Genomic DNA, 122,157 nt, shown 5'->3' on the forward strand with positions numbered 1-122,157 from the left:
AAAAATTAATAAAACGTTAATGGTCAAATAACGGTCAACAATTAATTCATAAACGTTAAAACATCAAATAAAGGTCAACAATTAATTCATAAACGCTAAAACTTTTCATAATTTCTTACAAATTTTTCATCCAATAATCCCTCACTTGAAAAAATTTTACTATCAGTCCCCACTTGAAAATTTTTAAAAACATTTTCATCGAGCAGTGTCGCCTCTATAGTGTTGTGCTTAAGTAAAGGTGTCTGATGACTTGAACCTTTATTTGTTTCTATCAACTTAGTTTTTCCTTTAGTTGAAGTCAATAAAGCTTTTGGATGCATGGTAGTAGTCAAAACTTTATAAGTGACTTTGTAAACAAGGGTTAATTTTTAACTCCTTCTTCAAAATTTAATCCTTGGCCAATAATGTCTAAGCTCAAGGTTTTAAGAATATGTGGGTCATCAAGAGACACCATAAAATTTGGAAAACAATTAAAATATATAGGGCCATTGACCAAATTTGATTCAATTATTCCTAATAAAAAATTTGAAAAATCTTTATGCCGTTTATCGCGAAAAATTGCTAAGATTTGTGTATCCAGTCTAGGTCTAAACATTGGAATTAAAGCTACTTAAACAGCTCCTATATGAAGAAACAAAAATTCTTTTTGATGTTTTTCAATATCATTTCTTGAAAATAATTGTATGGAATCTACTTTCCCATAAATTGGAATTCTTCTTTCAACAATTTTTACACAAAGATTTTCTTTGAAGTTGAAAGTATTTTGAAAATAAATTGTTTCTGAATCAAGTTTGGGAATTCCCCAAGTGAGAAAATCATTTTCTATTTTTGCAATACGAATTGATTCATTTGTTACATCGCCTTCACTAGAAGAAGCAGTATGTTGCTCTTCAATTTCTTTTTGAGTAAGATCTTTTGACGAAGATTTAGGGGATAAATTTTTTTTCTTCAGGAAATTAGACATTTAGGGGATAAATTTCTTAGCACATATATGACAATACCATACAATACATACCTCAGATTTTTTCGGTTTCATTGGTGTTTTTTCCTTCTTTCTTTGATCTTCTCTTTCCTTTTGTTCCTTTTTAATAGCCTTCACCTATGTTATAAAAAGAAAATTTATAACCAAATACAGAAAATAATAAACACTTTATCAAATTAGCCATATGCTTACCTTCTTTCCCTTTTCCGTAGTCTTCTCTCTCTTCTTATTATTCGTTGGTCTTTCATCTTGTTCACTCATCCATGAACTCGAATCTTCATCTACCGCTGTCTCCCCTTCCCCTTCTTCATTGTTATCTTCTTCTACTTGTTTATTTTCTTCTCATTGTTCATCTTCTTTTCGTTATTCCTTTTCTTCGCTTTCGCTTTCAGTATTTTCCTGTTTGTCAAAGTTACAAACAATTTATATAATACATAATTGAAGTACAACAAAGGGTAAAACACATACCATTTCTTCAATCTCTTTTTGTTTCTTTTCTTCAAATTTGCTTCTGTAAACTCGACTTTTTGAAACCTACACAAACCACAACATCAATAAGCTGCTTTTTGAAGCCTACATAGACCACAACTCAATAGAAAATAAATCTACAGTTTACCAAGCTTTTGATTCTTTGTTTCTTCTATACATTGACATCTTCTTTTGACGGTTCAGTTCTCCCCCTCTTTTTCGAAGTTATTGGACTATCTCGCTTGCTTCCTGACCCCTCCACCATTGTATCTTCTAGTCTCTGCTAGGCATGGAAAAATTTATAAACATCTACAACTTCGGTGTAATTCATAAAAACATACATTAATATCTTGTCGGAAGAACTCGACAGAGTTTGAATCCCAGTTGGCAATCGTTTTTTCGAACCAATGATCCCTACAAATTTTAATCGGTCACTTGTTCTCATTCTGACCTCTCCATTCTCCTTTTTCATCTTTAGTTTTTCTACAATTTATAAAAACAATATACATTTATAAGTACATAACAAATCCCACTTATTCTTCCTAAAATAAAGGGCACATCTGTTGCTATATTGTTTATATAATCTAAAAAGATAATTAAATAAACAAGAAATATAAAAAATATCCATTCAAATGTTTCTATAAATATAACACATAATAAAAAAGAAAAAAATTAGTAGTCTAGTTCCAAAATACAATAACATCAGACATCATAATAATGGAAACTAATAAAAAACCCAAACGAATTTCGGCTAAACAAAGAATTATAATGCAAAGAAGAAATCCGAAGAAGAAAGTACAGTGAAGAATTTGAAGAACTCAACAATTTGAAAGAACTCACTGAAGATTTGAAGGTACAGGATGAAGGGAACTCACCAATGAAGAAAAAATTGAAGGAGTTTGAACCCTTTTTGAAGGAAACGGGGAATACGGAGGGAAGATTTTAAACGTTTTAAAGATACGATTTCCAATGGTAGAAATTTGAAGAATCAAATTATCTATACTCGATCGGTAGAATAAGATTAAAGGAAACAACAGAAAAGGAACGACGAAAAATAGTAGAATACAACAACGAAATGCAGAATACAAACGCTATATAGAGAGGGTTTCATATTCCTAATTTGGTCTACAAAATTATACAAGAATGATTGGTAGAATAAGAATACAGTAGGATGCTGTATAATAGGGTTTCGAACGGTAAAGTACGAATGCCGTGTAGAGAGAACGCTGAAGATGTTTCGAACGGCACGGGATGCTGAACAGGTTTCAAAACACTCTATAATAAGGATTGAAGTGAAATAAACGAAGCTTGAAGAGATTGAAGTGAACGACACGAGATGAAGCGAAGGGGATGCACCTGACGAAGTGAAATCACTAGAAGAAATATAGGCTTTAATGCGCTTGGGAAAAATGAAAAAAGAGCATTAATGTCGGTTTTGAAAAGGCGGATCTTTAATGTCGGTTTTCCACCGACATTAAAGACTAAGCTTTAATGTCGGTTTTAAAACGACATTAAAGGTCCGCCTTTTTGAGAACCGACATTAAAGGTCCATTTAAATTTTAATTTTAATATTTTTATTTTGTGAAAAAATAGACACTTTAATGTCGGTTTTCCACCGACATTAAAGGTCCATTTAATTTTTTTTTAATAATTTTTTTTGTGAAAATAACATTCTCTCTCTTACTTTACCTTTTCGACCGTCTGCTATTCGATTCCAACTTCATTTGACTCTCGTCTTCTCCGAACGATTCTCCTTCATTTCTTCTCCGAATCTCCTTCATTTCTTCTCCGATCGACGCCACAATTTTAATCGACGCCACCATTTTATCGCCGCCACCATTTCTATCGCCGCCACCATTTCTATCACCGCCACCATTCCGATCGATTGTTGTTCTGTTCGCCCACTGTTGGAATGAAATTCGGCCGCATTTCTCTCCTTCTAAAGAAACTCATCCGGTCGTCCGCGTCTTCCTCTCACATTCTCATTCTCCCTCTCACATTCACAGCAACGACGGTAAACTTTCCATCTTCTTCAAGTGGTCGCGATTTTTGTAATTTCGGGTTTTTAGCATGTTTTTTTATTTCGATTTAGATTGCTGTAAATAAGGATGAAATGGCTGTTCTTTAAATCATTCTTTTGTACTTTATTGTTATTATTGTTTGTTGTATTTTTTGATCTCTTGAACTGAGTTTATGGTAGCTGTGAATAGGATGAAATGGCTTGGTGTAAAACTTTCGAAACTAGGATGAAATCGTAGCTGTGAACTGAGTGTATCGTATCGTAGTTGTACTTTTTGATCTCATGAACTGAGTGTATCGTGAAAGCTTTATGTTTTCTCTCTTCATGAACTGTGAACTGGCTGGCTTTATTCTCCCTCTCACAAAGTATTGTTTGTTGTAATGTATCGTGAAAGCTTGGTGTAAAACTGGGAATAAAGTTATTAACGTGGGTAAGATTATGGATTTCTTCATTTACTCTCTTCATTAGAATAATTAGGTTTTGTATGAGTTTGAAATGTCCTAAATTCTAAAGTGATCGATTTTCATTTTGTGTTCTTCTCCGTTAGTGACAATCTTTTATGATCCATGTCTATTCTCACCTATTTTCTCTTATCGTCAAAGATGAGCCACTCCTTATTGTTGGTGATGACATTGTTGTCCTTTTCGTGCTTCAAATTGGTTTCTTCACACACAAATTTTCGAAACTAGTTGATTCAATTTAATTAATGATTTTGCCTAAATCTAACCAAACCAAAACCATGCACATGTATGGTATTACTAAGATGAAAAACGAAAACACCAAATAAAATTAACTTGTGTCTATTTTTACCCAAACTATGGAGCTCTTTCAGTAAACTATTTTTATTTACGTCCAAATTTTTTTCTTTGTAGTTTTCTTTTCCTCTCCTATCTGACTCTCACATCACTTTTGTTCATGTTAGATGATAAGTGTCTTAACAAGCTTCTCTATCTCCAACCAAACATTTTTGCATGGTTAGCTTGCTCTTCTTCCAACAATTATTGTTACTTGAAACAACTTTAAGGGTTTTCTCTTAAAGAATATTATCTTTTATATCCACAAATCATTGAACATGGTGATTGTGAGGATCAATCTTAAAAGAAAAGAGAAAGAAAAAACAAGAAAAAAAAAAGACAAAAGATATAATGAAAGCAAAATGTCATAAATAATGTATATAATGTGTGTTAGTAGTTTAGATGTAAGAGCTCAAACTCAAACTTTGGACAAGACTTATCATTATAATAATGGGCTATATAATGACCTTAGCTTCTTTCAAATTCTATTGTCTTTTTTTCTCATTTTGGCATTTGTTTCTTTTTTCTTTTTTTTAGAGGGTAAAGATTTGTGGCTTTTAGGCACATGACTCCTCATTTATTCTTCTTCAACATAAAAGATTTAGATGCCTAGCTATGGGCCCTTTTCTGTCATCCCGAAATTATTTCAACTTCTATCCTTTCTGTGATCATCTATTTCGTCTTTCCTTATGCTATAATATATACATGGGCTTTCATTTCATAACATGCAATAATGACATTTTTAATAAGTAAAGTTTTTTATAATCATTAAAAACTTTAGTTCCATACTTAGACCATCATACCCCCTTTTGGCATGGCATTATGTATTATTTGAAAAATTTTCATGTATGCTCAACATTAATTTCAGTTACCACTCTTTCCTGTGGAAGTATGTAGAACTTAAGTATGCCTGAGGATATGTAGAACTAAATTTGCTTCTAATAGATATATCTTTTGTTATTATTTTTTGTCTTTTCATTTTACATGATTATAGTTCGAAACCTGATTGGAATACAGAGAATAAGGTTTAGGGTTATATAGAACTTGTTAGTTTTTGGAATATGGATTCAGTTTAACTTTACTTAATTTCGTTGTTTTGTTGATTTTTTTTAGATTAAACTGCATCTTATATAATATGGAGAAGTCGTGGATGCAAAAGAATAGAACGTCATCTGAGTATGCTTATGGGGTTGAGATGTTTATTAAAAATGGGTTGAAGCATTCAAAGACGTCAAATGTTATGGCCTGTCCTTGTTTAAAGTGTGTGAATGCAAAAACTTTAGATGTGAATACAATTAGAGATCACTTGTTTTTTAACGGCATCGATAAGAGTTATCAAGAATGGATTTTTCATGGTGAATCACTACCAATAAAGAGAAACAATGAAAGTGTCTTTAGTAGTGTAAAAGAAGAAATTGACGAGGATGATGTTGATGACACAATTGGAATGTTTGAGGCTGCACATAATTATTTTAATGACAAGTCAGAAAATTTTGAGGAAGTAGTAGATGATGCCAAGAAACCATTATATCCTAATTGTACGAATTTTACCAAAATATCTACGTTGATAAAGTTATATAATTTGAAAGCTAAATTTGGATGGAGTGATAAGAGTTTCACTGAGTTATTACAATTAATTTCTGACATCTTACCTACCCCCAACGAATGCCCTACTTCCACTTATGAAGCAAAAAAAATTTTGTGTACTCTTGGAATGAAGTACGAGAAGATTCATGCCTGTAGGAATGATTGTTGCTTGTTTAGGAAAGAACTGTCTGATGCAAATGTATGCCCCTCTTGTGGTATGTCAAGATGGAAGATTCCTAAAAATTCAAAGAAGGAGGTTAAGAATGTTCCGGTGAAAGTCATGTGGTATTTCTCTCCAATTCCAAGATTTGAAAGAATGTTTCGAAGCAAAGAAACATCAAAATTATTGACGTGGCATGGCAGAAAAAGAGAAGTGAATAATCTATTACAACATCCAAAAGATGCATTATCATGGAAAAAAATAGACAATTTATGGCCAGAGTTTGGGTCAGAACCTAGAAATCTACGTCTTGCTCTTTCCACAGATGGGGTAAATCCGCATGGAGATCTTAGCAGTAGATATAGTTGTTGGCCAGTTATGTTAGTGACATACAACTTACCTCCATGGTTGTGTATGAAGCGAAAATTTTTGATGTTGACTGCACTAATATCTGGTCCCAAACAACCGGGAAATGAAATAGATGTTTATTTAGCTCCGTTAGTTGATGATTTGAAAATACTTTGGCATGATGGGGTAGAATGTTACGATGCATATCAAGATCAATGTTTCAGGCTAAAGGCTATTTTATTATGGACCATTAATGATTTTCCTGCGTATGGTAACTTGTGTGGTTGTACAGTCAAATGATATCATGCATGTCCAATTTGTGGGGAGAAAACTTCATCAATTTATTTGCCAAAAGGAAGGAAGATGGCATATATTGGGCATCGCAAGTTTCTACCACGTCATCATCCATATAGGAAACAAAAGAAAGTTTTCAATGGTGCATCGCAAGTTTGTTGTCACTTTTAGTTTTTTAACTATATAGGATCAATTGTTCTTAACTATGCTTTTAATATTTGTAAAGGGAACACCATGCCAATTGTCTATAGGATCCATTAATAATATTGTTGCAGTAGCCACGATAGTTGAGGATAACATTGGATGTCTCAATGTTAAAGTTCTAGTAGACGTGGTTACGGGAGAAAATTTGACTATACCCAATCCAGTGAAGGGAAAGATAGAGACTTTAAATCAAGCATTGGGTAACATTATAGAATGGCCTCGTCGGCTTGTTTCTACGATCAATGACAAACAAGTGTGTATCTTTTTTTTACTATTTAAGTTTTGATTTTATTTGTATATGTATTTTGAATTTAGAACCTTGGTTGTGATAGGAGCATTCAACTAGGAAGGATGTCGTATACCCTTCAAATTATACTGACGTTAACGGGATTATTAAGCTTTTAAATAGACATGCCATGAACAACATGGAGGATGTAGACATGATTCGCATCCCAATGAACAAGCTAATATTTGGAAGTGACAAATTTGTTTATTTAGCTCGTGAAGATTTGTTGCATTACTGCGGCATGGTTGAAATCGGCTATATGTGTATACTAGCATATATTACGTAAGTAGACAACTTATACTCATCTTTATCTCCAATACCACTTTTGTAGTTAGTTTGTTGATATTTTAACTATGGTTGCTTTTACTTAGATGTCTTTGGGATAAATGTGACTGTGCAAAGAATTTTTTTGTCATTGACCAATCAAAAATATCGTCACATATCAAAGATCGTGATCTTCGATCCAGAAATTTAGCCAACCAGCTAGAAGCAGTTAACTTGGAACAGAAAGTGCTAATTCCATATAATATCGGGTAAATAAAGAAGAGAAACACATTAATATATTTCCATTGAGCTTAAATGTGTACTCACATTGAAGATGTTGTTTATTGTAGTTTTCATTGGATGTTGCATGTTATCGATCTTCGTGAAAATTGCGTTTATGTTTTGGACTCTCTTCGGAGTAAAGTCAATGAAGACATTCATGGAATCATAAATGTGTAAGTGTATTTACTTTATTACTTCTTATTTAACTTTCTTGTCTTCTAATGTTTCAAAATATTTAGAGGGTTGAAGACATGGCAAGCGAAACACGATCTACAACGCTATCGATCAACTCCAAAATGGAGACCTGTAAAGGTAATTTGCATTTACAGGTTATTATTTTTTATGAAACATAAGATTAATTTGTATTCAATTGATATACATGCAGTGCCCTCGTCAATTGGATTCTGTAGGGTGCGGGTACTACGTGCAAAAGTACATACATGAGATAGTGCATAATTCTAGTACTTCTATTACTAACCTTGTAAGTTTCTACTTTAACTTTTTACATATTACAATTTATGATCCAAACTCATACTTTCCATATCTTTCTCTTTGTGTGTAGTTCAATACCAAAAATGCATATAGGCAAGAGGAGGTTGATGAGATTCGAACTGAATGGGAAGCTTTTGTTAGCAGATTTGTGTAAGTAGTTGCTTTTTGTAGTTAGGTTAGTAGTTGATTTTTGTAGTTAGGTTAGTAGTTGATTTTTGTAGTTAGGTTAGTAGTTGATTTTTGTAGTTAGGTTAGTAGTTGGTCGAGTTAAGTTTTTGTAGGGGACGGGCAGTCCTATAGTTTTTTGAAGGGCAGGTGGTCCCGTACTAATTGTTGTTTGTTAGATAGTTTGTACCTATACATTAGTTAGTGAAGGAACTTTCTATTGTGTTTATAAATCACGATCTTATATATTATCTTTATACTTTAGTTAGTGTGCTTGTATTTTAGTGTTGGATCTTATGCATTGTAGGTGTTTACTATTGGTTTGCCATGGATGGTAGGATGTGTTGTTTGATATGTGTGATTATATATAAGTGTATATATTGGAGGATTTGGAGTAGTTGGACTTATAGTGTTGAATATAGTTGTGTTTATATGTGATTATATGTAAGTGTTGGATGATGTGTATTTGTTGTAGTTCTATATGGAAGTGTGGAAAAGTGTGCTTGTATTTTAGTGTTGGATCTTATGCATTTTAGGTGTTTACTATTGGTTTGCCATGGATGGTAGGATGTGTTGTTTGATATGTGTGATTATATATAAGTGTATATATTGGAGGATTTGGAGTAGTTGGACTTATAGTGTTGAATACAGTTGTGTTTATTGATATGTGATTATATGTAAGTGTTGGATGATGTGTATTTGTTGTAGTTCTATATGGAAGTGTGGAAAAGTGTGCTTGTATTTTAGTGTTGGATCTTATGCATTGTAGGTGTTTACTATTGGTTTGCCATGGATGGTAGGATGTGTTGTTTGATATGTGTGATTATATATAAGTGTATATATTGGAGGATTTGGAGTAGTTGGACTTATAGTATTGAATATAGTTGTGTTTATTGATATGTGATTATATGTAAGTGTTGGATGATGTGTATTTGTTGTAGTTCTATATGGAAGTGTATGCTGGAATTTTAGGTATTATTGTGTGCATTGCAGGTGAATTAGGTATTATTGTGTGCATTGAGTAGTAGGCATTATAGCTAGTGTGCAAGCCATTTTTTTATTTTTTACAATATACGATGACGAACATTTCCGGACGTAATTTGACTCAAATAATATCGGTTTTGCCGTCATAAAAACTATTATAAATACGACATGAAATGAATCTTTAAAAACGACATTAAATGTGTCTTTAATGTCGGTGGAAAAACGACATTAAATGTGTCTTTAATGTCGGTGGAAAAACGACATTAAAGATGTGCACTAAGCGACATTAATGTCGGTTTAAAAACGACATTAAAGACAGCTTTAATGTCGGTTATAAACCGACATTAAAGACAGCTTTAATGTCGGTTATAAACCGACATTAAAGATGAACCGACATTAAAGACCTTCAATAACACCTTCAAATATGTCGGTTTATAACCGACATTAAAGACATCTTTAATGTCGGTTATAAACCGACATTAAAGCCCAACCGACATTAAAGGCCTTTAATAACGCTTACAAAGATGTCGGTCGCCAAGTGACATTAAAGGCCTTTAATGTCGGTTTTAAACCGACATTAAAGGCCAAATTTCTTGTAGTGAATGGACAAAATCTTCAACGTTCAAAGTGAAACAAGCTTGAAGTGAAATCGACGAAGGAGATGTGCCAGAATGGACGAAGTTTGAAGTGAAAAGGGCGAAGGTGAAATTGAATTCAAACGGACGAAGGTGCAAGGTGAAGATTGAAGTTAGGGTTTTCAAAATCCAAATAAGGGAAGAAAATGCCAAATAAGGAAGGAAATGCCAAATGATGAAGACCCTTTGTTTCAAAATTCTAAATAATGGAGGATGAAACGGTGGCCTGCACAAATTGAATGAGATTTGATAACTTGCAGAGCTTTCAATGTGATTTGATGAGTTATTTTCTATTTTGGGGGGAAAGTAGAATATTCAAATGCGGGCGCAAACTTTTATTTAATTAGAGGGTGTTTGGGGATTAGTAAACAAATGTACTTAGGGATCACATTTGTCACTTAGGTAAGAGCATTTAACGCATTGCTCCCTCGATTTTTATTTAAAATTTTTCTGTTTTTCTATTTTGCCAATTTAAGAATAAATTTATCATTTATCCAAAGTAAACCTCTAATTTTACCATTCTTCTTGTCAGCCCATTTTTCTTACAAAATTGCATGTAAAATTTAGAGGTGACTAGAAAAATAGCAAATTTAAAGGTTTACTTTGTATAAGTGGCAAAATTTTATTTTAATTGTTAATATGGAAAAATCGAAAAAAAAAGCTTTGAAATTACCTTAAATGCCCCTAGTCTAGTAAAAACAAAAAACTCTCATTCCAAATACAATCCTTTTTAAAACCTAATCATGCATCCCAAATCAAATCAACATTTTCTTTAACTTTTCTAAGAAAAAAACTAACCATCCCTAAATCCCGGCTCTTAATTCCTAAAATTCCCGAACAAACTTCATTTCTTCATCTTCACGTCCATCTCAATAAAATACATTGGCAGGCGATGGATTCCTCATAAGACCAACAAAATAGTACCCCTACCTCAATCGGCCGCACTTCATCATGTTGTTCATCGACATCTGCTCAATTGTAAATTGGGAGTACTCTGAAAGTGAATCCAGAATCGATTTTATGGGGCTCTTCGGCAGCATGTAGATAACTCGTCAATGTTTAAGAACATCCACTTAGTCATAAACTTGTAGCGATGCAAATAGTACCATGAATTGGTCGTGATAATATGTATCGAATTTCTCTTCCTTTAAAAATAGCAACCTATGTCTTAAAAAAATTAAAATGTCAATAAAATAATTTTAATAAAAAATTCAAATTACGGTTTAATTAAGAAAAATCTCAAATTAAAAAAAATAATATAAATCAACAAAATCATAAACAATATAACCAACAATAACAAATTATTATTTGGGAAATTTTCATAAATATAACAAACTACTAAAATATTTATGGCCCGTGTAACAAAGCCCATAAAGTTAGCAATTTTTAAAATATTTCAGGTTTGCCCTTCCATCTTTCTTCTACTATGCGATTTTTTTCTATCGTCTTTCTTCCTTTATTGTTGTTTTTTTTGTTGCGATTTCTTTCATCGTCTTTCTTCTTTTCCTTTTCTTTTTTTACGTCGTTTAGATTTAGGTAACCAAATATGATTTTTTCTATTGTCTTTCTTCTTTTTCTTTTTTTTTCACTGCATCCATCATCTTTCTTATTTGCCTTCTCTTTTTTTTTTTTTTTTTTTATGTCGTTTAGATTTGGGTAACTAAATCTGATTTCTTCCTATCGTCTTTCTTCTTTTTCCTTTTTGTTTTCGTTACGTGCATCGTCTTTCTTCTTTTCCTCCTCGTTTTTATATTGTTTAGATTTAGGGGTAACCAAATCTAAAAGATCGTGTATAAAAAATCTTGAAAAGAATCATTTAGATTGAAGTAGCCAAATTTAACGATCATGTAAAAAAAACGATCGTGTACCAAAAGAATTAAAATAAATCGTCTATCCAAATCTAAAAGATCGTGTACCAAATATATTACGCGTGTTGTAGACGAGACATTTTTGGTATTTTTCATTGTAAGCCTATGGGCTTTTTCCGTTTTTAGAATTGTTCTATACAGTGTAAATAGTTTGCCGTTTTGTTATATTTTTTAAAAGAACCCTTATTATTAATATAAAAAAATTCCAACAACTTCAAATTAAATATATAAATTATTAATAAATAAATAATAAATTTCTGATATAAATTATTAATAAATAAATAATAAACTACTATTTGATTCAGAAAAATCTCAAATTTAAAAAATACAACAAATTTCAAATCCCAACAACTTGAGTTGAATAACAAACCATCTTGAAATTGATAGGATAATTTTTACTCTTCTAAAATTAGGAACTCAATAACATAATCTTTCTAATAGAAAAAAATGATTTTACTTTACATTAAAAAAATACACAAATACCTAGTCATTTATCGAAAAAAAATCTTTATTATCTCTAAAAATTAAACCATCTTCTAAGTTGGTTTACAATTATAATATAACTGAATAAATACTTTGTATTCGTTGAAATTAAAAATCAAATTTCAATATGCAAGATAGAAGGAAAAAATTTAGTATATTAACAAGAGTGAAATAAATTAAACCATTTTGTAAACACTACAAGAAAATATGTATTTTCTGATGCACAACATGGATGTCGGGATAAGTGACGTCGGGAGAAAAAGCTTCTCGCAACGTCGTAGAAGCTCTGTCGAGAAAGGTTGACAATCCCAACGCGACATAAGATGACATCAGTATAAGGTAATATAATAAAAAAAATTTAAACTTTTCCCGACGCCGTTATGCATGGCGTCGGGAAAAGTTTATTTTTTCAAAATATTAAACTTCTCCCAACGTTGTTGTGCATGGCCTCGGGAAAAGTTTATTTTTTTAAAATATTAACCTTCTCCCAATGTCGTTATGCATGACATCGAGAAAAGTTTGAATCTATTTTAATATATTAAACTTCTCCGGACACCATGCATAACAGCGTCGGGAGAAGGTTATAATTTTTTTAATATATTTAACTTCTCCCAACGCTATGTCTAATAGCATCGGGCTTGCTTAAGGCTTACCCGACTTAGCCCAACCGACGTTGGGGGTACCTTTTAAACCCATTTTTCAGATCTGTAAACTTATTTTCAAACTAGTCAAAAAGGAGAGAGAGGGGGAGACACCCCAACCAAAAAACAAGAGAGAGGAAGAGATTTCGTAATCCCGTCGTTGTCCATCATCTAGTCTTTGTTGTTCGGTCTTTACCTCCGTCCGTCATCTGGTTTTTACTTTCGTCCCCCGCCCCTCACCACTGACAAGTAAGCCATTGTTCTTTGTTTCTTTTTATTTTCTTTTTCTTTATTTTGCTTTAGGGTTTAATTGCTTTAGAGATTTCGGAATTTTGTCACCGTCCACCATCTGTTCTTCACCACCGTTTGTCGTTCGGTCTTCACCATTGTCCACCATTCGATCTTCACCTTCGTTTGCCGTCCGGTCTTCACTTTCGTCCGCCGCCCCTTGCCACCTGCCGATAAGCCATTGTTCTTCTTTTTTTCTTTCTTTTTTTCTTTCTTTTTTTTGCTTTAGGGATTAATTGTTTTTTTATCTCTCGACCTCGAATGTTGTGCGTCGGGTGAGCCTCTCTCGATAAATTGTTTTCGACCTTGGTCCCAATGATCATTTATGCATCGGTAGAGGATCTCCAGACGCCTTTTTGTATAACTCCCAATGCTTTTGTGCGTCAGGTGATCCCTTTTTCTTGTAGTTCAAATTGGTTGAAATTTCTAATATATAATTAAATAAATACATAAATACTTTGTATTTGTTGAAATTTTAAAAAAATCAATGCACAAGATAGAAGGAAAAAATTAGTGTATTAACAAAAGTGAAAATTTAAGCATACTTAAATTTTAAAGAATTTAAGAAAACTTTACATTCAAAAAATGAAAATTGTGAATATAAAATACCTTGAATTTGCTATTTAATTCACTGCGTAGAATCATTAAATACGCATTGCTATAATAATTAAATGCGCTAGGTACTTGGTAGTTCACTATTCAAATACGTTTACTTTCAGCAGCACCAGTCGATACTGAGTCAACACCACGAAAATGAGACACAAGATTGGAGGACATAAAAAGTTTACCTTGAATACATTATACAAATTCTTGAAACGAAGATGAAAATGGAACATATACCTCAACAACACGATAATTGAGATACTGTAAAGATTTAATTCATCTACCTTCAAGAATAGTCTTTATTCGTTGTACAACCATAACAAAAACTTGTTCGTTATAATTCTATTATTGTCTTCTAGTTGTATAACATACATAAATTTTTGGAATATATTGTTAAAAGATGTTATAAGAAATGTAATTAATATACAAATAATGTTAAACAAATAACATATAGTCTACAAATTAGTTTAAAACCACATTAAAATTTTAAAAAAACATAAATAACAATGTTTCAAAAACTTATATGAAATACATATTTCCTAACATTTTTCAAAGATAGAATCGAAAGCTCACTATAAAAATCTATTAACAATTTCTTAAATATACATTATGGACAACCAAAAAATAAACATATAAGTCCGTTTAGGGGAAGGAAAGGAAAGAAAAGGATTATGGGGGGAAAGGATTATGATAACCCTTAGGTTATGAAAAAGGAAGGATTATGATAACATTTGTTTGGGCAAAAGATTATGTGGGAAAGATTATGAGGGGGTTATGATAACCTGTGTTAGGGGGAAGGATTATGTGAAAAGGATTATGAAAATTATTTTTTATAATTTTTTAATTCTTATTCCTGTACTATTTTTTTATAAAAAATTCGTATTATTAATGAAATTGTGTATCATTAAAAGTGATTTAAACCATCGACTGCCAACAGAATTTCATTCAAACGAAAGCCAAATACACAAGAACGAAATTATTATTAGGATGGAGTTATAAGGTGAAGTCAATTACATCGGACATCATGCAGGAGGAAAAAACAGCAATGAAAAAAAAAATACGAGTCATGCGGTTGAAATGGATAACCAATCATGGGTTATCGTGTAAAATGACGTTGTTGTATGCGAGCTTCATATCATCGGGTAGGTCCAAGAAGGCTTTCATGATAGATAGCTTCTGTGTCATTACCATCATACATCACGCACTGTTCGCTACACTAAGCTGAGGGTAGCCTGCAACTGTCTAATGACTTCCTGCCACACAACATCTTCCTCATGCCTAGCTACCTTCGACCACTTTGCAATGGCCCTGAGCTGGTCATTCATACGATCCATGGCTTCGTCAATGACGTCTACAATCTCGACAGTCTGCCCTCCACGCTTTCTCTTTGAGTTGCTGGAACCCAACCTACAATCACTGGACCTACCAAGTTGTGCGCCTATAATGTTTTCGAGCGACATGTTCATTCCGTAGCTATACATTGTAGGGAACTCCATATCGACCCCATCTTTTGGTTCAACTCCCTCGCTTTCGCTTGGCACATTGGACTCGATAGTTGGGTTGGTTGTCAAACAAATTCGTCTATACGCAAAAACATTCTATTAAAATGACATCAACGACGACAAAGTACAAAAATTAAAATAACATGCATATACAAGAACTCATATGGTACTAGTGGTTACGTAATTGCCATTCACTGAACATTGACTCGGCAAGGTCATCCCTCAATTAACTCCACTCGTTTGAGGTCTCAATGTAGTTTGTGTCGTCACCTCCAGTCGTTGCGTAATTTGAGTCACCCTCATCGTAAAAAAAGGTTGACGTTCGTCATCTCTCGATTTATTAGATTATGCAGTAGACAACACGCCATAATCGTACGACATTGAACTTGAACAGGGTAGTTTGACTTTCCGTGAAAGATTGCCTAACGATCCTTCAACTGTCCAAACACTTATTCAATAACATTTAGTGCGGAAGAATGTTTCATGTTGAAGAACTCATTTGCTGGTGTTGGTACATTTCTGGCTCCATGCCACTTTTATAGGTGATATCTTTAGCCTCTATAAGTAGCCAAAAATCCCTCCGTATTCGAGTACCTTGCATTGCATAGGTAGTAATACCCTAGTATGACATCGACCGCATTATACACTGTAAATGAGGGTATTACAACAAAAAAAGTCCTAGTGGGTAACAATTCATTTTGCCCTTCGAAACCTTTAGTCTATTGGGTAGTGAAATGGAATCTCTAAGGATGCACGAGTCCACTGTAGATCCTTTCTAGTCGATTAAGATGAATACGAAGTCCCCTTTCGTGCGGCATATGTCGAGGACGTTTGTGGCCACTTTGCCCTTCTGCGTTCTATACCTAGGTCGATCACTTGCGATCACGTTTACCTTTATGTATGTGCCGTCTAATGCACCAAGGTGATTCTGCAGTGAACAATAAATGCTAAATCATAATAGCGAACAGATGTTCATTATCAATTAAATCCAATATAAGAAATTGTATCCTTGAAACACCGCCACCGTGCACCTGTTCATGCGCTCGTCACTGGTTGTGGTTTTACCAGCAACTCATAATGCAGACATAACATAACCAACAATGCTATGTTGAAATGTTGCGAGACTGTCTCACGGAACCGTACAAACTCCCATTGTATCTCGTGGTTCTTCATATCGTGCACTAGCACAAGGAGAAACATAGCAACCATCTCCTCTACGTTGTCGATTTTCATCAGTGCTAATCCGACTGTTGTTCCAAGTAGATGACACAAAATTGCAAAACATCTTATGTCCATTCTTGTACTTTGCCGAAATACAAGGTCAGACTCGTGGATCATTCGAAAGTATCGCTAGGTACTTAATCCTATTCCTAGTGTCACCAAGTCTTCAAGTTAGCCTCTTGTGGTTATTTAACAGTTCATCCAACGTCATTAGTAACTGACGTTGGGGGACCGTGAATAATGTTAGAATTGCCGCAAGTTCGGATAGATCCATTTCAAGCTAAGAAAAGAGGAACCTGCTGAAGAATATAACATTAGGAAAATATTGAAACAACTATTAGGTAGCACATGGTGAATATCGTTCTAAATAGATTTAAAAACATGTGTTTTTGAGAAATGATAGCGTAGTTCGAGTGTCGTGTTTCATGCAAAAATAGTTTATTAGTGCGGTGTTAAGATCATGCAATTAGAACCTTGGAATTGAAAATCTCGCTTTCATTTTAGAAATTATGGTTTAAGAACATACGTAAAAATATACTTCTCATTATAAACAACTGAAATAAATCGTTTGGTTTTTGCAGATGCTTGATTCGTCGCTTTTAGGCCATCCACATGATAACTTAATTAGCCCGTTATCCACTAATTTAGGAAAAAATAATACAATGTATATAGAAAAATTAAGAAAACACGTACGTTAAAATTGCAAATTTTTTTTTTACTTTCCAAATGAAGGTGCTATGAAAGCCATATGGCCAATGTAGAGTTGTAAAAAATATTAAATTTGAAAACCGCAATCTTTTGATTACCATAGTGTAAATACACGTCATCGTTTTGATGTTGCTAAAAAACGCTTTCTATTGGAATACGCAAAAGAAAAAAAAAAGAAGGAAAAAATGATGGGAACATTGAACATGCATCGAATATATAAAAGAAAAAATAGTTGCCAATGATATAGATATTTATAGAAGCCCACACGAAAGTCCAGATACAGAGTTTTTCGATAAAAATTCGTACATAATAGAATGTCAAAAAAAAAAAAAAGAACATGCGACACGAAATAACTTATGTTAGTGGAATGATGTAGAAACCCTAGTACCTTAAAAGTTCGGGCTTCGTACTCAGGATCACTGCAAAAGAGAAGGTAAGAATACATATCAATGACAGAAATTTGTAGAGGATGGAGGAAAAAGAAATAAAAAGAAAAAGGTGGGCGGGTTTAGACCTTTCTTTATCGACCAAACAACACGTATGAAGGATAAATGAACAAACTGTTAACAGTTACGTGGAAAGAAAAACGAGAATGATGGGAAAGTTTCTGGTGCCTTAGAGGAAGGAAGTTCATTCAATAATTTGAAATTGAACTTCATTGAGTGAAATTATTATCTTTACTTATATATGCAATTGTACGAAATGCAGGGATATGAAAGGCATGCACATAAGAAAGAAAATGGATAAAAAGGCTAAAAAATTGCAACATTATCAAAGTGGTGATATGAAAGGCATGGAAAATGAACAAGAACAATGAAATACGGCCTCAAATGCAAAGATATGAATGACATGCAGATGAACGACAAAAATGGATAAAGGGTTGTAGTATCCAAGTGGTGACATGAAAGACTTTAAAATAACATACAACAAGTGCCATAACATGAATCACAACTTCAATAAATGAAAAGTTCATAGGTAGACTTTGAAGACCAAATACATAATGGAACACAAACGACATGCATATACATACCAAACAAAGGGAAAACCGAGAGTTGCTATGAAGACGTAAGAGGATGAAACACGCATAAGGCAGAATGACATAACAAGTATATATAGATGGAAAATGGAAGAAGTAATGATGCATTGAAGACCTCGAAACAAGAAAATCTGAGCATGGACTAAAAACAATGGAATAAACAACACATAACAAATGTTAAAAGAAAAGTCATGTAAACAGAATAGTTGGTCAAGGTTAAAACATAGCGAACCTGACACAATGCACAAAAGCATCAGAAGGTCATGGAAAATGAAAATTAAGCCTACTACAATGGAAAGTACAAAGTATTCACGGTATACAAACATTAGGAGAAAATATACCAGCATGTAGGTATGCAAATCAGATATAGGCAACAACATCACAATGAACATAAATAGCAAAATGGAGACCTCAACACCAGATATAAACAGATTCACAAATATTTAAAAAAACATATGTTCAAATGCATAAAGTATGACCATGAATAAAAAAAAACATGAAAATAGGGACCTCATCATCGGTAATTACGCGAAAATAAAGAAAACATCGCCTCCTTCCGTACCTAGCTCGACCCAAACACCATCGAACGATATGAAGCACCTATTCTTATCAGTAAGGGGGAACCTCAATTGACAATGGAAAGGGCGAGCGACAAGGGTAAACAAAATGGGTCACGATGACGTTCAGAGGCTTCAATCATTGAAACAAAAGCCGATCAACGAAACCCAAAAAATGTAGATGGTGAAGAATTTCGGAGGCAACACATACAAAGGCTTCCATCAACGAAATGTTTCACTTAGCCGAGATCTGCATTTAGAGGAAAAAATAAATTGGTTTATAAAAACAAAATCAACCATGCAAAGGAGAAGAGGAAACGTAGCATTTGGAAATGGTGAAAAAAGGAACACACCTCTGGCTGGTGAAGACAAAGCAAAAAAGATGTGGGAGGCCAAAATCGGTACTATAAGGGACGAAGAATGAAAATGAAGGGAGGGGGAAGGGAAGTTTCAGGGAGTTAGAAAGGATTGAGGACGGGATTTTGGGTTGGTGAGGTAGAAAACGGAAGGATGCGAAGGGAAAATGAAAAGGAATGAGACAGATTGAGAAGGGAAAATGAGAAGGAATGAGACGGATTGAGAAGGAAAAAAGGGGTGGGATTAAAACCCTAACCTTTTCCGTCTCCTAATCTTTTCTCAAATGAGGACCTCCCCTCCCTCATTCCTTTTCCTCCCTCATTCCTTTTCCTCCCTCAAACACCCCATAAAGAAACAGTTTAAAATAATAAGAAGGAAAAAGATAAAAGATACATATTTCCAAAACTTATTAATTAGAAATACTTATTTTGAAAATTCAAAATTGCTCTGCAATTTCAGAATCTAAACATATAACAATAGGTTCAAATTTGCCCTCTATTAATTGAATATCTTAAATATAGATTATAGATATGTAGAAAAAATATATATATAAATATATAGTTCAAAATAACAAAAAGGAAAAAAAAAATAATAAAGAAACATATTTTCAAAACTTATTAGAAATACATTATTTTGAAAAATCAAATTTGTCTTGTATTTTTCGGAATTTAATTAAAATATATATACTAGGGATTAATTAATTATATAAATTTGAAATTTTCTTAATTAATTAAATATATTTATTTAAGATTGAGTTATAGTTATGGCGTAATGAGATAACTAATTGAGAATCTAAATTTGTGATATTTCATTAACTTAGAGGGAATTTTGTTGCAATTTTGTCCAACAAATAAATCTCATATTTAGTTAGGATTTAACAAAATAATCGGGTTGTATTTCTCAAATTCAGCCACCTTTCCCCTTGATTGATCCATTAAAATACAATGTACTTTGAACCTACAAAATATGTGAACCCAAGATTATCCTTGGATTCTTTGCTATTGTTATATAATATAGGAGTTGAATTTAAGTTGTTGAAGAAAAATCGTAATGCTTTGTGTCAATCATTTTGGATTTTTTTAAAAAAAAAGAGAAGAAAATTTAAAAGAAAGGAAAAAAGAAAATGGAAATAACATTAATTATATATATATATATATATTTGTTATTTAAAATGGGATTGAAGGAAAAGAAAGAGGAAAAAACAGGAATTTTGAATTTATTTTTCTCATTCGTTGCATTCTTCAACCTTCTCTACCACCCAGTTTTTTCCCATTTCTCATCTCTTTTGGAATCTTCGACTTCAAAGCTGTGTTGAGGGAGGGTTTGAGAAGGTTGGAAGCAAAGATTGTGCGGTTTGGAGGTTAAAGAAGATACGAAAAACAAGCTTAAATCATTAATTATCTTGATATATCGAATTCACACATACATCCTTTGGTTTTTGAGTTGGTTTGAACTTCTCAAGAGGAATTAAAAGGTGAGGTTTATATCGTTTGAAATTGTATTGAACTTATAACAAATTTTGTGAAAAAAGCATGAACAAATTCTGATGTTAGATTAGTGTTTTTCGAAGAGGCATTTAGGTCACAGTTTGGTGTATGAAATCATGAAGCCTCTGATTTTTCAAGTTTTCCAAATCATACAGACGAAGTTGGAAACTCTATTAGGTATGGTTAAAAATCTTATAATATTTCCTACAAGTTTTATGAAGAAATCGTGAGTAAAAATTAACTAGAAGTAAGCTTAATTTCAAGAGCAAGTCAGGGGTTAGCAGAAGACTTGATTTTGGACTACCTCTGTTTCGGCCATTTCTGTAGCAATATGTTGGGAATTTTTTTTCTTTGCTTCAAGTAAGTTGTAGAGAAGTTCGAAACGAAGAGTTTGATATAAAGTACATTAATTTTGGTGAAGTATTGAGAAAGTTATGAATGTTTGAATTTAAGTTGTTGAATATGGAAAAATCTAGGGAAATAGGTGAAATATTCTTTTATGTCTAAGTTTGGAATTGTTGAATGTAATCTTTTGTGCGTCATTTTAAGTTAGTATAGAGATATAAGACTATATAAGGTTTTGACGCTCGGTTTTTGGTTTATTTGACAGGCCAAGAGGAAATAAGTCGAGTTTACACACCAGGGAACTAGCCTAAGACTGTGAGTGATAAACGGATTTCAAAACTGATTTCAAAACTGTTATTTATGATTGTGTTTCTATGCTTGAATCTGATTCTATTAATAACACATGATTTCTATGAATGATTTCAAGCATAAGTTTCAAGCTTAGGTTTTATGATGAAATTTATATATGAGTACGTTATTATCGTTTTCTGAAAAGTAGTTGAAACAATATCATTTTAAGCAAGTATTGTTTTTAGATTTTTAGTTTTCCACGAATAATCTAAGTAAGCTTGAGTTTTACGAAAGATAAAGATAACATACATGTTTAATGTTTTCATATGACTTCCTGGGATTTCTGTTTACATAACAGAGATATTGAGCCCGCGGCTATATGGTACCTTGTGCACATAGGTTAGATTCTGTTGTTGACATTGAGTGTACTACATAACAATGATGTTGTCGTGAGTGTTGAACGGGTTCCACTATGACAAAGATGATGAGAGCGTTGGATGAGCCCTAATACATCGCATAGCTAATAAATGTTAGTTGCACTGGGCGTGCCCTACACAATGTAGATTTGTCATGTTAGTTAAAATGTTTTGATATACTTGATATGTCTTGCTAGATTTCAATGACGTACATGCTAAGTATTTGAGAAAGCTGTTATTATTATTATACGTTTATATTTATGGCTTGATTAAACAGATTTATATGTGTAAAGTTTTCACGTTCTCTAATCTTTAGATATACAGTTTTATACTGTGTCACTCACTGAGTTCTATAGTTTACCCTTCCAAAATTTTTTTTCCACTTTCCAAGTAGATATCAAGCTCTTGATGCCTGATAGATATACAGTCTGCTGAAAGCTCCCAGATCGATTGCCACTATGTGGTTGGAGTTGTACATAGAGTCTGTTTTGTTATGTTGTATATGTTTTTGTAAGATATAAATGTTCTACAGTTTGTGTAAGCTCTAGGTATTGTGGTTGTGTAAACCTTTATTGGATATGTTTTTGGTTATGGAGTTTCCATCAGGTTTACTTGCTAAATCCAGGGCTGCACTTCACGTATGTCTATGATTGGTCTAGGTTCCGCTGTGTTGTGTTGCATGTAAAATAATTTATAAACAAAATTAGCATATTTATCAGGTCAAGGGCTGAGTAGAGTCGACAGGTATCATTAGAGGAGAGCAAAGTCAGTCGACTTCACTCCGTATTTTGAGCTATGTTAATTCCAAAAATAATGCACTCATAGAAATTTATGTAAAAAATATGTATGAATCAACATTGTGATTTTTTTTACAAAAAACGATGGTAGAGTGATCAAAATTAGACATCGAAATTAATATTACACATTTATTCGAGTTGAGATTTGCTTGTGGTTTTTTTTTTTTTTTTACAAAATAAAAAATTGCATACTTCCTTCATTGTCTTTCACTAGTAAAATAAATTATCTAATAATTTTTAGGTTTGTGTGAATTGAAAATAATATTATAAAGTCAAGACCAAACAAAATGTTTAGAAAGTACTAATACATACTGATTTGAATACAACAGTGCCACAAGGTGGTCTTCTTCTCTCATGCCTTCCATGATGAGGCATAAGAATCTCAAAGTCTCATTGATAATGAATTACATCATCGTACTCTTGTTGGCTGACGATAGATGGAAATTTATCAGGAGCAAAATCAAGTTGATAACCAAAACTAGATCCAATATCTCTTCGAATTTCAACAAAGTGCCCAGAAGAAGCTTGAGTGGAGTCATGGTTTGTGTGCTAGGTTCTGGTTCAACTGATTGCTCTAAAATATCATTAGTCAGTTGTCGTTGGTGCCTATGAAAAACATGTCTTCTATCAGTGTCGTGAACTAAGTCGATGTGTTTTTTGAAACATTGATAATGCATTTGTCATACATTGAGTCAAGTTTTGGTAAACTGTGTTGCACAGAATATTGTTGTACATCTTGGATAAAATTATTCTGTATAAAGAACATGATCAACAAAATATAAAATTCAAATAATAATGATAAACAAAATAATGAACTATCATTATTACCATGCAATAGTAATACGAGTCATCAGATGTGATATATCTTATAGTAATTGAGTCGTACTAGAGAAGATAGTCATCTGATACAACTAAACCATCTACTACTTCTCTTACACAATTCTCACAACTTGTTTGCCACAACATTGAAACCGATTTTGTCTTAACACCCGATTTGGTTTGATAGTGTTGTTTCACTCAATATTTTTTACTACCATTTGTAAATCTTCCTTACTATCAAATAACATTATTTTATGTATCATACTAGAGTTTTCTACGCATCTTTCTTTGTCATCCAAAGTGAAACCACCTTCACAAATTGAATTTATAATATCCTAATCAATTTGTGTGAAAATTTCTGAAGGTTTCGGTTCATTATCATTTTGTACATTTGAATCCCTAAATAATTCATCGATCTCCGTCTCAAAATCACTATCCCCATATTTTCTTGGTTCTAGAATGATTAAATTTTGAGGATGCATAGACATTAACTTATTTAAAACCGTACACAATTGCAAAATTAAATCATTCTTTAAACATTTAAAGAATTCTCAAAATAATTTGAATAGGAAGTAGGACAAAAAAAGAAAAAAAAAACCTTAGAATCATAAAACATTCTTTATGAATCATTCTTAAAACTTCATTCTTATTTAAACAAGTAGGACATTACAGTCACCTATTTTATCCAGTTTAATTTTTATACTAATTTTGTTTTCTTTTTACTTATCTATTTATTTTCATTTATTTTTAACATTATTTCTTTTGAATTAATAAATGATGAAGAGTTGTAGAGTAAAAACAAATATTGATATATTTGAGATTTTGGGTGAAAAACACCAAAATTTCATTTTTTTCCTCTATCCTTTTGGCCTTTTTACTTTTGGAGAAAATTTCCAGATTATGTCAAAAAGGAGGCATACCCCCAAATGGCAATATTTTTCCCTTTTTAAACAACATATGTTTTACTTTGAAAGGGAGGTTTTGTTTTGAAAAGAAAAGTTAGCCTATAGGAGAGCTACAAAATTCGAAACCTTAGAAAAAAAATTCAGAGAGAAATAGGGAGTTTTTTTTTAAAGCTTAGTGGAGTGGTGCCTTAATACAAAGTTCTAATATTTTCTTTTTTAGCTAATTTCTTGAAGTTTGTTAGCTCTATATGGTCCCACTTCCTTTATTTGTTATTTTAGTTATTATATTTCGATTCAAATTTGGTTGTTGGGCTTTTTCAGCTGGTTTGTTGTGTAATTCCTTTATTATCGATATGTTTGGATTGCATCCCTTATTTTCCTGGTTACATCATATTACGTTAAAAGAAAAAAGGGTTTTTTGGAAAAGCGACGTTGGTGATATATTATTGATTCGTGGTAAGTTCTATGTGGAATCTTTTTGACATAAAAGATATAAATCTAGTATGTTGAAGATAGGAGATTGAAGGGGATAAAGAACACTTGACGATGATAATGTCAGTGGATATTGATTAAGGGGGAGTGATTCTATTAACGTTATGACAATTGTTTTTGTACAATTTAAGTTCTGATGATTGAGTTAGTCCATGGACAACATGTTGATTTATTTTTTGCGTGTTGTACCTTAAGTCATCTCATTATAATCATCAATTACTACAGAGAAATATATGATCTCCTATCATGGGTCTAGGATCCCTTAGATGTAGATGCCAAGTTTTCGAACTGGGTTACCAAAGTTTGATATGTCCTCTATAATTTTTTTATATGTTTCTATAGTTATCCTACTGTTATTAACTCGCGGTACAACATAAAGTACAATAATTACTAAGCGTGTTTTCTCATTTGGTATCAGAGCGGGTTACATAGAAAGTTGGTAAAATAGAACAAATTTGTGAAGGAAGTTCAACTATAAGACCTCCTGTTCTTGATGGATCAAATTATGCTTACTGAAAAGCAAGAATGACAACATTCTTAAAGTCGATTGACAGTAACTCTTGGAAAGTTGTATCTGGATGGGAGCATCCAATTAAACATGAAATTATGTGGTCAAGTGCAGAAGATAAATCATCTTTGGGGAATTCTCGCACTTGAATGCCCTCTTTAATGGTGTAGATCAAAATTGTGTTCAAACTAATTAACACATGCACATCTACCAAGGAAGCATGAAGTATCTTAGAAGTGACCTACGGAAGAACCTCCAAAGTGAAGATGTCAAGATTGCAGACATTTTGACATAAAAATTTGAAGCCATCAAAATGTCTGATGATGAATCAATTGTTGAATTCAATGTTCATGTCCTGGACATTGCAAATGAGTCTTTTGCCCTAGGAGAAAAGATGTTAAATACTAAACTTGTGAGAAAAGTGTTGTGGTCACTTCCTCAATGCTTCAACATGAAACTCACAACTATAGAAAAGCAAACGACATAACTACAATGAAACTTGATCTTCAGATCGTTGAGAACATTTTAATTAAATCCAAGAGAAGGTGATTCCAAAAGGAATTCTAGTATTGCTTTTCAATCTGTAAGTGAGGATGTGTCTCAAACTTAGAAAGAGCATGTCCGCGAAGAAAGCTTGGTTGAGTTAATTGCCTTTTGACTAAACAGATATCAAAACTTCGAAGTCAATTTCATAAGCATACTGGGAATTATAAAAATCATAACAACCGTGATTTTAATACTTCATTTTCATACTCTCGACACTCCTCTAGTTCGAATAGTAACACAGATTTGAACAAAAGAGGGGAAGAGAGGATACAAAGCATCTATGTTCTCTAAAAATGATAGAAGCGATAAAAGCATCAGATTTCGTGAATGTGATGGTTTTGGGCATTATCAAGCTGAGTGTGCTGCATTTCTAAAACAAAAGAAGAAAAGTTTAACAGTTACCTTGTGTGACGATGAAGCTTCTTCTGATAGTGAGTCTAAAGAATTTGGTAAAGCACTTATCAGTATTACTATTACCAATGAGCCTGTTGAAGATGGTTGTTCCTGTGGACAAAAGAAGTTTGTTACATGTGTCTACCATCAAGGCTCATCATCCTATGTTACTTCAGACAATGATGATCTCTTGAGAAAATGGGAGGAAGACCAAATCATTCTGAAAGAACAAAAAGAAAGGGTACAAGTTTTAATGGAACAAATCGACCAAATTGTCTTATGTCAATTATTGCTACTCTTAAAACTGAATTGAAAGAAGCTCATCATAATTTTGGGTCTCTCTCTAAGTCGATCAAGATGCTCACGTTTAGAACAAAGTGTCTGGACAATATTTTGAACGTTGGAAAACCCAGATGTGATAAAAAGGAACTAGGCTTTTCTTGAAATCTGATACTCGTAATTTATGTAATGAATGACCTGTAGGAAAACAGATAAAGGCACCACACAAGATTACTGGTCAGTGTACAACTACTCGAGTTCTCGAACTCCTGCACTTGGATCTGATGGAACCTATGCAGGTTGAGAGTCTTGGCGGAAATCGATACACATTCGTGTGTGTAAATGACCTCTCGTTATACGTGGGTAAATGTTAGAAACTTTTAAAGTGTGTCGAGCTCTATGTCTTCAATTACAACGAGAACAAGACAAGGGTGGAGTTCATATATGAGTGAACACGATCGAGAATTTGAGAATAGTGTTTTTAATGAGTTTTGTGAGTCTAAAGGAATTTTTCATGACTTATCTACCCTCCAACACCTCAGTAAAATGGGGTTGTTGAGAGGAAGAAACAAACGTTGCAGGAGATGGTTCAAGTAATGTTACATGCAAAAGCTCTTCCTTTACACTTTTGAACAGAACCTTTAAATACTGCATGTCTTATACACAACCACATCTCCTTGCATCCAGGTACTACTGTGACTAACTACGAACTGTGGAAGGGACGAAAGCCAAACATCAAGTATTTTCATGTGTTTAGTAATACATGTTATATTTTGGAAGATAGAGAGTTCATCGCAAATGGGACTCCAAAGTCAGAAATAGGTATTTTTCTTGGTTACCCCACCAATAGCAGCGCTTATAGAGTCTATAACTAGCGATTTTGATCAATTATGGAATCTATCAATGTTGTTTTTTATAATCATAGTATAGACAGAAGAGTTAGAAACGATGAAGATGACGACGTTCTATTCTGTATAACACCTACTTATTATGATGATCAAGATGTTTCTAGGAGTTCATCTTCTATCACAAAGGAAACATCTCTTTTTGATGCATTAAATGAGTGTGTCTCTGTTCCTTCAATTGATCCACTAGTTCTTAACTCGAGAAATGAGTTTGGAGATAACAACAATTGACTCCACTGCATCTCCAATTCTTAACTCCAGAAGTGACTTTAAAGACAACATTACAATTGGTTGCTCTGCACCAAAGATTTTTGTGTCGTCGTCTCATGTTACTTTTTTTTTATATTCATGAGTGTCCAAGCCAACTTACATGCACCTTGACTAATATCATAGAACAATCCATCTGACCATACAACACTAGGGTGTCAAGGAAACTCGTAAAAAATTAATTCCTAGGTAGGTGGCTACCATGGATTGAACCCATGACCTCTTAGTTAGGTAGTTGACCACCATAAATTAAACACATGACCTCTTAGGTAAATCGTTTCATGTTACTAAAAATCATCCCTCCAGTTCTATAATTTGTGAAATTAGTAGTGTAATAACTACTCTGAAGAAGGAAAGACGTGATTACGCCAAAATGATTGCAAATGTGTGTTACACTTCTTAGTTTGAGCCTACCTCCGTTGATGAAGCATTAGAAGATGAAAAATGAATTATAGCCATACAGGAAAAGTTACTCCAATTTGAATAAAATAAGGTCTAGGAGTTGGTCCCTAAGCCAACTCATGTAAATATCAGTGGCACAAAAGGTGTTTAAAAATAAAACTGATGAGAAAGGGATAATTACTTATAATAAAGCATGCCTTGTTGTACAAGGCTATGCTCAGATCGAAGATATTGACTTTGGTGAAACATTCGCTCGAGTTTCTTGTCTTGAAGCAATTCGATCGCTATTGAGTTTTGCCTGCATTCATCAAATTAAGCTCTATTAGATGGATGTGAAAAGCGCTTTTCTAAGTGGGTTTCTCTTTGAAGAGGTATATGTTGCCTAGCCAAAGGGCTTTATTGATCCAGTACATTCTAACCGTGTCTACAAGTTAAGAAAGACCTTATATGATCTTAAACAAGCTCCCCGTGCTTGGTATAAGCGATTGTCAAAATTTTACAGCAAGGTTAATGTCGTGGTGGGGATGATAAAACCATGTTTGTTAAACATCAAGGATCTGATTTCTTGATAGCCCAAGTCTACGTTGACGATATTATCTTTGGTGGTTCTTTTTCTTCTTTTGTTACTGTATTTGTTGATCAAATGAAAGCCGAATTCGAGATAAGTATGGTCAGTGAATTTGCTTTCTTCCTAGGATTCCTAATGCGTCAATGCAACTCTAGGATTTTTTTGTCCCAAGAAAAATACACTCGAAATCTTATAACTAAGTTTGTATGGAAAAAGCTAAATCTAAATGAACCTCTGTTGTGTTTCATCTCAAAGTCTCTTGAGATGACTCAAAAGATAAGGTTGATGAAAGCCTCAATATGTTATTTCATGTTGCTTAATTTATATTATGATGCTTCTTTACTCTTGTTTTACTTATCTAATTTTCTTATTAAGTCTCATTTTGTTTCCTATTTAAATTTTTTTAACATTTTTTAGTTAAAATTTTGAATGTTTTAAGTCTTTTAAAATCTTTCACAAAATATTTTTTTAAATCATTTAGAAAATTTGTCTTTCAAAATTTAATTTATGATTTCATGAGGTTTCATAATCAATCTTTTATAATAACTTGTACCATTTTCCTTAAGCAAAAACTACGATGGAATCTAGAAAAATTGAGAGTATGATTTTCTAGAACTCTTGAGGTGAGAGATTACATCTTTGGATTTCTAAGTTTGATCCCAAGAAAAAATGATTTTAATTAATGTTAAAAAATCTCTTTACTAAAAGACTATTCTGACGATGGATTTGGAAAAATTGCCTTAATTTCTCACTTTCTTGAGGTGAGAAAAAATATATTTTCTCGATAAAGCTAATTGATGGATTCTTTTCTACTTATTTTAGGGGATCGTTGGTTCGAATATTGGAGTAATGAGAATAAAATAAGAGTTGTTTTTAGGAATATGTAATTTGTTTTAAATAACATTTTCAATTTAAGTTTTGGAGGAAAAAGGAAAGGAAAAACTTTGCACCATTTTTACCAATGTTAAGGGGTGCTAACACCTTCTCCTTACATAAATAACTCCCGAACTCAACTCTTGTTTTCGTAGACCATCTTCTTTTTAATAAAAGTTTAAAACTTTATTTCATTACGGTGCCCAATCACACCATAAAAAAAGATAGGCGACGACTCTTATTTTGTTCTAAAACTAACCTTTTTAAGGATGTGGCCACTTTGCATCGTCTCAAACACGTGGTGACAGCTAGGCGACTCCATTGGGGAGTTGAGGTCCTACTAGAGAGTTTGGCCTTCCAATTTTTTTCCTTAATTTTTTTACTTTAGTTTTGATTTTAAATATTATTTATTGCGTTGCTTTGATGTTTCACTCACACCCACAAGCCTATTACTCGGGCTTACCTGTAGGATTAGAAAACGAATATGGAGTAGTGTTGATCTTCGAGGAGTTTATGCTCTTGTGTAGCATATGAATAACCTCACTCAATTTGGTCATAGAATTCATGAGAATATTATGACCAAATTTGGGACCTTTTACCCTTTTAGATTTACATTTAGCCTTACTTATTTGTTTACCTTATTAATTCATATATTTTGTTATATTTATTATTTTCACACACTGTCACGAGTCCTCTACCCGGGTTATACCCATTAGATTTGGATTTGAGAGTGGGGTAGTGTTGACTATCGAGAAGTTTATGCTTCTGTGCTGACACATGAAAAGTTTTTGTTCAATCTGATTGTGTGGTCGAGTATGATTATACAATATTTTAGGTAACTTGGTCAAGGCGTTAGCATTAACCTGATCACTAATTGGCTTAAGCCTTCGCAGTTTGCTATATTTATTTCATGCCATGCATTCATACTCATCTTTTATTATATTTGATCTTAGGATAGTAGAATCATATACAGCCAGACTATTCTCCCAAGATTTCCCTAGTGAAGGCTCATTGGAAGGTGTGGCCTAATGGTTAGAGCAACTACAATAAGAGTCAAATACGGTTTGGTCGAAGAGTACGGAAAATTCGCTTCCTCATACATGTTGCTTAGGGTTTGTCAACAACAACATAGAAGATCTGAAAAGCCTATGGAAGAGTTTGACCGAGGACCATAGAATGAAGTTCGTAAAGGCATACGAAAATATAATTGACCACATGTATACAAGCATTAATGCACATGTTCTACAAGCATTAGTGCATTTTTTGGATCATGTGTTAAAATTTTTTACATCCAACGCATTTGATTTAACTCCTACTCTAGAAGAATATGAAGCCTTGATCAGCATACCACATTCAACTGGAAGTAAGATCTAGGTACATAATCGAAAATTAACTCTACAAAGATTCTTATCCAAGTTTCTTTGCGACATTTATGCATTTGATATAAAAGAACGAATGAAGACCAAGGAAGTGAGAAGTTGTGTCCCTATTGATTATTTAATTAATCAATAGGGACACACGCAGATGTTTACCAAAGAAGAAAGACCTATATCTTTTGGCCTTGTGTATTTACGGTATAGTTATCTTCCAAAGAATCAAGGTACATAGAAGTAGAAGTTGTTAAGTTCTTTGTTGGAATGGAGAGAGAAGTGAATCTCATCATTCCAATCCTAGTAGAAACCTTTAGATCATTAAGTTATTGTCAAGTTCAGGGCAAGGGAAAATTCTTCGATTGCGCGCCAACGCTTTTCATATGGATTTCCAGTCATTTGAAATATCTGAGTGAGTTTAAGTGTCCTCGGATAAAGTTTAGTAGTCCTTGGAACGTTATAAGGAATACTGTTAGGGACTTCAATGGTGCACATTGGAATCCTAAGACTCTGAACCTTACATTTTGGGTGCAATTTCTAGGCTATGTGACAGTGGAAAAAATAGTTCGGAAAGCACCATGGGTGCCCACGAGTCCTTTAACATACTGTTGCAGACAACTACTATTTGTCCCACTTTTGGACTCATGGGGAGGAATTGCTTACTTTCCTTTATTGGTGTGACGCCAGACATGGTTGAAACAATTTGTACTAATCATCTATAGGTTGGAAGATTGAGATTTTTCGTACGAGGCTGATGTGACGAGTGTTAGGGTGCAAGAAGCAGTAGATGCATGGAAATTTTAAAGAAGAATAAAGAGTCTATGACATTGTGAGGGTACTACAAATAAATATGACATTTCGAGAGCAGCTAGAAATGGGTTTAAATTGCTATTGCACCACAGTCGTTGGATCCCAATAGTATTTTTAGGATAAGTCATGATGATCAGGAAAAGAACTTGAAACGATTGCGAGAGATGAATCATGTTCTAGCAACAGAGAATGAAGAGTTGAGGGAAGAAGTCAAGCGATGAGTTCAACAAGCTACAACTTCTCAGAGGCAATTGGAAGTAGCAAAACAACATCTTCAAAGACAATCAAAGTTGGAAAAAGACATGAATTCTTTAAACATTGAAGCTATTCATATGAAAAAGAAAAACAAGAGATTATTAAGAGATATTACTACTTTGCATAATGAAGCTGAAGCTCAAAAAGTGTGCATTAGGGAATTGAAGAAGGAGTTAGAAAGAGTGAGCAAGGTTGCTATAGATTTTCAAAGTGCATTAGATGAACAAGCCACATCAACTCAATAAATGACTACAGAAGTTGAGACTTTATAGAATTCGGCTAAAGAATATAAAATCTGACTTATAGAAGAATAGCGCAAAAATGCATTTCTAAAAGACGCTATTGTAAGTTTTGAACACTGGTTGTTGATTTTCCTTAATGTGCGAAAGGTGGTAACAGATGATCATGCTCGATTAAAGAATGAGCATAAAGAAGTGTTGGTAGATTTTGCGATTTGGAAAGATGAATACAGCATGATGAGATGCATATGTGAGGCTATTAGAGGGCAGATTGAACAAGGAGCTAAAAAGCTAAGGCATATGGCAAGAATAGCATATCAGTTCTCAACACAAGCTATAGCTCTCCAACAGGACATTGTACCCACATAGTGGGGCAGTAAAAAATTGTCCTGTTTCTTAGGGATTATGAGAGTTTTGGGTGGTACCATTAGAGTCGTAGACATATATCTCACTGTACCTTTATAGAATTTCATGTTTAATAGTAGTAGATGTTTAAGGTTTATTTATCATCTTATCTTATGATATTTTTAAATGAAAAGACTATCTTTTATCTCCCTTTTTTTCTTTTTCTACGTATATTTTTCTTTGATTGATTAAATCATTATTTATTTCTTTTATAAAAGAAAGGTTAAAAGGTTAAAGATTGTAAAATAGCTCGAGATTCACCTCTTCATCATTACTGGATGAGAAGAAAGGCAAGGATAATGGACAATAAAGTTAATGATCTAGTTTAGGCAGTGGTTGTAGGAATTGAAAGAGCAGATTATGAAAATTCTAGAATTACTCACTCTTGGAGAGGGATGGGTTTAAATTCAACAGATGACACACCCGCATAATCCACGAATGATGTCTAGCCCACACTTGGCAGGTACAACGTACCTCACATGATTTTCTACACTAGAGTCAAATCAGTCCTTGCAACAAGCAGCTCAAACAAGTGATCCCCTTGTAATGGAGGGTGGTAGAAGGGTCTTAGAGGATCCGAGTAGCAAAAGAAGGCTAGAGTTTTGAGAGGAAAGGTTGCAAGCTATTAAGTATGCAGATATATACAAGGATATTGATGGGTCGCGATTATGTCTTATTGTAGATGTACTAATCCCTCTAAAATTTAAGACTCCAGATTTTGAGACATATAATGGGGGACCACGTGCCCAAAAAGTTGCTTGGTTATGTACTATCGAAATATGTTAACTTATGATCACGATGAGAAGCTTCTAATTCATTATTTTCAAGATAGTGTGATTGGCCCAGACTGTCATTTGCATATGACTTAGATGACTCAAAAGTTCATGAATGGAAGGATCTTACAAATGCCTTCTTGAAATAGAAGTATAATATTGATATGGCTCCAGATCGATTGGACCTTCAACGAATGGAAACGAAGAGTGTTGAGTCATTCAAGGTGTATGTGCAATGATGGAGGGAATTGGCCGCATAAATATAAGCCCCTTTAAAAGAAAGAGAATTGATAGCTATGTCCATAAATACTCTAAACTCCATACTACGATAGGATGATTGGCAGTGCCTCTACCAACTTCTCAAACATTATTATGATTGGATAAAGAATTGAGTTTCAAGTTAAGAATGGAAGAATTACGACTTATGCTTTATAATCAAGGAAAATGATGACACCCAAAGAACAATTGGGCGTATGTTATCACCAGTGGTTGCGTAAACAAATTACTCCCCTAATCACTTCAGTGGGGGATAGGGTCAGTTTGGTCAGTTAAATCAAAGTTTTGTAAAAAATAATTGGAAGCATATTCATTTTGACCCCATACCTATGTCGGATATTGAATTATTGCCACAGTTACTAAAGAATCATCAGGTCGCTTTAGTGCCTCAAGAGCCTTTATAGCCACCATACCCCAAGTGGTACTACTCAAGCGCAAAATGTGAATATCATGATGGAGCAGTGGGGAATTCTACAGAAAATTAATATATGTTGAAAGCTAAAGTATAAAGCTTGATAAAAGCTAGCTGGTTGAAATTCCAGAAGACTGAAGAGGAACCAATGTCAATTAAAACCCTCTCTTGAACCACGAAAATCCTATTATAAATGTTGTTGATACATTAGTGGAACGTTACAATAACAATGTGTATGACATAACTACACTAATGAGGATCTTTTTTTAGATTCTTAGTGGAGCTGAATATATATCACCGAGAGTTGGTAATGATGGTTTAGATGGGAAAGGAGGTATTAATAAGAAGACATGTTTATTTCATCCCAAGACATGTGGGCATTCCATAGAAACTTGGGTTGAGTTTAGAAATGAAGTGCAGAAGTTGATGAACACAAAATTTTTAATAATGAGTCAAACAAAGATACAAAAAACTAAAATTGATGTGATTTCTAATGCTTTAGAGGCTTCCGGAAAGGCCCCATCTATATGAGAATTGTTAATCATTCAATATAAGGGGAAGTTGAGTAGCACCGCTTGTATTTAGATGCGTAAGACAATGACTGTAGAAGGGGTCCTTTTCCTTATAAGGATAATCGAGTTGTACCATGGAAATATGAATTCCAATTAATAACAGATAATGTTGCCTTTGTAACAAGAGGGATGACGCGTAGTGGAAGATGCTACGCACCAAACAACTTAAAGAGCATATCAAAAGAAGATGAATTGCGACAATCCAAGAGCAAAGCCATTCAGGTACGAAGTGAAAGTGACTTGAATGATTTGAGCAAGTTTTTTGCGGAGAAAACTACTCTAATGGGAAAAGAAAAGAAAAGATAGATCCTGAACCTGAAGTGGAAGCATATGGATTTTTAAACTGATCAAATAGAGGAGTACAAAATAATTGAAGAGCTTCATCATATCGAGCTCGTATATTGATTTTGTCATTATCCATAATCTCTGAACTTCATCGCAAGGTCTTGCTTAATATTTTAAATCGAGTGTATGAGGGACAGGACATCTCAATGAATGCACTTAGTGAGATTGTTAAAAATATAACTGCAACAAACTGTATTTCATTAATGGATGAAGAGATCCCTCTCAAAGGCATGGGACACACTAAGGCTTTACATATATCTGTGAGATGCAAAAACCACCATGTGGCAAAGGCTCGAGTTGACAACGGGTCGTCTCTGAACATTATGTCAAGATCCACCTTAATGAAGCTCCCTGTAGATCAAACTTACTTAAAGCCAAGTACGATGGCTGTTAGGGCTTTTAACAATGCTCGTAGAGATGTAATTAAAGATATTAGAAATTCTCCTAAAAATTGGACTTTCCACCTTCAATGTACCATTCTAGGTAATGGATGTGAACTCTTTTTGTACTTGTCTACTCGGACAACCTTGGATCCATTTAGCATGGCCAATCCCATCACCATAGGGAAAAGTTTAGTGTGGAAGGTGGTCAAGCCATTGTTTATGGAGAGGAGGGCATGTATATGAGAAAGACGTCGACACCTCCTTATGTTGAGGAAGAAGAAGCTTTTGAGTGTTTGTATAGGTCATTTGAAGTTGTTTATGCTACCTTTTTTCCTAGTGAGGGCTTGGATCTGGTTCATTATTTGTCTAAAACATCTATAATGGTTGGAAAGACAATGGAAAGAAGTGATTTTCAGTTGTACGGAGGACTAGGAAAAGATAATCAAGGAAATCCAGAGGTGCCTTTTCTTCTAAGGGCTAAGGAAATGTTCGGATTGGGATATAGGCCAACAACTGCTGAGTGGGAGAAAGTTCGAGCTAAGAAGAGGGAAAAATCAAATGCATGCCTCGAAGGGCGTGAGGATGACCAAGAAAAAATGAAAATACCCATTTGTCTCAATCTTTCAAGTCTGGTGAATTGCTTTTGAATGACAACGAGACAAAGCACAGTAAGGGTTTTGAGGTATCATCTAGTAACTTGATCATTCATTATCCTTGCCTTTCTTCTCATCAAGTAATGATGATGAAGAGATGAATCTTATGCTATTTTGTAACCTTTAACCTTCTGATCTTTCCTTTGTAAAAGAAAGAAATAATGATTTATTTAATCGAAGAAAAATATACGAAGAAAAAGAAAAGAGAGATAAAAAATAATCTTTTCATTTCAAAATATCATAAGATAATATGACAAATAAACCTCAAAATTCATGAAATTCTACAAAGATACGATGAGATATATGTCTACGACTTTAATGGTAGCACCCAAAACGCCAAGGTAATGCCTTATAATCCCTAAACGGGATAATTCCTGATTGCCCGTTGTGTGGCTACAACGTCCTGTTTGAGGGATATAGCTTGCGTTGAGAACTAATAACACAATCTTGCCATATGCCTCAGATTTTCAGCTCCTTGTTCAATCTGCCCTCTAACAGCCTCATATATGTGTCTCAGCATGTTGTATTCATCTTTATGCTCATTCTTTAATCGAGCATGTTCATCTATATCACCTCTTGCGCATTGTGACAAATCAACAATTGGTGTTCAAAACTTGTAACAGCCTTTTATAGAAGTGCATTTTTTCGTTCTTCTTCTGTAAATCGGATTATATATTCTTTAGCTGAAATTCTGTGAAGTCTCAATTTAAACGTCCATTCTTTGAGTATGTGGCTTGCTCATCTAATGCACTTTGGAAATCTATAGCAATTTTGCTCACTCTTTCTAACTCCTGCTTCTAGGGATATACATAAGTCGGGTTAGGCCAGGTTGGAGAAAAATTATAGACCAATCCATAGTATCCGGGTTGGCAAAAAATGAACCTTATCGTCTCAATATGCAAGGGACAACCCAACCTAAAAAATCCGAGTCAGGTCAGGTTGGATTAGCGGGTTGTGTTTTTTGGTTTTTGGTTTTTGTTCATCTCTCATTAATTTAGACAAAAATTCATATTGTTTTTCAATATTTGAGGTGAACAAATTGTTATTCAAGATGCAAGATGAAATATACCAATATCTGAGTTGATCAGGTTATCGATTTTTTTAACACCCCCATCTACTTCAATTTCCTAGTGCACACACTTTTTGGGCTTCAGCTTCATTATGCAATGTACCAATATCTCTTAATAATCTATTGTTTTTCCTTCTCATCTGAATAGCTTCAATGTTTAAAGAATCCATGTCTTTTTCCAAATTTGACTGTCTTTGAAGACCTCATTTTGACTCTTCCAATTTCTTCTAAAGTTGTAGCTTATTGAACCCACCGTTTGACTTCTTCCCTCACCCCTCATTCTCTATTACTAGAACATGATTAATCTCTTTCAATCGTTTTAAGTTTTTTTTTCCTAATCATTATGACTTATCCTAAAAGTACTACTGGGATCCAATGACTGTAGTGCAATAGCAATTTCAAACCTGTTTCTAGCCACCCTCTCAATGTCGTATGGTTTCATAGTACCCTCACAATGTCGTAAACTCTTCATTCTTCTTACACATTTTCATGCCTCCACTGCTTCTTGCACCTTGACACTCATCTCATCGGAATAATGAGATTCACTCCTCTCTCCATTCCAACAAAGAACTTAACAACTTCTGCTTCTATGTACCCTGATTTATGGGAAGATAATTGTACTGTAAATACATAGGGCCAAAAGAGACAGGTCTTTCTTCTCTGGTAAACATCCACATGTAAGACTAATTAAATAATCAATAGGGACACAACTTCTCACTTCCCTGGTCTTCATTTGTTACTTTATATCAAATGCATGAACGTTGCCCAGAAACTTGGATAAGGATCTTCGTAGAGTTAATTTTCAATTATGCACAAAGACCTTACTTCTGAAGGAATGTGGTATGTAGATCAAAGCTTGATATGCATTGAATGTGAAACATTTCAACATAGGATCCCAAAAATGCACCCTTGTAGAGCATGCACATTAACACTTATATACATGAGGTCAGCTATATTTTCATATGCCTTTATGAACTCCATTCTATACTTCTCAGTCAAACTCTCTCATAGGCTCTACAGATCTTCCATGTTGTTGTTGACAAACCTTAAGTGACATGTATGAGGAAGCACATTTTCCAAACTCTTAGGCCAAACTGTATCTAACTCTTGTTGCAGTTGCTCTAATCATTGGGTCACACCTTCTCATGAGTTTTGACTAGGGAAATTTTGGGCGAATAGTCTGCGTATAGGTGTCTACCATCTTAAGATCAAATATAATAAAAGATGAGTACGAATGCAAGACATGAAATAAAAAAAAATGCAAATGCTCAAGCAAATTCGTGAGAGAGCTGCTAATGCCCTAATTGACTAAGGACCCAAAATATTGCATAATCATACTCGATCACACAATCGAATTGAGCGAGAAATTTTCATGTGCCAACACAGAAGCATAAACTTCTTGATGGTCAACACTACTCCACTCTCAAATCTAAACCTAATGAGTACAACCCAAGTAGAGAACTCATGACAGTGTGTGGAAATAATAAATATAACCAAATATATGAATTAATAAGGTAAACAAATAAGTGAGGTTAAACGTAAATCCAAAAAAGTAAGAGGTCCCCAATTTGGTCATGATATTCTCATGAATTCTATGACCAAATCGAGTGCCATTCATGTGCCTACACGAGCATAAACTCCTCGAAGGTCAACACTACCCCATCTTTATTTTCTAAACCTCTAGGTAGGCCCAGTTAAAAGACGTGTGGGTGTGAGCGAAACATCAAAACAACATAACAAATAATATTAAAAATCAAAATTAATTAGAGTAGGAAAAAACAAGGAAAAGAGAAGAAAAATGGAAGGCCAAACTCTCAAGGCAAGACCTCAACTCCCTAGTGGAATCGCCTAATTGTTGCCACATGTTTGAAACGACACGAAGCAACCGACATACTTAAAAGGGTTAGTTTTAAAACAAAATATGAGTTGTCACCAATCCTTTTTAATGGTGTGATTGGGCACTGAAATAAAATAAAGAAATTCTAAATTTTTATTAAAAAAATGGTCTACGAAAACTAGAGTTGAACTCGAGAATTATTTGTGTAAGGAAAGATGTTAGCACCCCTTAACACCCGTAAAAACGGTGGCCAAAGTTTTTCATTTTCTTTTTCCTTCAAAACTTAATTGAAAATGTCATTAAATTTTTTTAAAAAACAATGTCTTATTTTACCTTCATTACACTAATAATTGAAGCAACGATCTCCTCAAATAAGTGAAAGAAAATCCATCAATTAACTATATCGAAAAAACATTTTTTTCTCACCTCAAGAAAGTGAGAAATTGATGCAATTTCTCAAAATCTATCATCGGAATAGTCTTCTAATAAAGAGACGTTTTTTAAACATTAACTAAAATCATTTTTTCTTGAAATCAATCTTAGATTCTGTGGAGATGTAATCTCACACCTCAAGAATTTTAGAAAATCAAACTCCCAAATTTTCTATATTCCATCGTAGGAATTTTCTTTTACATACTCTTCTACCCCTCTCCAGTTTTTCATACTCTTCATCCCTCACCGTTTTTCACTCTTTTCCACACACTGACATGAGTCCAAAATTGCATTTTATGAACTACATGGGAATAGTTTACAACTGAATTGTGAATGAGAAAAATGAACCCAGAGAAATCAAATTGATCCCTGCTGTGTCTCTCTTATTATATGCATCCGGCTTTAATTTTACAAGTTATCTCGGTTGGGTAATGTGAGACTATATCACCTTATTGATTCTTGAATTCATCTGGGCTTGCTTGAGTTGCCTCTTCAGAGACATGACATCCCAATCCAGCAGAATTAGGAGATTCTTGCACTTGATAAGAGGGCGATTCTCGAGTTTGTAATCCTGTAAACCGTGCAAGATCGATCCATTGCTGCATGTTTCAACAGAGAGTTAAGAATCCAGATCGGTCCAAAAACAAGGCAAAACAATTAAGTTCTAAGAATATTGTTTTCAACAGATCTAAATCATAAGTATTTGGTGTGGAAACTGAAAAGTAGTCTTTCACAAATGACACTAGTGAACATTTGTGACATTGACTTGGTTATAATAGTCCGTAGTTATTATAGTCGTATGTTATAATAGTTTGTATTTGAATGGTAAGTTATTCTAGTTTGGTTATAATAATTTATACTTGAAATGTAAACTATTTTAAAGTAAACACGACTAAAGAAAGAGAGAGAGGATGAATAAAACATAGTAAATATTGTAACAATAAGAGAGTTGAAGCAATAGTATTGTAGTTAATTGTAGTTTAAAATAGCTGGTAACACCAACTACTATCATTTGAGCCCTAAACATGGAGTAGGTTACCAACTCTTATAATTTGAACCCCAAACATGAGCTGAACTATAATAACCCACTCCACCACCATCCTAAATAAGTACTTTAGTTCATAGATAAAGTTGGTTCACTTAACTCATTGAAAGCAAATACAACAGTGAAATAACAGTCTCCTTTAGATAAAAAAAAAGTGGGTTATTTAGTCTTTTCCAAAATAGATGAAGTTAGAGCGTTGCGCACCTGAGTACCCCAGTAAGAATTTAATGTTCGAACAACAAATGAGAGCATATTTACAAGTAATATTTGAGAAGAAAATGCATCAGAAAACCGGTGCTCCACTATTCCAGCAATTATCTGCATTACAAGATTGCGTATCAGATGTTGGAAACGGACAAGATTAAGATGCAAGACAATGTAAACCAATTGAAACGGAAAACAAGACAACTGCACTGGTCATATATAATTCTCAACAACTTATTCACACAGTACATTTCTGATTTTCTACAATAAAATCACCCGAACATAAGATAAAATAAGGCAGATGGAAAGGCATCGGACTACCTATTCTGACACGATACCAAGTGAACGTAATTATTAATATTATATTATAAATACACATAGACTCACACACAAATGCATACACAAGTTCTATAGGCATATGGACAAAATGGCTCTTAAATTTGCCTTAAGATTAGTAATGGAAAGCTTTAATGGATACCCCATTCCCTAGGTACACAAAAAAGAAACTAGAAAATAAGAATGAAATGAGTACTTCAAAGAACAATTAGTCTTCATCAACATATTTTAAGTATAACCAAATCTTCTGGCTACCTGATATCTTAAATTTGCTGATGTTCCCAAAAAGCACCCATAGACTGCTGCAGTTTTAAGTATTGGAGATCTCTTATTTCGTTGCTTAGTCGCCAAGGCTGGATTGAGGAATTTACGAATAGTAAACAAAGCATTTGAGGAAGCCACGGCACCAATGCTGGAAATAAAGCCAACACTAGCAAGTTTTAAGCCGCCAAAAATAACAGACGCAACCCTGTGACTGAGGTTCCAATTCTTTCCAGCAAGGTTTTTTTGAAAAGCATTATCTGGGATAGACCCTAGTAGACCTTGTAAAATATCAGTGCTTCCAGATACATCGATGTCATCGGTGGAAAGGAATGCCAGGGTCGGTGCAGGAAGCCAGACAGTAAAAAAGTCAACAACTGCACCCCGTAAGGTATCCGTAATAACGTAATCAAGTTCCAGGAAAAAGTTCTCTTTTCGCCTCTCATATTGTGCTAATAGAGTAGTTGTTAGCGATATGGCTTCTTCTATTGCTAATCTGTGTAAAAACTTAGGATCTGCCAACAATCTTTCCCTGAAACCCTGTGCCAAAGTAAGATGAAGATGTAGTAAGAATCAATGGAAGATTTTAGCAACGTTCCTAATTTATAATTGGAGCTTCTTATTGAGTTATAAAACAAGTACTAGAAGTCGTTTTCAGAAAGCAACTGAACCTGGAAACGATGTGTAAGTTCTGAAATTAAAGGATATTGCTCCAAATCAAAGAAGTTTTGCAACACCTCTGGTGATACTACACCCAGATCCAACCCTTTTTGGATATCCTGAAAGGATGCGATGATATTTATTTAGTAGAATGTAGCATGTATGCAGATCAATAATTAATTTCTAATGCTATTTAGTAAAACTCCATTATTTCCAGTATACCTCCATTTTCCAGATTCAACTATTGAACGATAGAACAATCAATTATTTCACCCCAAAAGAAAAATTAAAAATAAAATGAAAAGACATGTGTCACAAATTTTTGATGATTGAAAAGTTAGAAGATACCAAACACCCTGGACAAGCCTAACAAAGGCATAATCCAAATTAAACGACTATACACAGAACAACTATAAAAACCACAAGATTACCTAGGCCCAAGACTACAAATTGTTGTGCAACAATCCTATAATCAACAAGCCCAATACTGGAAAGCAACAATGGTATAAAGCAGTATCAATTTGGGGGCTAAGGCCTTAATAGTTAGGTCAAGGCCAAAACCACCCCACTTCTTCTTAACACACCAGCATGCTTTAACCTAATCACAACCATCTACTTAAAAACTACAGTGGCAACCTACACGGAAAATAAATGATCATACCAACTCCAAACTAAGAAGGGGCTGGCACGATTTGATCTAACTAGTTTAGGTGCATGCAAACTAACTGGAGCACCAATCAAACGAAAATTTCTAGTAACAATAGAGTACAGCCCGGAACAATCAATCATTGAGCTAAAGCACACGTTAAACGAATAGCAAGTATCTGGAAGAACAGTAAAGTTCCAGACACAAATATGCAATATACTTAAACAAACCACTTATTCCAAGCTCCCAATTAACGAAAACAGTAAGCACGAAGAATTGTCTAAACCCAATAGTTCCTTAAGTGCAAGAATTAAAATGAAGAATTTATTTTCCATCAAGCTAACCTGGGGAAGGCCGTCACGCTTCCTTCCAGCTGCATTCATAACTCTAGCAATTTCAGCACGGTCGAAACAGTTTCTGCTGCAGGGTCTGGCAGCAGAATACCACAAGAAATCTGCGACAGGCACTTCACCCTCTCTACGCATTTGTTGTCTTTCAGGATCAAGTAAAACAACTACTTGGTTTTTCTTTGGAACCTTTCTTGAAATTCTTGCAGGCAGGCCAGTGCCTCTAGATCCATATGCAACATGGCTCGCACCTGTCACAACTACTAACATACCAGTTCCTCCACCATCCTGCATAGCTTGTAAAATAATTTGTGACATAGCATATTCTTCAACTACTCTTGATTGAGCAGATAAATATGAACTTGGACCAAACGGAATAGGTTGGTAAGAAGAATTCAGGTCAGCTGAAGTTCTACGTGATATGGCCGTGAATCCAGAGATGAAACCTGAACCAGCAGGTGGAGCAAATAGTTTCCGATCAGCTTTGGAGAGTCCCTTGATACCCTCTGCTTGTACGATTCTCAAAACCTATTGATATTGACATAACAATATGACTTTCAAGTATGTGGAAGAAAGCAAGATCATACATCAAAGAATAGCAAGGACACGACCACATTAAGTATATAATGTCTCTTGTACAAAATTATTCATAAATATTTTTCATCACAAGTATCATCATATTGAGCTTGCACCTACGAAATGAGCAATGTTGGCAAGAGTTGTAATCTTTTGTAAGAACTTGTACAAAGGGCCGAGGGATTTCTCTACATCTCCATAGTGGTACAACTACAGTATCTACTTTGTGTCGGAATATGCATACTTTACTCTTAGCTTCTATCTTGAAAGCCTTAATAACAATGAAGGTCATGTCTCAACAATCTTCTCTACTTCTAACCCAATATGGGATTACCAATAATCTTTGCATCCCCAAGTACCAAACCACTGACATGACAATAAATCTGTTCACCGCAGGCTTGCTATTGAAAGAGGTATAAGGCTAATGGAATCCTTTATAGGCTAAGTTTGTTGCTAATTGAGTCGAATCGTAATGTACAGTTCCCAAGAGAGAAGACAATGAATCCGCGAAGAGTAAAATCAATTACCTTGAGAGGTGTACCGCAAGCAATAAGACGAACTCCATTTACACGACAGTAACTTAGAAGAGGCTCATACTCCTGCCAGCGCTGCGGTGGCCAATGTGCAGTGTAAGATTTCAGAGTTTCTCCATCAATAGTTTTGTCAATGTACTGGTTGAGCTGCTCCTGCAAATCAGAGGGAAACGCTTCCAGAGCTACAGACAGTGTCCTTTCACTTTCACCGCACCTTCTTTTCAAGCTTTTCACAATTTCAAGCTCCAATTCCTTATCGTCTCGAATCGGAACTTGTTCGGCTTCTCCTAAATAGACTACCCGAGCATTCATTATCTTCTCCCATACTTTACTCTTGTCCTTCCCCACGGCTAGCGGCTCTCCAATGACAGTCGCATCGTAAATCCTCGAAGTAATCACTTCCTCCTCCGCTGTCGGAGCAATAGGTGACGGTGACGGCGATGTCACCGACTCCACCACCGGAGTTACAGTCTCCGAAGACTTCTCTTCTGCTCTGACAACTGCTGATTGTAGAAACTGAGCGCCAATCGCAATTAATGGAACACCGAGCACGGCTCGTCTTGTACTGAGAATCTGCCCGGCCGATTTCCTGCCTACATCATTAGAACGCACAGAATCTTGTTGTGAATCCTGGAGGCAGTGAATAGGAAAACTTGACCGGGAATTCTTCCCGATTGGAAAACTTGCGCAGCTATTTCTCCTTATTGAAATTTCTCCGACAAATCGACACTCCGAAATCGAATTTTGCCGGTGACGAAGGGTGGAACTGGCGGGTACAGGTCCACCAGTAAAGCCGCCGTGAAAATGGAGCTTCATTTCGGGGCGAGGGTGTGGCAGTTGTCAGTTCCACATCGTCACAAAAAGAGAAAATTAGTTCACGAAAATTTTCCCTCACAAAATACAACGGGTGGTCTGGCGGAACTGTTGATTGATTTTCAACCTTGAAATTATATTTTAAAATTTTCAACTAGCATGTCTTTTAATTATATTTTAATAGTTTTCTCTAAATATATTTATGAGAATTGTCCGTATAACAAAAGCTCGTAAGGTTAGTCAATATTTCAATTTTGTCTTCTCGTTTTTTTCTCCGGCTATTTTTTTCTCTTTTCTTTTTCTTTCTTTTCTTTCCATTTCTTTACAGTGTCTCTTCTTTTCCTTTTTCTTTAGGTTTGAAAAAAATTGTTTAAATTGGAGTAACAAAATATAAACAATTGTATACCAAAAAATCTTAAAAAAAATAAATGATCAAATATCGTGTACTAAAATAATTTTGAAAAAATTCGTGTAAACAAATCTAAACGAAACGATTGCATACTAAAAAAATCTTGAAAAAAATCGTTTAGCCAAATCTAAAGGATTCTGTAACAAATTTTGAAAAATAAATCATTTATTACTTAGATTTGAAGTCAAATTTAAACGATGCACCTTATAGAAGACATGACTGACGGGACATTTTTAGTAATTTCCATTGTGAGTCTACGGCACTTTTTCCAATTTCAAAATTGTTTATTTTGACGTTTTGCTATATTCATATATATATATATATATATATATATATTAACCGTTATTAGTTGGTTCAAATTACAATAATTTTTATATATATAAACTCAAACCAAAATCTATCTAATTTTCTATCATTTATTCAAGTTTTTATATATATTTAATAAATAAGTTTCAATATTTTTACTATTCCTAAGATTTCTCTAAAAGAAATAAAATGATCTATTAATATTATGGTACCATGATTTATTTTTTTAAAAAACATCGCATCTAGTACACTATCAACTTTTATATATATATATATATATATATATATATATATATATATATATATATATATAAAAGAGAATTACATTGAAAATTATAACGTGACTTATCTTTTTTTTTTTAAATATAATATAACTTTATCTAATTTCTAATATTAAATGACATTGCTAAATAAGTTTTTAGTTAATTCTACGTGGAGTGTTATTGAATTTTAAAGAAAAAAACATAAAACAAATAATTCTTTGGGAAATTTTTATAAAAGTAACAAACCGTTAAAACATTTATAGTTCGAAGCTCGTATAGTTGGCCAATTTTTTTAAATATTTCAGGTTTGTTTCTCTTTTATTGTCTTTCTTCTCTCCCCTCTTTTTTTTTCTAGAATGTTATTTGGTTCAAGATTTATTTTTTTTCAAACTATTATCGAATTATTTTTTGATCGTTCAAGATCGTATACTAAATATAAAAATTCTTTAAAAGTTTGTTTAACCCAAATCTAATACCAAGAATTTGGAAAAAATTGGTTACCAAATCTAAACTACCTGTACCAAACAAGTAAACGATCGTATAACCAAATTAAAAGTTAGAATCTTGAAAAAAAAAAAACGTTTAGATTTGACTATCCAAATCTAAATTAACTATTGTATACTAAATATATTAAGCGCTTTGTAAATAGCGCAGTTGACGGGACATTTTTTTATTTTTTTATTGTGTGCACATGGTCTTTTTCCTTTTTCGTAATTATTCTATAGAGCGTAAATATTTTGTCGTTTTGTTATATTTTTTTAAAAAACTCCTAATTCTTAGCGGCGTTTTTAAATATAGCGTAATAAACTAAAATATTTACAAAATGTAGTAAACTTACCGGTTTTGTCAATATATACACCAATAAACTTCTATCAATGTCTATTTAATATTATCTATCAATACATTTAATAGACATTGATAAACTTCTATCGATTTTTATCAATATCTATTGTTAATAGAATTTAATATTCTGCTATATTTTGTAAATATTTTCGACAGTTTTGTTATTTTTAATAATTCCCCTAAAACCTATTCAAGAATCTTTTTTTAAAATAATTTATTTTTTTACAAAAATATGGTAGTTTGTCTGAAGTCGTGTATGGGGTACACTACTTTGTTTGGAAGATTTCACACGTCGACTTCACATTTTTTTCTTTTTTTAAAGATATTTAATGTATATATTTAATATTTAATATATATATATATATATATATATATATATATATATATATATATATATATATGTATATATATTCAAATCTCCAAATTTCATTTTCAAAAAATATCTGTCTTTTTAAATATCTTTCCAATTTTCAAAAATACATTTCCTTATTAAATATATTTGTAAATTTCAAATTTCAATCTCCAATTTTTTTTTAAAAAAGATATATATTAACAAATATGTTATTGAAAAATATATTAAACAAATATTTGCAATCCACGGATATTAACAAAATGTTTTGTTACCATAACTATTTTCATTTTGATTCTAAAAGAAAATTAGATATTCTTGCCGCACAATAGAATTAGATATTTTGATTCTAAAAAAATTAGATATTCTAATTTCCAGACAATATAATTATTTTTGCCATATTTTTTTCATTTTTTAATTTAAATAAATTAGATATTTTGTTAATATTGTTAGATTGAAAATATTTATTTAATATATTTTTTAATAACATATTTTGTTAATATATATTTATTTTAAAAAAATTGGAGATTTGAATTTAGAATTTGGAAAAATATTTTTAAAGATTGGAACTTGAATTTTGGGAAGATATTTTTTTTTTAAAATTGAAAATTGGAATTTGTAAATATATTTAATAAGGAAATATATTTTTAAAAATTGGAATTTAGAGTTTTAAATATTTAATATATATAAATATATATTAAATAATAAAAAAAGAAAAAGGTATTGAAATTGTAGATTTTGTCAACGACTTCCAAGTAAAGTCTTTATTTTTGACATTACTTTTAAAAAACACACTATTTAAAAAAAATGATTCCTTATTCAATATTAATGATAAAGACTATTTTATAGCTCTACGAAATTTAAAGATTAAGGTACAATTTGGAGACCTAGGATTGAATTGAAAACTATTGAATAAAATGAGTTTTATAATAAAAATTGAGTTCTATCCAAAAATAAATATTAAATTATATTACATTAGATTATCATAAGTTTGAATTTAGGGGTTTTCTTAAAAATATAAAAAGCGGCGAAATATATACACTCTATAGAATAATTTCGAAAACGGAAAAAGCCAAGAGACTCACCGTGTAAAATACAAAAAATGCTCCGTCAACAATGCCTCAACAACGCACATGTAATATATTTGCTATTGTTTAAATTTGGCTATTGTTTGGTACATGATCGTTTAGATATGATTACAATTTATTTTTTCAATTCTATCGTTTAATTTTGTTTTAATATGGTTACGTTTAAATTTGGTTACATGATCGTTTAGATTTAAGAACCCAAATTTAAATGATTTTTTTTCAAAACTTGGCACACGATCATTTAGATTTAGTTAAACGATTTTTTAATTTTTTTTTATATTTAGATTTTTTATACGATCGTTTAAATTTATATGCACGATTGTTTATATTTGGCTACAACAATTAAAACTTCGTACACGATCGTTTAGATTTGGCTAAACAATTTTTTAAAATTCTTTTGCTTTATGATCGTTTATTTTTTTATACATTGTTTACATTTGGCTACTCCAATCTAAATGATTTTTTTCCAAGATTTTTTATACACGATTTTTTAGATTTTTCTATTTTTTTATACACGCTCGTTTAGATTTGGTTATCCAAATTTAAACGACATAAAAAAAAGAAAGAAAAAGAATAAAGATGACGATGATGGAAAGATTAAATGACGTAAAAAAGAATTAAAAAAAGAAGAAAGACGATGAAAATATTAAACAACGTAAAATAGAATAAAAAAAGAAGAAAGACGATAAAAAGAAATTGCAAAATCAGAAAAGCAAAAAAACGAAATCGCATCGAAAAAAAAGAAAAAGAAGAAAGACAATGGAAAGATTTAACAAGGTAAAAAAACAATGGAAAAATAAGAAAAATGATGGAAAGAAATCGCAAAAAAAAAAAAAAAAAAAAAGAGGAAAAGAAGAAAGACGATGAAAGAAATCGCAGAGGAAGATCATGAAAGAAATTGTAGGAGAGACGATTTCATCAAAAGAAAGAGCAAATTTGAAAATTTAAAAAATGACAGATTTTATTACACATGTCCCTGAATAGTTTGATGTTTTTGTTAAGTTTTTCTTTTAAGTTATTTAAAAAATAATATGGAATCTGTATATGATACGATCACTCCTCTTTTTTTTTCAATTAAACTTTGAAGACGTCGGAAACAAAGAATAATTAAATTAGTGGAGGGAATCTCTCAAGTTAGGGAGGATATTCGGAATCTTTAGCAGTCTCGTATTAAATAATAATAATAATAAATAATAGTTATTATTTCTCTTTTAGAAAGGAAAAAAAAAAAAAGGAGTGACGAGGAAATTAAACACGTAATCCAAAAAGCAAAAGATAAAGATGGCGAATAAACATACAGTCAGAATAATGAGTGGTCGGAGAAGTTGGGAAAGCCGTTGGATTTTTAGAGCACATTCGCAACTTGTTCATTGTTCTCATTTTAGGATTTGTATGGTTATTACCAATTATATAAAACTAACCTTCTTACCAGGGAATAAAAATCAAAAACTTATGTTCTTCCTTGCTTTAATCATCAAATTAATTTTGCTATCCACAAGAATATCTTAATTTTTTTTTTTTTTTTATATATACAGTTTGAGAGTAGAATTTATATGTCAACTTAGAGTATTATAGATCTTGACATTATGTTTTCATAGAAAAAAAATTAGAAGTGACATGTTGAGGCATCTTTTAATTTTACATTTTGGAGTTATTTATAAAATATTTTAATATTTAACTTTGTTTTAAAGATTAACATGTTTAATTAGTCCAATAAGAGATGACATTTTTATGTATCATGGAGTCGTAGCTTTAAAAGATGTCTTTGTTAAATAGTATGACAGGTATTTATTGTCTATTTATCTCGATAGACAACAAAAATTTGTAGCTGTCGAGGCGTGACATAGTCTTAAGAAGCACTGATGTTTCATTCTTACCAATTTCCATCACATTATAGATCGACTGTGATACACAAAAATATGTTAATGCTTTTTTAAAAGCATTGTGAACAATGTCCACCATTTCTTAACGTTCTTATTTACTACTGAGGTAACTCCCAACCTTTCAAAAAGCATATGCAGAAGTTCTTGGGCTACAATTTCGAAAGTAGGAGTTACGTTAGCGACCTTGAATTTAGATGCACATTAGTACATTATATTTTAGGTCAATCGATAATCAAATAATTATAGTATTCCACGAGGTAAGAATCATCAACACTTATGATAATGTCCAAATGTGAAATATAAAAAAATGTATGAAAATGTATTACGGGAAAACGTGGTGATGTCTTTCTATCACGCTTTGGTCTTACAAACTAACTAACGACCCACCTAAAGGCACATGGGTGTGTCATTGCATAAGAAAATTTTGCAATATAAGTGTTGCATGAGTGTGCCATCTAAAGGATAGTACCGAGCAGGGTGTGACAACATTTGTGCCTCTTCTCCCTGGGTTGGAGTCGTATATATTGAATCGATCAGCTTCAACATCCTACATTATAATATAAAGTTTATATTTTAATTAAACTTTATTATATAAACTTAATTTTGGATATCATTCAAAATTAATTTATGAGATAATAAAATATTTGAACGAGTTCAAATATTAATTTAATGTTAATTAGATTCATATTAAAATTATATGTTAAAATTTAATGTGTATATGATACATATTAAAACTATAAGTTGTGAGAGAATAATATATAAGATATTTAATTTAGTAATTAATTAATTAGAGAATTAATTAATAGTTTGGTTTAATTTTATTTAATTAAATTTGATTTAATTAAATTAATTAAATTAAAACTATAGGTTATGTGAGAGATATTCATTTAAATATGATTTTCCACGTCCCTTGATTCTCTCCAACTCCCCTTTTCTTCAGTCTGAAGAAGGGGGAGTTATATGCAATTCACAGAACAGTTCTGGAATGCGAATTCTCTCAAATTTTCTAAAAAAAAATTACCACTCTCAGAATTTCCTTCCATTCCAATTGGTTCCCACAAACCAAATAACCCAGAGAAGCAAGTGGTAGTGTCTCCCAATTTGGAGTTTTGTAGATACAGAGACGTCAACGATCGTAAGTTTCCAATTCTCTGTATTTCTTTGCTATTCCTTATTTCTTGAAAGCATGCTTAGCCATAAATAAGGTTTTGCCAATGTACTAGTATTTTTAGATTCCCAATTAAAATTGAGTTATGGTCTCTGTTATTTTTTCACTACATAGGGCTTACACCCTTTCACCAATAACATAAGAAGTGTTGGAATTTATGTCCTAAAACTCGTAGCTTGTAGTTAAAATTATATTCCATTCAATAAAGTGGTTATTGAGAACTTATTAGTGAAAACAGAATATTATAATCTTGAACCCAATAAACTATAGTCCTGAGGCTATCTATTGTAGAATTGAACTTTATGTAGAGACATAAATGTAGATCAAGTTCGAGTATATAGCGCAAATAGTCTATAGTGTATGAATAAAGTTGAACACTTTATTATGGGGATAGTATGGATACGGCCCGCTTTGTAGTTAGTACAAACAATGTGATCCTAAGTCGTTCATGTAGAGACATGGAATTGGGAGCATCCTATGTAAAGATTTTGCTTAAGACTGGAATCATGACGAGTCACTCTTAAGTTGCAACACCGTTAACTGTATAAAACTGACTATTTTGATTATGATGACCTCGTAACTTAATCTTAATCTTGTGCTAACTATGAACTTCTGTTCACATAGAATTATTCTTAGATCTGCATAGGTGAGGGTCCTCATCAGCGCGGGCCCAATAAGCCTTCAATTTCAAAGGTAAGATCGAGTGGATAGCTAGGGACATAGATGCAAGCAATTCACTCCTACCGGCTTTAGAGTTAGTAGATAGGTTGTTCCCTTAAGAACTGAATCTAAGTCTTAAACAAGGGGCCCTACCCTCTCATTGGCTCAAGTGAGACTCGGTTTATGGGTTGAACCTTAAACTAATTGTTCAATAGTGGATCAACGAGACTTAAGCAACAAGATGAAATCTTGGGAGTAAAACGATATTTTGACCCAACTGAGATTACGAACAATCTATGAAGGATTAACTTACTGATCATAATTATATCAGATGGATAGAAATATATCTATAGTGAGGGGAGTGCAACTACGAGACTTGAGTGGAACGACCCGTTAGTTAATGAATGTTGATTTGCTCGATTTAAAGGGTTTAGCCAGTTAATCTCAGATCATTGGAACCCATGATCAATAGATCCATTAGGTTCCTCTACTGGGTCATATGGAATTAATTACTTAGAATACAATATGATGAAATAGTTCGAATTAGGTAAAGAGAGAAACCGACAAATATATTTGATATAGTCGTCAATTATAAGTTTGAGATAAAACTTTATGTTTAAATATAATTTAAATATTAAAAATATGAATACAAATTCATATTGGGAAGCTCGGAATTGATGAAAATGGTAAAAGTTGTAAAAAGTTAAAATGTTGACTTTTGATTATGAAAAGTCAAACTTTGACCGGCTTTATATTCAAATGTGATTTGAATTTTGAAAAGATGAATGTAAATTCATGCTCGGGAGGCCGAAATTAATCAAGATGGACAAAATGGTAAAAAGTCAAAATGTTGACTTTTGACTTTGACTAGTATAGTCAAATGACCATTTTGCCCCCTTGATTAAAGTTGGATAATCCCACTAACTCTTAGTAGGCTAAGTGGAAGTTCATTGTGATGACACCAAGCCCACTAAGAGAAATCGGAATCGTGATTAATTTCACTAATTGTAAGTGGAAAGTGAGGTGTTGAATTTGGGTGAACTAATTACATGCAATAGTTGCATGTAATTAGGTTTAGGGTTTAAGGTTTGGGGTTTGGGGTTTAGTTGAAACCAAAAGTGTTTTCCATTTCTTTAGGTTTAGGGTTTAGTTGCATGTAATTAGGTTATTTAAAGGGAATTTATAAAATATTTGAGAATTTTTGGTAATTTTTTTATTTAAATTTTTTTTCCAATTTTATTTCTCTCCCAAAGTCTCAAACCTTAATTCTCACCTCAGAATTCTATCTCTCTCTAAATTTCCTTCACATATCGGGTACCACCACCTGATTCTAAGTCTGGAGAATAGCGGGTTAACACTAATGGTGGTCTCCGATTCGAGTTCGTGAGGAGATTATGAGGATTCGTGAAATCTTTAAAGATATAACTCTTCTAACACTAATTTTGTTTTAATTAGGGCTTTTTGCATGTTAATTATTTCTAAAATAGTTTAGATGCAATTAAAGTAGAATTTTGATTCTTATTCCTCTACGCATGTTTCAGTTTTCCATCACGAAGAAGCGTCACAAAATATCCAATGGTGTAAAGCCATGGAAGAAGAGTGGACACATTGAGAAGACATAGACGTTGGGACAAAGTGATAGAAAGCTAAGTGCATCCAAGCATGCAAAGTGCTAGAAGGTTAGAATAGTTAGTGTTGAGGGGAATGTTAAATTATATAGCAACACTAACTAGTCTAGAAGAGTCTTGAAGTAACCATAATATGTCATTAGTGTGTAAATTAGATTTCTCTAGAATTATGTAGAAAGATGTAAATAAATATTTAAAAGAAAAAATCTAGAAATATCCTAGATTTTATTTAGGTTAAGGAATTCTAGAGAGTTTATTTAGATAAGGATGAGATTAAAAATATCTAGAATAGTTAGGATTCTAAAGAAATCCTTAGGGCTAAGGAACTCATATCTATAAATAGGGGTTATGTCTTCATTTGTGAATCAAGCAAAGCAAACAAAAAAAGCAAAGCAAGCAAGCAAAGAAAACACAACAAAAGAGAAAGAAAGAAACAAAGAGAGTTTGAGAGAAACTTTAAGTGAAAGTCAGTGAGTATTTTGAAAGTAAAAGAGTATTCTTTTCAAAAGTGTATCATTTGTAAATTTTTTATAATACAACCTTCTTTCTTTTAAGTGAGTGTCACTTTCTTTTATGACAGTTTCTTCAACATAGGGATGATGGTATTAAGCTGACATATTTATCTAAAATTTTGAATGGATATGCACCTAAAAAATGTGCTTGGAAAACACTCTGAGTAGTTTATAGTTGTAAAGTTGTATCACAATTCAAAATCTATATTCCATATTACATTGAACGAGCATCTTATAGATTTTGGTCGGAGATTTATGAATTATGACACAATAGTTCACGCCTCTTTGGAGGGTTTAGCATTGTTTTAGATGACCATTGTTTCAAGTATATAAATATGTTACCATTTAATAATGTATGCAGGCTTGTGGATTATTGGATCTTCTCAGCCAAAAATCGATAGAAATGAATTCATTTATCATGTTGTTCGATCAAATTATTAGCGTAGCTTACGACATAGTATTCAAGGGTCAAAATTGGGTTATTGCTACATGTCCAAGATGACGCGAAGTGGCCGACTTCCTCAAAATAGGTCAATTTTAAAATAAAATAAAATAAAATAAGAGTTGACACCAATCTTTTTACGACGTGATTGGACACCAAAATAAAATAGACAACTTTAAAATAAACATAAAGAAATGGTCACTGAAAACTAGAGTTGAGTTTAGAGTCATTTGTGTATGAGACAAGTGTTAGCACCTTATAACGCCCATTTAGAAAACGATGGTCAAATTTCAAATCTTGCATTGATAATATTCTTTAATGGTTTTTTAAAATAATGTCTTATTTTACCCCTCATTATTCCAATACTTAAAGCAATGATCTTATAAAATAAGTGAGGAGCATTCCATCGATTAGACTATATTGAAGAAAATTTTCTCACATCAAGAAAGCGAAAAATTAGTACAATTTCTCAAAATCTGTCGTAGAAGTAGCCTTCCAATAAAGAGATGTTTTTTTAAAAAAAATTAATTAAAATCATTTTTTTCTTAGGATCAAATATCAAACTCCCAAAGATCTGGTTCCACATCTCAAGAATTCTAGAAAATCAAAATTTCAAATTTTCTAGATTTCGGCATAGGATTTTGTTTAAGAAAAAACGGTATAAGTAATTAGAATTAGGAAACCTTATGAAATCATAAATTAAATTTTAACATTTAGAAAACATAAAAATTATAACTTTAAAGAAAAAAATATGCATGATTTTAATTGGAAAGGGGGTATTTTAAATAATATAACAAAGCGGCAAATTACTTACACACTATAGAACAATTTTAGAAACGGAAAAAACTCATAGGCCCACAATGCGAAATGTCAAAAATACCTCAATAAACACGCGATTAATCATCCGCGAGCACCTGATTGATGTTATTAAACGATTATTAGACACCATCGTGTTGAATAATATACAATTGATACACGATCTTGTAAATTACCAAATATATAAATAATAAAAAAATAAACGCTAAACAATAACGAAAGACTTTAGATATAAACGATTGTGTAGATTATCTTTAATGATTGTCTCATATGTGTGTCTGATCATGTATAAAAGTATAAATGATAAAAAATGATCATCATACACGATTCTGTACATTACCATATATATAAACGATAAGGTAATAAATAGTAAAAGATGACGAAAAAGTTTAGATGTAGACGATCATGTAGAGTAGCTTCAACGATCCTATATGTAACTATAAACGATCATTTAAAGAAACTAGATCCAATCACTCATAATTACAAAAATACCATCAAAATCAAGGGGCTATAAAAAGGTGAAGGTTCTTGCTCAGACTTTTCGTCTTCTTTACAATCCTTTATCTTTTTCACTACTTTTTTTGCTGTTCATCTTCTATGTCAATCGTTTATATCCTTGTAACTACTTCAACAAAACTACAGAAATTCTTCTTCGTCAATCGTTCTTCACCTTCGGTTGTTCAAGAATTCGTTTCCGGCATTAATCTATATTTTGTTTCCACAAACAAATCTATCTCCATCTATTTCGATCTATCTCCATAATCTATCTCTATCTATCACGATTTATCTTGCATATAAAGAGGTCTGAATCTATATTCATTTTGATCTATCTCCATCATTTATCTGTATCTATCACGATCTATCCCGCATACAAAGAGGTTTGAATTTGTATTAATTTTTTTTTACAAATAGATGGTGAGCAAGAAGTAACAAGCATCAAGTAGCGAATCAATAAAGTCTAAAGTAAACACAAAAGAAAGAAAAAGAAATCAAGGTAGCAAATTAGAATGTGAGTATCTGTCTGTATAACATTATATATTTATGTATCTCTTTCTGAATAGCGCTTCGTATTTGTAAATTTGTTAAAACTAGCTCTTGTTTGAAACATATTGTTTATTATGTCTTTCAACAAGTGAAACACTATCCAAATGACATTATTATGGAAGATGAACAAAAAAATCTTAGAATTGTTGTATACTACAGTTTAGAAACATTGAATCAGATCAAGTTCAAAATAGATCAAAGAATTCTTTCTCGAGTTTTAATGAACAATCCTTTTGGCCAGCTCCTATGCACGAATGCCTCCTTTCTCTTCTCTTCAGTCTACAAGAAAGAAGTTCAGTGGGAGAGGCAGGATTCGAACCTACGTAGAAAAACTTCAACAGATTTACAGTCTGTCGCTTTTGACCGCTCGACCACTCTCCCCTTCCTGGGCCTCCCCTCAATGGGTTCTAAGAAGGAGGGCTATGTAGCCTTGGTCTTCTTGATGAAGATGAAGAAATTAATACAATGGTGAAGTATGCAACAACACATTGCTCTACCGTTAGTGCCTTATTCATTATGTACTCCTTTATTTCGTTTAATGTTGCTTAATCTCCAAATAAAACACGATTAAGTTGTTTCTTTTTCTCTACAAAAAACTCTCGTTTTGGAAACACAAAGTAGTTTGGAAACAATAGCAACTACAGATTTAGAAACACCAAAAACACAAATATTTCCATAGGTTTAATTCTTTTCCAAACAATAAATATAATTTATATCGTATAGACAAAGATAGAAGTCTAACTCTGTCTAGATGTGTTTTCTTCATAATATTTTTGAACATTCTTACTTTATGTGCTTTCAGATAGATGAAGAAGAAGAAGAGAACAACGAAATCATAAATTTAGAAACACCAAAAACACAAGTGTTCAACATGTTTTAATTTGTTTAATATACACCTGGTTTCACGATCGTTTAATTATGTTAAACGACATTTATTTATGTTAAACGATCGTTTATATATATTTTATAGGATCATTTATATATTTTACACAATTATGTATACATATTTAAATGATCTTTATATTGCACAACTGTCTACATTTTCTTGCACAATCATTTTGACAACACATTCTCTTTTTAAATTCAGACATTTGAAGTTGAAGATGGAGAAAATGAAGAATAAGCTAAAAATAAGAGGTAGGAAGACAAAACAAAACGAAGCCAGATTCAATTAGGAAGTATTATAATCGTTGAAAAAAATAGAAAATAAGATAACAAACAAGGGGAAGAAAATAAAAAAGATACAACAAAAAGGAAACAAAAGTTGATTGAATATGATGATGTTGATAATAAGGAAACTGAAGAAGAAATTGACATCGATAGCAGTGAAGAACATGCAGCACAAGAACTGAAAACAAAAGGAAACAAAAGAAAAATTAAAGAGAAACAAAAGGAAAATAATGGTGGTGAGCAAAAAAAAAAAAACAAAAGTTTAAAAAATGATATGGAGATAACCAATCTCAACACAAGAAGAAAACAACAAGAAAAACGAAAGAAGAATGTCAGCTCAAGAATACATTGATTCCGCTCCATCCTTTGATCTACAAATTTCTCAATATTTTAGAGATAATTTATAGTGTTTGAAAAGCTTCAAATCTTTAAATTTAACTTTTGAAAATTTATTTATTTCATACTCAAGTAATTTGTATTCATTTCACTCTTTATATCCTAAACTATCCTGTAAAACGTATTCCTTTTCACTCTTTATATTTTATACTACACAGTCGTTTAAATAATATCCTTCACGATCGCGTAACTTGTATAGAAGCATCGTTGATAAGTAAAATGTATAGCAACATATATTACCATCACGTAAATCATATAACCAGATTGTTTAGATAAACTAGCACGATCGTCATTACTACAAATTTGACTTTTCTTGATGCACACAAATTTTGATCTCTTGATGGAAATGGCAAAAGACCATCAGGAAGAATATTTTTCTCGATGCAATTGTTATCTTGACGGTCTTGATCGTCAAGAAAAGATCCCTTATGTTATGAACACATATGCAAAAATGGTAAAATACGTGAGTTTTTGGGTTGGGGTTTTGTTGACGATTAAAAAATAGGCAAGAAAAACATTGCTTGATGGACAATACATATAGAAAGTACCATATTATTTGACGGGCATTGTACATCAAGAAATCGCGGAAAAAAAACAATTTTCCTTGATGGGCAATAACGATAAAGGAAAACTTTTCTCGATGAGCATGAACCATCAAGAAAATAATTAATTTATTTTTCAAATTGTTTTTCTTGATGGACAACGACCATGAAGGAAATCTTCTTGATGGGCAACAACCATCGAGGAAAACCATTCTTGGTGGGTAAAAACCATCACCGAAAAAACAATTTATTTTTCAAATTGTTTTTTTTATAGTCTATGACCATCAAGAGAATCGAAAAAACCATCAAGGAAAAAAGCAATGATGTTTTTAATTTTAATTATTAAATATCTAAATGTTTTTTATTTTATATTTAAATTTATATTAATTGTTTCACTTTTTTTTTAGTTGAAAAATTTTAACCCACTTAAATTTTTTTCAATTCTCGTGTGAAAAAATTAAGACATGAACCAACCCTTCATATTTGACCTTTATATTTGAATATTCAAATGTAATAAAATAAGGGAAACTTTTCTAAATATAACAAACTACTATAATATTTACGGCCCGTGTAACAAAGCCCATAAAGTTAGTCATTTTTTAAATATTCCAAGTTTGTCCTTTCATCTTTTTCTCCTCCCTACGATTTTTTTATCGTCTTCCTCCTGTACTCTTCTTTTTTAGCTGCGATTTCTATTTTTTTTTTTTGTTTTTAGATTTGAGTAACCAAATCTATTTATTTTTATCGTCTTTCTTGTTTTTCTCTCTTTGTAGGTGCGTATGTCTTTCTTCTTCTTTCTCCTTTTTTATTTTTCTTTTTCATTCACTGCATGCATCTACTGTCTTTCTTCTTTTTTTTTTTTTTTTACGTTCTTTAGATTGATGGTGTATAAAGAATCTTGAAAAATTGGTTAGACATTTAAATTAGGGTAACCAAAACTAAAAGATTGTGTATAAAGAATATTGAAAAAAAATCGTTTATACCAAATTTTGAAAAAAAAAATCGTTTAGATTTTGGGTAGCTAAATCTAAACAATTGTGTACCAAATTTTGAAAGAAAATCGAAATCTAAACGATCGTATACCAAATTTAAAAAAAAAAGTTTAGATTTGGGGTAGGCAAATCTAAACGGTCGAATAACCTAATTAGTTAAATGGTTGTGTAACTAAATTAAATGATAGAATTGAAAAAACAAATTTAAACGATCATGTACCAAACAATAGTCAAATCTAAACGATCGTGTACCAAATCGCGCTACCAAATATATTACACGGATTGTTGACGGGACATTTTTCGTATTTTATACGGTAGGCCTCTAGGCTTTTTCCTTTTTCAAAATTGTTCTATACATTGTAAATACTTTGACGCATTTTTATATTTTTGAAAAGACCCATAAAATAATAATTATTATTATTATTAAAAGGAAGAGATAGCATGGGTAATAGTCCATCCTCACGTTTAGTTAGTGTTTTTCCAATTTTGATTTTTAAAAAATAAAAAAAATTCAAGTTTACGTGTGATATCTAGATATCTCTTCAAAAAATTCAATTGTGTCTTCCTCCTCGCAATTTTGACAACCATCCTCTGTTCCTCGTCAGTCTTCGAGTTTGCGCGGTCCTCTTCGATCTTCTTCGATGGCACGACTCTCCTCTATTCCACTATTTTGTTGGTGTGCTCCTTCTCCTAATCTCCTCTTCGAGTTGTGCAAACTCTAGTCCGGCGAGCACGATTAACTTTCTTCTCCTGTCCGACGCACTGCAACTCTAAGAGAAGGAGAAACAATACTTCCATCAATATCTTTTTCGGTGCGATGCGACTCAATACTGATACTTACTAATTTTTTTATTTTCTGAAAATTGAATCAAAGCGTTCCTATTCAACACCATCCGCACAATTCAGAAACTTGAATGATGCATCATGGAATTTGAGATTCAAATTTAGAGTTGAATGGTTTTTCATTATTTTTTGCTACGTTGGTATGTTACGATTTTGGGTCTTTATGCATTTTCCCATTTTTCTCATTGTTTTGTTTTGTTTTCTGTAGATGAGGACAATTGGGAACCACTTGACTGTTATGATGTGGACGATCACAACATGGGGGACGAGGAAGACGAAGAAGATGGTTTGTTTCTTTGTTTTGTAGGATAGAAAAAGGTCTGAAGAAGGATAGTGGACCGGTTGGGATGTAGGATAGTGGGCCCAAGGACTTGGGTTGGAGTAGGAAAATGCGAGCGAGAATGCCCCGAACTCAGTTTTTCTATCGAGGGGTAAAAAGCGGTCCTGCGGCGGTTTCTTTGTCCTATGTTGGTCATAAGTGCTTCGAACAAGTGGCTCCTACTCTAAGGACTCTGATCTACACTCTTGGCATCGTCCCTCACCCGTTTCCCCAAGGAATAGGTCGGAAAGTTAGCTCGTTGAAGGGAGAACTAAGGTGCAACCCGAAAAGATAAAAAAGATGGCCAATGCTCTCCTAACGAGTGACGAACGCTCGTCCGATGTTAGAAACCAATGAGAATGCATTTTGGTGAAGGAAACGAACTAAGCTCAAGGACTTCTGGTGTTCGTTCCGAGAAAATCGAGTGAGAATGCCCCAGAATTAAATTTTCTATCGCGGGGTAAAAAGCCATCCTACGGCGGTGTTTTTGTCCTGTGTTGGTCATAAGTGCTTCGAACGAGTGGCTCATACTTCGAGGACTCCGATCTACACTCCTGACATTGTCCCTCACCCGTTTCTCCAAGGAATAGGCCGGAAAGATAGCTCGTTGGAGGGAGAACTAAGGTGCATGGTGATAATGGGCTGGGATTTGAGGAAGTGGAATTGGGCTCGTGAATTCAAGGAGGAGTCATTAAAAATGGGGTGCAGTAGCTAAGATGATGGTGGGTTGATTACAGAATGTTTGGGATTGGAAGAATTAGAAAAAAAAGATGATGATGGAAAATCTTGTTCATTAAATTGAACATGTCAGGAAATAATTATTTTTCCTGGAGAGGTGAGGCATTTAAAACCTTTATGTAAAGGGTTCGGGCCAAGGTAGATGCATTTTTAGGTATGAAAATCAAACTTGTGTGGTAAATATGGTCTTAAATAAGGATAATAAGCACAACCAAGTACTTTTAAATTTGTGAGGTTTCGTTTAATTTTAAAGAGGATTTCAGATGGGGATTTACCCTTTAGCACCTTTGTTGGCATTATGTTTATTAGCATGGTAGAAGTTAAGAAGAATCCCACCAAAGATATAAAGGTAAAGTTGCTTGGGCCAACAATGTAAGTCCAGTTTCAACCACATGATGATGTTTCCTTTCGACACGCCCATTTTGAATGGAAGTATACGGACATGAATATCTTGATATAATACCCATTTCATTACACAACTTATGAATTTGAATAAACTCACTACCATTGTCTGATTGAAAGGCTTTGATGGTTTTGGAGAACTGAGTTTTCACATAAGTAATAAAGTGCTTGAACACTTCAAAGGCTCCACTCTTTTGTTTAAGAGGGTAGATCCAACTATACCTGCTAAAATCATCAACAAAAAGTATGTAATATCTGTATCCATCAGTGGAGGTAATTGGAGCAGGTCCCCATAAATCACAATGAATTAGATCAAAAATATCAGCTGCTTATTTTGAGAAAGATTAAATGGAAGCTTATGTGCCTTACCAAGTTGATAAGATTCACAAAATTTTGGCTCTTCATTATCATTAACAAGCTTATTACAATCTTGAAGTAAGGAATTTAAAATCTTCATAGATGGGTGACCAAGACGTCTATGCCTAACAGTTTTGGAAGCACCAATACTACTACTGACTTTTTCAGACAACACTAATATTGATGCATTATTTATGTGCTGAAACTGTTTCTTACTATTATCACTATGCTCCAACTCACCAACCGACTTCACAGCCACACCTTCAAGGTAATATAAGCCATCACAAAGTGTTCCTTTCAGCAGTACTCGACCCGTATCCTTGGCCTTAACAAAACAACAAGCATCATGAAATTCAAGGAGTACATTATTATCCTGAGATAATTTCGACACACTAACCAAATTTTTCTTAATTTCAGGCGCACACAAAATATTGTTAAGTCTTAAACAATTTTTCCCATCAACTAAACTTGCATAACCAACACATGTTATTTGTAATTTATTTCCATTGCCAACAACTACATTTTCATTACCTGATTAATTGGTAATATTCCACAGATTTGAATGATCAGATGTAACATGATTTGTAGCACCACTATCGACATACCAATTTGTATCAACTACAGTTTCAGGTGTGGCTAATGAAGATGATTTCTGGGTGGTAATAAAGGCAGCAGCAGGAATTTGTTTTCCATTCTGATTTGGATTAAATCCTTTATTCTGATTTACATTTCCAACGACTTCTTTATTGTATCTATCACAACAAATCAAAGCTAAGTGGCCATATTTTCCACATCCCTGACATGTAGGTTTGTTACCTCTTCCTCGACCACGTCCGCGGCCATTAGAATTGTTTCACTGTCCATTTTGATTAGAATGGTTTCCACCAATCTGATAAGCATGAGAAAGGGATTTGAGATAACATTGCCCGGATTTCTTTGAGACTTTTGATGTTCAAGACGCTTTTCAAAGATCAATAACTCAGATTGCATATCTAGCAAAGATATGTCGGGTTTACCTTGAATAACCGCAGTAACAGGGTTGTAAACTTCATCAAGCCCTAATAACACCTGTGTAATTAAACAGCGAAGAGGAATAGGGCTCTCGGCCTGGCCGAGATTATCTGCGTTAGTTTTCATAATTCTCAAGTAATCTTTCATTTTATAATTACCTTTCTGAGTAGTTTGGAAGGTTTGACGAAGAAAATCTTCTTTTGCCCTTGATTGAATTCCAAACAAAATTTGAATGGCCTCCCAAAGATCCTTTGCTGTATTAAATCCAATGAGTTGAAGTGCTACATCCGGTACCATGGAATTATAAATCCATCCAAGTAAAAGTAGATCGGAGGTGACCCATTGTTCATACTTTGGGTTCACGATTTTTGAATCCATTAAGGTGGATGAATAAGCTGTCGTATCTTCACTGATTACCTGACTGTTTCTGTAGACTCACCAGTGGCTGAAGAGAGAAATTTCGGGGGCAGGGTGTTTCACCCTTTAGATGTCCCTCTAACTTATAACTTTTCAAAATTGGGAGTGCCATTGTCTTCCATAGAAGGTAATTCGTCTGATCAAGTTTGATGGAGGGAAGTTGGTTTAATAGTTGATTTAATGGAGGAGTGGTGAAAACAGCGGTGATTGGCGGTGAGACATTAAGAGAGGCGTTGGCCATAGCAGCTCTGATACCAGGATAGAAAAAGGTCTGAAGAAGGATTTTTCTTAAGAGACAATATTTCCTCCTTTTCTCTCTCATATTAATAAATGAAAATAAGGATATATTTATACAGTGATAAACTGTAGACGGTTGGAAAGGTAAATAATAAAATAATAGTAAAGACCCAATACAATTTACACAAGTGTAAGCAAGTCATTGGTAAAGAAATCTTCCTCCAACTAATTTCTAACCATTTGAATGATCTGGAAGTTTTTTGATAATTCTGTGAGGATGCTAAGGTGGCATTTGTTGAGGATCCATGTTTACTGCTTGTGTGGCAACCTTCTCTAACATTGTATGTGGGATATTGTTTTATTCATATTTTCAATTAGTTCCAATTAGATAGTTTTGGGTTTCTGTGGTTGTATTGGTGGTCATTGTGTTCGTTTTGTTTTTCAATTTTTCTCGGGGAGGAGTCTATTGTTCTATCCTCCTTTCGTATACCGTTCGTTTTATAGAGGGTAAGAAACTTCGCCACTTGGATGGAGACTAAAAATGAAGCTGAAGAGTCTAACATGGTGTATTTGTAACTCATTACGGTATTTGGGATATTCTATGAGTTTCGTGAGTGAGTGATAGTCAAATGTTTAGGTATTGGATTAGCTAGCAGTAGGTATACTAAAAAACTCTTTTCATACTTGTGCAAGACGTTGAAATTAATTTTTGATCAACTGGCCATCATTCATCTTATCTTTTTCATTATGTCTCTGTTTTGACCAAAAAAAAAAAAAAAAAACAATTTTAAATACATGGTTGTTTATTTTGTTGATGCCACCCCCTAGTAGTAATAATTACCTAAGTCTTTTTTTTTTTCAGAAGAAGGAGAGGACGAGTATGAAAAGGATGGTTTCATAGTTAATGATGTTGAAGAAGAAGATGAAGATGTGGAAGAGAGGGAAGAAGGTGATGATGAAAGGCAAAATAAGAAGAAACGGAAGAAAAAGTGGACATTACTCTTTGACTTGTTGTTATGAATATTATTTTATACTTAAAATGAATTTGTCTTTGCACCTGTTTAAAAGAGCTTAGTCTGAAGTAATGTAGAAAGTATGTTGAATAGTAGATGCTATAACTTTTTGCATTACAATCGGTTAATAAAACACATAGTAACAAAGGCTTAGCATATCTAGCAATCTCCCTCTTTGTGTTGTTGCATATAAAGTGTATAGTAGGTTAAATAGCTCTTTTATGGCTAAAGTATTTTTTTGACCTTGTAACTCCAGAACCAACAAATATTCCACAATAATATATTTTTTTTGCTTAGAGTAACTTGAGTGCATCGTGATGCTTACTTTCTAGAGGGTTATGTCTTATATGATCCTATTTGTTATATATTAATTTTTTTTTAGAAAAATTGGTTTACAATTGATTAATGAAAAATAATTAGTTTCTTTGATGGATGTCTAGTAAGTTTATGAAATACATGTTACTTGTGTTTCAATTATATGGTCTGATGGTATGGATTTTATATTTGTGATTGTTGATATTTTGCATCTGTTGTTTGAAGTTGTGAAGTTAGAAGTTTCAAGTTGTTGAAGTTTTGGCGTTGTGTGAGTTTTGTAGTTTTGGAGTTGTGCAGGTTATGTAGTTGAAAAGAATTTGCAGGAGTTGTTTGAAGTTGTATGTAATGAATTTTGCATATTTTGACGTTTTGGTATTTTTCAGGTTTTTTACCTTGTTTAAGGTTGATTACCGATCGCATATATAGGAGTGGTAACAACCCATATTTTTTTTTAATTTTTAAAGTTGTTATAGTTGACGAGCAAAAAATGTCAAGAATAGATTTTTGTCGATGGGAAAAAACCGTCAACAAAAAAGGTTATCTTGATAGACTCATTTAATTTCTTGATGGGCAAAGGATGTCAAAGTTCATTTTCTTGATGACCAATATTATCAAGAAAGGGTTTCTTATGGCATGTTTTGGCCATCAAGAAAACGGGGTTTTGCAGTTTTCTTTTTGGGCAGAAAACATCGAAGTTTCCTTTCTTGATGACCAATACCATCAAGAAAGAGTTTTTTATGACATGTTTTGAACATCAAGAAAACTATTTTTCTTGATGGTCAGGTTTTTTTATGTCTGCCTACTTGATGGGTAAAGATCATCAAGGTATACATTTTTTGACGTGCTTTGTACATCGAAGAAGGCCAAATTTGTAATAGTGCGTGTATATTTAACATAATGATCGTTGGCATTTCAATCAGATATCGTTTTGATTACATAATTGTCTAGATTATTGCATGATCTTACACCTATCGTGTAATTAATTATATTTTTTAAAAAATCGTTTAGACATAATTACACGATCGTTTATATATATTAAATAGTAAGCGTAAATGATCGTTTACACATATCGTTTAAAAATACGCGTTGACATGTTGAATGTGATTCGACATTTTAAAAAAGCACGCAAATTTACATATTGCCCCTTTGGTAAAAACCAACAATATACGTACCGCTTCTTCATTTTTCACAATATACAAACGCATTGATCACTTAGCTTTTCGTCTAAAAGATTTCCTATTCCCTTACTTTTTTTCTCTCAAATGTCCATTTTTCTCTTCGACATCAAAAGGTATGTTTCAGTATAACTCTAAATTTTTGTTGCTGAACTTGTCGTACTATAATGTTATGTTTCGTCTTCATCTTCTTTATATTTCAAACGTTTTCACTTCTGTCTTAAGCACGATCGTTCTGTTGTTAAATTCTTACAATCAAGTGTTTTCGATTCGTTTAAACTTTTATTCTCGAGATTGTTAAACGTTTCAATTTATCATTACTTGCCAATTAATTGTATTACGAATGCTTTTCTATTTGGATTAAACGATCTGTTACATCAAGTAAACGATACTTTAACCTAGTCTAGAGGATCGTGTACATTAGACTGAACGATACAGTATATAGTCTAAACGATGTTTAGCACTTACATATTAATTTTAGGGTTTAGGGTTTAAGGTTTTATAAACGATCGTGTACTTACAAAATATATTATGACCATTATTTTTAGGATGGTTGTACCTGACGACAAATACTTTCCTACCACTGTCTCATGCCAAGTGCACAAGATTGGCACTCTTGTTAAGGATAAACTGACCAAGGAACAACTACAGATGTTCCACAAAACAATTTTTGGTCAATTACTAAATGTCAACATGGTCTTCAACTACTAGTTGATCCATCATTTCTTGCTAAGGTAGATACCTGAAGAGGCCAACACAAATGAAATCTATTTTTCTATTTTGGAGAAAAATGTCTGTTTCACCCAAAACGAATTCAACATCATAACCGGGTTGTGGCCAACCAATGTAACATTGGATAAAAATTATGACAATAAACGCTTACAAAACCTCCTATTCGGATCATAAAACAAGAAGATAATAATGTACTTGAAAGTTGAGGAAATTTTCAAAAATTTTAACTTTACGAATTATGATCATACTGTGAAGGTCGCCTTAGCCCTTTTTATTGAAACTGTTGTGGCCGGGAAGGATAAAATAATGCAGTTTGATATGGATGTTTTGGGAAGAGTAGATGATGAAGAAATTTTTAAGAATTTTGATCAGTCAACTTTCTTTTACACTCGTTTGCTCAACAGCTTGAAAACAATTCTACACGGAAAACATATCGAATATCATATGATTTTATAGATGATCATTTGCTAGCTTAGTTTGATATAGAATGTAATAACAATTCTTTGATTATAACATTGTAGACTGTTGTTCAACCTAAATTGAAGCTATCAACTCCAGAGAAAGCTTTCATGGAGAGTTGAATTCAAGAGGATGATAACATGGAAATTGAGGATGATGAATCCATGTCAGATATTAACAGTAGTGATACCAATACTCCTGCTGATACTATGAACAATCAGCCATCGGATCATAATGACATGAATAACTTACGATCAACCTCATCTCCACTGCTTCAGTACAATGAAAATGTTGGGGGGTTTAATTCTGCTGTGCAACCGTCACCACGAAGAAAAGAAAGAAAAATAGTGGTTGACCAGTCTGAAATGCATCCAATAACCAACAAGAAACGTTTCAGATCCAATGACAAACTAGAATGAAGTCATTTGAAATCCTACAAAAAACTAAAAAATGACATCATAGAAGTTCGTAAAGATTTATCCACATTAAGTTTTATAGTTTGTAGGATGGATAATGCAATTAGAAAGCAATCATTAAAGCTGTCTGAAATGAAGCACATGCTGGAGAGATTGGTTCAGGTAAACTTTGGTTTCTAAAAGTATTTCGTTTATCAGTTGTTTAAATAAACGATCGTTTAACTGAAATATCCGATTGCCTATCACATTTCATTGATCGCTTATCATAATTACACGATTGTTTAGATAGGATACACCATCGTTTTCTTTCGAATACATGATCGTTTAATTTTATTTTCATAAAGTATTTCGTTTATCAGTTGTTTAAAAAAATGATCGTTTAACTGAAATATCTGATCGCCTATCACATTTCAACGACCGCTTATCATATTTACACGATCATTTAGATAGGATACATCATCGTTTGCTTTTGTATACACAAGGCGATTGATTTTTTTCATTTTTATTTATTTATTAGAATCAGAATCAGAATCAAGGGAATGATGATATTCATCACTTCCAAGATGATCTTCACGATGATTTTAATCATGACAATATGGACAAAAATTATGATCATCAAAATAGAGAAAATATGATTTGCAATGAACCACCATATGTTGAAGAACAACATACTCAAGAACTTACCGTGGAAACTCAAAAGTTAACATTTCATTCATTATTTCTACTTTATATTGATGAAAATTGCTTATATTTTAAATAAGTAACAATTGCATTTTTTTTCTCTTTCTTTTTTTCTTTTCTCATTTTGTTTAGGGAACAAAAAACAACATCACCTGAACATCAAGAGGAATCAGACAGTGATATTAGCATAGACGGCAGGGATGTAGACTTGCTATTAACTATAAGGAATATATCAGATATATGAATGCTCAAAGTCAGAAAGAAAACGACCTGCCAAAAATGATTACTACTCTTCCACTTATGAGCCAACCACTTCCACTTTGTGAGATACTACCATTAAGTACTCTCAAAGATCTTGCATTAGCTTCATTGAAACAAATTTTAAAAATTCACGAAGTGCCACCATCAATTTCAATTGTAAATGAAGAATGTCAACTGGTATGTATACACAATAACTGTGTAATCCTTTGAATTAAAAGTTTGTTTCTTATCTAATATTAGACATTGTAGGAAATACAAAAAAATGATAAAGCAGTTACTTTGGTTGAGATACATAAAGAAAATGAACCAGTAACTGAGGAACAAAGTTTAACAATTGACAATGTGCAGCAATCTATTTCAACTGAAAAATAGAATCTAAATTGGTATGTATACACAACAATTGTGTAGTCCTTTGAATTAAAAGTTTGTTTCTAATATTATGCATTGTAGGAAATACAAAAAAAATGATAAAACAGTTACTTTAGTTGAGATACAAAAAGAAAATGAACCAGTAACTGAGGAACAAAGTTTAACAATTGACAATGTGCAACAATCTACTTCGGCTGAAAAAATAGAATCTCAATTGGTATGTATACACCACAACTGTGTAGTCCGTTGAATTAAGAGTTTGTTTCTTATATAATATTATGAATTGTAGGAAATACAAAAAAATGATCAAGCAGTTACTTTTGTTAAGATTCAAGAAGAAAATGAACCAGTAACTAAGAAACAAAGTTCTACAATTGATTTAGAATCTCTATTGGTATGTATATATAAGAACTCTGAAGTACTTTGGATCAATTATTATTATTATTATTATTATTATTATTATTATTATTATTAATATTATTATTATTATTATTAATATTATTATTATTATTATTATTATTATTATTAATATTATTATTATTATTAATATTATTATTATTATTATTATTATTATTATTAATATTATTAATATTATTATTATTATTATTATTATTATTATTATTATTATTATTATTATTATTATTATTATTATTATTATTATTATTATTATTCTTATTGTTATTATTGTTATTATTATTATTATTATTATTATTATTATTATTATATAAATTTTATTTTTTTTCTTTTTATTAGGATGGCCTTTTTATTAGGATGGCGACAAGTCTTTTTCTTTCTGCTTTAATTAATTAATTAATTTAGTTTCTTTTCTTTTTATAATTTTTCAATTTACTATTATTATTGTTACATTTGTTGTTGTATAAATATTTTATTAGGGCCGTCCCTCTGTTCTTTTTTCTTTTTCCTTTCTTTCTTTTTTCTTTATTTATTTATTTAGTTTATTTTTTATTTATTTGTTTGTTTATTAATTCATTTAGTTTTTTTTTCCTTTCTTCTTTCTTTTAATTATTTTGTTTATCGTTATTATGTTCTTTTCTTTTCTTTTAACTCACTTTCATTACTGTCATAATAATAATTATTATATGACCTTAATTACATATATGCTTGCATCGATATCTATCATTGAATTTATTTTGATAATACTACAATTTTCTTTTGCATTAGTTAATTAACGTGATTTCTTTCGTTACATTATTATCTCTCTTTACTTCTTTTTTCCATAAAAACTCTAATGACGAAATTATAAATATCTAGGAGTCTGTTATTTCTAAATTCTTGAAGTGAGGGGACCACTTCTTTGGGAGTCCGAGATTGATCCTCAATATTTTTGTAAAATAAAATCTTATGTTATTTGCCTAATTTCTTGTGTGGTATAATTGATTTTGTTTATGGTGCATTATTCCTGTTTGACCTTCATTGAAAATTTCTTGAAGTCTTTACAAGTAATTTTGAAATACTTCTTAAATTTCTCTTTTTAAACCATTAAAAAAATTTCTTTAAAATTATATATTTTTATTTTTTAAAATACTAAAAAATTAAATCTATATTTTATAAGGTTTCCTAATCAAATTTTTTAATAACCCACATCGATTTTGCTAAAAAATCCTATGATGGAATCTAGAAATTTCTAGGAATTCGTCATTTCTAGATTCTTTACTTCTTTTGCAATGCATCCCAAACTTCTTTCACGGTGGACATGGTACTGTAGTAGTCATAAATCTAGAACTCATTAGTAAGTTCATTTAGAATTAAATTCTTACATATGAAATCTGACCTTGTTCATGCATCACAGTTCTGGATCTCCTCCTCAATTGGATTTTCAGTTGGAATTGTCGGTTCTTCAGTAGTGCAAGTGGTGACAACTTTTTTAATGTTAAGAAAAACATCTCTTTTTTTTCTATCGCTTGAAATGAGCTCCTTTGAAGCAAAATGGTCGGTTGAGATTTGAGGTCATCATGTCGCATTGAATTTTATTAGCCATCGCAATAGAAGGAATGTCTTAAAATTGTTGTTGCACTTCGGTGGAGCTAAGTGTCGTAGTAGAAAAGTCATGAATCTTGCTCTCTTTAAGACGTTTCACAGCTCTATTAGATGTGCAAATAGATGTTAAGTGTCTCATCGTTTCCAGGATAAAACAACCTCTAGTTTGTTAGTAGGAACTGCACTGGAACCAACAAATATATCAACACTCACTAGATACTTAGTTGCTCGAAAACTCAAAAAAGAAAAACAGATGAGATAGATTAAGGGAGACATAAAGAAGAGAACTCAAGAGAGAATGAGAGAGCTTATGTTTTTTGTGGATGATAAAATGAGAAAGGAAGACACATATATATAGCGGATGAGGGAGCCTTGCAACGGTAAGTTATTTATGATGAAATTGTCAAAAAATGGTCCAGCGGTTAAGATATTATGACGGTTAAACTAGAACAATCTGACGGATGAAAATGGTTCTATTAATAGTTGGTAATGGCTTAAAAGATTCACAAAATTAAATATGAAACGTTTAGTAATTAAATGTTTAGTATTTGTGGGTAGTTTGATTAGAGTAACCAAATCAATTAGTTAGACTAACTATGGTAGGTTGAGAAATACCTGATGGTAACTTTTTAAATTTGGTTTTGGTTGTCAAAGGTCTCGTATCATTTTGTGGGGTAGGACAAAGGTGGTAGTATTCTAAACTAAAAAAAAAATTAGCAATTTGAATGTTTAGCCATTTTGAAGAAGTTTTTTTGGTATAAATAATCTCTTCTTCTTCATCCATTGGGAGGACACAATGAAAACAAAAAACCACAACAAAAAAACCTAGAGATTTTTACAACCCTCCCGTCCCTTTTCTTCATCCAAACCTTTAACCTTCATAGCCACTACTTCTCTTAGCGTTAATCTCTTCTTTAAAAAAACAAGAGATCTACAACATTCATCTTGTTTCCCTTCTAACAATCCCTAAATCTTCATCTTTCTCCAACACACTAAGAATCCAACAGACTTAGTTGGAAGTATATGGTAGAGTTTTGGTCCTAATGATCCACATTTCAAACACCAAACATCAAGAGAGTTTGTTTAGGATTTCAATTTTTTTTTTTTTACTTTTTTAGTTACTGTTTTTCTTATTTCCCTATTTTTCCTTTCATTTACATTCATTTTCTTATTGTCGTGTGAGTTTCTCTTTTACTTATTTATACATTTTGTTTCACACTTATTGTTTATTTATCTATTTATTTGTTTTTATTATTATTTCTTTCTTTTATTAGTTTATTCTTAAACTTTACTTTTTTATATATTTATCTTTAATTTCTTTATAATTAGCATTTTTTATTTAATTCTTTTTTTCATTATTTTTTTTAGTATTTTCTTATTTTATATCCTATCTAATATTATATTTTTTCTTCAAATTTATTTATTGCTCTTGTTCTTATTTCTCCGTATTTCTCTTATAACTGTTTCTTTATTATCTTATTTCTACATTCTCATTTCTCTTATAATAAATTTACTTGTTTATGCATATTGTTTTACATCTTACTTATGCTTATTTAAATGTTTGTTTTTGCTTTATGGTTCATTTAATATATTCTTACTAATAGTTGTTTAAATTTGTTAATATTTTAGATTATTTTTTCTTAAAAAAATACAGACGACGAAATCTAGAAAGTTTGAGAATTCCATTTTCTAGAATTCTTGTGGTGAGGAGTCGATTCTTTGAGAATTCGAGATCGATCTCCTATAAATTTTCTCTAAAATGTTAATGTGTTTTTTTATATATGTTCAAAAATCCACCATTATGCTTCTTTAAATGATATTGATTGTTTATATAATATTTTGCATTAATTGCTACATTGATGTTCAAACTATATTTCTTTACTTGTTAAATTTCATTTAAAACATTGGAAAGTTCTTTAAGTTATATCTTTTGTAATTTTTATGGATTATATTATTTTTATAAAATTTCTGATGACGGAATCTACAAAGTTTGGGAATTCGATTTTTTGAAATTCTTAGGATGAGAAAATCGATTCTTTGAAATCCGAGATCGATCTTCAGTATGTTTTTTTATTAAAATCTCAATATGCTATTTTGTGTTTGTTTAATTTTCATGATGGTTCTTTTCTCTTGTTTTTACTTATCTAATTTTTCTATTAAGTTCTATTTTGATTTTTATTTAAAATTTATAAATGGGGAATTTTCATGGATATAATAAAACTGTAAACTATTTACGATCCGTGTAACAAGCCCATTAAGAAAGATTATTTTTTTAGAATTCCTTATTTGCCCTTACTCTTTTATAACAATCTTTCAAATCTGATAGTTCTTCTTCTTGATTTTTTCACAATCGTCGTTTCCGAGTTATTCATCTCGTCTTTTATATATCTTTCATTTTGATCATTTTTTGTCTTTTTCGTAATTTTTTACAACAGTCGCTCTCATATCCATCATCTTCGATAACATCGATTCTCTTCTAGTCATCTTGGACAATCAAGATCGTCTATATTTCTCTGTTAATATCGTCTCAGTGATTTTGGTTTCGATGAGTATTCTAAATATTGTTTTTTGTTTGAACTATTTAGTTGATTATAAAATTTCATTCAGAATTATATATTTTGGCTTCAAGATAGAATATTTAGAATATGTAGGTATTAATGTAAGACATCCTGTATTTCGTTATGAAGATTGTTGAAGATTTTGATGATTGTTTACGTCGAACTAAGAATTTATATTTCAGTATGAATGTTGTTTTTGTTTTCTGTTGTTTGTAAGAATTTAAAGTTTTTTTTTTCGTTTAGAACTTTTAAGAATCACTTTAAGAATTGTGTATTTCATTATGAAGATCGATAGTTTGAAGTTTTTCACGATAATTTTTATTGAATTACTTGATCGTTTACCTCTATCAACATCAACGTTTGTCAATATAGAGACGATCGTTTTGCTATATGAACATGATCGTTCATCTTTATGAACACGAAAATTTTTAATATTTTGTATGATCATCTTCTTTAAACGATTGTGTATCTAAGTCAATATGATGGTTTAAACGATCAGCATCTTTAAACGATCGTTTAATTTATTCTACACGATGATTTAATTTATTTTATACGATCGTCTATTGTTGTTAAATGATCGTTTAGTATTTATTATCTTTTTTCCACAATCGTTTATTTATTTTTTGCATTGTGTTTATTTTTATTGTTTAGTACATTTTATTCTCTTATTTTGTGATAGATATCTATCTAATTCTTTCTTTCACCATTAAATACTTGATTATATTTTTTTTTCTAAATTAAAACGTCTATTCCTATTGTTGTTTTTTATGAAGGTCAATGGAATGGCTGCAATGTTTATGAGAATTACTTAGTGTCCGAAATTTTGGTAGATATGCGAGTCAGCTTTAATTTTTTTGTTGCTTTGACATGTGAACAAATTGAATTGGATGAATCAATAGAATTATCTGTTTTACTTGATTTTGATAAAACTAATGTTCAAACTGTGGTGCCAATAAAGAAAGACAATGATGTTGTTTGGTATTTAGCTTTTGCTAAAGATGCAACTAGTAGACATCCATTAGTTGCCCATGTAAGTGTTAATTGTTTGGGGATCTCTTCTTCATCTAGTAATGTATGAGAGAAAGTTGATATGTCACTGAATATATGTTCTTCTTCTTCTGTTTCAAATGATGAAGTTATAAGAGACATATCTTATTATTCTGATTTGAAGGAAAAATGTTTATTTGAAAGTAAAGAAGTGCTTTCAAAGTGTTTTTGCATAATAGCAGTGAAGACCAACTTTCAATTTAGGACTACAGTATCAATTTTGAGGTATCTTGAATTTAGATGTCTGCAAGAAGGCTGAAAATGGTATGTAAGGACATCTCGTTATAAGAAAATACACTTCTGACTATGATTGTTCATTGAGTAATGCCCAAAGTTCTCACATGCAAGCTTCTTCAATAGTAATTGGCAATTGTTTAATATATGATTTTAGATTCATGTCTACTGATCATTCCATTTCTAAAGAAATTCTGCATAAGACTCGTACAAATCTTGGAGTTAATATAAGTTACCAAAAAGCTTGAAGGACGAAAGAACATATGGTAAAGATATTACAAGGTGACGTAGTTGAATCGTATACATTGATTCCCAGATTTTTTTGATAAATTAGTTGAATCTAACCCAAGTATGATCACTTTTGTATATCAAATTTAAACTCATTTGCAAATAGATATGGATAGACTAATATCACAATCTATCTAGATAGACCAATATTAGCATTTATCACATTCTTTCTGTTCTTTTTTATTTGTGCTGATAGAAATATGTTTATAATTATTATAGGTACATGCACTACTTTAGAAATGGATGATAGTGGTCATTTCAAGTTTTGCTTTATGGCTTTTGGTGCATCAATTGAGGAGTGGAAATATTGTAGACCTATTATTTCTATTGATGGGACATTTTTGAACTGTAAGTTTGGTGGCATCCTATTAACAGCCTCATCACAAGATTGTAACAATCAAATCTTCCCTCTTGCTTTTGTCATTGTAGATTCTGAAAATGATGTATCATGGATATGGTTTTTTGAGAAGATACGAGGTAGTTTTTCAGAGCAAGTTAATTTAGTCATTGTTTCTGATAGACATTTTAGCATCCCTAAAGGAGTTTTAAGAGTGTTTCCTAATGTTGAGTATTGTGTGTGCACAAAACATCTTTTAATTAACTGGAAACTCCATTTTAAAGATCCACTACTTTATAAATATTTCTTTAGTTATGCTTATGCCTACACCATTGATGAATTTGAGTACCACATGAGATGCATGGAGTCCGTTTGTCCAAATATCAAAGATTATCTTTGTAGTGTTGGTTTTAAGAAGTGGTCTCGAGCATATTCACGTAGATGAAGGTATAGAATGATGACATTAAATTGTGCAGAAAGTGTAAATTCAGTGTTTAAAGATCTTAGAGAACTACCTGTGGCTACAATGCTTAGTTCAATTAGGGATGTATTGCAAAAGTGGTTTTATCAATGAAGTAAAGTTGCTTCTACAATGAAGAGTCGTTTGACTTCTTGGGCTGAGAATGTTCTGCATTTATAACATGAAAAGTCGAGAAGATTATTAGTAAGATTTTTTTTTTATATTGGACAGTTAGAGATAGATTGCTATCTTTGTCTATCTGATAGATAAAGATAGCAATTTTTCTGTTCCTGTCTGAGATAAGCACAGATAGATTGCTATATATATATATATATATATATATATATATATATATATATATATATATGATGTATACAGAGATTGAAATCTATTTGTTATTATTTTATTAATTGTCCTTATTTGTCTTATGTATTAAGTTGATCCAATTAGTATGATTGAATATCAAGTAATGGATGGAAATCAATACTTTATTTTGAAGCTAAACATGGGATGTTGTAGTTTCCGAGTATGGGATGTTGAAGAAATTCCTTATGCGCATGCTCTTGCTGTTTTACGAATGCTTAATTTAGATACCTATTCTTATGTATATGCGTTTTATTATAGAGAAACACTAGCAGCAACATACAGTAGTTGTACCTATTGAATCTTATTTCGATTGGAGAGTTGTAGATTCTGTTATGAAAATATTACATCTGTTGGGTTTTATGTCCTAAAACTCGTAGATAGTAAATATAATCAACTAACTGCCATTAATAAAGTGTTTTATTATTATAATTTCAATAAGTGTTATTGATTATATTATTAGTTTTATCTTAATAACCTAAATCCAATAAACTAACATCCTAAGCTGTTTGATGAGTCTTGAACAGTATGTAGAGACATACGGGGATCAATGTTCAAGATCAGCTTAAGGGTCTATAGTATAGGGTTAAGGTTGGGTATCTTATCCTGTTAACACTATGGATACAGCTCACTTTATATTTGATACAAACACATTGATCCAATGTATTCATGTATACGACATGCGAGTGAGGGTATCCTATGCAATGAGTTTGCATAAGATTGGACCACAAAATAGTAATCACTAGATGTAACTCCGTTAACTAGTTGGATTTCTATTTCATTAGGATGATCTAGGTGACTTAGTCTTAATTCTGAGTGTATTATGAACTTCTGTTGGTGAGGGATTGTCCTTTGATTTGTACGGGTGAGAGTGGCCAAATTACCGACTCAATATGCTTATCATTTTGGGGACAAGACCCAGTGGGGAGCTGGGAACATAATCACACAAGATGAAATTCACTCCTTCCCACCTTTAGGGTAAGTAGATAAGTGTTCCCTTAAATGGTGTCTCCGGGACTTGAACAAAGGGCCCTACCCTCTTTATGGCACGAGAGGGGTTTCTGTTCAGTGGTTGGACCATAAACAGATTGTTCATTAGAGGAGCACTGGTATTTAAGGACTAGAGGTAACTCAGGGGTAAAACGGTAATTTGACCCAGCTGGTGTTACGAACACTTGTGAAGGACTAACTTACTGGTATTGGTCTATATCCGTGGACACAGAAATATATCTACAGTGAGAAGAGTTCAGCTGTGAGTCTTTAGTGGAGTGTACACATAGTTAACGAATATTGATTAATGTAGTTAATGAGTTTAGCTAATTAATCTTATATCGTTGTAACTTCTGATCTGTAGGTCCATTAGGTCCCCTTCCTAGCTCATAAAGAGTAATGAGATTTATTTATATTTGTTGTAATTTGAAATGTTCAAATTTACTTTGGGAATTAATATAATGTATATTGATACATTATAATATAAAGTTTATATTTTAATTAAACTTTATTATATAAATTTAATTTTGGATATGATTCAAAATTAAATTATGAGAGAATAAAATATTTGAATAAGTTCAATTATTAGTTTAATTTAAATTAGATTCATATTAAAACTATAAATTAAAATTTAATGTGTATATGATACATATTAAAACTATAGGTTATGAGAGAAATTTATATTTGAATATGATTCAAATTATGGATTAAATTAAATATAAGATATTTAATTTAGAAATTAATTAATTGGAGAATTAATTAATAGTTTAGTTTAATTTGATTTAATTAAATTTGATTTAATTAAATTAAAACTATAGGTTATGCGAGAGATATTCATTTAAATATGATTTAAATGAAAATATTAATTAAATATGATTTAATTATTAAATTAAATTAATGAATTATTTAATTAAATTAATTAATTAGTTTAATATATATTAATTTAATAATTATTATTAAGTTAATAGGGAACGTGGGTAGTTTTTCCACGTTCCCATTTATTATCTCCAACTTCCCACTTCTTCCGTCTGAAGAAGTGTGAATTCTTTGCGTAACAATCACAATGGGTGAGTTCTGCGAAGAAGAAGACTCTCTATTCTCTCTGAAAAAATTATCTCCTAGAGAAAAATTCCCTTGTTCCAATTTTGGTTCCCACAAACCATCTCAATTAGAGAATATGAAGGTTTCCAAGTGGTGGTGTCCAAATTGGTGATTGATAGATTCAGAGTCGTCAACAAGCGTAAGTTTAATTCTCTGTATTTTTATTCAAACCATGTTTAACCATAAAAATTACTTTTGTAATTTTTTGCCAATGTATTGGTATTTTTAAGGTTCCAATTAAAGTTGGGTTTCTGTAATTATTCCACTGTAAAGGGTTTTCATCCCTTGAACATTCAGTCTTTAAATGGCAACCTGGAAGACCAATAAAGCAAAGAATTCCATTTGTTTGTGAATTTAGTATTTCAACCATATGTTTCAATTGTAATCGTTAAGGACATAATAGTAGGACTTGTAAGCATGGTTTGAACAATTAATTAAAATGTGTAATCTCTTTCTTTCATTATTGTGTATAAACATTTGATATTAAAGTTGATGGAGATTTAATATCGTTTAGACATTAGTGTGGTATATATAAACGATCGCTTAATATTATTTACATGTATTAAGAAGATCGTTTAGACTTTACTAAATGATCATGTGATTTGCATCGCCTGATTGTTTATGCTTGATAATTGTACGTTTACATATAGTTTAGGAAACCGGTTTGACTTAAGTGCGTGGTGGTCTATAATGTCTTACATGATCGTTTAGATTAATTGGAAAATTCGCGATCGTTTAGACATAGTATGGTATATATGAACGATCGCTTAATATTGTTTACATGTATTAAGAAGATCATTTAGTCTTTACTAAATGATCGTGTGATTTGCATCACCTGATCGTTTATGCTTGATAATTGTATGTTTACATATAGTTTAGAAAATCGATTTGACTTAAGTGTGTGGTGGTCTATGATGTCTTACATGATCGTTTAGATTAATCGAAAAATTCACTATAGTTTAGACATTAGTGTGGTATATATAAACAATCACTTAATATTGTTTACATGTATTAAAAAGATCGTTTAGTCTTTACTAAATGATCGCGTGATTTGCATCGCCTAATCATTTACGCATGATAATTGTACGTTTACATATAGTTTAGGAAATCAGTTTGACTTAAGTGCGTGGTGGTCTATGATGTCTTACATGATTGTTTAGATTAATCGGAAAATTCACGATTGTTTAGACGTTAGTGTGGTATATATAAACAATCGCTTAAAGTTATATGCACGATCTTTTACATTTCTCTACATGAATGTTTTTATATCTTTATACAATTGTTTTCTGATATCTATCTTAACGAATACAAACATTCAGTTAAAAATTGATTGAAATTAAAATGTAAAAACTGTACATGTACATCAACCAAAACAAACATCTTATTTAGCAATAGAATTTATTTGCCCAAAATTCATTTACATACTGTTGTCTAAGAAGTTTCATGTTATCCATAATTAGACATTCACAGTTTGCATTTGACAAGACATTTAATAAATTTGGCACAAAAAATACCACAATCTAATGAAGCGCCTTTTTGTAATGTTTTATTTGATCTTACTACTAGCCATGGGCCAGACATGAAACGTTTTTTATGCGTATGTATTCCAGTAGCAATTGCCAGTGAGGGGATGCATTGTGCAGGTATTGCAAGAGCTACATCAACAAGGTTTTTTCAACATATTTTGGCATTGAGTCAAACACGTAGATCTTGCATTTCTTCATATCAGCTGCAACAGTCAACCAATGTTCTTTTATGTTGATGCAACCAATCACGTAGTTGACATCTTCCCCTCTACTTTATTTTGGATTCCACCAACAGTTGAACTAAAATAGTAATCTATATTTGTTCTAACCATAATGCTATATGTGTTGTTGTGTCTGCCCATTTAACTTCCTTATTGTCTGATGTTAGCACATGATTATTAAAAAGTCATTGCCTAATTATGTAGTGCTCTTTGTTGATTCCAGTCTTAAAGAACAAATAAAAAAATTTAGTCAAAATATAATTATGCAGTTTAACTTCTATACAAAAGAAAAAAAAAAGAATAATAACTTACAATAAATGACGAATCTAGTACCGTAAAAGTATATTTATAAAGATGCTTCATATGCAATATTTTATTCTACACGTGGTACAATAACAAATCCATGGTCTACAAAAAAATCAAATGATCGTTTAGTGAATAGAAGCAATAGTTTATCAAAATTCAAGCAATTTAGCAAATAATTACAACATTCTTTTCTATACTAAGCGATCATGTACAACGTTTTTTGTTCGCTTATCTAATCAAACGATCATGTATTATATATAAACGATCGTTTAGTTAGATAAAGAATATTGTACTCGATCATGTAGTTTTATATATAAAATGAAATTTGGAAAGAGTACTTACGTCTTCTAGTATCCATATGTTTTCTTCAAGTTTTTTGAAAAATTCCTTCTTTCTTTTTGTGAACACTACCGTCCTCTCTTCATTAGTTGTTTTTCTAGACCTCTTCCAAGAAAAGTATGGCTTCCACAATTTTGGATCCACTGGCCACATAGGATCATAACTATCTACATCTCGCAATTTGACATTTGTAACTGGTATTGTAGGTTTTAATATGACCTCAGTAAATGTTATGGGTGGATTAACTTGTTGATCAGACAATTTTTTTATCTATTTTACGTAGCTTTCTTCTTTAACTTGTTGATCAGACAATTTTTTTATCTATTTTACGTAGCTTTCTTCTTTTTATTGGTCTTTGTTGTTCCTTCATTTCCTATAATGCACAACAACAACAACAACAACAACAACAACAACAACAACAACAACAACAACAACAACAACAACAACAACAACAACAACAACAACAAAATGAGGGTTAAAAGTTGAGATTTAAAAAATGATGATGATAATAATAATAATGAATAATACCAAAAAAAAAAATTCTTTTCTTTCTCTCTGGTTTTTAAAAAGAAGAAAAAGGTTAAAAGACTTTTTTAATAAAATAATGATAAAAAAATAGAAAGTGGCAAAAGAAATAATAAAATTTTTCTTCTACATTTTTTCTTTTTTTTCTACCTTTAAGAAAATAAAAATAAAAATAAGGGTTCAAATCCCAAAGAAAATTACTTGTTATATAAGGTGCGGATCATTAGAAGTAAATATTTCTAAAATAGTAAATATGTGATATTGAAAGATTTTGTCCAAAATAAATGTATTTGTTTTTTTTTTCTAAAATGATAAATCAAATATGATATATTAAAAGATTTTGTATAAAATAAATTAATTTGTTTTTTCCTAAAATGATAAAAATAAGTCAAATATGATAAATTGATTTGATTTTTTTTTTAAAAGATAGATATTATGATTAATGGTTTTTATTTTCCCTTTAAATAAAAGATTTTTTAAAAAATAATTATCATAACATTTTATATTATTACAAAAATTTTACCTTTTTTTTTAAAAAAAAAACAAAAATGTTAGCCATTATTAGAATTACTATATATTTTTCAAAGAATAATAAAAATTGTAGGATAAAAATAGGTGGCTTCAACTAGTTGTAGTTTCTTCAGCAACTCATCATGCAGGCATAGCAATGCCAACAAAACTATGTTGAAGTGTCGTGAAATAGTCTCACCGAACTCCAGAAACTCTCTTTATTCTTAACATCGTGCACCAGTACGTGGAGGAACATTGCCACAATCTCCTCGAAATCGATGATTTTTGTCGACATTAATCTAACGATGGTTCGAAGCAGATGGCATAGAATGTTGAAACATCTTCGATCCATATTCTCGCACTTTGACAACATATACTAGGTTGGACTCATGAATCATGCAAAAGTATGCTAATTGACGAATTCTATGCCTAGTGTCGTGAGGTACATGGGTTATCCTCTTGTTGTCATTCATGACCAACTTCAATGACAGTAGAAATTGACGTTGGGATGTCACGAACGCGGTAAGTAGGGGCCCAATGTCTTGTTCATCCATTACAAAATCTATATCGATACCCTATTCAAATAAATGGTCTTCAAGTTTGAAACAAAAAGATGATACGATGTAAGTCCATTCTGTTCTCTTCTACTTTACCTATTTATTTAATATTTCATAAATGGTGAAAAACATTTTAGAATATTTTATTTTATACACTTTAAGGTGATTTTCCTATTAAGGAAAATTTAGAACCATTTAAGTCGGGTTTAAAAGTTGAATTTGTTAGTTTTTGAAAAGAATTGTTTAAGGGGCATCATAGTAATTTCAAGATATTTTCTTTTATTTTCTTTCTTTCTTTCTTCTTCTTCTCCTTCTCACCCTTCTTGACCGACCACCTCTCTTCCTCTCACCATTTCTCCTCTAGCTGACGCCTCCATCAGCATCCATCATGGCGTGTGACTCGACGAACTACGGCTGCACGTCGACACAACCCAGCAACCGTCGTGCGTCTCTCCCTCGCGTGATTGGAGCGTTATGGCTTGCCGAAGCCAGATCCATCGCCGTCGTGCCGCCAATCTAACCGAGCGACAATCACTCCTTATACGGTTTAACTCACCACTTATTTCCGACCACACGCGCTGTTCGAAGCCATAGTTTTCGTGGGTAGTTGGATCTTGGAGTTGAGTAAGGTTTTGCTTGTTTTAGTGTATTTTAGTTAGGTTTGTGGAAGATTTTCAATTACCCATTAAGTTTCAACTCGATTTTCACAATATCCATTACTATTTTATGCTAGATTTGATTATTAGAGGAACTTTTGCCACTGTACAACCCTTCAAAAACTCAAAATTGGGCTTTTTTGGCACAACTTGAGTAAGATCCTAAGCTTTATTGACTGGGTCTTTAGAATCCCTTAATTATTGGTGTCAATGTTAAGCAAACCATGGTTTATGGATGCTAGGATACGATAATTGAGTGCCGTTAGAGCATTTTTCATTGAAGTTAGATTACTTTGCTAAGTTCTTGAATAGCCCGTGATGTCGGATGCTTAATTTGAATTTTGAAGGTAGTTAGAGTGCTCTCTGTTGAAGTTATGAGGTGCTTTGTTAAGTCTTTGGAAAGTTTTGGAATAATTTTATTGGATTTTTCCTAGAGTTGAAGGTTAAAGATTGAAAATAGACTTTACTTTAACTTTGGAGTTCGTCGGGGTGTTACTTCTATAAGCTTCGAAACATAAAATGTTATAGGTATTAGTTTCAAAATTAGAAAGTTGTTAATGTGCTGTCAAGGAGATTTCGTCGAGGTATCGATAAGGTTTTAGATAAATTTATTGGGTTCTCTCAAAATTCTTAAATACTCATTTAGTTTTAACGTGAACTTGATTTTACCCATTTTTTTTTTGTATGAGTAGTTGAAAATTTCGAGAACTTGGAAGCATTAATCAACATGGTTGAGGTTATTTTAGATGAGTTGGGGTAGGTTTCTAAGTTATTGACCCATTAGATTGTTGTGTCGTCTCCCTTTTGAAGATAATTAATAGACCCCAATCGTTGTTTCAGGCCAAATTGAAGTGGAGAAAGCGTATAACCTCGGGAGATCGAGTTACTGACTGTAAGTGGTTTAATTTCAAGTATTTCACTGTAAATCTATATATGTTATTATAGTAAGCCATGGTTGTGAGAACTTCGTGCATGATTACTTTATGAACTATATGTTAGAAATGTTTTCAAATATGATTTTCTGTTTTCCATGAACTCTTATATTTCGAAAGCATGGTTGAACTCGAACTTATTAATCACGATTTATATGGTAACTGGTTTAAGGAATACTCGATCTGCTATTAAACGTAAATAGTTTGAACGGAAGGTTATTCTTAAAACATGTATTGATGGCAAAGGACTGAAAATGATTTGAAAACGCGTTTCTAACCATGTTTGTTTTTTTCAAAAAAAAACTAGGAATATGTGATGTTATGAAATAATGTTGGTGATTTCTCTAAAGGCTACGTGAATGTGTTTCCGTAGCGCCACCTATGGTTGTCAAGAGATTCTGGGGCTGAAAGAGGCCGTGACTGGAGATCTGAGAACCTGAGCTTAGGTGAGTATGTGGATAGAGGATTGTGATATGACTTCAGACCTAGCTAAACCCATGGTGGATGGCTCTATGTGTACATAGGAGTCGGATGTTGTTATTGTGGTAGGTGCTGAGTATGTGTGAGCTCCGTTTGGCCGCGTGTTTCCTGTGGATATGGAGCACGTGTGAGCTATCCCTGGACCGTATGCTTAGTATGCTATCATGGTTGGGTTGGATTGGTTGGATTGGATGGAGGTTGTTATCGTGGCGGGTACTAAATATGTGTGAGCTAGTTTTGACCGCATGATTTTTGGTCATGTGCGTGTTATCTTTGGCCGTATATTTAGATGCCTTGTCATGGTTGGTTTGGATACAGGTTTGTTAGCCTTACTTATGGCTTATGGTAATATATGATTCTAATGTTTTAATTATCATTTTGGTGTTGATTTTATAACTAAACAGTTGAATGTATGTTTTATAAGTTTTTAGAAAAAAAAAATTGCCACTCACTGAGTTTCAATTCACGTTTTCAATATTTTCTCCCCTCCAGGTAAAGGTCAAGGACCAAACATTGGTTGTGCTTTCCTGTCAGTGATTATAGTATCTCATTTTGTAGTATGTATATACTTATGTATTCTATTGCATTATTGGGTGATTAGAAGAACCGGTAGTCACGATGAGAATTTGAGATTGTGATGTCTCTTATTAGACTGTATTTCTTTTGCAACTAATTTATAGTTGAATATAAACTTTTTTGGGACTCTGGATTATGTTGGATGAGTGTGTGGTGAAACACACTCGATGATATTTGAGTTTTTGAAAAGTATAGAAGTGTGTCTTTCTTCTATTTTCCAGGTATGGTTAGTTCGCTTTTCAGGGTAGACTCTACCGAAATTTTCATAGAATTTCTTGAAAAAGGTTTTACTAATCTTATTTATGAAAGGAATGAATTAAATGTAAACCCGATATTTTCTTGGTTTAATTTCTTTAAATGTGGAAAAAGAAAAAAGAAAAAAAAATGGAAATTAAGTGTAAATATAAATATATATATTTATATATTAAATAGTTTTATTAAATTAATTAAAGAAAAGAAAGAAAAGAAAGGACAAAAAGAAGAAAAGGAGAAGAAAATTTCATTTTCTCTTTTCTTCTTCTTCTTCTTCTCTTCCCTTCACCGCCAAGTTTGAAGACATCCAAGTTCGCTTTATTTTTTTGTTCTTTTTCCTTCTTCAATTTGCAGAGAACTTCTAAGAGAGAGTTTGGAAGAAGAAGAGAAATTTTACTAGAATTTTTTAGGTTGAAGAAGAGGAGGAGAACTCAAGCAAAGTGTATCAATGGCTGAATTTTAGTTCATTCTGCACATCACTGGTTTTTAATTCGGTTTGAACTCTTCAAAAGGAATTAAGAGGTGAGATTTACATTTACTGAAAGTTAACTCATTTTTAAACAAACTTTATGAAGAACGTTGGAGCAAATTCGGATTTTCATTTGGTTCTTTTTGATGAAGAAAACAGGGCAGTTGGTTTTCACTCGAAATCAGAAGGTCTCTGGTTTTTCTTGTATTTCAGAGTGTATCGGTGGAGTTAGAATTTCTATTTGGTATGGTTGGAAAGCTTATTCAATTTACTACAACTTTCATGAAGAAATTGTAAACCAAAAACGACTAAAAATTGGTTAAATTGTAGGAACAAGTTAAAGAGGTCGTGTGCGCGCGATTCTGGAAGTGGTTCTGTTTTGAGGGTTATATGTGTTTATGCACGGGGAATCAGATTTATATGTCTTCAGGTAAGTTTTAGAGGATCTCAAAATGAAGAGTTTGATATAAAGAACACTCATTTTGGTTAAGTATTGAGAAAGTTATAGTTCTTTGAAGTTTATGTTAGAAATCTGGAAATTTTAGAGAATTGTTGAAATAGGATTTTATTTCTTAAGCTTTGTTTTCGAGCGTCATCTTTGGTGCGACATGTTATGTATATCTTTAGGAAACCAGAATGTTTAAGGTTTTAATACTCGGTTGGGTTGTTGGCAGGCCGAGAAGAATTAAACCGAGCTTATAGACCAAGGATCTAGCCCAAGACTGTGAGTGACAAAACCAACTTTGAAATATTTTCCATAACTGTTATTATGATTGAATGCGATAAATGTTTATTTACGAAGCCATGAAAGGTATTTGAATTTCATGACTATTTTCAAGTATACATTTGGAGACTAGATTTCTTAAAGAAATTTATGCTAGCACGTAGATATTAAATGTTTGGAAAGTATTTAAACCACAATATTTTAAGCAAAGCATGAATTAGTATGAAGTTTTGTTTTAAGAACTACAATTTTCCACGAAAGAGCTGAGTAAAGTTCGAGCTTTGTGTAAAATTTATAAGCAAGCATGTTTTAATATTTTATGATGATTTATGAAATTTTCATTAACTACATGACTGAGATCTTGAGCCTGAGGCTAGAGATTACCGTGTGCACACTGGTTAGATTTCGTTGTTGACGTTGAGTGTACTCCGTAACAACGATGCTGTCGTGAGTGCTGGGCGGGCCCCACTACGACAAAGACGATGGGAGTGCTGGGCGGGCCCCACTACATCGTAGTGCTTGTAAACGTTGTTGTACTAGGTGTACCCTACACAACGTAGATTCGTCATGTTAGTTAAAATGCTTCGATATACTTGATATGCCTTGCTAGATTTCAATGATGAACATGCTGAGTATTTAAGGAAGCTATTCTTACTATTACACATTTACATTTACGACTTGTATAAACAGATTTATATGTGTAAAGTTTTCACGTGCTCTTATCTTTAAATTCATAGTTTTAAACTGAGTCACTCACTGAGCTCCATAGCTCACCCTTTCCAAAATGTTTTACCCATTTTCCAGGTAGAGATCGACTTCCCGGTGCCTGATAGACTGCCTTAGTCTGCGGAAGCTTCATTATCGATTGCCAGTACGTGTTTTGAGTTGGGCATAGAGTCTGTTGTGTTGTGGTGTATATACACCCTTGTATGTTATAGATACTCCACAGTTTGTATAAGCTTTAGGAGCTGTAGTTGTGTAAATTTTGTTGGTTATATTTTGATTAAGGTGTCTTTAGGTTTACTCGTGAAATCGGTAAATTTGAGGTACACTTCATGTATGTGTTTGACTAGCTGTGTTTGACTAGCCTAGAATCCGCTGTGTTTTGTGGCATGTACAATAGTTTATATACTAGATTGGCAAGTTCATCACATGAAAGTTTTAAGCAGAGTCGACAGATACAGGTACAGAAAAGCGTTGTTCGTCGGCTTCACGCCATCTTTCGGTCTAAGGTAGCAGGTAGTCCGGGAGGGGGTGTGACAACTTGGTATCAGAGCAGTTTGCTCCATGGGAATTAAGGTAGAGCGGTTAGCTCTAAGAAGAAACTGGAAAGTAAATAATTGAACGTCAAGTTAGCTTAAAGGGAACTAGTGGAGTATGGTCTAGGTAAGGGTAGAAGTGAGTCCAATTATTATTAATACGTGAGTAGACATTTAGTATCATGCATTTGAGTTAAGTATTTATAGTATGTCTAATGTGTTGACATATTATAGGAGTCATGCCATCACGTACTGGTAGACGACGCCGACAGAATCAGGACGGGATGCAAGGTCCTACCCAAGGTTCATCTGTAGGGGAATCTAGTACCCTAGGAGTTCGAGGTGGTGCAGGAAACGAGCAGTTTGCGAGAACAACACAGGAAATAGGAAGGACAGATAGAGCAGAGCCTAGTGATCCAGAAAAGGCATACGGAATTGAACGGCTGAAGAAGTTAGGGGCTACAGTGTTTGAAGGTTCCACAGATCCAGCTGATGCAGAGAACTGGTTGAATATGCTTGAAAAGTGTTTTGATGTGATGAATTGTCCTGAGGAGCGAAAGGTTAGATTGGCCACATTTTTGTTGCAAAAAGAGGCTGAAGGATGGTGGAAATCTATATTAGCAAGACGCAGTGATGCACGTGCTTTAGACTGGCAGACTTTTAGAGGCATATTCGAAGATAAGTATTATCCCAGCACATACTGCGAAGCCAAGAGGGATGAATTTCTGGGGTTGAAACAAGGATCACTTTCAGTGGCTGAGTATGAGAGGAAGTATACCGAGCTTTCACGGTATGCTGACGTTATTATAGCTTCTGAGAGTGACAGGTGCCGAAGGTTTGAAAGAGGGTTGCGTTTTGAAATACGTACCCCAGTTACAGCCATTGCTAAGTGGACGAATTTCTCTCAGTTAGTGGAGACTGCCCTTCGTGTGGAGCAGAGTATAACAGAAGAGAAATCGGCAGTGGAGCTTAGTCGTGGGACTTCAACAGCTAGTGGATTTAAAGGCCGTGAGCAGCGGAGGTTCACGCCTGGGATAAATATTTCAAGCCGTCAAGATTTTAAGAATCGCTCTGGAGGCCAAGCATCGAGGAACGTGAGTTATGGTAGTGTTTTTCAGAGACAGAGCCAGAGAATACCTAGTCAACCCATTAGATCAACAGTAAGATCGCAACCAGGTCAGGAGTCCATTGCTAGTACCGTCAGGCGAATACCATGCACGAGTTGTGGCAGGAACCATCGGGGTCAGTGTTTGGTAGGTGCTGGTGTATGTTACCAGTGCGGACAGCCAGGACATTTCAAGAAAGATTGTCCGCAGTTGAACATGACAGTTCAGAGAGATCAGGGAGTTGGGTCCCAGACAATTGAGCAATCGAGAGTTTCAGTGGTTCCAACAGAGGGCACCAGTGGTGCAAGGCAAAAGGGAGTTGTTGGAAGACCGAGGCAACAGGGAAAAGTCTATGCTATGACTCAACAAGAAGTAGAGGATGCACCAGACGTTATTACTGGTACGATTCTTATTTGTAATGTACCTGCAGATGTTTTATTTGATCCAGGTGCTACGCATTCCTTTGTTTCTAGTATATTTCTGACTAAGTTGAATAGGATGCTAGAGCCTTTATCTGAGGGGTTAGCTATATACACTCCAGTTGGTGACGTTTTACTTGTTAATGAGGTGTTACGTAATTGTGAAGTTTTAGTAGAAGGTATCAGTTTGCTAGTGGACTTGCTACCACTAGAGTTGCAGAGGTTAGATGTAATTTTGGGAATGGATTTCTTATTTGCTCATTATGCATCTATGGATTGCCATAGGAAGGAAGTGGTTTTCAGAAAACCAGGCTTTGCTGAAGTGGTTTTTAGAGGTATGAGGAAGGCCGTTTCTAGAAGTCTAATCTCAGTTTTGAAAGCTGAGAAATTACTGAGGAAGGGTTGCACAGCGTTTCTTGCACACATCGTAGTAGTGCAGAGAGAAAAACTAAAGCCAGAAGATGTTCCTGTGGTGAAAGAGTTTCTTGATGTATTTCCAGATGATCTGTCAGGTTTGCCACCTGATAGAGAGATTGAGTTCACTATTGAATTATTACCAGGAACAGCACCTATTTCACAGGCCCCGTATAGAATGGCTCCAAGCGAGCTAAAAGAATTGAAGATGCAGTTACAGGAACTAGTTAACAAGGGATACATCAGGCCTAGTGTTTCGCCGTGGGGAGCACCAGTGCTTTTTGTGAAGAAGAAAGATGGTACCCTCAGATTATGTATTGACTATAGACAGTTAAACAAGGTTACAATACGTAACAAGTATCCTTTACCACGCATCGATGACTTATTTGATCAACTAAGGGGAGCAACGTTGTTCTCTAAGATTGACTTAAGGTCAGGATACCACCAGTTGAAGGTTAGAGAATCAGATATTGCTAAGACAGCATTTAGAACGAGGTATGGGCATTATGAGTTTCGAGTTATGCCATTCGGTTTAACGAATGCGCCAGCGGTTTTCATGGATCTCATGAACAGGATCTTCCATCGGTATTTAGATCAGTTTGTGATTGTGTTCATTGATGATATATTAGTTTACTCAGTTGACAGAGAATCTCATGAGGAACATCTGAGGATTGTTCTACAGACTCTACGTGAAAAACAGTTATACGCTAAGTTCAACAAATGTGAGTTCTGGTTGGAACAGGTAGTATTTTTTGGGCATGTAGTTTCAGCAAAAGGAGTTAGTGTCGATCCACAAAAAGTAGAAGCGGTTGTCAATTGGGAAAGACCAATTAGTGCGACAGAAGTACGTAGTTTCCTGGGTTTGGCAGGATACTATAGGCGTTTTATTGAGGATTTCTCTCGATTGGCATTGCCTTTGACCGCTTTGACAAGGAAGAATGTTAAGTTTGAGTGGTCAGATAAATGCGAGCAAAGTTTTCAGGAATTGAAGAAAAAACTAGTTACAGCACCTATTTTGGCACTTCCTGTAACAGGGAAGGACTATGTGATTTATTGTGATGCTTCAAGGCTAGGATTAGGTTGTGTGCTTATGCAAGATGGGAATGTAATAGCTTATGCTTCAAGGCAGTTGAAGGAGCATGAGTGTAATTACCCTACCCATGATCTTGAGCTAGCAGCAGTTGTTTTAGCACTAAAAATCTGGAGACACTATTTGTTCGGGGAAAAGTGCCATATTTTCACAGATCATAAAAGTCTGAAGTATATTTTTGATCAAAAAGAGCTAAATCTGAGACAAAGGCGATGGCTAGAACTGATTAAAGATTATGATTGTACTATAGAGTATCATCCAGGTAAGGCCAACGTAGTAGCAGATGCATTAAGTAGGAAGTCAAGACTTCCGAAGAGTGCCTTGTGTGGTATTCGAGTAGCTTTGTTGAATGAGTTAAGAGGTTCCAAGGCAGTAGTAACTAAGAGGATTCAGGAAGTCTCTTAGCTCAATTTCAGGTTCGGTCTTCTCTAGTAACTGAGATTGTAAGAAGACAGTCAGAAGACAGTAATTTACAGAAGAAGTTTGAGAAATCCAAGAAAGGCTTAGAGGTGGAGTTTGAGCTGAGAACAGATGGAGCCATTGTTAAACAAGGAAGATTATGTGTTCCGAATATCAGTGAGCTTAAGAATGCTATTCTAGAAGAAGCTCACAGTTCAGCTTACGCTATGCATCCAGGTAGCACCAAGATGTACAGAACTTTAAAGAAGACTTATTGGTGGTCTGGAATGAAGCAAGAGATAGCTGAATATGTTGATAGATGTTTGATTTGTCAACAGGTTAAACCAGTAAGACAGAGGCCAGGAGGATTTCTTAATCCTTTGCCAGTGCCAGAGTGGAAATGGGAGCATATTACTATGGATTTTCTATTTGGATTACCTCGTACATCCAGTGGACATGATGGTATATGGGTAATAGTAGACAGACTCACCAAGACGACACGATTTATACCGATTAAAATGACAACTACGTTAGACCAGCTAGCGAGATTATATGTTGATAAGATTGTGAGTCAGTATGGAGTACCAGTGTCCATAGTTTCAGATAGGGATCCGAGGTTTACTTCTAAATTTTGGCCTAGTTTACAGAAAGCAATGGGAACAGGGCTAAAGTTTAGTACATCATTTCATCCCCAAACAGATGGTCAGTCCGAGAGGACCATCCAAACTTTAGAGGACATGTTGAGAGCATGTGTCCTACAACTTAAAGGAAGTTGGGATACCCACTTGCCACTTATGGAGTTTGCTTATAATAATAACTATCAGTCTACTATCGGTATGGCACCATATGAAGCCTTATACGGGAGACCATGCAGAACTCCTGTGTGCTGGAATGAAGTGGGAGAGCGAAAGTTAGTAGGTCCTGAGTTGGTTCAGATTACGACAAACAATATTAAGTTGATCAGAGAAAATCTGAGGAAAGCCCAAGATCGACAGAAAAGTTATGCGGATAAGCGACGAAGAAACCTAGAATTCCAAGTTGGAGATCAAGTTTTCTTGAAATTATCTCCATGGCGAGGTGTTATTCGTTTCGGAAGAAAAGGTAAGTTAAGTCCTAGATATATTGGGCCATATCAGATAACGGAACGAGTGGGACCAGCAGCGTATAGACTTGAGTTGCCAATAGAACTTGCACGAATACATGATGTTTTCCATGTATCCATGTTAAGAAAATATATACCAGATCCATCGCATGTGTTGCAAGATCAACCAGTTGAATTAAAAGAAGAATTGAGTTATGTTGAAGAACCAGTTCAGATTCTCGACAAAAAGGAACAAGTTTTGAGAAACAAAACGATTCCACTCATAAAAGTTTTGTGGAGACATCATGGAACGGAGGAGGCAACTTGGGAACCAGAATATCAGATGAAGAAGAGCTATCCGATACTTTTCAGTTAAGGACATTCTAAATTTCGAGGACGAAATTTTCTAAAGGGAAGGTAAGTTGTAAACCCGATATTTTCTTGGATTAATTTCTTTAAATGTGGAAAAAAAAAAGAAAAAAAAATGGAAATTAAGTGTAAATATAAATATATATATTTATATATTAAATAGTTTTATTAAATTAATTAAAGAAAAGAAAGAAAAGAAAGGACAAAAAGAAGAAAAGGAGAAGAAAATTTCATTTTCTCTTTTCTTCTTCTTCTTCTCTTCCCTTCACCGCCAAGTTTGAAGACATCCAAGTTCCCTTTATTTTTTTGTTCTTTTTCCTTCTTCAATTTGCAGAGAACTTCTAAGAGAGAGTTTGGAAGAAGAAGAGAAATTTTACTAGAATTTTTTAGGTTGAAGAAGAGGAGGAGAACTCAAGCAAAGTGTATCAATGGCTGAATTTTAGTTCATTCTGCACATCACTGGTTTTTAATTCGGTTTGAACTCTTCAAAAGGAATTAAGAGGTGAGATTTACATTTACTGAAAGTTAACTCATTTTTAAACAAACTTTATGAAGAACGTTGGAGCAAATTCGGATTTTCATTTGGTTCTTTTTGATGAAGAAAATAGGGCAGTTGGTTTTCACTCGAAATCAGAAGGTCTCTGGTTTTTCTTGTATTTCAGAGTGTATCGGTGGAGTTAGAATTTCTATTTGGTATGGTTGGAAATCTTATTCAATTTACTACAACTTTCATGAAGAAATTGTAAACCAAAAACGACTAAAAATTGGTTAAATTGTAGGAACAAGTTAAAGAGGTCGTGTGCGCGCGATTCTGGAAGTGGTTCTGTTTTGAGGGTTATATGTGTTTATGCACGGGGAATCAGATTTATATGTCTTCAGGTAAGTTTTAGAGGATCTCAAAATGAAGAGTTTGATATAAAGAACACTCATTTTGGTTAAGTATTGAGAAAGTTATAGTTCTTTGAAGTTTATGTTAGAAATCTGGAAATTTTAGAGAATTGTTGAAATAGGATTTTATTTCTTAAGCTTTGTTTTCGAGCGTCATCTTTGGTGCGACATGTTATGTATATCTTTAGGAAACCAGAATGTTTAAGGTTTTAATACTCGGTTGGGTTGTTGGCAGGCCGAGAAGAATTAAACCGAGCTTATAGACCAAGGATCTAGCCCAAGACTGTGAGTGACAAAACCAACTTTGAAATATTTTCCATAACTGTTATTATGATTGAATGCGATAAATGTTTATTTACGAAGCCATGAAAGGTATTTGAATTTCATGACTATTTTCAAGTATACATTTGGAGACTAGATTTCTTAAAGAAATTTATGCTAGCACGTAGATATTAAATGTTTGGAAAGTATTTAAACCACAATATTTTAAGCAAAGCATGAATTAGTATGAAGTTTTGTTTTAAGAACTACAATTTTCCACGAAAGAGCTGAGTAAAGTTCGAGCTTTGTGTAAAATTTATAAGCAAGCATGTTTTAATATTTTATGATGATTTATGAAATTTTCATTAACTACATGACTGAGATCTTGAGCCTGAGGCTAGAGATTACCGTGTGCACACTGGTTAGATTTCGTTGTTGACGTTGAGTGTACTCCGTAACAACGATGCTGTCGTGAGTGCTGGGCGGGCCCCACTACGACAAAGACGATGGGAGTGCTGGGCGGGCCCCACTACATCGTAGTGCTTGTAAACGTTGTTGTACTAGGTGTACCCTACACAACGTAGATTCGTCATGTTAGTTAAAATGCTTCGATATACTTGATATGCCTTGCTAGATTTCAATGATGAACATGCTGAGTATTTAAGGAAGCTATTCTTACTATTACACATTTACATTTACGACTTGTATAAACAGATTTATATGTGTAAAGTTTTCACGTGCTCTTATCTTTAAATTCATAGTTTTAAACTGAGTCACTCACTGAGCTCCATAGCTCACCCTTTCCAAAATGTTTTACCCATTTTCCAGGTAGAGATCGACTTCCCGGTGCCTGATAGACTGCCTTAGTCTGCGGAAGCTTCATTATCGATTGCCAGTACGTGTTTTGAGTTGGGCATAGAGTCTGTTGTGTTGTGGTGTATATACACCCTTGTATGTTATAGATACTCCACAGTTTGTATAAGCTTTAGGAGCTGTAGTTGTGTAAATTTTGTTGGTTATATTTTGATTAAGGTGTCTTTAGGTTTACTCGTGAAATCGGTAAATTTGAGGTACACTTCATGTATGTGTTTGACTAGCTGTGTTTGACTAGCCTAGAATCCGCTGTGTTTTGTGGCATGTACAATAGTTTATATACTAGATTGGCAAGTTCATCACATGAAAGTTTTAAGCAGAGTCGACAGATACAGGTACAGAAAAGCGTTGTTCGTCGGCTTCACGCCATCTTTCGGTCTAAGGTAGCAGGTAGTCCGGGAGGGGGTGTGACATTAAAGGAGTAGAATACGCCATGATTTAGATTAGAGGGGTAAACCTAGAGCATACGAAAGCTGAAACTTTCAGTTCAATGCACATCCAACGAGAGTATAGCTAAATTGAAAGAAGTGTTGTAAAAAATGAGGTGTGACATAAAAGCAGAGTTACCGTTTCAAAAAATAATATTTTTAAATAAAGCATAATCTTATTAAGAAATTTTTTCTTTGCAGCATAATCTGATTAATAGTATATGTTCTTTATATGTAGTTTTTTTTAAGAAAATCAAAGTTCTTTTTTGAAATTTGTTACCCAAAAACTTAAACGTAGTCCATTTTTTAAGAAAAAAGAGATGCAAGTAGATATCCTTTCGTTGTTTTTTAAATAAATGGGTGTATGCCATCATATATTCTTTAGAATGATAGTAACATTTGAGTTCAAAACATAGTCACATTCACGGTTTTGAATTTTTTTTTTTTTTTTTTTTTTTTTTTTTTTTTTGTGGCTACCCAAACACTATTCAAATAAATGCAAGTGAGAGTTGTAAATACGATGATGCCTTTTTCTTAGTTTTCAACTTTAACTTTGGAGAATGAAAAGGCACACATTTTGTAAATTAAAATGATGGTCATATGATTAGTTATGATAGTAACGATAACATTTTAAATGTTGTCTTTGGAAAAAGCCGAAATTGGAAGTTTGGAAAACATATCTTTTTTTCTTTTTGGAGATAAATGTAAGTCATGGAAAATAAATTAAATGAAAGGAAGACTACTATGAATAGTGTCTATGTATGCGACAACTTAATTCCGTTACTTAATTAAATTATATCTAAGCAACATGAACATAAGATGAAGTGCGAGTACTCTATTTGTAAAGATGACATTACGGGTGAATCAATAATAAGAAATACATAAGTAACAAATTTATCGAAAAGAAATATATAGAAAGTCCAAAAAATTACATCATTAACAAGTTCATTGTTAGTGACCAAAAGGAAAAAACCAAAACGCCATTAGGTGGTTGCTCTAAACGCATACAACTTAGAAAATGGAAAATGGCATATGGGGGGTGGCAACTTTGTTACCTAGCGAGGGAATCCTAAAAATATGAAGACGAAAAAAACAAACTAAGTTAGCTCATACCGCATAAATGCCTAAATAAGAAGGAAAAGAAAAGATTGGGAGACGTACCATTTTCTTTACCGAACTAGACACAATGCATATAATAGAAAACCAAATAACCAACATAAGACTCAAACAAAGACGTAAATTAGGGAAATGGGGAAGCCTTAGAGGAATTAAGTTTGTTATTGTAGTTGAACTTCATTTTCATAATCATGTATGAGATAAAGTATGCAATTGGCTGCGGCCCAAATAATATGAAGAAATACAACTTTATTTCCTAAGAATGGATGTTAGAAGAAACAATGACATATGTGTTTGCAAATGAAAAATTGTATTTAAAAAATGCATTCAAAAATAAAATGAGAGGGTAGCCTAAAAGGTACAGGAAGAAAGAACATTTTGTAAAGATAAGTGATGCATTTCACATAAAGAAGTAGAAACAAAAATTTCCTTAGGAAGGCAGTATGTATTGCAGTGAATTGAGGCAGTAGCAAATAGAATGAAAGTTATAAACCTTGTATACATAAATTTCATAAAAAGATTTAGGATCAACATCACATAATCAAGAAAAAATTGGAGAAAAAAAAAGGTGATCAATTTATTTGTAAAAATGGATGTATACAGAGCAACAGAGGACATCAATCAAAGGAAGAATGGTGAAAAAGAATAATGGTGGCCATTCCAAACAACTGAACCCAAATGAAAATAAGAACAATTGAAGATGCAATTCAATGGGAGAGCAGCGACAATTTATAATACAGGAAAGATAGAAATTAATGATGCACAACAAGATTTGAGCATTAAAGAACCAACAAATCCCAGAAAAAAATAGAGTGGAAATCAAAGTTGACAACACATATGAAGAGGGAAAGAACAGTCAAAGGTGATACATCCAAGCAGTGAAGCCTATGTATGCATAAAACAAACTAGTAGGGGTCAAAGGAGATAAGACTACAATTTGATATTAAGAAAAAAAAAAAGTGGTAAAACGAACAATTACAGTACAACGTGGAATTTGCCACGAGAGGGACTCAACAGAGGCATAAAATTGACTTCATTGAAGTTCAATGAAATTTACAGAGAGCATGAAAATGACAAAGAGCACAAAGAGGCTGAATGATAAATGCATGACTACCAAGTTGTAGAAAAAAATTAGTAGAGAAGTATATAAGAACATAACAAAAACAACCGAATGTACCCATGTAAATTGACCTACGAATAGCACAATTTTTCACACAAAAAATTGATAGAAAAAAGAATTCACATAACAACAGAACATGTATAAAGTTCACCGAACAAGAATGTAGAATTTTATAATGAAAATTTGTAAATTGACCTAAGAACAGAACACCAAACAAGAATCGCATAGGGTAGAAGGAACAAAACCAAATAGCAACATAGAATAGATTATAAAAAAGTAATCATAAATGGGACCTCATCATCGACTTTTATAGAACTTATACAAACTGAAGAAAATACCAGTCACCCTTATCATGCTCCACCGATGCCCCTATCGATGTAGGTTCTGTCCATTGAAGGCCCTTTTCGGTCCAAATGAAAACCGGCAAAGTAGACATCAAAGCGGCAACACTTACAGCAAAGCCATGCAACGAATCAGAGAGCGGAAGGCGAAAAGTTTCGGAGGCAATATGTGAAACACAAACCATTCAACAAAACCAAAAAAATGGAAGGAGAACCCACTTCAGAGGCAATGTTGAAACACTGCCATCAACAAAAGGGTTAGGTTATTGAAGATTTGAGATTTGGACAACAAAGGGGTGAAGGTCGGGATGAAAACGATGAGATTTTTGGGACATGAATGAAAGGATGCTGGAAAACAAAAAGAGGAAAAACATGGGTAGATTTGGAGAGAAAAATGGGAAAAATGGTTGAAAGAGCTCAGATTTGGAAAAGAAGAGGAATAAGGAACGGGAAAGACGAAGAAGACGACAGATTCCCACGAATTTCACCACAGATTAAGACAGAGTTTCAAACGATTTACAGTCGGCAAGAATGGGGGTTATGAAGGGGGGTTATGGGGGTTGAAATGGGATAAGGAGGATTACCTAATCCCCTTCTTATCGTAAACTGTGGCCCAAAGGAGTGGGATGAGCCCACTCCTAAACCTCATAAACCCTTTAACTCAATTTAATTAGAAACTAAAAATATCAGTACATTGAAAGTAGTACGTAAACAAATTTCTAAATTACTGTAAGTCTAAACATGCTGAAATACAAAGAAGAAATACATATATTTCAATTTTAAGATGGCATTCTCAAGTAATATGGAAGCCTTTTCAAATACCCATAAATTCAATTGTGGGTTTGGCCCCAACCGATATCCATGTTTTGGAGAGGGAGAGAAGTTAGGCAAAAGTGGCTTTGTCGATATCTCCACAAGTGCGCGCCATCGCCGTTGTCTGTCTAGTCGGCTATATGTGGCGAGGTGAGGAATAAAATAATATTTTTGTTAGAAAATAAATAAAAATTTATTTTGAAACCGATTTTTATTTTTGCATAACGTTCGAATTTAATTACTAAAAGTCTTCATATTTAATTTTGTGAACCACTTAATATGTTACCAACTATTAATAAAACTGTCTTCAACCGTTTGATCATTCTATTTTTATCGTCATAATATCCCAACTGTTGGACCGTTTTTTTACCATTTTGTCATAAATACCTTACCGTTACAAGGGTCCCTCATTTGCTATATATGTGTGCCTTCCCTTTTCATTTTGTCATAAATACCTTATTGCTATAGTAAGTGTTGGTATACCGATTGGTTCCAGTGTAGTTCCTACCAATGAATTAGAGGCTGTTTTATCCTGGGGATGACGGGCCACTTCACATCTATTTGCACATTTGAGCAAAGTCGCAAAACATCTTAAAGAGAGCGAGATCCACGACTCAGCCATTTTGTTAACGTGTTTTGAATTTGCAGGATTTCCTACAACGCCTAGCTCCACCAAAGTGCAATAAAAAAAGTCATAATTCATGAGCTCTTAACTAATTTCATCCATAAGTGACAGAAGATAAAGATTAAATTTTCAATTTCAAGAGAGAGCATGTCATTGATGAAGATAAGTTCTTTTGGTATGTCTTCTTCTCATTTACATGTTTTTAATATGTTTTGTCTTCACTCATATTTCCTAGAAAAAGTCAAATATTTTTTTGCATGTCTAACAAAAATAAGTTTAAACAATTTGATCCATAACATACTCTTATTTACTTTTACAAAAATAACAAAAAAAAAAAGCACAACTCACGCGTGATATATACACTTGATACACCACCGGGACATATTTGATGTGATCAATATACTTGATACACTATAGATATCAACTTTGATATATCAGATACACATGTGATACATATTTGATACACTTGATACTTTTCTAATAGGCACTTTATACACTTGATTAAACTTGATACTTTTCTAATAGGCACTTTATACACTTGATCTCAAAACTCAAATATTCCATTTTCACCCTAGGTTCTTATATCTTAAGCAAAATATTTCAATTCCTAGCTAAATTTTAAAAAATAAAAATCTTTTTAAAAATAGTTTTCATACTTTTCCAAATTTGACTAATCATTGAATGTGGATTAAAAAAAAAACATAATAGTTAGCTATGAATTTAAATAGGTTTTTTAGATGGTAGAAAAATTATCAGAAATTGGATACGATTTTTAATAATCAAATAATATGGTTAGACTTTAGTTAGTAATGGTTTCATATTATTATAATCTAAATTCTAAAATTGCAATTTGAGATATCGCATTCTATGTTGAGTTAGCATAATCAAGCAAGATAAGTTCTCAAATGATTAACGCACCAACTATTTTCTTCTATGGTTACGTTCTCTTATTAACTTTGTCTTTTTGAAAGGTCTATGATTTTTAGTTTGGATTATAATAGTATGTGTTTAATACCTAAACGATTTTAGTTTGGTAAAAAAATAGTGAACATCGTGAAGAATTAAAAAATGATATACACAAAATAGTAAAAGTTATAGCAAATAATAAAAATTGTAGCAAATGATGCTTTTGAAATAGTATTTACGATAACTAATAATAGACCTTTAAATAGTATTTACAATAGAAATAGATGGTTATCATAATCTTATAAAATCTTTACTCCAAACAACTTGTCAGTGATGAACACTTCAAAGTTAGACAAGTATTATTGTTTTGTTATTGGGGTGTTGTTTGGTCATAGGTTTAGTTTTGAAGCCTAGCACCTCTTATTTGATCGTCAATGACTGTCGAAACAATAGTTGGTTGATTTTTGTGATCTATAATTGACGGCTAGCTTTTGGCAATCAACTATTTGTTGATCGGCCGTTGTGATTTTCGTCAATTGATCCATAGTTAATGGTGACAATTGGCTATTAAAGTGGTCAAGACGTGCATGACCGTTGGTTACAACAATTTTTTCCCTTCATTTCCCTTTCTTCCTCCTTTTTTTCCTTTGGATTTCCTATTTTTTCCACTTATTTACTATCATAAGAAAAGTAAGATATAAAATATGAAAACAATCTCTCTATTCTACTTTTTTATCAAAAGATAAAAGTTCAAAATTCCAAATTTAAAACATAAAAATTTAATTTCAAAGGTTTGTTAGCTTTGTGTTACCAGTAACTATTTCTTTTGTTATATATATATATATATAAATTAATTTATGAGTACATGGATAAAACTAATATAAATTTCATTTAAAAATTATTGGATGAAAAGTTTGTGAGAAATTATGAAACGTTTTAACGTTTATGAATTAATTGTTGACCGTTATTTGACCGTTAACGTTTTATTAATTTTTGACCGTTCATAATTAAATTCTTAATGTTTCATAATTAAATTCTTAACGTTTCATAATTAAATTCTTAACGTTTCATAATTAAATTATTAACGTTTCTTAATTAAATTCTTAACGTTTTCTTAATGAACTTGACCGTTGGTCAATCCTCCCCACACTATATATATGCATCCCTCGGTTTACATCTCAATACACAACAAATTCATTCTTCATTCTTCTCTTTTGTCTTCCTCTTCTATAATTCGAGCAATTAAGTGTTTGTCAATTTTGAGTGATTTATTTGATTACCAGTTGGTTTTCGAGCAAAATCAACTGAAGGGTGAGGTTGTTTTATCTTGGAGACGATGCGGCGACAATCTGTTTGCACAGTTTAGTGCAGAGCCGTGAAACGTTTTAAAGAGAGCGTGTTTCACGATCCAGCCGTGTATTAATCTTTTTCTATTTTGCAGCTTTTAGTTCCTGAATCAGTCCATCTTGTCAATGCTATTCTGTCTTTGCCATACCTATTGCTAAATCTAAACTTATCGTGGATTGGAAAATCAAAGTGCAACAACAATTTTCAGACGTTTCTTCTTCTCTGTTGTGATGGTTGTACAATTTCAATATGATTTGATGTCTTTCGGTCTCAACCATTCGTTCCGTTTTGAAGGAGCACACTTCAAAAGGTGGAAACAAAAGATATTGTTTTTCATCACGTTAAAGAAAGTGGCTACTGCTTGCAATACTGAAAAGCCGAAGGTTTTAGAAAAAGATCCTATATAGAAGAACAACTAAAGAACCTTGCCACTTGGACAAAAACCAACTTCATCTGTAAGAACCTAATTCTTAATGGTCTTACTGATGAACTATATGACTATTACAATATCATGACTATTGCAAAAGAAGTGTGGAACACACTACAAAAGAAGCACGATACTGAGGAAGCGGGGTCGAAGAAGTATGCTGTCAACTGATACCTGAGATATCAAATGACTGATGACAGATTCGTGGAGGCACCGTCACATGAAATCAAGAAAATAACCCACAAGTTTATCAATGAAGGTATGCCACTCGATGATCAATTTCAAGTTGCTGTTATTATTGATAAATTATCTCCACTGTGGAAGGATTTCAAGAACACTCTAAGGCACAAAACCAAGGAGTTCTCACTCGAAAGTCTAATCAGGAGGTTAAAGATAGAGGAGGAAGCAAGGAAGCATGATAAAAAAGAATAGGTGAACGCCATCCCCAGAAAGAAGCCTACTACAGTTCTGAAATCGAACCTGAAGCAGAAAGTAAACAAGATGAAACGAGGATCCAACAAACAGAACAACCCCCAGTCCAAAAGTACGGTACAAATTATTTGTTATAGTTGTAATAAGCTTGGTCATTTAGCTCGAAATTGTAGAAACATGAGTCATCTTGCTGTGCAAGCGAACCTGATAGAAGATGAATTAGTAGCTATGATTTCTGAAGTTAATGTAATTAGGGGGTCTAAAGTTTGGTGGCTAGACACCGGTGCATCCTCTGCCACGACCTTAGTCTTTTTAGAAAATATAATGAGGTTAAGGATAAGAATATCCTTCTAGGAGATCATCACACAACCAAGGTGGTCGACAGTGGAGAAGTAAAACTGAAATTCACATCCGGCAAAATGCTTATGCTAAAGAAAGTTCTGCATACTCCAAAAATTCGAAGGAATTGGATCTCCAGATATCTCCTTAACAAGGCTGGATTCACACAAACCATAGGATTGGACTTGTTTACCTTAACTGAAAACAATGTATTTGAGGGGAAGGGTTACTGATGACATGTTCAAATTGAATCCGGAAAGTAATAAGATTACATGTTGTCCTCTATTAATATTTGGCATGCTAGACTTTGTCGTGTTAATAAAAGATTAATTAGCAACATAAGTAGGTTAAATCTTATACCTAAGTTATCTCTACATGATTTTGAGAAATGTGCATGTTGTAGTCAAGCTAAGATAACTAAAACCTCACATAAGTCTGTAACTAGAGTAACAGAGCCTTTAGAATTAATTCATTTTGACTTATGTGAATTTGATGGTACTTTAACTAGAAATAGTAAAAGATATGTAATTACCTTTATAGATGACTGTTCTAACTACATTTTTATTTATTTGCTTAAAAATAAAAGTGATGCCTATGACATGTTCAAAGTTTTGTAACTGAAATAGCACTACTAGAAAAATGGTCTTTCTTGACGGTTTTGGAAAAAAACGTCAAGAAATGGGTGATTTAAATGAAAAACCATCAAGAATTTTTATGAAAAGCGGAGGGTAGTAAATTTTCAGCTTTCTTGACGGTTTTGAAACGTCAGGTAATATGTAATTTTTTCTTGACATTTTAAAATCGTTAAGTTTTATATTTTAAATTCTTGACGTTTTAAAAATGTCAAGAATTTTTATGAATTTGATATTCTTGACATTTTTTTAAAATGTCAAATGATATATACTTGTCCTTGACGTTTTAAAATTGTCAAGAAATATCGATTAAATTCTTAACATTTTAAAACGTTAAGAATTTTTATGAAAAGTGGAGGGGATTCATTTTCAAATTTCTTGACGTTTCTTGACATTTTAAAAACGTCAAGAAAAAATTAAAAAAAAACCTAATTTTTTTAAAAAGTAAACCTAATTTTCCCCTTTTCTTTTTACTTTTTCCCTTTCCTTCCACACAACCCCAATTTTCACATTCCCTCTTGACGGCAACCTCAATATTCACACCCATCCCAAACATCGCCAAACGTCGCTGAAGTCGAACGCCTGCTTGCCAAACGCCGCTAAAGCCAAACATTGCGGTTGCTACCTGGTAAATTTTATCCGAACGTCTGTCGAACGCCTGCCGAACGATTGTCGAACGCCTGCTGAACGCTGCTATTACTACCATTCGAATGTCGAACGTCGCTCCCCTGCTCGCCCAACATCACTCCCTTGCTCGCCCAATGCCGAACGACGATTAGGTATTTTTTTATCATCTTTTTCGTGACAAATAAATGGTACATTGGCCTTAACTTCGATATTCATTGGTTGTGTTAGTCTGAAGCATAATGAACATGAAAAAATTGAGTGTTGTGTTCTCCTTTCAGTTTGTGGTTGATGATGGTTAGAGAATTCTGGCAGCAGTACACTATTGATGTTTTCTGATGGATTGTGATATCAATTTTTTCATTTAAATTCATCTCTTAGCCTGAGGAAGAATGTTATATTATTTGTGATAACCAAAACATTGTAAGTTGTTGTTAATGTTGATGTTCTCTGTATGCTCTTAAACTGTTTGATGAAATGCCCGAAATAAAGTTAGAGTTCAAGTCTGACACATTTTTGTGAAGAGAGTCATTTTTTGTAGTAGTGGAACCTTATTTTCTTTATTTGTTTCGTTGGGGGGAAATTTGTGATGGGGGCTTGAAGAAACCTAATGTTGTTTAGGAATTTATTTTCTTTATTTGGTTAGTTGGTGGAAATTTAGTCTTATTAAGCGAATGTTTGTTCAATCTCCATATTTGTTTTCTCTTTTAATTATCTCAACAAAACTTTTTGAACTAATTTAATTTACTTTATTTGTCAATAGATTTATAATTATGGATAAATCATGGATGCACAAAAGTAGATTATTCAAAGAATATGAGTTGGGTGTGGAAAATTTCATCAAATTTGGATTTTCGAATACAAGTACCTCCTACATTCGTTGTCCTTGTTTGAAATGTGGGAATTGTGAAAAGCATAGTAGAAAAGGTGTTAGAGATCATTTATATGTTAATGGTATTGATGAAAGTTATAAAATTTAGTTTTGGCATAGTGAAGAACTTCCTAACTCATCTTTCTATAGAGAATCTTCAAAGTTTGACACACATACATGTGAAGAGAATGATGTTGGAAGTGTAAAAGAAATGATTGAAGTTGCTCACGAGGAGTATTCAAAAGACCCAAATGGATCTGAAAAGTTGCTTATTGATGCTGAAAAATCATTGTATGAAGGATGTAAAAAGTATACCAAGTTGTCTACTCTAGTTAAATTGTATAATTTAAAAGTTAGATATGGATGGAGTGATACTAATTTTTCAGAATTACTTAAAACTTTGAATGAAATTCTGCCAACTACCAATGAACTCCCATATTCATTGTACGAAGCAAAGAAAATATTAGGTGCATTAGGAATGGAATATGAAAAGATTCATGCATGTCCTACTAATTGTTGTCTCTATAGGAAAGAATTTGCTAATGCAACTGAATGTCCTGAATGCGGTCAATCAAGGTGGAAAAACGTTAAGGATAGAAATGAAGAGAGAAAGTAAATTCCCTCAAAAGTGATATGGTACTTCCCACCCATTCCACGATTCAAAATGCTATTTAGAAGTATTGAATGTGCTGAAAACCTGACTTGGCATGCTAGTGAAAGAATTGAGGATGGTAAGTTACGACATCCAGCAGACTCTCCAGCATGGAAGTTAGTGGACTTTAAATGGCCAGACTTTGGTTCTGAACCTAGAAATCTTCGTTTAGCATTGTCAGTCGATGGAGTAAATCCTCATGGTGACATGAGTTCTAAATACAGTTGTTGGCCGATAGTGATGGTTATTTATAATCTTCCACCATGGTTGTGTATGAAAAGAAAGTATATGATGCTATCAATGCTAATTTCAGGGCCAAAACAACCGGGGGATGATATAGACACATACTTAGCACCACTAATTGAAGACTTAAAACTTTTATGGGAAAATGGTGTTGAATGTTATGATGCTTATTGAGAAGAAGTATTCAACTTAAGGTCGGTTTTATTGTGGACAATCAATGATTTTCCTGCATATGGTAACCTCAGTGGATGTTGTGTTAAAGGGTATAAGGCATGCCTAATTTGTGGAGATAATACAAATTCTATAAGGTTACGACATGGGAAGAAAATAGCATACCTAGGACATCGAAGATTTCTAGCACGCGATCATCCATACCGACGACAAAAAAAGTCATTCAACGATAAAAAAGAACTTGGAACAATTCCAGAACCACTTTCTGGGGAGGATGTGTACTTAAAATTGAAAGATCTTGAATTTTCTAAAGGAAAGAAGATCCATAAGAACCTATCAATGAACAGAAGTGAAAAGATTTGTTGGAATAGGTTATCTTCCTTTTTTGAGTTGCCATACTGGAAAGATCTTCATGTTAGACATTGTTTAGATGTGATGTACATCGAAAAAAATGTTTGCATGAATATCTTAGGTACGCTTCTTGATATTCCTGGTAAAAGTAAGGATGGGTTGAATGTTAGACGTGATTTAGTTGATCTAAAACTTCGACCGAAGCTTGCCCCTATTAGTAGTGAGAAGAAAATATTCATTCCTCCTACGTGTTATACTCTTACAAAGGAAGAAAAACGATGTGTTTTAAAGACTTTGTCAAGAATAAAGATTCCCGAAGGTTACTCTTCCAATATTGGAAACCTTGTGTCAATGACAGATTTAAAACTTAATTATAGTTTAAAAACTCATGATTGTCATGTGCTCATACAACAGTTGTTTTCCATTGCGATAAGATCGGTGCTACCGAAACATGTTCGTTATGCTATAACTAGGTTGTGCATCTTTTTTAATTTTGTATGCAACAAGGTGTTAGATATGCAACAATTAGACAAGTTGGAAGAAGATATTGTGGTAACATTGAGTTTATTTGAAAAGTATTTTCCCCCTTATTCTTCACAATCATGATTAATCTCACAGTACACATAGTTAGAGAAGTCAAACTTTGTGGCCCTGTATATCTTCGATGGATGTATCCCTTTGAAAGATTCATGAAAGTCATCAAAAACTCTGAGGAATAGATATTGTCCAGAAGGTTGTATTGCTGAAAGTTATTTAATAGAAGAAGCTGTTGAATTTTGTTCTGATTTCTTATTTGGAGTAGATCCCGTTGGGCTTGGGACTCGCAAGTCACAAGACCATTTAGACACTTCAAATATTGGTAGGCCGTTGTCCATGGGAGTTCCACTCAAACCTGAACAAGAACTTCTACGTCAAGCTCATCGATATATGTTGAAAAATACAATTGATGTTCAACCATATATGGAGTAAGTTTATTCATTGCTTTCTACATTGTTTCATTGACTTTTATATAATTAATCTAACTATATTACAATGTTTGAATGATGACTACAAAAAAAAACATATGAAAGCTTTGCAACTACAATATCAGAATAAATCTAAAAATCAGAAATGGCTTCGAGAGGAACATAATCGAACTTTTATACATTGGCTACGAGAAGAGGTATAGTGTTGAACCTTGTAATTTAGTTGTACATGTTATGTGTTGAACTTGAAATAAGAATTCCTGTGGTAGGTATCAACTGAGCTTGAAGTTGGAAATAATGGAGTTTCAGATAACTTAAGGTGGGTTGCTCATGGCTCTCATCATTTTGTTATTACATATAGTGGTTATGCAATAAACGGATGTCACTATCACATAAAATCTTGTGCGAAGGATCGAAGTGTACAAAACAGTGGAGTTAGCTTAGTTGCAAAAACAATGCAAGTGTCTAGTTCTAAAGATAAAAATCCTGTCATTGGAGATATGTCATTCTATGGAGTGATACAAGAGATATGGGAACTCAATTATAATACGTTTAACGTTCTGGTGTTTAAATGCGATTGGGTTCAGAATAGTGGTGGTGTTCGGATCAATGAACTTGGTTATATTTTAGTTGATTTAAATAGAGTAGGACACAAATCAGACTCATTTATACTAGCAAGCCAAGCAAAAAAAGTGTATTATATTGAGGATCCAAGTGATGTTAGATGGTCAGTTGTACTCACTCCACCACAAAGAGACTTTGAAGATAGATATAATGACGAGGAACTTGGTGATACAATACTCCGGTGTGAAGGAATACCCAATGATATGCCAGATGTCGATTTAAACAATGATTTGGATGACAATATCTCAACGTACGTAAGATCAGATTGTGAAGGCACATAGATACCTACATAATATTATAATGGTGTGTTTTCACAATTTCAAACAACTAGACCATAAGTTTATTATGTTCATTTATCTTATTTCATTATTTATTGTTTAAAATTTTTATATCATGCTAATTGTTTCTTCATTTTGATTGACAACCTTCGCATAATATAATATGGACGATCTTAATGAAGAACTTGGGGTCGGTGAGTTGAATGCAACAGTTGAAGAGATTGATACTAGAAATGAAACCCCAAAAGAGTTGAAGCGACGACGAGGACCTACTATTATGTTTGATGTAACTCGCATTAGAAGCTTGGGAGACAAGAAGGTGGTAAGGTACAATAAAGACGGAGCACCTATTGGTGAGAATGGAGCCAAGTTAAAGTCGTTCATAGGGTCTACAACCCATTATCATGTCCCTATCACATATACGTCTTGGAAAAGTGTGTCTGCATAACTGAAAGATAAGATATTCACTACAGTTGAGGTATATATAACTTTAATGTGCTTATTATATTGATAATGTTCTTGTTGTATGGACACTTAATTAAGTACTTATAATTATTTAGGCTGCATTCGTCATTGATCCAAGATCTAGGAAAAACGTTCTCTAAACTGCAGGTATTTCGTTTCGTCAGTTTAAGAACTGGCTAACAACGAAATACATCATGTCGCATAAAGATGAACCACAATTGCTTCAAGTTCCACCTGAAAAGTATTCCTTCATTGAGCAAAATCACTTGGAAGAGTTTGTAAGGTCAAGGTTATCCGAGATCTTTCATGTATGAATAACTTTTATACATGAAAATCATTCGGAAGAATATTTACTACTTTCTCATTAACAAATACATTTGGATATAGAAAAAAAGACAATTACAACAAGATAGACGATCGAAGAACAAATACAATCATAGAATCTCAAGGAAAGGGTATCACAATCTTAAGGAGGAAATGGTAAGATGTTTAAGGAGGAAACTCCCATTTTTGTAGTTTGTTCTCTCTTTGTTGCCGAAGAAACCTTATAGAATTTGGGATGTCTGTTTAATATTATTTCCTTCTTATTTGGTTTGATATCTGGTGTAATTCTCCTCTAAGTTATAAGTTTGTTTCTTGTAAGGTTTTGTCATTTTGGGGGAGGGGGGGTTGCATAAAAAGTTGTAAGTTTGTTTCTTGTAAGGCTTTGTCATTTAGGAGGGGTTTATTTGTTTCTTGTAAGGCTTTGTCATTTAGGGGGGTTGTTTGTTTCTTGTAAGGCTTTGTATAGTTTGTGGAGTTGCATAAAAAGTTGTAAGTTTGTTTCTTGTAAGGCTTTGTCATTTAGGACGGGTTTATTTGTTTCTTGTAAGGCTTTGTCATTTAGGGAGGGTTGTTTGTTTCTTGTAAGGCTTTGTATAGTTTGTGGAGTTGCATAAAAAGTTGTAAGTTTGTTTTTTGTAAGCCTTTGTCATTTAGGGGGGAGGGGTTTGTTTATTTCTTGTAAGGCTTTGTATAGTTTGTGGAGTTGCATAAAAAGTTGTAAGTTTGCTTTATACCTAAAATGGAATACAAGCTAATATGTTTACCACTTGAACTCCATGTTCTCGAATGAAGAAGGAGGGTTCAAATGAAGTTTATGTTGATCGAGCAAAAATGTGGAAGAAAGCTCGAGTTAACAAACAAGGACAGTACGACAACGACAACATTCAGCAAGTCGTCCATAAAATAGTAAGCCATTACATGTAAATCACACATTTCAATTATCCATTACATAAGCAATCATTTCTATAACTTACATTAATTTTGCTATCTTTTTAGAATGAGATATCAATGAATACAGATTCATCGTCTGTGAATAGACACTGTTCGAATGATGTGTTAACCCAAGCATTGGGTACAAAAGAGCACAATGGTCGTGTGCGTGGGGTTGGTGGATACGTTACTCCGATAACGTACTTTCATTCAGTTAAGAAAACATCAAAAGATGAGGCAAACATTCTAGTTGAGAATGAAGAACTCCGTAGGCCGAGTTAGTGAATTAGAGGCACAAATTCGCTCAAACTTGTCTATACCATTGTCTGCACATGGAAGTTGTTCAAGGCCAATAATGTTAGAGGGGATTGAAGAGAAGGGTAAGAGAATAGAAGTGGAATCGTTGGACAAACCAAAAGCGAATGAAAAGAAAGGGAAGGAGGTGATGAAGGTGAATGAACCAGAGTTGGACGTCTTGAAGGTATGTAATCCACTATTAAACTGGAATGTCTAATATTGTACGTCTTACTGAATGTAGATGTTCTTGAATTAGGAGAGGGACTTAATAAAAATGCCTACAGAAAAAGAAGCTGTATGTGAATCGACATCAACTTTGCCATTAGTGTTGAAGTCGATTCTCAGATATGCTGAGAAGGTAATGGAGAAAGATTCCAGCATCACTTTTTCACTACCCGTTGACCTTTTTGGCATTAGTCGAAAGAGTTCTGTGCTTCAAGAGGATATCATTGATCTTTGTAACATGAACGAAGTCAAAACGTTTACATTGGTGGTCTATATGATGTAAGTCAATTTCATTCCTTTGCATCTAAACTTATGTATCTCCTTTACGAGTTTATATATTTTGTAGGTACTTGTATTCATCTGTTATTGGTTCGAAAGAAAATGTGCAGTATGTCTTCGTAGATCCATCCCTAATCTCTTCTGGAAACACACAAGAATCTCGAATTCGAAACTTGTGTAGTAGATTAATGGTGTCAAAAGCAAACCAAGTTGTTTTTGCTTCTTTTAATCTCGAGTAAGTTTAGTTAGGGTATCGGTTGCATTGACAATAAAATAGTACTTACATTTTTGTATAATTAGGGATCATTGGGCACTGCTTGCCATAAATGCGTATGAGGATACAGTGTTTTATCTTGACTCGCTAAGGACAACATCAAAAGCAACTACAAGATATGTAACCGACACGTAAATTTAATCTTTTATATTATGTAGTGCTGTTAATTCTAATGCATGTACAATATTCTAAGATATGTGCAATCTTATCTTGCCAAAACAGAGCAATAGCGATATTTTACTCGCAAAAGAACATTAATAAAAGCAGGAAACAAACTTTATGACGAACAGTAAAGGCAAGTATAAATATTTAAATTCATTGTTTTTTTATAGATTACTAGCAATTAAGATTAGTCTGTTATTCTAATTTGTTGTTTTTATAGTGTCCACTACAAGTTGGAAGCACTACGTGTGGATACTATGTCATGAAGTATATGAGAGAAATTGTAAATAGGGGAATCATTGTCATCTCGGATTCGGTATGTTATACATCAAACTATTTCTTTTATGGATATAATAATTTTCATGAATAATAATTCATTTATTTTGCACGTCTACAGATTGATACACGAAAATCATACTCAGAGGTCGAGTTAGATGAGGTGCGGGTTGAGTTCGTTGAGTTTTTGGGTTCGTACATATGATCTAGGACTTATTTGTCATCTCTGAAACATGAAACTTTATTTTTTGTGGCTGATTTTTTGAAATGTTCATATGGAGGGGGGTTGATTGATATACTTTTGAGATTTTATTGAGGTTTAGGGGGCGTTTGGGCGGCGGATTAATACTGTGGGGTTAGGGTTACTTAACCCTAACCCGCGTTTGGTACTAGGGTTATGGAAACCCTGGTTTTAGGGTTTTCATAAACCCGGTTTTGCCCTTTCTCCAACTCGTGTTTACATTCTTTCAACCCGTGTTTGCGTTTCTTCTTCTTCCTTGCGTTTCTTCTTCAATCGCCATTTCTTTAGTCTGCCTCTCCATTCCTTGCGTTTCTTCTTCTTCTTTCTTCTCCTTCTTCTTTCTTCTCCTTCTTCTCCATGGTTCTCTTCGATTCCATGTTTGCTTTTCTTCTTCTTTCTTGCGTTTCTTCTTCAATCGCCGAATCTTACCTGCGTTTCTTCTTCTTTTTCTCCATGTTTCTATTCCATTTCTCTTCATTCGCCGAATCTTACTTGCTTTTCTCTTCGATTCAGAGTTGATGTCGAATAGTATGCCTCTCCATTCCCCATTCCGTGTTTGTTGAATATTTTGGATTGGAAATGTGGTTTCATTTCAAGAACGAAACAGAGGAAGAAGGAGAGAGAGAAATGAACATGTGATCTCCTAGAGAAAGCCTCAATTTGCCGATGTGGTTGGGGATAGACATAGATCCTTCCGATGCTTTTCCACGCGCGAAACCGATGGAATGAAATTGGAAACCGATGGAATGGAATTGGGAAATTGGGAAACCGATGGAATGGAATTGGGAAATTGGAAAACCGGTGGAATGGAATTGGGAAATTGACGATTCTGAATGAATTTAGTGCACAATAGTAGCTAAATGCTACCCTTGTCCAGATTCATTCATTTCTTATTGCTCCTTCTATTAATCTTCTCTCTTCTGGTTGTCTTTCTTTTCTTCTCTTATGGGTGTTTGCTTTTCTGGTATTGTTTTTCTCATATTGTTTCAATTTTTCTTTTTTTTCTTAATTTTGTTCTTGTTTGTTGGTTATTTGTTGCTAATGTACATTTCTGCTTGAACCTTTCTTTCCATGTCATTTGTCTATTTGGATTAAAATCAAGTTATTCAATTGTGGTAGTTATGAATTCATTAACATGGTAACTCACATAAACTGTGCCAAATGAAACTTGCAGTAATATTTTTGTTCATGGTCTTTGATTTCAATGTGCATTTTGCCTTATTTTCTTAGTCTTGGCTGTGTTGTGCTCTGTTATTTTGTGCTCTGTTATTTTGGCTGAAGAGAAAAATGGACTAAGAATTATGAAAGGTAGTACACATTCTTCATTCATCTAAAAGTTTTCTTAGAAATGGACTAAGAATTGTGGAAGTTAGTACACATTCTTCTTCATCTAAAAGTTTTCTTAATTTTAAGTTTAGATTGTATAAAAATAATAGAAAGATGTAAAAAGGCAGGAAGACCAACTCTTCAAAGGAAAAAAAAAACTGAAAAATGAGAAAATGCAGGAAGAGGAAGAGGATGATTTGTATGTTGGAAGTGTGTAAAATCTTGGGGTGAGTAGTTAAAAAAAATCTGTGAATTTCTACATGAATCTCAAAACTTTTTTTTCTTTTGTAATTTTCCTTTTACAAATTTGATTACGAGAAATTTCTGCGACTGTACATCAATTGCCTGATAGAAGAATCATCAACGTTAATGCAATCCAATGGTCACCAATTTTGTAATTTCAAGTAGAATTTCAATTAAATTAATTGTAATAGATCTTACAGGTCACTCATCTGCCATATGGTCAAAAATATAACTTTTAATAAAAATTTAATAAAATATTTAAAATCAAAGGTAATAAATTTTATATTTTAATATTTTTATTATGTATAAATAGCTTGTCAATTTTTTCTATTTTCGAAAATTCAAATTCAATCTAATTATACACAAAATATAGTAAAAAATATTTTACTACATAAAAAAAATTATTAACCTAACCCATATAATACTTTTCCAAATAAATTTTATCATAAATTTCACATAAACCTACCCACCTAATCCTTCCCCCAAACACATCTTATCATAAAATCTTCATAAAACTATCCACCCAACCCTACCCCCAAACACATCTTATCATAAAACTACATTTCTAAACCCTTCCTCCAAACAAGGGTTATGATAAAACTAGATTTAACATAACACTAGTTTTATCATAACACTAATCCTTCCCTAAATCAACCCTTCCCCCAAACGCACCCTTAGAGTTTAGGTGAATTGTTGATAGGTGAACTGTTCATATGTAGGGGGTTGCCATTATGAAACTTTATGTGTTGGGGATGATATACTTTTGGGCTAGGTTAGTTAATTAGATGATGTTTAGTACAATTCTTGGAAATCTACTGAAATTGTTTATATATATATATATATATATATATATATATATATATATATATATATATATTGGTTTTGTAAATGATATATGAATATGATGCAAAGTTTTGGAAATGATATGAATGGATGATGTTTAGTTGCCATTTGTTGTATATTTATCGTTTATATATAGTTGAATTCTTGGCCAATGAGAGCATAATACAGGAACAATAATATAAATAAATTATAATTAAAAAAATGGAAAATTGCTTGACGGTTCTGAAATGTCATGAACAATAAATTTCTTGACGGTTTGCAAATGTCATAAACAACGAAATTCTTGACGGTTTCGAAATTTCATTAAAAATCACTCTTGACAGTTCCCAAATATCATGAAAAAGAATACTCTTGACGGGTACAAAATGTCATAAACAATGACTTTCTTGACAGTTATTAAATGTCATGAAAAATGCACTCTTGACGGTTTTAAAATGTCATGAATTTTCGTATTCTTGACGATTTTTGTCATTCATAATCCCATTCTTGACGGATCTAAACTGTCATTAAAACTTATACTCTTGACGGTTCTAAACTGTCATGAAAAATTGAATACTTGACGGTTACAAACTATCGACGTTAACAATTCTTGACGTTTTTTACAACCATCAAGAAAATTGCCTTTCTTGACACTGGATTCAATGACGATTTTAAAACCGTCAAGAATAATCATTCTTAACAGTTTAAAACAGTCAAGAGAGTCAGTTTCTGTAGTAGTGTAGAGAATCAGTTTAACAAAAGAGTTAAGAGACTTCATAGTGATAGAGGAACTGAATATGATTCAGTTGTCTTCAATGAGTTTTATAACTCAAAAGGAATAATACATGAAATTACTGCACCTTATTCTTCTAAAATGAATGGGAAAGTAGAAAGAAAGAATAGAACTCTAACTGAGTTAGTAGTTGCTATCTTACTTGAGTTAGGAGCAACACCATCTTGGTAGGATGAAATAATTAAAATTGTTAATTATGTCCTTAATAGGATTCCTAAATCAAACAGTAAAACTTCACCATACGAAGTTCTTAAACATAAAACATCAAACTTGTCTTATCTTAGAACTTGAGGTTATCTAGCTTATGTTAGAATACCTGATCCAAAAAGAAGGAAATTAGCAAGTAGAGCCTATAAAGGTGTCTTCAAAGAATACGCTGAAAACAGTAAAGCCTATAGTATCTATGATCTAGAAAACAAAGTAATCATAGAATTGAATGATGTAGATTTTTTTAGGGTAGATTTCCTTTTAAATCTAGAAATAGTGGGGGCCTAAATAATCAAACTAGTGGAGGCTCAAGTTTTAGTAGTCTACCCTTAATTAGGATCCAAACCCAAGACAAACAAGTAGATCCTGAACCTAGAAGAAGAAAGAGAGCTAGAACAGTAAAAGACGTTGGAGAAGACTTCGAAATGTATAACGTAGAAAATCCAAAAGATCTAACAGAAGCCTTATCCTCAGTAGATACCAATTTATGGCAAGAAGCTACAATGATGAAATTGACCCTCTTGACTTTAATAGAACTTGGCACCTAGTTGACTTACCCCCTGGATGTAAAGTTATAGGCTGCAAATGGGTTTTAAGGAAGAAACTCAAACATGATGAATCAGTAGATAAGTTTAAGGCTAGATTAGTAGCAAAAGGATTTAGGCAGAGGGAGAATATAGATTTCTTTGATACTTTTTCCTTGGTTACTAGAATCACCTCAATTAGAGTGTTGATATCTGTAGTTGCCTTGAATAATCTCTTATCCATCAGATGGATGTCAAAACTGCTTTCCTAAATGGTGATTTAGAAGAAGAGATTTATATGGAACAACCTGAAGATTTCATAGTTCAAGGCCAAGAATCCAAAGTTTGTAAACTAAATAAATCCCTCTATGGCCTAAAACAAGCTCCCAAGCAATGACACGAAAAGTTTGACAACTTACTCATGTCAAAATGATCCAAAGTAAATGAAGTGACAAATGTATCTACTATAAGACTGAATGTAGGTTATGTATTATCATATGCCTTTACGTAGATGACATGTTAATCTTTGAAACAAACTTGCACGTCACAAATGATGTAAAATCTATGTTGAGTGCAAACTTTGACATGAATGATCTAGGTGGAGCTGATGTAATCTTAGGCATCAAAATTACAAGAACTTAAAATGGAATTTCCTTAGATCAATCTTATGCGGTAAAATTGGAGTGATAAATTCAAAAATTAATTCTTCTCCAAATTTCTTTGTTACTAAACCTTTTTCTGTTATTGTTAAAGGATATAATGGAGTAATAAAAGGTGTTCCAAGAATTAATTCTTGGCAAAGATCTTTAACTAAAAGAAATGAAATTTTGAAACAATGTTTTTTATTACAAATATGTACTTTTGAAAGTTTAAATTTGATATTTAATCTTTTTCCATTTGCTCCGGTAAGAACTTCTGTGGTTTTTTCAAAATATTTTGTAGGAATTAAACCTTCTTGAACACAATTTTGATCAGCACTTGAGTCTATTAATGCCTTTAAAGTAATTTGGAAATCTTCAATTTTCAATGTAATTAGACAATACCATTTTTGAAAACTTATTCTTGAAATTAAATTGATTTCAGAATTTAAATTACTTAAGAAATCTTTTCCTACATCTAAATCTCTCAAATTATCATTTTGTTTCATTTCAGAAATTTCTTTTTTTATCTCTAAAATTTCATACTTATGTTGAGAAATTTCTCTTTTTAAGCAATGGATTTCAAATTTTAAATCATCAATAGAAACCGGTGTTTCTTCTTTTAGAGATTTTAAAATTTCAGAAAGACTTTTTTCAGGAATTATTTTTCTTTTTTGAAATGGTTTTGAAGATGACTCATTTGTTAGAGAATCTTTAAGTGTTTCTAAAATATTTCTTTTTAATTTTTCATTTGAAACATGGTTAATAGTTTGAAATAACAAATCTTGTTCGGAAGTTAAAACATTTATTTCATTTAAAATACATTTACATGGGTCTTTGATACAACCGCATGCTCTTGGCCCTTCATCTGAGTAGGATTGGCTTGAAACTTCTGAATCAGTTTCATCTACAATTTTCTGCAAATTAAAGTCAGAAATATCGATTAATTTGAAGAATATTCTTCTCCATTTATCTCATGGATTCCTCTTTGGGGACATTTGTTGGCATAATGTCCTTCTTTTCTGCATTTGTAGCAAAAAAATCTTTTTATTTGATTTGCCTCCCTTTTTAGTTTCCTTTTGCTGTTTTTAAGCAATTTTTTTTGTAATTTGAATATTTGTGATATCTCTTGGAGGTATTCGGTTTGCTGTACCTTCGAGATTTTCTATAATATGTGGGTTTCATATTATAGTTTTTTAGATGAATTTTTCTTGAAGATGAACCTGGTTCTTTGACTTTCTCAAATCCATATTGAGAGCAGAAATTCTTCATTTCTTTCTTATGAAGATTTGAATGCTTTTGAACTTTGGTTTGAATGTCTTTTTATTGCTTCTTTTTGTTCAGTACTTAGGGCATGATCCCACCACAATTTGAGACTTCCACTAAATTCATTAATTAGAAGCATGACGGCTTCTCTATTTGAATGACCATTAAATTCGTAGGCTATGGCACAAGTTAACATATTATTTAATATGTCATAGATTTGAAATTCTGGGGTTCCATCAAGGTTCCAAATAGGGGTGTACATAAGCCGGGTTGAGCCGGGTTGGAGGAAAATTATGGACCAACCCAAAGTATCCGAGTTGGCAAAAAATGAACCCTATCGGTTCAATTCGTAAGGGTCAACCCAACCCAAAAAATTCGGGTTGGGCTGGGTTGGGTTGGCGGGTTGTTTTTTTTTTTTTTCATCTCTCCATAATTTATTTAAACAAATTTTCATATTATTTTTCAATATGCAAGGTGAACAAATTATTATTCAAGGTACAAGGTGACAAATATATATGTGTGTTATACATTCAAATTTCAAGTATAGAATGTTAATTCAAAATAAGGTTTACTTTTAGGTTTTAGGTGTATATATATATGTATCTATATATGCATATATAATCGGGTTGGGTCGGGTCAACCCTACCCCTAACTTGCACAACCCCGACAACTCGGCTCAACCTTTTTTTCTCCAATTTTCTAACCCAACCCAACCCAACATAAAATTTAACCCAACCCAACCCTTACGGTTTGGGTTGGGTAATCCGGGTTGGTCGGGTTACCGATTTTTTTGAACACCCCTAGTTCCAAACATATATAGATTCTCCATTAAATTCAGTATTTATTGAATATCTATGTCTTTGCTCTAATCCTTCTCCTCGAAATGAAGGTCGAGGATAGAAATTAATTTGATCTCTCTTATTGATATACCTTCCAAAATTTATTTTATTGTTTTGTTTTTCTTCTTCATTGACAGAGAGATTTTCAAAATCTTCCATGAATTGGGATGCATCTTCTTCATTAATGACATTGATCGAACTTTCGCCTTTTAAGCTTCCAAGGCGTTTGTTAATCTCATCTAGAAGTTTTTGTTTCTGGGTTTTTATTTTTACCTTTTCCAAAGGTTGGAAGAGACTAAGAATTTCTTCTGGAGAAGGAGGATTGATGATTTCTTCTAGTTTAAAAACTTGGGTTGCGATTGTAGAAAGCATTCTATTTGAATAGTTATTTTGAACTTGGATACTTTTTATTTCCTTGTTTGTTGGGGCTTTATGCTCTTCTGATTCTTTGATGATTTGAAAGGGTTTTGCAATAACATTCTCGTTATAAAAACTTTTGAACTCAACATCTTCCATTGATGGAAAATCAACTTTGATTTCTCCTCTTTGAGTTTTCCGTGATTCTTTTTCTTTGATAGTACAAAGATGGTCAAATTCTTTTCTTTGGTTAAACCATCTAAAAAATGCAATATGCTCTTGAAGTATTTCAAGGGTTTTGAAATACTCTTCTCTAAACAGCTTCCTTTCTGTTTCAGAATAGTTCTTGAAAAAAGCAATTCTTTCAATATGGTTGTCTTTAGACATAAATTCCTTTTGAAGGGATTCTTTGTCAAGCTCAAAATTTGATTCTGAAATAATTACATTTAGTTGAGAACTAGTATCCATTTCTGTTTGAGTTGGAGAGTTTGGGAGATTTTCTTCATAAATAATATTTTGTATACCTTGATCTATTTTGATAGATCTGATTTTGAGATTAGGCATCGACTCACTTCTACTAGAAGTACTTGGTCTTGAACTCATTGAGTTTGTAGAATTCATGTTTTCTTTAACAACAGGGAACCTAGGTGATTCATTTTCAAATTTCATTTCCAAGGGAGAAGAGTTTGATAAATTTTAGCCAATTGCTCATTGCTAACTGCAAAGAGAATTAGGATCGATAGATTACAAGGAGAAAGTAGTCGGAATATTAGGAGCTTAGAGTTTTAGAGCTCAATAATATTTTGCGATCTGCTTTCTTCTTGTAATCTATCGATCCTAATTCTCTTTGCAGTTAACAATGAGCAATTGGTATCAGAGCCATCAATAAACTTCAATTTTATGCTAATTCGTTTTCAAATTTCATTTTCGGGGGAGAAGAGTTTGATAAATTTTAGCTCTCTTCAATAAAGTTTATTCTTCAAATTTTGTTAAATTCAAGAGATCTAATTTCAAAGATTCAGATTCTACGTCCGCTTGTACGTCCATGTCTAAGTTTGTGGTCCCGGCAGTAAGACGCAAGGAAGCGCGGTGAGACCGTTGGTCAGCAGTAATCCGTCTTAGCACATACAGGTATAGATTCTTGATCCATGAAATTTTATTTCTAGATTTAATAAAATTTTGAAAAATAGATATTTATCCCATACAATACCATAAACTTTATTGATAATTACATAGTATTTGTGACTTTTTTTGTATGTGATTCATTCAATTCCATTATATTTGTGTATTGTGAATGTAACTCAAGTTCTGAATGTAACTCACGTTCTAAATGTTTTGAATGTGGAGTATGGTATTGTGAATGTAACTCATGTTCTATTTTGAATGTAACTCATATTCTGTATTTATGTATTATGAATGTAACTCATTTGTGAATTACACTATATGTTTTGAATTCTCATGTATATGATGCATTTAATTACACTATATTTGTGTATTGTGAATGTAACTCATGTTCTGAATGTGGAGTATGGTATTGTGAATGTAACTCATGTTCTCTTTTGAATGTAACACATGTTCTATATTTGTGTATTGTGAATGTAACTCATTTGTGAATTACACTCTATGTTTTGAATGTAACAGAATCTTAAAAAATACATTGTATTTGGTATGTATGGAGCAAGAGCGTTTGAAGAGCACCTTGACAAGGTAGAAGAGGACCAAGAAGAAAATGACGTTGAAGATCTGAACTTGGATTCAAGCAATCTAAAGGTGCTTGGTAAAAAGGATGACGACGAAGATAAAGACGAAAAGGGGAGCATGGCTGGAAGTCGAACCCAAACTTCCAAAGTGCTGGTGGGCAACCTAGAATGGCAAAATCAGGAACACCACCAACAGCCAAAGGACAAGATGGGGATCGCTCACCGTATAAGGTAAAGAAAAAACCAAATATAATACAACATGTTGAAACTGTGTATAATACATCTTATAAACTAACATATGTACATAATTGTAATAGGGCCCGAAGGAAACCGAGGAGGAAATAAACAGACTCATATGGTCAATTGACGAAAGTGTTATATACGACGAAATTTAAAAAAAAAAAGACAAAAGGAAAACGGTATAGTATTGGATGTATGTATGTTTCTTATATTGAATGACTATTAGTTTTAGGACATCTGTATCTGAATTACATTGTATTTATACCTCTAACTTCGTGGAGTAGGTTGACCATATTAGGAAGTGTGTGACAATCGATGATGTGTATATTTCTTTGTTATTTACAATTTGGCACTATTTGTCATCATTAGTGATTTAAATCTTTAGTGGACTGGGTATTTGAATTCTATGCTCTTTATTTGATCTGATGTTTGATGAGTATAATACTAAATGAATGGCATATACTTGTTGTAATGAATGATCATTAGTTTCAAGAAGTTTGGATCACAATTACAGGGTATTTAAAACTCTGGCTGCTTGAGATGTGTTGTTGTGATTCATTTATTATTATTAATATTACTGAATGAAGGGATTAGGATAATACTAAATGAATGGATGCGTGAGATTTGATTAGTATAATACTGAATGAATGGATGACTATTAGTTTTAAGAAGTTTGGATCGCAATTACAGGGTATTTAAACTCTGACTGTGAGATAGGTTGTTATGATCATCAATAGTTGGTGTTTTTTTTTTTTTTTTTGTTCTTTACAGAGTGAGTTTGTTTGTTATCATGAATGGTTTGTAACTTCAGAGAAGTTGCTATTTTACTTCTAGAGACTGAATGATTGGCATATATTTGTTATATAGAATGACTATTAGTTTTAAGAAGTGTAGATCTCGATTACAGGGTATTTGTAACTCTAACTAAGTGAAAATGGGTTACTGTGATCAGCAGTGACATGTATTTTTTTTTTTTTTGTTCTTTACCGATTAGGTATGTTTGTTATCGTGTGTGATTGTTATAATGGATGTTTGTTAGTTTTATGAAGTGTGGATCACAATTATAGGGTATTTCGAATTTCGCTTGTTGGATTTGTGGTTTGACTACCTATTCCTTATAAGGATGTGAATAGTTGTATATGAATGACAGATTTTCTTATAATACTATTAACTAATACCTGAGAAATACTAAAATATGTACAGGGTCAATGTTCATTGAATTCAACCCGTAAGAATGTTGAAGAATGTGCAACCAACATTTGGCAGAATTAAAGATAGACCACAGATGGTTAAGGTAATAACATACTTAATATGAATTTGGATCCACAATTTAAAAAATGGTACAATTAAACTCTTGTTTCCAACAACTTATAGATTAAATGAGAGATGCCAAGTGAGGACCGGCTTTCAAATATCGACAAAAATAATCCAGTAACAAGGGTTATTCTAAAACACGTAAGCATATCTCATACTTCATATGTAAGTTATAGTTATAACTTGCTATCCTATTAATGGACTTCATTTTCTTTTAGTTAACACGACAAAGGAAGAATTGGTAAAGATGGCAGAAGACAAGGAACAAGGCAGAAGACAGGGAACAAAGAATGAAGAGATTGAATGATAAACAGTATAGAGAGGTTAAGCCAATGTCAACAGGAATATGGATAAATGTTGTAAGAGGAAAAGTAGGTCCATCAAACAAAGAGAAAGAGAATTCATCTCTGGAAAGGCCATCATTTGATTTGCATCTTAGTCAAGCTTGATAGTTTCATTTTAAACTTTTTTG

The 122,157-nt window shown here is 32.8% G+C and overlaps 2 protein-coding genes and 4 long non-coding RNA genes across 9 annotated transcripts; 2 read left to right on the top strand and 4 right to left on the bottom strand.

Annotated features, from left to right (window-relative positions):
• Nucleotides 1-17,511: 17,511 nt before the first annotated feature.
• Nucleotides 17,512-19,553, bottom strand: LOC127148377 (uncharacterized). The gene is made up of 3 exons (XR_007819330.1): nt 19,226-19,553; nt 18,878-19,122; nt 17,512-17,698 (listed from the first exon to the last, which is right to left on the bottom strand). It is a non-coding gene; the product is annotated as an uncharacterized LOC127148377 (long non-coding RNA).
• Nucleotides 19,554-39,629: 20,076 nt separating this feature from the next.
• On the bottom strand, nt 39,630-44,926 carry LOC103485598 (protein RETICULATA-RELATED 5, chloroplastic). Its single transcript, XM_008443267.3, has 6 exons — nt 43,956-44,926; nt 42,850-43,380; nt 41,871-41,978; nt 41,194-41,739; nt 40,603-40,716; nt 39,630-39,952 (listed from the first exon to the last, which is right to left on the bottom strand). Exons 1-6 carry the CDS (start codon nt 44,775-44,777, stop codon nt 39,803-39,805), a joined length of 2,271 nt encoding a protein of 756 aa, XP_008441489.1. The 5' UTR covers nt 44,778-44,926; the 3' UTR covers nt 39,630-39,802.
• A 16,886-nt stretch (nt 44,927-61,812) lies between these two features.
• On the bottom strand, nt 61,813-63,678 carry LOC127148378 (uncharacterized). 3 transcript variants are annotated; one of them, XM_051081886.1, is made up of 2 exons: nt 62,761-63,678; nt 61,813-62,269 (listed from the first exon to the last, which is right to left on the bottom strand). In XM_051081886.1, the coding sequence occupies exons 1-2, from the start codon at nt 63,331-63,333 to the stop codon at nt 61,895-61,897; spliced, it is 948 nt and encodes a 315-aa protein (XP_050937843.1). In that variant the 5' UTR covers nt 63,334-63,678; the 3' UTR covers nt 61,813-61,894. The 3 variants fall into 3 exon arrangements, 1 of the variants encoding a protein (XP_050937843.1); XR_007819332.1 differs by having other exon boundaries at nt 61,970-62,269; nt 62,550-63,678; XR_007819331.1 differs by having other exon boundaries at nt 61,970-62,269; nt 62,476-63,678.
• A 21,742-nt stretch (nt 63,679-85,420) lies between these two features.
• Nucleotides 85,421-87,539, top strand: LOC127148380 (uncharacterized). The gene is made up of 5 exons (XR_007819335.1): nt 85,421-85,808; nt 85,915-85,999; nt 86,086-86,185; nt 86,430-86,479; nt 87,284-87,539. It is a non-coding gene; the product is annotated as an uncharacterized LOC127148380 (long non-coding RNA).
• A 4,970-nt stretch (nt 87,540-92,509) lies between these two features.
• LOC127148379 (uncharacterized) lies at nt 92,510-94,849 on the top strand. Of its 2 annotated transcripts, XR_007819334.1 has the most exons (6): nt 92,510-92,664; nt 92,951-93,118; nt 93,225-93,309; nt 93,396-93,495; nt 93,740-93,789; nt 94,594-94,849. It is a non-coding gene; the product is annotated as an uncharacterized LOC127148379 (long non-coding RNA). The 2 variants fall into 2 exon arrangements; XR_007819333.1 differs by lacking the exon at nt 92,510-92,664 and having other exon boundaries at nt 92,704-93,118.
• A 1,088-nt stretch (nt 94,850-95,937) lies between these two features.
• Nucleotides 95,938-98,357, bottom strand: LOC127148381 (uncharacterized). The gene is made up of 2 exons (XR_007819336.1): nt 97,641-98,357; nt 95,938-96,135 (listed from the first exon to the last, which is right to left on the bottom strand). It is a non-coding gene; the product is annotated as an uncharacterized LOC127148381 (long non-coding RNA).
• Nucleotides 98,358-122,157: the final 23,800 nt, after the last annotated feature.

Source organism: Cucumis melo, chromosome 3 (genome assembly GCF_025177605.1).
Source record: "Cucumis melo cultivar AY chromosome 3, USDA_Cmelo_AY_1.0, whole genome shotgun sequence".
NCBI classification, from domain to species: Eukaryota; Viridiplantae; Streptophyta; class Magnoliopsida; order Cucurbitales; family Cucurbitaceae; genus Cucumis; species Cucumis melo.

Bases quoted from the DNA above. Each gene is read 5' to 3' on its own strand.
- LOC103485598 (XM_008443267.3), bottom strand. From the start codon at position 44,777: ATGAAGCTCCATTTTCACGGCGGCTTTACTGGTGGACCTGTACCCGCC. The intron at 40,717-41,193 runs GTAGCCAGAAGA...CTTGTAATGCAG, and splicing joins CAGCAAATTTAAGATATCAG to ATAATTGCTGGAATAGTGGA. The intron at 39,953-40,602 runs GTGCGCAACGCT...TGAAACATGCAG, and splicing joins ATTCTTACTGGGGTACTCAG to CAATGGATCGATCTTGCACG.
- LOC127148378 (XM_051081886.1), bottom strand. From the start codon at position 63,333: ATGGATTCAAAAATCGTGAACCCAAAGTATGAACAATGGGTCACCTCC. The intron at 62,270-62,760 runs GTAACAAACCTA...TGTTTTGTTAAG, and splicing joins CGGACGTGGTCGAGGAAGAG to GCCAAGGATACGGGTCGAGT.